We start from the raw sequence: 144,179 nt of genomic DNA on the forward strand, positions 1-144,179 counted from the left end.
TGTAGACCTACTCCCTGCCCTCATGACGAAATCCTTTTCTTCACCAATGCAAATTGAATCAGCAGTCCGCCCGCCCCCCAGCTCCCATTATATTTTTTATGTAATTAGTCGTAATACTGGTCTTAGCAGCCATATTGGAATTCAAAATGGCGGGCAAACCGTTCGTCAGACAGATCACATTATTCCATTTCCTAACCAAGCGTGTTATAATATTTATGTGCATCAATTTCAGCGACATTCGTCATTTAGAACTTAAGATAGGGATTTTTCAACTTTTTGGTCGAGGCGGCATACTGAAATTCAAAATGGAGGCCATTTGATATGTTTGTCAGACATTCAAGTCCATCCGTCACATGAATTTGAATTTAGCATGTCCAAAAGCCCTTGTGTACGAAATATTAATGCCACAAGTCATTTAGAAGCCAAGACAAGAATCTTTAAGCCCTAATTGTTTCTTCATGGCGGCCATGATCTTGGAATTCAGGATGGCGGTCGACCCATGTCTATTCATATCAACAAAGAAATAAAAACAGCGAACATTTATGCAGTAGAGGAATATGAGCTTTTACGGATTCATCATCTCATCTGATTTGTCTATGGTTGTTCATTATGACTTTGCTGGGAAATCATGAAAAAAAGCCCTGATTTCCAAATTTTCCAAACTTTAAAAAACATACATCGTTAACGTGTTTGGTTGATGTCATTATTTTACTTATCAAAAGTCATGTTGAACAAAGACTCGATTTTCCCGTAAATGAACTATAGGGCCTATAATGCAAATGCATGGACTTTGCGTTGATTCATGAATGTCTAAATACATGTCATATGTTTCATAATAGTCTTCTATTATTTTTCTTATACGCCCATAAAAAAAAAAAAACACTTCAAAACCAAGATCCTACTAGTGGCCTTAGTCAGTCAATTAGGCTGCGTTCACATAGAAGTATACTATTCGGGTATTCGGGCTCGTTTTTCGAGGGCACGCGAATAGCTTGAATCGAACGATAGGATTTCCTCAAACCGGTTCACATAGGAGGGCACTATTCGAAAGTACGAATAGCTGCGAAAAGTATAGCAAAGTGGGAATCGAGCTTGTTCGATTTTCTTGCAGCGTATACCATCTCTCGTTTATGAAATAATGACACTTTTGGTCTGGATTTGCCCTTTAGCAAATCTAAGCATGTAGACTGACATTTTGATGCAGTTTAGAAATTGTTAATGGGAAGATTTGCTGGGATGTAGGAGGAAGAAATCCTCACTGTATGGGATGGTGAGTTGACGGTGCGGGTGGCGGTGTATTCGTTGCCCGAATACCGAATACCGAATAGCGAATAGCGAATACCGAATACCGAATACTTCTATGTGAACGCAGCCTTAGGTACTAATGATTAATGAAAGAAATTGGAATGCAACTTTCCCTAGCCTAACTGTCACGTTTCCATGTTCAAAAGACATTGCAGTTAAACACCCAAGTTATGTCCACTATACTGTGAAGATGCATTCCAATGTCTTTTGTTAATCAAGTAGTTCCTGTATTTGGGAGCGTTGTGAATGTCAGGGGGGCTGAGAAAATAGAGGTACATTTATGTACTGTATACAACACTTTCGTCATCTAAACGCCACTCTGTTATGGCGATCGCGTCTAAAATAACAGCTAATGCTCTCCACTACTATACCCCCTCCCCCCCCCCCCCCCAAAAAAAAAAAAAAGTGTTGGAGAAGGAGTGGAGTCTCTTCGCAATTTGTGCGAATAGCATATGGGTTCTATAGCAAGACAAACCCTATAACGCTTACCCTTAGCATTTCACTGGCTTTGATGTTCCATGCTCCACGCCGCTCTTCCATAGTGTTTGGATATGGAGACCAAAGAAGAGGTTCTTGATTTAAGGAATTTTGAACTGTATTTCAGAGGAAATTTTGAAATCTTGTATGCAACTTGGTGGTCATCGTGTGTGGAATAATATTTTTTTTTTCTTCTTCAGATCTCCTTGTTATTAATACCTCCGGACTGAATATTAATATCTCATAAAAAAAGGTAATATTTAACAATCTTGCGTATATTTAGTGCATAATATTGTTTGCCGGTTTTAACACTCAATTATCAAATCTTTCGAATTTAGTATTTGGCAATTGTGTGTTTCTGCCTGTTTAGTCGCATTTTACAGTTTAGTCGCATTTTTTGTAGTACATATTTTACTACATTCCTTCGTGTGTCCTATATAGATTTGTATTCTTTGCACATTGTACAATTGCTGCTGAAATTATTATCGAGGGGCAGCACATTGCTACTGGCTAGGATGTTGTATTTTAGGAATGATGCATACTTTAACAGAAGTGCTGTCTTAGGTGAAAGCAATTTATCAACACCTGCGGTAGAGTGCATGACTTCATGGAGCATGGGCAAAAGAAAAGATTCTCGTTTCTTCTCCTCTGACGCCCCCATGCTACTGTCAATGACGGGTAATCCCGGCTCGTAAAGTAATGAGTAATTTGCCAAAGCGGGTAACGTTTCTTTATTCAAATGAAGCCTTTCGACCGTCGAATATCATGCAAATAATGCATGTAAAGCTCGGGGCTGTTGCTCTGCTGTACAGGGATTCGCAGAGATACGCCGGAGCTGACTTTTATTTTGAACATGTCAAAAAAAAAAAAAAAACACCTGCTCCAGCTTATCTCTGCGAAACTAGCTACTGGAAATAAAAAACGTCAAACTTGGTTTATTGTTATGAACCATTCTTAAGCATTAGCAACGGATCCGAACGCATCTCCATTTTTTAAATTCGTTTGGGCATTCGTTATCTCGATATGCCTTTACAGAAGGAGCGAAATCTCTTCGCACTTTGTGCAATTTTTTCGTAGATTCATTGCATGACAATTCTTGAATGCTTACAGACATTCCACTGTCTTTGACTGTGCTCTAAGCCGCTCTTTTACAGAGTTTGAATATATCATGGAGACCTCCGTTCAAAAGAAATGTGGAAATCCTGTGTGGGACTTGGGGGTAATATGGCAGGGAACAAATCCCTTCAGTTTTTCTTCATAAAAAAATCGATCAACTACCTTGCGCACAAAATGGCTTCGTTTGGGAAGTTTAGAACTTGAATGTGAAATCTTTCTGCTATGAAATGTAATTGGCTAAAGCATGACCCGATTTATGTGTATATTTAAGTATCATGTTACAGTTAACAATCCGAAGTATGCCTAAATTTTTAAAACTGATTTTTGTTCACGTGTCCTGTTCTCTATCCACATCGCTGCCGAAGGTATTGAAAGGGGTTTCGAACTGCTGCTCGTTCGGTTTGCTGTGATTGAGGAACTATGCATATTTAAACAGGAACGCTGTGTTTCGTCGAAGCAAATCATCAACACCTGCGATAGATCTCATTAATTCTTCCCTGCACGGAGCGACATTCGTCAAATAGAACTTAAGATATGGATTTTTAACTTTTCGTCGAGGCGGCATGCACACTGAAATCCAAAATGGCTGCCTTTCTATATGTTTGTCAAACATTTCAAATCCATCCGTCACATGAATTTGAAGTTAGCATGTCCAAAAGCCCTTGTGCATGAAATATCATTGCCACAAGTCATTTAGAAGCCAAGACAAAAATTTTTAAGCCCTAATTGTTTTTTCATGGCGGCCATGATTTTGGAATTCAGGATGGGGGCCGATCCAGTGGTCATGTCTCTTGGATCCGGCAATTTTTTTTTTCTTCAAATCAGCGCCCCCAAAATACTTCTAGAAACAAAATTTCATACTCTCCGCCGATGCAAGCATCTCGACCAATCTTTACAGCTGCATATCTGCGCTACTACCAGTCTTAATATACATACCAACAGCATGCATGAATTCCTGAATCTATATATAATGCCTAACCAAGGAGGTTTAAGAGATGGAGTTCCAACTGGCTGTAATTATTCAAACAGCTGTTATTTTTCTTATTGATGCACAAAAGAATTCCACAAGTGCACTTGTGCCTTTGATCGGGGTTCCATGCCACCGTCTTTTTGAGCAATCTGAAGATTCATTTTAAACTCTAACTTGATATCGGCTATATTCTGCTTGTTTATTTGTTAAATAGAATGAATGTTCACTTCATGACAAAGCATATAAAATAAAAGTAAGTCCCATCCAGGATTATGCGCAAAAGTGTAAACCTGAGCTGTTTGTCGTGAAAATATTTGAAACTGTACCCTCACTACAAAGCCGATTTTATCATCTTTCCGATCACCTCCGACATATGAGACTGAAATGGTATAATTTTCAAGTATAGTTCTTTATTTATTCATATGCTAGATTAGTGTAAAGTCATGTAAAGTCGAGTAATTTTTATTTTTATTTCATCAATTTCTGAACAATTTTTATTCGCACATCCCCGTGTCTATACATATATCATGTTTCGCTTGTTTTGTAAGAAGGGACAGCGAAAAGTAATTACCATCATAAAGACATATCTTCCTTTGAGAGTGACTAGTCATGGTGCAATGACACATGAATCAATTGTCTTCCTATCTGTGAGGCAGTTCCAGTTTAGCACATACTTCAAATATTTCTTAGTGGCGGCATGAAACATGGGATCAAAGGGAATGAGACTGTTGTTACTCCATTTCTTAAACCTCCTCCTTGGCCTAACAAGCATGCTATGTTTGGTACTTTTCCGGACATAAAGAGTCTGCAATAAACATTTGAATCAAACACGCCATTTTTAATTGTCCATTTTGCTACTCGTCCATTTATTTCCATTTGCTATTCGTCCATTTATACTACAGTGTATAAGGGTTTGGAATAAATCGTTCCACAGTATATAAGTGACTAATTACTGTATTTGCTTCGTTCAAAAAGCTAACGAATCAGCGATGCCGTGAGATTTTCCATTACTCAGCCTAAACTGCACGTATATGGTATAACCCCCTGTCAGATAAACCCTTGCAATGTCGAATGTCATAAAAGATTCTATACGGAGAATAGATTCTTTGATATCATGCGAAATCAATGCTCACTATAATTCTCGGTTGCCAGTATGTGAGGCACTCGTATAGACCAATTCGGTTTGGGTACTGTTTTCTGGTAATTTCTTACCGGGGGCTTCAAGTATGCCTGACAAAAGATAATTCATGCACTGACATTGCAACGCACCTGACTCATCTCATAACCCATTGAAAGTGCTCTTGTTCTTCTTTGGAAGCCCCCTGCAGTTACGGCTGCCATTTAAGCTACAGTGCTCTGAAGTCAGATTTATCTATACTATTACCATGTGAGGCGGCTTGCCCTCGGGAGTGCTAACATCGCTATAAACTATCTGTTACGAATAATGTGGTATTGTTAGGCAGAACAGTAAGGCCAAACAAGCAGATATTGGTAGAAGTTGAATCCAGAAATTAAAGAATGGAAAGCTTATGACTATCGAAGTTTATTGCATTTTCCAAAACTGCAATGACCGTCTCAAGCACAATTAGTAATATGTGACGAGGACATTGTCATTGCCTCACAAGACAGTGATATCTGACTTGTTTGTTCATTAAAAAAAATCTAATAAAAGTGTGGGTTTTTTTTTTTTTTCAATATGGACAGGGAGGTGATACCTCCCTGTCCATATTCACAAACAACATTGTAAAGCCGAATGCCCCGTCCTACTAATTGACGCAGACCAATGGAAACTGGGGCAAACTGATGCAAACTAATGCAAACTCAATACAAACTACTAGTTAATGCAAACTAACGCAAATTACTAATTAATGCAAACTAATACAAACCGTTAGCGGTGAAAATTAGGGAGAATTACAGCACCTGGACCTGGCTCTTTGTAGGCCACTTAGTCGTCTCGAAACAGATATCGATCAAGTAAATCCATCCTATCAACGAATGACTAACGTCACGTTTACTTCAGTTCTTCAAGCATCTCATCTCAACAGTCAACTAAAACGCGGAAAATCATTTTGTATTGAAATATTAAGAAATTTTTTGACCAAATAGATGTCACGTAGATTCTATTTTGCTTTTAAAATGTGGAAAATGTAGAACAGAATGATTAATGATTACTTTGAAGGTCAAATACTAATTAAAGCAAACTCAACACAAATTCCCAAGACACAACGCTATCCTATGTGAAAACCACGTAATATCGATTACAAATATCGAAAAATGACACCCCGAAATACTAATTAATGCAAACTCAACACAAACTCCAAGACACAACGCTATCCTATTGAAAACCACCTAAATCGATTCTAAATATCGGAAAATGACACCCCGAGGCCAAGAGACAACGTTATCCTATGTGAAACTGACCTAAATCGATTACAAATATCGGAAAATGACACCCCGAAATCCTAATAAATGCAAACCCCAAGACACAACGTTACCCTATGTAAAAAACGACCTGATTCGATTACAAATATCGGAAAATAACGCCCCAAAATATTTTAAAAATCTAGATATTTGACAACCTAGGTTTCACGGAAAGTTGGTACAATCAAGCATCAAATCTCACTCTAGCAGAAGCAAAAGTTTAGTTAGCGCCAGATTAAATGAAAATTATAAGGAAGAGTGGCGCAGTGATGTATAGAAGACATTTTAATCCCCAATGTTTGCACTATCGAATTTTCAAGCAGGAGCTTCATTTTAGGAAATACCTCCAACACTGAAATAATTCGCAGGGAAATTTTCATGCAAATTCCGTTGTGCTAATCACAAATTCCCAACAGTTTCTGGAAGATATTCAAATACTTTGAAATCAAAGATTGTGTGAATAAAAGTGGTGATGAATTCTATTACCTTTTCATTGCAGCCTCTGAATGAACAGCGAAAGAAATTGACCTGCATAATACTAAGATAACACAGAAAAAGACCCAAAACGAAGGTGGATCATTTAATTGTGAAAAGTATGAAAAGAGGGCAGTTCTTTCTAGTTAAACTAAGTTTTGTAGTTATAGATGACACATGTTAAGATGACTATATTTCGTCCTTTTCTTAGTTACTGCATAAGCCTTTTTTTTTGCAGATTGTGACTTCTTTATTTGTAACGTGTCTTTTCACTCTCCCCCTCTTTCTCTTCATTTTTCTTCCTCTCTCTCTCTCTCGTCTCCATTTTTCCTTCATTCTTTGTTCACTTATATCATATGCATATATTTCCGTACGTCTTTGGGTTTTTTATTTTCCCTTTTTGTTTTTCTTAACTATACGTGACTCGTATTTCTTTCATTCTAAATTTGTACAGCTGTGCTCATGTCATCAGTTTTGGGTCCTTCTCACTCTTAGGAATTCCCCTTCCCCTCTTTTTCTCTCCCACTCTCTCTCTCTCTCTCTCGTCATATTTTCCTTCTTTCTTTCTTTTTTTTTTGTTCACGGGGTCGTGTATTATAATAGGCCTATATTACATATTACTGTACATTTTCTTGGTTCTTTTCATCAATCGTGATTCACTCTGATTTACTTATATACTTATTTGTTATATTTTCAAAGTTACTTGCAACTCTGTTTGTATTATTGAATTGAAATATGACTTTACATTGGACTCCGATACCAAGAATATGGGTTATATAGTGAAGGAAATAAAATTCTAACTTTCCACTAATCACAGTACTGCAAACTTGTGAAAGGAAGGTGTCTATCGATTAACAGGTTCTGAAATGCAAACTCCTCAGCGCAGTTGGTCTTAAAATGAATCTGTTTCCCCACAAATTACTGACAATTACTGTACCAAAACAATCAAAATTACATTGGCTATATTAATAGTTGCCTTTGTATGTTAGTACTTTTATCAATCTTTGTTCACAACATCAGGTTAAACACAACCCCACATGCAAAAAAAAAATATTTATATACTAACCAATTTATATTCAACTTTGACACGTCGACAGTCTATCATTTATTTTAAGAGACAATTTAGGAACCAAATATCACAACAATGTTACGTTTGAAATGTTAAATCCTTTTGTTCGATATCAGCTCCCCTCTCCATCTCTTCTTTCCCTTCTAATCTTAAGTTGTCTCATCTATTCCTTCTGTTTCGTATCCTTCCATCTCATTTTCTGTAATCATTGCGGGGCTTTAGTTTCAGTTGTTATAGTTATTGGCTTGTTTCTAAAGGTATGAATACTTTGCTATTGTTGTTGTTGTTTGTGTAAATTACGGTTCTGTTATGATGGGATTTTTTTCGGGGGCCTATCTAATATACTGGCTGTGCTTTTGATTCAGACTCCTCCACTTAGGTTCTTAAACTAGTTATTTACGGTTTGTTGCAAGCGTCTATGTAATTTGAACATGTTTTTAGATTATTATGCTTTTTACATAAAAGATAGATTTTTCCTTTTTTTTTTCATAATCATTGTAACTCATTTTTTCCTGTTCTTGTGAACACAAAGTGGAAATGAATTCAGATCAATTCAATCAAAGTAACGATGTGATTAATTCATTTTTTTTTGGGGGGGGGTAATACAACTGCGTAGGCTCCTTTGACTACATAAATGCTCTTCTGTTGCAAAAGTTTCATGTGCTTTATAATTTTTGTACGTCCAAGTAAAATGGACAAAAATGCTATTGTATAATCATTGTAAGTCAATTATGTTTGTTTTTGTGCTAGCGAACACAAAGTGGAAATAATTTCAAATCGAATAGAATTAATCAATCATTCATACAATCAATCAATCAATCAATCAATCAATCAATCAATCAATCAATCAAGCAAGCAAGCAATCTCCTAGACGGTGCATTTTGTTTTACCTATTGTTGTGAACAAGCATTCATGAAAATATTAACATACAAATATAAGTCAATTATCAGTATTGATATTACCTATTATTCCATCCTTTCGGCACAGTAATTGGCAGCAATTTGGAGGAATCAGATAAAGAAAATCGATCTAATGCGCTCGGGAGTTTGCGCTGCACGATCTGTTAATCGATCGACACCTTCCTTTCATGACGTGTTTGCGGGACTGTAGTCGAAAGTTGAAAGTTCATTTTACTCAACAACCCATATTATGGCTTTCGGAGTCCAATTTAAAATCATATTTCATTTTAATACTTCAATAATACAGAGTTGCACGTAAATTTAAGTCTATACAAACAACTATGATAAAGTAAATAAGAGTGAAATACGATTGATGAAAATAAACAAAGAAGAATGTACAGAAACACATGCTTTATATAAACGATAGAGTGAACAAAAAAGGAAGGAAAATATGACGACAGATGAGAGAGAGGGAGAGAGAGAGAGGATAAACAAAGAGTAAGAGGAAACAGTAAGAAGGACACAAAGCTGATGACAAATTCCTTGGACAAATTAACGAAAGAAATATGAGTAACATAATAATAAAAAAAAAACAACAACAACAAAAAAGAAAATTAAAAAAACGTAAAAACGTACAGAAATATATTCATACGATGAATAAAGAATGTTAAATGTTTCTTAGGGGCAACACGTGTGGGTTCACATGTCTACGGGCAATAGTAAATAACTTCTGTGTCCCCTGACCCTCATTTTGGCTCCATTTATTTCATTTTTTTTTTTTTTTTTGGAGTGACATATACAGTAGGCCTACAGTGCATTCCTTTGTAATGTTCATTCTGGTTTTGTTTCATGTTTGCAATGTTTATGATATGTATCCTATATTCTTTACTTGGTCGAATAATTACATGAAATATGGACACAAGAGCGAGAAGACAAAGGAAGAGAATGAGGGGAGAGTGGGATACATGTTGCAGATAAGGCACAGGCTGTAAAAAGGGCTATGTAGGAATTAAGAAAAGGTCGAAAAATATTAGTCATCTAAACATATTTCCTTATTAACTTTAAATCTTGGTTTAACTAGGAAGGACTGCCATGATCTTTCCACAATTGAATAATTGATCCACCTTCATTTTGGGTATTTCCTGTGATATCTGATTAAGTATTTCTTTCGCTGCTCATTTAAGAGACTGCAATGAAAAATTAATCACCAATTTTATTCTTATTGCAATGGGTACAAAATCTTTAATTTCTAGGAATGTGATTATTATCTTCCAGAAACAATTGGCAATTTGGGATATGCCCGACGGAATTTGCTTAAAAACTTCTCTGCGAATCATTGGAGTGTTGGAAGTATTTCTTAAGATAAAGCTCCCGCTTGAAAATTTGAGAGTTCTAACATTGGGAATTAAAATTTCCTCTACATCACTACCCCACTCTTGCTGGAAACTGTTATTCAGTCTGGTGCTAATTAAATTTGCGCTTCTGCAAGAGTGAAAATTTGATACAGGAAAATAATAGTGTTTTGGAAGTATGGTTTTACATGTCCTATCGTGTTTGTTTGTTTTTTAATATCGAGGTGTTATTTTCAGATATTTGTAATTGATGTAGGTAGTTTTCAGGTAGGACAATTTTTTGTTTTGGAATTTGCATTACTAAAGTGTTTCGATGTGTCATTTCCCGATATTTATAATCGATTTAGGTTATTTTAACATTGGAAAACGTTATGAGTTTGCATTTGTACATCGGGTGTCATTTTCCGATGTATGTAATCGATATAGGTGATTTTCACATAGGATAGCGTTGTATCTTCGGGTTTGCATTAATTAGTACTAGGTGTTACAAAAACAAAAACACAAATTATTTCCCACTCTTGATGCTTAATAGCTCGAAAACTATATATCAGATAAAACTGTCATTGATATGAGCAATAGCTGAATAGTGTACATTTTAGTTGGAGGTGATTTGAATATGAAAACCTATATCAGTTTTATGAAATCCATGATTAATTTCAAAGTTAGGTTCCAGATTTTGGTCAAATTTTAACCCTCTGTACAAAACCTGAACTTTACACAGGAACTAATGACGTGTATGTGAGTGTGTATATGCAATGACCCTGAACAATGGACCTGGATACCACCTGTTCAGAGCTCTGCTCCAAGGCACATGAATGCTTTATTAATTATTCATGATGGATTACCTGGGCACTGCTAGTTTAAATTCCTAGCAAAGGGTGAAATGCATGCACATGAAAAGAGTAAGCACATGTTTCCATGTGCTTGCATACACCACATTTCAGAATGAATAAAGACTAGCTGTGATAGTGGGATTTTTCATGAATAATGTAGCATTCAAATCCTGGTCATTGTCCAGGACCATTGATTGTCTGGGTGTCAACTACACATCTACTCCATCAAGGAGGTTTAATACATTGGAGTTCCAACTGGCTGCAATTGTTCAAACAGTTGTCAGATTTCTATTGATGTACAAAAGAATTCCACAGGTGCACTTGTGCCTTTGATGATCGATGTTCCAAGCCGCCGTCTTGCTGAGCAATCTGAAGATTCATTTTGAACGTTATCATGATGTTGGCCTTATTTTGCTCATTTATTTATTAAATGAAATGAAATATTACATAATGATAAAGCATGTAAAACAAAAGTCAATTCCGTCCAGAAATTTGCGCAAAAGTGTAAATCAGAGCTGTATCATGTGCATCCTCGTGTCTGTACCACCTACCTTTTATAAGAAGGGATAGCGAAAAGTAATTACCATCACAAAGACATATCTTCCATTGAAAGGGGCTGGTGATTATGCAATGAGACATGAGTCAATTGTCTTCCTATCTGAGCGGCAGATCCAGTTTGCCACATGCTTCAAATATTTTTGAGCGGCGGCTTCGAACATCTAGCAAAGGAAATAAGACGGCTGTGACTCCAGTCTCTAGAACCTCCTTGCTTCCATACATACCAATTGACTTCTGTGCAAAGTTAAAGTTTTGTACAGAGGGTTGAAAATAGAGCAAAATCTGAAACCTAGCTGAAAAATTAATGTTTAATTTAATGAAACTGAATTATGCTGTCATTTTGAAATTGCCTCCAACAAAATTGTAAACTATTCAGCTATTGCTCATATCAATGTCAGCGTTATTTGATATACAGTATAGTTTTTGAACTATTAAGGATCAAAAGTGGGAAATGTTTTTTGTAACACCTAATATTTAGGGGTGTCATTTCCCAATATTTGTAATCGATATACGTGGTTCTACATTTTCTGAATTTTGAAAGCAAAATTTAAAAAAAAAATATGAATTCGACGATATTTCTATAAAATGGTTTTCCGAGTTTTTGCTGACTGCTGAGGTGAGATGCTTAAAGTAGCAAGTACTGAAGTAAACGTGACGTTAGTCATTCCTCGAAAGGATGGATTTACTTGATCGATATCTGTTTCGAGACGACTAAGTGGCCCAGGAAGAGAAACAGGCCCCAGGTGCTGTAATTCACCCTAATTTTCACCGCTAACGTTTTGTATTAGTGTACATTAATTAGTATTTTGCGTTAGTTTGCATTAATTAGTAGTTCGCATTGAGGTTACATTGAGTTTGCATTAGTTTGCATTAGTTTGCGTCAATTAGTGGGACCCCTACCTCGGATATTCGAGCAGTGCAGTGGAGCATCTATGGCTGCGTTTATCAACTTTCCCCAGTTTAAACGACTTTCGAAAGCCCTTTCGATAGCCCTTTCGATAGCCCTTTCCATAGCCCTTTCGAAAGCCCTTTCCATAGCCCTTTCGAAAGCCCTGTCCACTCCCTGTACCATTAATGTGCCGCTTGTTTTCGTCGGCTGCGTTTATCAACTTTCGATAGCCCTTTCCATAGCCCTTTCCATAGCCCTTTCGAGAGCTCTTTCCAAAGCCCTGACTGCCTGTACTATTAATGTGCCGCTTGTTTTCTAAGAAGGGACGGCGAAAAGCAATTACCATCATAAAGACATATCTTCCTTTGAGAGTGAGGAGTCATGAAAGAATGCCACATGAATCAATTGTCTTCCTATCTGTGAGGCAGCTCCAGTTTAGCACATACTTCAAATATTTCTGAGTAGCGGCATGAGACATGGGATCAAAGGGAATGAGACTGTTGTTACTTTATTTCTCAAACCTTGATGGTGAGAGAAACATCTCCTTGTTCCAAGCATATGCGTGCATTACACGCAGCTGTATGTATACACCTGTGTACACGTACTCGTGTGCACTTTACGTGGCGCGCGTCTTTTCAGAAACTGGAAACGCATGGTTGCGCAACCGCAGTATAGGGCGACCTAAAGGGCTTTCAAAACAGCTTTGCGTTTATCAACTTCGAAAGGCTTTTACAAACAGGTTTCTGATAACCTGTTTAGGAAACCTGTTTGGATCGTCACAAATTTCGGGCTTTCGAAAAGGCTTTCCTAAAGGGCTTTCAAAACAGCTTTGCGTTTATCAACTCGTGAAAATTCCTTGAAAGCTGTTTGGATAACCTGTTTCTGCCGAGAAAGGAGAGTTGATAAGCGCACCCTTTCGTAAAAGGCTTTCCTAAAGGGCTATCAAAACAGCTTTGCGTTTATCAACTCGTAAAAATTCCTTGAAAGCTGTTTGGATAACCTGTTTCTGCCGAGAAAAGGAGTTGATAAACGCACCCTATAATACACCAGGGAGGTGAGAGTTACCTCCCTGAATACACGTATTTTGCTAGTACATGTAACAACAGCACGCACACACAATCACCGAGTCGAGTGGAGGGGAAGCACCGAAGTCGATCATCCGCTATCGCACCCTCACCGATTAGGTATCGATCGACGTGTTTGTGTACAATTCCACGAAATACGATAACAAACCTCATCCGAGTCTTTGAAGATCCTGAACAGCTTTTGTATTGTGAGTATTGATATTTACATAACGTTATAGGAAATCGTACGTTGGAATGCTGCATTATTTTTTTATGTGACAGAAAAGGAAGGACTCCTCCACTAATATCTAACTTAAGCCAGGTTTACGAAGGACTGGAGTGGATTGTTGTCGATTGAGCACACTAATTCACTATACTAACACACAATACGATACATGGGACTAGTACCGGTATCTAATGGCGGGGGACGGCACAGATTGGGGCATGGCGCGTGTTAAACCTATGGGAAAAACGTTGGGTTAGGGTTTTTGGTTAGGGTTTAGGGTTAGGGTTGGGGGTTGTTTAGGGTTAGGGTAATAGGGTTAGGATTAGGGTTAGGTTTAGGGATAGGGTCCCCAATAGATTTTTAGGGTCCCCAATCTGCGCCGTCTAAAAAAAAACACGCGTCCCGGGGTTGGTTGGGGTCATCATGGTCATTTTCTTCGATGTTACAGTGTTTTTTTTTGTGTGTCTTTTGTTTGTTGTGTTTGTTTGTTTTTTAATTGTAGATTGAGTAATTAGCACAGGATGAGGGTGACCCAACTCACCGCATGTGTACCATACCTAATTCGCGCTGGGCAAAAAAAGTTGTGTCTAAACTCTAACATTAAAGGTATGGTACATTGTAGGTGTTCAACCCACCGACCGGGTCCATAACGACCGACCGCGCATTATAATGGCATTGCGCGTACAGACAGAAAATGTACGCATGGAACTACGCGCAACGATGTTCGATTCTTCACTGGGCTACGCTACCGAGTAAAAATGTGGCGAAAACAAATAAGTATTCCCTCTAAATTACCGAACTTTAGCAAAATCGAATAAGATTTATCGTGTATAACTAGACTTTCTACACAGTGTACATATAACTACAATTTGTAGGCCTACCTTTGCTGACTCATTGTTAGATGTAGAGTATCCTTCCGTAATAAATTTGACGATTTTGACCGCAAAATTGTCACCGCCGCTTGTACGATCGTGCACACACGTTACACATACACATGACAAACATTTTGTCGCCCGCTACGACCGTACGAGTTGATGCAGAAACGAGAAATGAATGTGAAAAAAACAAACCGACTTATCTAATTTATTTCAATTACGATGAAAAGTTTCCTAATGAAAATCAAGTCAAATTCATCAAACAGTCCTTCAAAAGTAATATCGAAGGATTCAAAATATATTCAAATATTATTGGGGAAAAAATGACGGCTAGAAAAAAACAGCGGCCTGTCGAAAAAATGCATTTAAATGCCCTTTATACATATTGTCAGGGTGGTCGGTAGAAATGAGCAGGGCAACTGAGTGCGGAAAAAATGACACCCCACGCGTTCGAAGCCGCCATCTAAAAGCGCGTACCTCAGATCGCATTTTCAGTGCGCGCTTGTGAATCCGGAGTATTTTTTCCACACGTGAGTAAAATTTCAATCAAATTGTGAGATTTTTCACGTTTCTATTGATAGAAAAACGTTAGGTGTCCGGTATTATGAACACCCAACCATACTAGCCCACATTTGTAAACCTGCACTCTGCAGCAATTGGTCTCATAGTTAGCATGGAGTTTGGGTATGATTGCAGTAACACCTGTGCAAAATTTCGTTCCAATTAGTCCATACTTTCATAAAAATAAATGAAAATGCACCGTATGCATGCGTATATACGCTCACTAGCTCTGGTCCACGTACGTACTACATGCATGCGATACATGTGTATTAAAGTTACATGTACGTAGCTAGCCCGCGCTCGTAATTCGATTTTGGGTCGGGTTGACCCGGTTTGAAAATTGATTTTAAAGGTAGGGGATACCTTTTACAGACCTTCCAAAATGCAGCAAAACATTAAATATGAACCTCAGGGGACTTGCTTAGGCCACTGCTTAGAAATTTGGAAGTCAACAGTTATCTAAAATTTGAATAATGCACAAAACTCAACTTCTCAGTAGTTCTGTGTGTCAGCCACACTTAAGCCTTTTTGTTGCATTCTTCTGTATTTGTGATCTATAAACACAAATCTAAAAGTACAAGAGCTGATGTAATAACATATAGAGTGCGTGGCAAGAATGTATATAGAAATGTTAGTAAGTGTTGATGAACTTTCTTCACAAAATATACATGATGGACACACATGCCGTACATGGGTCTGCAAAGGTAGCCTAGTAATGTACTGGAATTTACGGTGAGCCCCGAAAACAATTCAATTCAAAATCTAACGGTCGATAAAATGTACTAAATGTTACCTTCCACTTTCAATACTTTATGGGAGTTTCTAATATGATACTCTCTTCAACATACCACTGTATTTATACAACTCTTCATTTAAGGCATGCAAATGGGATTCCCTACCTTTAAAACGATGATTTCCTCTCTTTTATCGAATGGTATAGACAAAGAGCAACAGGTGAGGTATGTTACTGTTATAACTTGCACTTGAAGTCATATTGGACCTGTTTTATGCAGTTTTGATTTTTGTGGGTTTGCAAATGTGAGCTAATACCTTTAACTTAGAGATGATGGCTTTGACTGTCACATACAAGCTGACTGAATTGCATCTCCATAGAAAGAAGATCAAGGAACCTCAAAAGCACCCTCTTCTTCAAAGTGGTTAGGGCCCAAGGGGGTTGGTGCCTGCTCTCCCAACTCAAAATTTCGTTCAACCTATAAAATCTATACGATGTATTTGTGCCAAGCAATTTACAAACTGCTATAAATTTACCATTGATTAGATGTTATAACGTTAAACGTTAGATAGACAAGTGACAATTTATCAATAGTTAATTAAATAACTAATGCACTAAGTGCTTTAACCATGTAATAGCCCCGGTGCAGGGCGCTGTAACTAGTACATATTGGGGTCGCTGGTGCGGTTAACCATATAAGACTAAGAGCACAAACAGAACAATTCAGGAACTCATTCTTCCCATCTACCGTCATCGAGTGGAACCACCTGAGAGGCTGAGTGACGCCACTATCAACTCGCCATCATCAGCTGATCATAGACTCATTCAAAAAGGCCACCTATCGAACTTTCTAACTATCCCTGCGCCCTCTCTCATCGGATGCATTATGCCCAATACCCAAATAGGGCCCTGCATCCTACACATCCAGATCCAGATCCAGACTGCACCGGCCTGCCCCGGCCCGGGACCTTGCCTCAGAAAGAAAGAATCCTATCTAGCTTTAAGGGTCCCAATTTGATTAATGGGTGTTTACAAGAAGTCAGATTCTTTGCCAATACTGTGTAGATACAGAGAAGTTCCAAACTGATTGCCGTCATGTGGGAAGCAACATCCTCTGGGTACCTGTGGTATGCTGTTCTGTTTGTTTACAACCACTTTTAAAAAGCTTGCACATAAATAAGGTTCGGCCTTCCCTGCAAGGTCTAACCATGCGCAAGGGCATGTGTAGGTTTCTACATGTTGTGACGGGCGGTCAAATTTTGAGCGGCATTTTGGTCAAATTATGGGCAGCTTGCATTAATGGCATTATCTTTTAATATGATTATTCTTCTTCCATTTGTTGTGTGTCTTTCAGAGTTTGCTGCAGAGTGGTGCATGCACATTAATCAAACTTGTTAATCATGATGAGCGCAGAGTGTTATACATTATCAATGGAAATCCAGTCTTAGCATGCACCAAGCAATGTGGCCAGATATTGCAAGCATTTTATAAAGATACAAAGCTTCCTGAGATGATAATTTGTGTTACTTCATTTTGATTAGTGTTTATCAATCTTCCTGTTTCTTTTCTATACACCACTGCAGAAAATGACTGATCAGAAGTTTGAGGGGGATTCTAGGCATTACACTCTCCTAACTCTAATAGGTTTGTACTCATGTTGAAATGTTGAATGAATGTTGAACCAGTAGAAACCATTCCAGTCAACTCAGCATGATGATACAATAATAAGTTCATTTTGATGGGACTGAAGAATAATACATAGACTTTGGTGATATTTGACATCTACATGTACAGAGACAACATATATGGCTATGAATGTAAATTTGGACCTTTTTATTTTCATCGACATAGCCAAACTGTATCATCAAGAACTTTCACCTCTGAGCTATAAAAGACATACAAAGCAAACTTGGTTGATTACCCTATAAAGTACAATGATAAGTTGAGATCAAATCAAGAGAGGAGTGCACAGAAAATTTGATGAATAGTGCTAGTCAGAAATCTTTGATTGCTTGAATGTTCTGTAAGGTTGAAAATACAACAATCTCTTGGACCCTCTTGGTGTACTATGGACATGAAACTTTGTGTGTGTGGATGTGTGTGTGGATGTGTTTTAACCCTGGTGATACTCTCATCAGTGTGAAATAGACACACCAATCAATACAACTTGTAATTCTTTTGTGACTTGTTTTGAATATATGTTACTCATTTATTCAGCATTTAGTGCAGTCTTTATCATGACATCCATTTAGGTTTCTGTGACACTTGCAGCAGGTCTGCACTGTATTTCCTGTTGATTCAATATGTTGTATTGAGGTTTCCTCCCTTTTTTTTTCTTTTTTTTTTGTCTGTGTGATCAAACAGGTCGCAATTTTGAAGGCAATGCTGTGGTACATATTGCTAGGCATGGGCCTTCTGGAGACCTCGTGGCAATAAGAAGAATAAACCTTGAGAAGATGACAGATGGCTTTGTGGGGCTAAATGTGAGTGTCTTCGCTTTGTAATGATTTGAACCTTGGGGCACAGGATGACGAAACCCATGACTAGACCCACTAGGTTACTGTAGACAGTCCAATGACATAAAACTTCTTCACACAGAGACTGATAGAGAGAACACACTAATGCAGTCATACATGGCTGTAGAATTAAATACTCTGAAGCTGATCCCAAGGTTTGATATGGCAGTAGCAGATGACCATGTCATTCTGTACCAAATAAAACGATCATCTATAGCAGGGTGTTGTAGTCTGTGTTGTCATGGCAAAATCTCAAGTCTCCTTTTTTTACAGAAATTGAATCTTTGTGCATGATATCAAACTTTAAGTGTCATGTCTAATTGTTTCAAGAAAGCTTGTAGGTTGCACATGGTTTTAAATAAAAAGATATTACAGGTTGTACAAAGAGTGACATGTATATGCTACCTGATCCTATTTTGTGCTTTTGCATTCTAATCTCTGTCAATTTTGAGACAGTCCTTCTCAATCTAAAAGATTCCTTTCAGTTTTTCTCTGTGATAAACAGAAACTTAATCACAGATCTTTTCACACTAGATTCATGCGTGATGTTACTTGGGTGCAGAATGTAGTCTTAGACATATTTTCAGTGCACTGCATAGCAGAAACTGATGAGAATCACACTTCTGTTGATTAACCGATTTCCACTCATTCTCTGCAAAGAGATGAAAATGGGATGTTTGTTCAGCCTTTCCTCCATCCAAGATTATGTACAGTGTATACTTCATAAGTGTGATATTTATGTAGATAAAAAAAAAAATCATTCCCTCCCCTTATTGCTGAATATATTTGTCCACTCTCTTTACCCTGCTTGATGACTCTTACAGCCATTATTCACATTTACTCATTGAAGTACAAGTGTAAAGTATCTGTTATTTTCCCCCATAGTTTTGAGACATGTTAGAAAAATGATAACTCATTTTTTTTTAAAACTCTACCAACCCATGTTTCCCTTCTGTTCAAAACCCTTTTTTTTTCGTGCTTTGCCGATTATTAAAATAGTTCCTTTTTTGTGTGTGTGTAAAACAGGAGTTTAAATTAGAGAAATGTAATTTTGTAAATGTGTATGCTATTTCTGTTGGTTTATTGTACTTTCTCATTTTATATACAACATTGCCCTTCATGCAATCTTTATTACCCTTAAATGTAGGGAATCCCATTTGCATGCCTTAAGTGAAGAGTTGTATAAATACAGTGGTATGTTGAAGAGAGTATCATTTTAGAAACTCCATAAAGTATTGAAAGTGGAAGGTAACATTTAGTACATTTTTATTGACCGTTAGATTTTGAATTGAATTTTTTTCGGGGCTCACTGTAAATTCCAGTACATTACTAGGCTACCTTTGCAGACCCATGCACTGCATGTGTGTCCATCATGTATATTTTGTGAAGAAAGTTCATCAAAACTTACAAACATTTTATATACATTCTTGCCACACACTCTATATGCTATTACATCAGCTCTTTTACTTTTAGATTTGTGTTTATAGATAAAAAATACAGAAGACTGCAACAAAAAGGCTTAAGTGTGGCTGACACACAGAACTACTGAGTAGTTGAGTTTTGTGCATTATTCAAATTGTAGATAACTGTTGACTTCCAAATTTCTCAGCAGTGGCCTAAATAAATCCCCTGAGGTTCATATTCAATGTTTTGCTGCATTTTGGGAGGTCTGTAAAAGGTATCCCCTACCTTTAATGCCTTCATTCTTTTATTGTGATTGCTCTTTGATGTGGATCTTCTTTCCAATACGTGGTCACTGTTTTAGAGATTGCTCGTAGGGCATGTGATACATTTTTTTTTTTTCAAATGATAAGTATTCCCATAGGAGCCTTTAGGCAGGACTTTAACATGGCAATGGGAGTGCCAGTGGCTGACTGATTGGGTACTTCATAGTGTAAGATCTTTGGATCCAGCAGAGCCCCTAAGAAAAACTTGGCTGTCTCTCATTTTCTTCTAATCACATATTTAGTAAAATTTACCTGGAACCACCCTTATTAGTGGCTAGGCAAAGGGTACATGTGGTTCTGATTGGGGCATAAGTGGTATCATCAAGGTTGACCCCACCCCCACCTCACCCTAATTTAGGCTCTTACATTGTATCCCTGATGTTGCTCCTATTTCTTACTGTAACCAATTGTTCATTTCCATACAGCAAGCATGTCAGTTCTCCAAGCTGATGCAGCACGAACACATCATGTCGTTCCATACATCATTTGTCCATTGTAACGAACTCTGGGTAGTCATGCCTCTCATGGAGCATGGTAAGTCACTTGTACCTCATTCCTTTTCTTTTTTCCCTCTTCTTCTTCTTCTTCTTCTTCTTCTTCTTCTTCTTCTTCTTCTTCTTCTTCTTCAGGGAACAATTTGTTCTTAGTAGAGCAGAAGGTGCCCTCTTGTACACGTGTATGAGAAAATAAGCTATGTATTATGATTTCCTTACTAAGTGTGAGTTCGTAACTCTATAAGCGAATAAGCAATATCTAGAGTGGTATCCCCTCACAGGTTATATTTTACTAGTACCTAGCTGTGCACTTTTGCAATCATATCGGTGTGTAAAGTTGCCATGGTTGAGAATACCTTTCACGTATTTATAGTTGTATATTTGTCAGTAAACCTCATTGTTCCTCATACCACAGTCTAAGAGAAATATGTTTCAAATTTCACAATATACAATGTAATAGTAAATGTTGGTTGGATGAAGGGCATTTTTGACATGCATTGTGCTCTCTGTTTGTCAGCTTGCATGATTTTGTTTGTTTGTTCTTGTTTTGTTCCCATGAATACCATAGTCAATTAATCCTGTCTTCTTTCTAATTCTTCTTGCAGGTTCAGTCAGAGACTTACTGGACAGAAACTGTCCTGATGGTCTAAAGGAGAATGTAATAGCCCAGATCATGAGGGATGTTGTTCTGGCCATTGACTACATACATAAAATGGGCTTCATCCACAGGTACAGTAAGATTTCTTGGCAGAATTGCACGGGATCAAACTACTCAGTTTCAAGTCATTGGTGTATGCTCATTGTTCAAAAAGGGAGGGGTGTGAATTACATGCAAGAAGCATAGAGCTGCAAAACATTAAAGGTTAGTAGGTGGGGAAGGAGGAATTGTTTGATAAAGATGAAGATAGTGTGAAAATCTGTAGAGCATAGATACACATAGCAGAATATGTTTGTGGTATATCTTCATCTGAAATAGAAGGCTATCATGTGATGATGATAGTTGTGACCACTCAAATTTTATGTGTAGCTACGTATCAGTCAGTAATCCTAAGCTTCTTAAATTGGTGAATCAGTGTGAAATCTTCTGTAGTTGAAGCTGATCTTGCTAACAATATACTCTTGGCACATTGTACTTAGTAGTTTATGTGAAATCTTCTCTAATGTATGCCTCATTTGATGAAAACATCCCTCATAATTGTCATAATTGTAAATTATGATGAGATTATTTTTCATCTATAACTCCATGGTGTGGTTTATCCTTAGACTGGGTTGGAATGATCAGCAAATGTTAATAAAGGTCATTTTCCACTGTGAAATTTAACTTCATTTATTTATACAGCGTGTCCCAGAAAAAACGAAACCGAGTTTCATTGCAATTTTTTTGCGATCATAATCACATATATGCTTTATGAGTTGTACATGGAATGAAAGATACACTTCTCTTCTTTCATTCGATGCACAACACGTTGTTCATAATTCATGCATGACTGAGGTAGAACAATAGACAGTGGTGCTACTAAAATTTCATTTGCACGAGCAAATGGCAACTTTGAATGAATTTTTCAGACTTTTCCAGCAATCTTTTGCAAAAGATAGAATCATAATTTTAATATCCATTCTTTTTCCTTTCATATGATATCCGAAGCGTAAAAAATGATCAACGCCTGCTCGAGAAAATATCCTTACATTTTACCCAGATAGATAGATAGTAAAAAAGGAGCAGTTAGCTTTCCCGACTCCTATCCGACTTGGCAGATAACAATGGCCTTCATGCTTCAATGAATTTCCACAAACATGAAGGGAGGGGGTAAAAGGGAATGTTACAGACGATTCGGTTGTGAATAGGGTCCTAGATTAGCACGTGATCATGAGCTTGCCTGACCATGCAGCTAACTACGGAGCAAAGGGTGTTCATCAGCAGAATGTTTGGGAAGGTAGGGTGGGAGTAACGGACCGAAAAAAAAAACTTCCGACCCCCCCCCCCAAAAAAAAAAAGACAACTTTCTGCCCTGCAGTTGCACCTTTGAAATGTTAGAAGCGCAAGTTCAGTGATAAATTAAGTGATGTACCCTCTCTTTCTGCTTCGCCACGCCCTTCAAAAACTTCAAAATCCTGTCAGTGATGAAGGACTAACCACGCGTGAGGGAAATGTAGGGAGGAGTGAAAACAGTTAATAAGTTTGAGGTATAAAATCATCAAAATGTGTATCATTGTTGAAATGTTGATTTCCCGTAGCCATTGGACTGCGTGCAGCCTCGCGATATTAGTCTTCAATTATTATAAATAATTATGTCTCATAGCTTATTCTAAATAAATGACAACAAAGGGCTGTCCGTCTTATACAGCATTCTCTGTAAATATCCCCCCCAACAACATTCACTAATGCACTGCGGTTGTTTTGTGTGAATTCAACAGTGCAGATGAGCCCATTGTCTACGGCTAAGACAGGAGAGCTGAATGCTTGTTTTTTCGCTTATTCGTAGAATTGGTAAAAATGAAGCATGCTTTCATACAGATTTTTCTCAAGCATGCGTTATTCATATTTGACGCGTAAGGTCATATGAAAGAAGAAAATATGAATATTTGGGTTATGAACTTTGTTTTTCGAAAGCGTAACGTTATAAGTCTGAGAAATTCACTTGAAGTCACCATTTGCGCGTGCAAATGAAAATTTGATAGCACCACTTCTCATTGTTCTAACTCAGTCATGCATGAACAATGAACATTAAGTTGTACATCAAATGAAAGAAGAAGAGTTTATCTTTCTATTGATGTATATCTCATAGAGAAAATATATGATTTCGATAGTAAAAAGTTGCATGGAAAACCCGGTTTCGTTTTTTCTGGGACACGCTGTACTGCCAGGATCAGTGAAAAGAGTAAATTGACCGTTTTTCCTATTTGATGTCCTCAAATATTTTCTCTTCTGTCGCTCACTGTCTCTCTCTCTCTCTCTCTCTCTCTCTCTTTATGTCTGTTAGAGTGTAATTGTTATTATCCATGTTGTATTAAAAGTGTGTGCTAAAGCAGTTTTTATTGATTTATATATATGTAGGATGTGTTCAATTGTGTAAATCCATATCCTGTTTTGTGTAGTAACTCTACAATGATGTAATTCCACCATTAATACTAAATATCCCATTTCTTCTGTGACTTGCAGGAGTATTAAAGCCAGTCACATCTTGCTCACAAGGTCTGGTGGTATCCACCTTTCTGGGTTGCGAACTGCCATCAGCATGATTGAGGATGGCAAGCGCCTCAAGGCAGTCTTTGATTTTCCATCCACTAACACTATGAGAAATCTGCCCTGGCTGGCTCCAGAGGTCTTGGAACAGGTGAGCAGTGCAATTCTATGTCCACACTTCTTACTTCTGTTTGGTGACAGAGTCAATTTTAGTTTGGCTTGTTTTCCTGCTGTCTCGGCACTTTTCGTCATCCCTTGCCGAAGCATTAGCCATAATGTGTAATGATGGTGCTAGACTTCACAAGTGTCAGATCAAGACAAACTTAAAAATCAAATGATAAATGTCATTCTGTAGTAGTAACATAAGTTTCTATAATGTCACTTCATATTTCTTTTCAACCATATGTTGCATATGTTAGATCAGTATGGCAATTCTTTCATCTAGATTTTTGCTGTAACTGATAAAGAGAAAGATCGATGTTAAAATTTTCACTTTCACAAAGACCACATGTATACTGCCAAATTTGTTATTGAATGTAATTTGAAATAATGATATAGAACACCCATTAAGTAATACAGCAATCTACAATAGGAGGGGAATTTGTGATACACCATAGTTGACTCAGAAAGGAAATATTTTTGATGAGAAGGAGCTGTCATGGCTCAGTGGATATGACCAGGGACTATCAGTCATGAGGTCCCTGGTTCAAGTCCCTTGGTAGCAATGGTTTGTGCCCCTGGGCAATGCATGTAATCCTCATTGCCTGGTCCTTAAGAGAGAACATTATGCAGTCTTTCCTGCTTTCACTTAGTTACAAGCATTTATTGTTTCTTTAGGTGCCACATAAACAACTCATAAATCGATACAATTTACTTTGTTTGAAGTGTCAAGTGTCAAATGAATGAAATCGCATTATATATCTACTGAGGAGTACATACCTTACCCTAGCTTTTTTTTTTTTTTTTTTTTTGGGGGGGGGGGGGGGTAAAGTAGCCAAAAAGGCTGTGTCAAGGTTACTTTCATTCCCTTCTATTCCGTAAAAGTGATTTTATATGTGTGTTTGTGTGTGTTTGTGTGTGTGTGTGTGTGTGTGTTAATTATTCTAGGATGAACTCTTCTTTGACATCATACCCTCTTTCCATTCCTTACCCAGAATCTCCTGGGATATGATGCCAAATCTGACATTTATAGTGTAGGAATAGCAGCCTGTGAGCTAGCCAATGGATGTGTTCCTTTCTCAGACATGGTGCCGATGAAGGTAAACATTGATGTACATGTAGAATTCATGTTTTTGTGCATTTACTGGTTGTGTCAAGTGCTGGCATTGAGCTACATATTGAATGAAGAGAGAGAGAGAACTAGACCAGCCCTCTTTATGTTGCTCCACTGAATCTGTAAAGTGGTTGATTGTCCTGACTTATAAGTCACTGCATACACTGTATATCTTGCAAGTATCCTTACAAGTGGTGGAATTGGCAATCAAGAAATGTATTGACAGAATGGGAAATGACTATTATGTCTCTCCCCCCCCCCCCCCCAAAAAAAAAAAAAAAAAACAGTTTGCATTTTCCCATTTTGGATATGATGTACAATGCATTTGAGTTGTGAGATGCAATATCTCGCAAATATCGCTTGTCTTGTGAAACTCACAAAAATAAAAACTCTGCAAAATGCACTGTGTGTACAGTAGGCCTATGGATCATGTGTTTTATCAGCACTGTTGGTTTTAATGGCAAAGTGCATGCACAGGTATTTGCATGATCGATGGTCCGTGGTCGTCGAAGCTGTGAAAGACTATCTGTATGAGATAGTGAGTGTGAACTCTGTCTCAAATTTGTGATTGAGTAGGGAGTAAAAGAAAAGAAATAAAGAACAAGAAACTAAAAGTATCATCAGAGTATGTGGCATGTACTATATTTCATTGATCAACTTCAAGGCTACTGTGACTATTGTAAAACCAGAAATATTTGCTTGTATGAAACTCATTAATTTCACGAGGAGGCCAAGATTTGCAAAAGTTTTAGTCCACACAATGTAGTGTTTCCCTAATTTTTAGGTGGTTGGCAATTCGTGAAAGTTTCATGCCGAGGATGTTTCTTGTTTAAGAGTTTTATGCATCGGAGCTGTGGTTTATAGTAAGCTGTTGTAAGTTTATCTCATGTTTTCAGCTTTAATTTGTCAAAGCGACCACCCCCATTCAGTTTGTATTCTACATACTGCATGGTCAGTTATTAAAAAACAAAAAATTGTGATTTCATTAGGAGTCCGATTCATGTTAGTCCCTCATAGTTACTGGAGATTACATGTAAATTTAGTATTCTATTTGAACCTTGTTAAAAAGATAGGAGGGCAAACTTTCTCATCATCATGAGCTGTTACAAAAGTTTGCTAATCCTGGCATAAACCAAAAGCTAGTGTTCATTTCCAAGCCATTGCCGCATTTGAACTACTAACCTGTACACATTATTTAATGCATTACTCTCAAGATGCTGCTGGAAAAAATAAATGGCACCACACCCAAACTGCTGGACAGCTCCACACTATGCGAAGATGAGAACACAGCCCAGCCAGAGGAGGGGAGAGTGGACAGTGGCATTGGGGGCAGCAGGGGGTTGGCCAACATCCCCAACCCTTACGAGAGGCGGTTCTCATCCCACTTCCATGATTTCATTGAAGTTTGCCTCAGGAGGGAGCCCAGTGAAAGGTGTGGTACAAGCTAGTCATTTCTTTGATTGGTATAAACAGTGAGTGCTGGTATTGCTGTCAAGTCTGCACAAAAACAAACAACAAAACACAGTAAAGCTACATTGAAACAAACACAAGAACAAACAGCAACAACAAATGTTCTGCTGTCATCTCATTTGACTGAGAAAAACTTAAGTAAGGTCAAGGTCACACTGTGAACTGAGAATTTGAATTGATGATGTTTGTGTCATATCTAAGACATGTACATGTATTGTCTTCTTTTGGTCATCCATCATGAATGAGGAATATGATATGAAGATACCTATCATATTCCATGCACTGCATTCCTTTAATAGTTCCGGACCAATAGTTTCCAATGGAAATATAAGGTTAACGAGGGATGGCATAGCTTTTGAGACGGTAGATTCAGATTTTGATTTTTGCGAGGGAAACAACTTTTTATATAATATTAAGGAGGATACAATTCTAAGAGAAATTCAGAGTTTATTTGATAAAAATTGGTATCTGAAATGGCTGAGATATCCAAAAACAGTGGTCCTAGTAAACAGTGGGTGACACCTTTTATTAAGACCTATTTGTATTTTGGATATCACAGCCATTTCAAAATCAATTTTCACCGAGTAAAAATTGAATCCCTCTTAGAATTGTATGCTCTTTTATATTTCCTAAGATGTTTTTCATTATCTCACAAAAAAGTTGGAAACCTGAAGCCCCATCTCAATCAAAACTAAACTATCCCTTTAAAAGCATAATATGCTGTATGCTGATAATAAGAGGTTAGTGGTCAAATTTCTCATATGCATCTTTATACATTGTATTTCAAATAACATGCAGCATGTACTAGGTCTCATGGGCCAAGTATTTATCTATGTCCATGGGCGTCACCAGGGGGGGGGGGGGGGGGGGGGGGGGGGTGCGTTGGGTGCGAACGCACCCCCCTTCAGATCCTGAAAAAAAAAAAAAAAAAAACTTCAGTCTGCGAGCGACCTCAACGCCGGACGCTAAATAATTATTCTGTTCTATTTTTTTGTTTGTTTTTTTTTTGCACCAGGGACAAAAAAAAATAAAGAAATAAAAAATCTTGGGCAAAAACAATTCGCACGCCTGGTTCTGGCAGCACTGATTTTATCTAATATTATTCTATACAGTGTTTACTATGTATCGACCGTACTGTACATCCGTACGGTACGGAGCACGTACATGTTTGCATGTACGTGTGCTACTTACAAGTATGTAGGGTCTATGTCGGTTACTTCTGACCAATCCATGATTGCCAGCCCACGAGCGAGCCTCAAATTAGCCTCATCAAGAAAAAAAAAAAAGAATGGAGGGGCAAGCAAATCATTTTGCCCACCCTCCCCCCGCCATAATTCCAGAGACGAGAAAATTTTCTTACCTGTTTTTATACCCCCGCCAAACGAAGTTTGAAGGGGGGTATATAGGAATCAACGGACGGTCGGGCGGTCGGTCCGTTGCAAATCTTGCGTCGCGAACTACTTCCTCAGTTTTCAACCGATTCCCATAAAACTTGGCACAGATGTGTGCCTTGGGTTGTAGATGTGCAAGACATATTTTTTGACAGTACCCAAAAGTACGTTGCCATGGTAACGGCATATTATGGGCAAAAATGGGTACAAATCTTGCGTCGCGAACTCCTCCCACAGTTTTTGATCAATTTTTATGAAATTAGGTACAGATGTTCATCTGAATATGTTAATGTGCAAGACACATATTTCCGCAGTGGCAAAAAGTGCGTTGCCATGGTAACCGCATGTTATTGGTAAAATATAGGGCAAAATGCTTCATGGCAAAACTGCTTCATCAGTGTTCTTCCAATTCTCATGGAATTCATATTGAATGTTTGTCTTAGGATATAGGTCAGCATGACACATTTCTTGACAGTGACAAAAAGTATGTTGCCATGGTAACAGCTCACATATTATGAGCCAAAATGATGGAAAATTTTGTGTTGCAAACTACTTCCTTAGTTTTTACCCAATTTCCATGAAACTTGGTACAGATGTGTGCCTTTGGTTGTAGATGTGCAAGACGCATTTTTAGACAGTACCCGAAAGTACGTTGCCATGGTAACGGCATATTAATGGCAGAAGATCAAGGAAAGATCTTGCGGATTTAACTACTTCCTCAGTTTTTTGACCAAAGCTTATGAAATGTTGTTTTGACCAAAGCTTATGAAATGTTGTTTGGCGGGGGTATAACCAGCGACATTTCTAGTTTTTTTTGACAGAAAAAAAAGTTGCCCCCATAAAAATATTGGAGGGGCAAGCATAATAAGTATAATTTTGCCCCCCCCATAATTAATAATTCCCGAAATGAGAAGATTTTCTTGCTTTTGAAAGAAACTTAGAACAAAAATTTTGCTCCCATAAAAAATATTGGAAGGCAAGCGCACCATTTGTCCCATCCCACATGATCATAATTCCCGCGATGAAAAGATTTTCTTGCTTTTTTGTTAGAAGTCTGTCCAATTTTCACCAAAAAGCAGTGGCGTAACTAAGGAGGGGGAGGGCGCCCCCCCCCCCCCATCCGCTGGTAAAAAAAAAAAAGACTTACCAAAATAGTAATTCAACGGTTAGTAAACTGCTTTTGAATGAAAGGGTGATCAAGAAATAAGATATTTTTCTATGATTTCTTTTAACCATAATAAAATAGGTGTATAGTGTGAAACATTGTTCAAAAAGCCCGGAGCCGACAAAAGATTGTGATTCAGTGTGATTCCTGGTTGGCATTCTGCATGATTTTATAAGCAGGATGTGCGCAGTGTGTACTCAGAATATCCGAACGGCAAAAAGAGTCGCTACAATGTTGCGCAATGTGATGTAGAATTTACACCTTTGTACCTTATGCTTCGTTATATCAAAGCTAGATCATTGATTTTGCAGTGTTGCTTTACATACTAGTCTATATAAAAATGTCTTGCATTGCCAAGAAAAAGACTTGACCTGGGCTAATTCCTAACTTTTCCATATATATATGATACACACACGCAAACAAACACTCACAATTAGGGATGCTCTAAAGTGCAGATTTTGGACATCCTTCCCCCGCTTGGTCACTTCGACGCCACCTCGCTGGTCATACCTCCCCCAGTCATGAACATAAACCGACACCCTTGACTACCAGTGGCGGATCCAGGGGGAGGGGCGCACCGGGCGTCCCCCCCCCTCCTCTTAATTTCCAAAGCGAAAAAATATAGCTTCAAACGGCAGTTTTTGGACTGTAAAATGTCACAATTTTCAAGCTCGCTCGCTCCGCTCGCTCGCATTTAGTTGTAATGTCATTCTCCTGAAGTTGCTGCCAGTAATTGCCGGCAGTTGCGCCCGGTGCGCCCCCCTTAATTTCCAAAGCGAAAAAATATAGCAACAAACGGCAGTTTGGTGACTGTAAAATGTCACCATTTTCAAGCTCGCTCGCTCCGCTCGCTCGCATTTAAATTCTCCTGATATTGCTGCCAGTAATTGCCAGCAGTTGCGCCCGGTGCCCCCCCCCTTATGAAAGCAAAAAAGATATACAACTGTAGCTTCAAACGGCAATTTTTGGACTGTAAAATGTAAAATTTTCAAGCTCGCTCTCTTTGCTCGCTCGCATTTGATCGTTATGCAATTCACCTGATGTTGCTGCCAGTAATTGCTAGCAGTTCCGCCCGGTGCGCCCCCCTTAATTTCCAAAGCGAAAAAATGTGGCTATATAAGAACGGCAGTTTTTGGACTGTAAAAATGTAAGATTTCAAGTTCGCTCGCTCCGCTTGCTCGCATGTAATTGTTATGCTCTCCTGATATTGCTGCCAGTAATTGCCAGCAGTTGCGGCCGATGCGCCCCCCCCTTAAATTCCAGAGCGAAAAAATATAGCTCCAAACGGCAGTTTTTTTGACTGTGAAATGTCAAAATTTTCAAGCTCGCGCTCGCATTTAATTGTTATGCCATTCTCCTAATATTGCTGCCAGTAATTGCCGGCAGTTGCGCCCGGTGCGCCCCCCCCCCCCCCCCTTTATTTCCAAAGCGAAAAAAATATGGCTCCAAATGGCAGTTTTTGGACTTTAAAGTGTCAAAATTTTCATGCTGGCTCTCTTCGCTTGCTCGCATTTAATTGTATTCACCCCGATGTTGCTGCCAGTAATTGGCAGCAGTTGCGCCCGGTGCGCCCCTCCCCCTTAATTTCCAAAGCAAAAGAAAAAAAAACATGGCTACAAACGGCAGTTTTTGGACTGTAAAATGTCAAATTTTTCAAGCTCGCTTGCTTGCATGTAATCGTTAAGCCATTCTCCTGATATTGCTGTCAGTAATTTGTCGTTTCACACCGTCGTTCCATAATCCATTTATGGGGGGGGGGGGGCCAACCCCCTCCCACAACCTCCCTCCTTGCTCGTTCCGCTTGCTCGGGCTCGGTCGCGTTCATGACATCAGTGTAAGAATTGCTACTAGAAATTTATTTAAATTATACCATTTATAGGCAAATTGTTCAATAACAATTTACTTCAAAATGTACTGATTTGCTGATACCTTAAACAAGTGGGACTGTTTCAAGTTTTTTTTTTCAACCAGTTGTGCAAGTTGTGGAAATAAATGAAATGAAATGAAGTCGATAAAACACGCAAAAAACTTGCATCAAACTGCACTATTTACAGCATCAAAATGCAAAAAGTGCTCACCGTGGGAGGGGACACTCCCTCCCACATCCTCCCCCTCGCTCACTCCTCTCGCTCTTGCTTGGCTGCGTTCGTGATATTCAGTGTAAATATTAAAACAGGAAGTTTATTTGGATGATACTATTTTACAGACAAATTGTTCATTAATAATCTACATCAAAATTTACTGCTACCTTAAACAAGTGGGACTGTTTCAAGTCGATAAAACAAGCAAAACATGCATCAAATTGCACCATTTACAACATCAAAGTGCAATTTCAGTTCTAACCGTGGGGGGGGGGGGGGACAACAGGCACTTCTACACCCTCCCCCCCCCCCCCTTGCTCGCTCCCTCGCATACTAACCCTCCCCCCCCCCCCCCCCCCCCCCAAGATGAAATCCTAGCTACGCCGGTGCCCTTTCCCCGCTTGGTTTCCCTCAAAAAACAGTAAAAGTCTAGGGATTGAGAGCTTCCTATATTCCAAATGTCTGACCAAAAAATCTTGTTACATTTAGTGTAAACGCACCCCCCTTGAAAAAAAGCTGGTGACGCCCCTGATGTCCATTCTTGACAAAAGCATGCACATAACCTGATTACATCAGGGGTGGGTAGGCAGGTCAAAGAGATTTGATGGAAACAGCAGAAAGTTTGTTTGTTTGTGTATTTGTTTGTTTGTTTGTTTGTTTTTTATTTGAAATCTTTTTTTTTTTTGGTCAGTTTCAAATCAGTTCCAAGCTCCATAATGTCAACCTCCATTATTCTAAGAAGTCACATTCCTTGGAAACCTGCAATTTGTACAAACCTTAGCTTTTTGTAGATTTCCTTCGTGTTTCTCTCTTATTCTGCTCTTTTGCATCTGCAATATCAGCATAATGACCATTGATGCACAATGTTTACTATATATCTTTATGAGTTGTGTTTTGTCTGTGCTATGTATTTTGTGTTACCACAAAGTATTGTTTCTATTTTTAGAAATATGAAAACAAACTAGACTGAAAACTGAAAGAGGCCATTGCATGACAGTGATCCTTGCAGTGTGGTATTGCCTATATGTCAGCATATGTAAAAGGCCAATGTGACGTTCTAGAGCGACGGAGTGTGCCTCAATTTATTTTTGTTTCATTATCACTTTCTTTTGTTAAATGCAGGCCCAGTGCCCATCAGCTGCTTGGTCACCCATTTTTGAAGCAGGCCCGCAAGTTGTCCAGCGATGTCCTCGGTCCCCTGCTGCAAGCTGTCCACCCATTGTCCCAACTGACCGAAGGCAAGGTGGATGAGCAGAGTAAGTTTACAGTGCAGCATCATACAGGTCATCACAAAATAAGTTGTATTACAGGTACTTCAGATGTTGTGTGTGACTCTTAAACATTCCATTTCTCTTTATAATCACATTACATCTTACTTAAAAAAAAACAACACACAGCCAAATTTAACACCACCTCTTGGACAACTTTCAAGGGCAGAAATCGACAGTGTTGGTATTTTGTATCTGTGCTGCATGCTCTTATTTACTTTGTTTTGGTTTACGGGCTTTCTTCACAGGAAATAGAGATACAATTACAATTTGTTAAAGAAGGTCATCTGGACTTTGTTTCCTGTGTATAGAAATTATGAATTCTGATGTCCTCTTGTAAACTGGCAAAAGTGAACTTGGATTACTCACAGGGCTCCATGGTGTATCACTGTGGGGTATCTCATTCTATCATTCCAAGGATAATTTTGATACAATACAAACTTTCCATTTGGAAATAGGTTTCATGACTGTCTTTTATTTGATGAAACACATGAAATCATATATCCAAACTGCAGGTATGTTTTAATGCACAGCTGTACATGTGTGTGAAAATGGTAATGAAATAATTCTTGAATTTTGACATAGAAATCATTCTCTGTAACAAATATGTGACACATTTTCAACTCGAATATATATATATATATATATATATATATATGCATTTCCCCCTTGATTCAATGATTATATCTTAATTTTGTCGAGGCAGTTTGCCTTCTGTCATTAGGGAGCTTGAGATTTTGACGCGTGGACGTTTGAGACGACGAGTGCTCTGGACGTCACGTTGAAAAATAGCTTTAGATTACGCTGGGATGCAACGTATAAAAAATAAAATCGCGTCCCCATATGATCACTGCATGAAGTAGTTCTCTACGTTGCAAACTGTGCGGACGTAAAAATAGCCCAGTACGCGTAGTGAAAAACTCAGGCGATGCAAGCTATAAATAGATCGACTTGACGCGCGTTTCTGCGCATGCTCAGAACATGTTTTTTCCCTCTGAATGTTTGTGCGTCTGAAATCTAAAGCTCCCTATTATTGTCCTTGCATTACCACAATCATAGTCTATATGTGTATGAATGTTTCCCACAACTTTAATATTGAATTGAAATTTTGATAGACTTGTAAGAGAGCATCAAATAATTTGATATCTATCGCTCTTTTTTTGTATGTTCAGACAACTCTGAAGTTGGGAACATAGCAGATGCTGTTCAAAGACTTGAGGCTCTAGACATGGTGGATCCTTGGACATTTGACTGAGGTTTTAAGTGCAATCCTGCAGGACAATATCATGTCATTATCGTGGACAGTGCACAAAACTGTGTGTACCACATCGAGACTGCATGCACTGTGTCCCTTGATTTCCTAAGGGAACCAAGCTCCGCTGAGGAAAGATGAAACATTGACCTGGGATTTTACCAGAACATCTTCCCTTATGCAGGGTACTGATGTTCAGTCTTCAGAAGATGAAGCCGTTTGCACAGATTGTGTAGTTACTCTGTGATGTATGAGCTTGCCGACGAATTGCCCATTTCCTTGTGTCATGGACATTCATTGTCTAAAAATATAGTCTGATGCTGATGATGTCACTAACCCAGTATCCTGAAATTAGCATTTAGGAGGTTCCTTCGTAAGGTAGCATCAGTTTTTTACAGAACTGTGCCGTTCTACCCTGAAGAGATACCTATCACTTATGTCCTCGTCTGGCCACTGTGCAGAGACGAGGACACCAGCAAACTTGAACCTGCAAAGTTAAACTTGCAACTGATGATTATTAAAGGTCACTGACTTGCACTATAACCCTTTATCCTCAAAGATTTTCAAAACGTTTGTGAACCCTATCCTGAAGCAGTCATCAGGAATTAGTGCACTTCTTGTTCCATCCATTTTCATGTTTGAAATATATTGTGAGTATGAAAGAAATGTTCAAAAAGCATGTTGTAGATAAATGTAATAAGACTGCCATAAAACCAGAAATGTTCATGGCATGAAATTTTTGGTAATTAGAGTTGACAGCCTTTTTCGCGGCATGAAATTTTTGCAAATTGCCATTGGCAATCAATGCATGTAGAATGTATGCGAGAACTTTTGCATGCATTTTAATTTTGCGAATCTTTGCTCCTTTGCAAAATTCACAATAATTTCATGCCAGTGAAATTTCCTGGTTCTGCAGTAAATTCTATTGAATATGTACACCTACGACTGTACTATACCCTGATTGACTCAGTAGAAATTAAAATTATGATGAATGATAGAACTTTTCCTTGTTGATCCTGGTATAGAAACGTATACTGGAAAGGACCAGTCAAAATGTCTTTTGTGTCTGTGTATTGTATAGACTAGCATAGGGCTGCTCTCATGTCCATCTACTTGAGTAAGTATGAATTATGGTATGCCATAGCTCATTCAATTTACAGGAATTTAACCCATTCTCCATGGGAATCTGATTGGTCATGTGCAATGTCGGCGGCATTTTGAGAGTCTTGCAGGGGATGGGTTACCTACTGCTGCACCGACTTTGAATCAGATTCTCCTTGTTTCCACAGTCAACAGAAACCACATTTTTGTAGTTTGGTGAGCATCGTTGATAATGCGTACTACCTAGTGTTACCGTTTTGTCAGGGAGAGAAGACAAAGTCCCTTTCATTTCAGCCATCTGCTCTTCATATTATCATTGCAACAATACAAGCAGATATGTGCCATATTATTCTGAGACTCCAACATAGTCATATTTTGGGAAAACATTCTGTTTTTCAAGTCTATGTAACTTTTATAGATATCTGTTAAGCTGGAGATGTATAGTGAGCAATGTTGTAAAGAAAATGCCAAACTTTTCTTTGATGTAAACTGTATGACAAACCTATGATTGTTTTTCTTTCAAATGACCAGTAGCTACATTATTGTAAAGACATGACTTCCGCACACAAAACAGCCCCTGAAACTTAGAATTTACACACAAATCCAGCAGGCCTGTGCGTTTGAGCAGAATATGTGAAGTTGGCACGCCGTCGACTGAGTCGTGCGTGCGAGCGTGGCACATAAAGAGTTCATAGCTGTGATACCAATCTTGTGACAGTGCATGCCAAAAGCATATAATTATATGTCACGTGTACCATGTAGGTCTATCCTGACACTTAAAAGAAACCTGTACTGGCATTTTCTACTTGTCTGATAATTCTAATCTACATTTTTTGATGCCTACAACTGGAAAGAGAGGATTCTAAAACCCAGGATAAGCCTGTAATGATTTTTTGAAAAAAATGAAAACGAGCAAGCCAAGGAACGATCCACACAATTTGGCATACGTCACAGGTGCCAACCTCCGAATTTAGCAAAACGAACTACACAATGTCAATTTACTGATGAAATCTCACACGAAGTACTGCAAAAACTGTTATTTAGTAGAATTGCAATATGGAGCTGAAATAAACATGTTAAACAATATGTATTAATTTCTAAAAGGAATCTATTCAAAAGATTCTTATTTAGATAAAATTTGTGGGGAATATTCTAGATATGCAAAATGAAATGGGCATCATTGTCCGAACGTGCTGCCCATAGAATTGTAAACTGTGTGTAAGTAACCTTGCACTAACTAGAAGCATTGATGATAAGCGATAATGGTTCGACATCACAGTTCAAACTAGACTCTATCTAACGAAGATGAGGACTGAGTGATTCTTAAAATCTAAATCCAGTCAACGGCAATCACGGTTTACGCCTAGTTAGTTATGCACCCAGTACATATAGACTCTAGACTAGAACTAGGACTAGGACTAGTGAGCAGTCAAGGACCGAGAAGATTCTACTCGCCGCCCCGTCGACAGCTGTACGTGCACAGCGCTCAATAGGTACAGCGTAAACGTTTAGTATGCAATACATACCCCTGCTGCCAGAACTTGAAGAAAGTCCAGACGAAAGTCCAGACTCCAAGGTCTAGCGTTGCCGCTAGATCTAGGCCCTTGTCCTGCAGGCCCTGTTGTTTCTGTGCTGAATTTTGCAGGTAAGGTATCTGCTTTATGGATTTTCAATGTTTTTGTAGTTGAGATGAATCTCATGGTGGTCGTATACACCAAGGACTAACTTAGATCTAGTTTTAGTAGGACCCATACCTCGGAAGAGTGGCCTGACCACGTAGATACAAACAGTGCCGCCGCTTCGCGATCCAAGCGCTGGTGTAGGCATAGTGCTAGAGTACTTCCGTATCCATGTAGATATCTCAAAATTCACTTAACCAAATTGCACCAAAATCGCAAGAAATATTTTATGACTTATGTCCACTTGTTCACGGTAATTGGAACCAAATCGCAAGTCGGGAAGCGTAAGTGAAGTTGTCGACTTTCCTGTCGTCGCTAAAAACAATCTACTCTGTACGACTAAACAAGAGTGATCGCGGCGTAGCCCTACTTGCTGCGCACGCACAGACTGAAGTTAGCCATCTAATGTCATGAGACAAATCTTTCAAGTACTCGGGAGCAAAAAATCAATTTATAAATTATTTGAGCTAAGTTGAATGAAAAATAAAGTTCGTAAATCACACAAATCACCCAAATCATGACTTTTTTTAGTTTAGTTCCCGCGTAAATTCCCCGTTCGCACAGTACTAGTCGGCTAACTTCAGTTCTAGATTGTGCATGTCGCGTTTACCAAGATCTCTCGCGAAGAGTGAGTTTTTTTTCGAGTGACAACTTGAAAGTCGGCGTCAATATTGATACTTCTCGATTACCGATTTCGTTCAAATATAATACAGTATTTTGAAATATGCTTAGAAATATATCCTGTAATTTTGGTGCTATTTGGTTCAGCGAAATTTGAGACAGCTGCATGGATAGGACAGTACACAAGTGCCGCCTGCTAGCTAAATTGAGCCTAAGCGTCGTCTGCTACTCGGCACGATTTAACGCACGCGTATGCAAGGGCTGGTAATCAGAGATATATTTGGCACCTGTGACATCACGACATCCGGGCTCGTCAGCTCATTAGCATAATTCTCGCCAAAAAAGTTCCATTTTCAACATGAAATTACGGGCCAAATCGTTATGAAATTTTGATTCTGTTTGCACCGCTGGGTCTTTTAGAATTAAAAGAACAACACATAAAAAAATAAAAAACCGGTACAATGCCCTTTTAAGGGAGATCAGCTACAGGCATTTGTTGTTGTCTTTGCACAGCATAACAATAAATACACAAAATATTTGTGTACAGAAAAATGATATTTATGCCTCTGCTTGTCATTCTCTCAGTGCAGATGGGTAGGACTTCAGGATTATGAGAATAAAGGTACCATAGTGTCTGTTGAGAGTAATATGAGACATTCACCACTTTTTTAAGTTTTAACTCAAGAAATGGAAGATCTAAAGAATAATATCCTAAGGACTAATTTTGTGATAGAGTTATAAAGAGAATTTATAAATAAAAACTTAAGAAAAAAAGGAGTGTTTCTTTTGCTGTAAACAGTTCTGAACACAAAAATGAACAGTATACTAGTAAACACGGAGAGTGGAGAAAAGGTGTATTTTATCATGTATATTGATTCCGAGTGGAAGTTATGTCTTCAGAGAGATGGCAGAGATGAGTAGAGAGTCGAGATAAAATGTTTATTCTTTTGCTGTTATGTATCAGTTTAGGAACTAGTTTGTTCAGAAAATGCAAATGAGTGGAATGTTGAAGAAAAAAAAAAGGATTCCTGTTGTAGATTAGTTCTCAATGGAATTACAATTGTAGCATCTTCAAAGGGATAAAAGAGAAAAGATGAGTGGAAAGTTGAGAAAAAGGGGTATTATTTTGCTGTGAATTAGTTGCGAGATTTTCCATGTTACTAATATCTTGAAGGAGATGACAGAGAATAGATGAATGGAAAGAGGTATTCATGTGCTGCAAGTCAATTCAAACTTCAAATTAGTATCTTGAAGGAGCTGATACATAATGAATTACTGGACAGCCAAGTTAGAGGGTATTCTTTTGCTGTATGTTATTCCAGATCAAAACTAATACCTTCAAAAAGATGAAAGCATACAGAAGTACTTGAGTTAAGTTGAGAAGAAGAGTTTTCTCTTGTTGTGAATTACTGCCAGAACTAAAATCTTGAAGGAAAGAAAGAGGACAGAGTTTTCAATTTATTTTCACATTTCTCACAAATACATGTAGTATAAATAGCAGAGATGAGTGGAAAGCTGAGGAAAAAAAAATATATTCTTTTGCTATTGAACTGGTGAACCTTGAGCCCTGACACACAGGCCCTCCTCCCTCCCCCCACACATACATACACACACACACACACACACACGCACACACGCACACACACACACACACACACAGAAATGGTACACGTTATTGCCATCAAAATGGGTTCCACTAGATGGAGTTTACTAGTGCTGTCAAGTTCACAGACATTTCTGGTATTCTGGTCGCTGCTTGATAGTGAACTTATTTCTGAACATCCTATAGCATCTTAAATTCTTTCCTTTCTCTTACTGTACAGTCTCATCTCTCCTCGACTAACCTCTTTCCTTTCTGTTTTATTTTCTCCTTTGGTCGTTTTGATTCCACGTTCCATAGCTGGCATCACTCGCCGACTTCATTTCTCTCTCTTCATTCCATGGAACATCTGTCGTAATATCACATCTACTTCACAGCTCTCTCTTATCTCTGAGTCCATGATTTTCTTACCTTCAGCTTCTCCTTCTCCTTCCTCCTCCCAACGACTTCCAAACCTTTTACTTGATTTTCGCCCTGTTCTTCCTTACCACTCCATCTGTCCCCTATTCTCCCGTCTCCACTTGTGCAACTTCAACTTCAAGCTCCAGATGATACGGAATCGTGACTTACTGTTCATAGTTTTGTTTTTCTTTTCTTGTTTTCCTTCTTTTTTTTTTAATGTGCCAATGGTCTTGGAAATACACTGTACACTTAAAACCCAAAACGTACACGCATTACCTAGCATGCATTATACCATACCTATGCATTGCAGTTCCACGATACATGCCCTTCAATCATATTCATGCCACATTGAAGGGTGCTATTCAAAAAATAGGACAGAAATGCAGTGGACATACAGGAGATTGACGAATATTTGTAACGAAGGGCATTCAATTTTCATGACCGTTTGTCTCTGATATTTCCGCACACTTTGATAACACATGATATGGAAGATGGACAAACGGTCGATGAGCAAATACACAGTATTTGATGAAATGTTTGTGGAAAGAGATTACAAATTAGACATCATTAATATTGTTTTTTGGTATATAAAAATAAAAATAAATACAAGATAGGATATGGAAAACAAGAACTACGAGAAAGAAATAAACCAACCCAAAATACATGAAATTTAAAACGAACAAAAGTTCGAACATCTTAACTCTTACTGTACTGGGCTATTTGGCTCCATGAAAATACTGGGGGGGGGGGGGGGGGGGGGGGGCCTGGGAGCCCCCCCCCCCCCCCCCCCCATTGATCTCGGAAACGCAATGTCCGATGAACTTGAAAATTTGCATGCTGATAGATCTTCGCGTGCTGAATCTGATGGCGTAATTTATTTTAATCAATTATGCAAATTTTTTGCATATTTAGCTAATTAATTATTCATAATGCATATTTTATGCATTTGGGGGATATTTTCATAATTTCAGCCTAAACAAGTACAAAATTACATGAAAACTGTGTAATAATGAAGAATAATGTTTCCCAAATGTGAAATAAATCAATTCTTATCTATTTTTATGAGTACAGCAGATTTGCATAAACTATTAATATGAAAATTTACTACTTATGAATTTTTGCATACTTTTGAAATGTATGACGTACTGAAATGAAACTGGAAGTAAAATTATCCTTTTACAGGACCCATGGGCACTACCATACTTTTCAACAGTATTCTAATGTCCCTGATATTGTAAACTTGAAGTATAATTTATGCAAATTTATGTAAATTTATGATTTTTTGAATAAAAATTAGCTTATTTATGATTTTGCGTGCAAGATATAAGAAAAATCAATGAATACAAAAAGTATAGGAATGTGAGAAAAATCAAACAAGTTATTTGCCATACATTTTTGAAATTAACTTTACAGAATCATGTTTTTGTATCAAAAAGTGAAAATATCACTGTTATTCTTTTGTTTTTCCAGCATTTTTATTTTTTTTTGTTTTTACTGTTTACATTTGTTATGTATTTTATTGTTTTCTAAGAGTGCCCAGTAATTCATGTGGAAGGATAAGAGTTATTTGAATCATCTATGTGGATAAAAACTCAATTTCCCCCTCACAGAGAGAAAAAAAAAACCGAGAAAAAAAACCAACTTTTTAATGTTTTGTATTGTTTTTATTTCTTATGTTTTCTATTGTTTTATATTCCTTATGTATATCATTGTTTTTAAACTTTGCCCAATTTATTTCAGAACAATATAGAAGCATGAACCAAGTGGAAAACCAATTCCTGAGCAAAATTTATAAAGTAATGCAAGCCATGGTCTATTGACAGTATGTAACTGTACACAAATATATGCAGCGATTAGCCGTTTTAATGACATGTGCATACTAATTGGCCCATAACACCTCCTAGGTAGGTCCGATATGGACAAATGTGGTATCAAAATGTGCGCAAGACTTCAGGGGAAAAAGTCATGAAGCGAGAATCCGAAATTCCCAGCGGTCGCGATGCAATCGCCAAAAGTATGGAGGGGTGGGGGGGGGGGGGCTCCCCCCCCCTGCAGTTAGGGTTAAATACTTATTTCCATAACATTGCCATCGTTAGTTTTTGCGACATGTTTCTTGTGTAACCAAATAATAAATGTAATTATTTATACACTGATGTATGCCAGATTAGTTATTTGCTATTCATAAATATTTATAAATAATTTGCAATCATTTGCAGATAACACTTTCCCAAATATTTCCCGGGAAGCCGCTATGAATGGCTTCATTATAGGCAATTGGTATCGAGCAACCTCTTACCGACAATAGATGTAAACATACAAATAAGCCATGTTGAATTGTTAAAAGAAAAAGCAATACTGTGCGCTTATGTGGCTATTATTATTTCAACTGCCTGCAATACTCCCGGTAATACTAAATGTTTTCTGTTTGGTCGATTAAAACAACCTGACATCTTCATAAAATTTCAATCAAACCAGTGAGATTTACCGAAGAGGTATAGGTATCAGGTGATAAATGCTTGATGGCATTGTAAAGACTCTGTTTTGACTGATGTAGACAGATGAACCCGTAAAATGTGTATCATTTCATTTGATAACAGTATGCTTCCGTAAAACCATTTATATATATATATATATATATATATATATATATATATATATATATATATATAATACACACTATTTCACATACAATATGACGAAGGCATTGAAAATAGACAAGGTTTTCAGTTTGATATGAACTGAGGGGACGACAGTCCTGTAAAACCATCTTTTCTATTGGATATCATTGTTGAGTGTCTACTGTTTTCCATCTTGTAATTTGATCATCATCTTTAAAAGATAGACAAGTTCCACTACGCTTTAACTCCCAATGAATGCCACTTTTATATCTACACTTCCAAGCACCACCTGGTAACCGCCCCCCCCCCCCGTCTCGTCTTTTCATACTAAGTATCTTTCTGCCGTTCCGATTGCCTCTAGATCAAAGAGTCAATTGTAGAATTGTAAGGGCAGACTTTGTCCGCTCTTTGTCATAGAAAAAAAAATCTATGCCTAAAGTGCAGCTTTGGGGAAAGCGATATCTTCGTGTTGTGCGCGATTGCTGTACGTCGGCATTCATGTAATCTAAAATTCTGTTCTTATGCTGAGGGCTATTACCTTGCGTGTGTGATTTTGTTCGGTATACCTTGTGTGCATAAGCCGAGTACCAGATATCTTCAATGTTGCGAGTTAATATGTCATTTTATAATACCGAGTCATATATGACATGTGGTAGCTACAGAGCTGCCTATTCTTTCCATCTTACCACAGCACTTACTCTGATGTATCAACAATACAACAAATTATAAAGTTGATAGAGTCCCCAGGTTTCCGTAATGAGAAACTGGTTATGATGCGGTCTAATATTTTTCTTCTTTACTATTCTATATCAGACCGATGATCAGGTCAGCATGCAGGTTCTTCGCTTTTTTTCACAACCGTGTAATAACTCCATGAAATCATATTTGTATGGATTAATAGATATAGATATAAACAGGCAAAGTGAAGTGACATAATCTGGAAAAAAAAAACCCGAACACAGTGACCAGAAAGCGTTGACTTTCGGCAAAATCTGCTCACAGTTAGCATGTGAGTGTTTGGCATGGTAATTATGAAGTTATCGATTTCCAGAAATAATGATATCAATTTCTTTCTTACAATCTCCCCACAGTATATGCAATCACCTTCTTTTGTTAATTTTTGTGACGTTTCTTTCTTGAGTATAAATCAGCCAGGTTTTTGTCTTTTATTCTTTCTTGTATTGTTCATCTTATTGTTCACATTTCTGTACTCCCGAAACGAATTCAACCTTAAATCTAGGATGGGATGTCATCAAGTCGATTCGTATATAAAAAGCAAAGTACTGGCCAGCCCAGTGCCTGGCTCCAGATCTGTAGTATCCAAGGTATTAATATACTCGGCAGCCGCTTCTTGTTTCTCCGAGTCCACTTTGGACATGATGGACTGACAGAACGATGACCAGCGGGTCGTCACGGGCTCCAGTGTGTACCAAGTTGTGTCCACCAGGCTGGCGCCCGGAACCGCGCTCGGGTCAATGGCTTGGCTGCAGATGTTGTACACATTCCTTGCCCACTCCTGAAGGAATGGATCGAGACAATGACAATAATCATACTTATGATCTTATTCATTTAGGATAGCACAGTGTTCTCATTATTGTCCTTATGAGACCCTGTTATCATCACTACACTATTATTCCTAGATTCATTCATACTCGAGGGTCAAGAGGGAATTAATAGAAACATAATCTTGACAAGGACATACGCGTATAAAAAGGATTTACATTACGGATCTCTTGTGAAAGTGTGCGGATCCTCTCCCACTATACCATATACCCCCACCTATTATGACGGATATTGGAAGAGAAACAAAGGACATCGGAGTATAAAGATAGTATATCATCACCGAAAGCTTATACAAAAAGTGAAGGTTTCGCGTCCCACTGAAGATCGATAGACTGTCGTGTCGACATGCATTACACTGTAACTTTTGGGGCCAAGTACTTTCTGAGGGTAAGGATACCGCTAAATACTGAACAATGCACGATGGAAAAGCGCCACTAAGTTCATTAGGTACAGCAAGATGGAGAAACAAAAACTAGTGCGGATGCTGGGAAATTTGGTAAAGGCAACAAGGGCTACATGATTCTGTGGGGCTGGTGAAAATACGCCAGTTCAAACCAGACAGAGATACGAATAGAGGATAAGAAGAAGAACGGCTGAAAATAGAGTTACAGCGAGATGGGGAAAGAGCGAGTGAGGAGAAAAGGAAGATGATGAAGAACAAACGACCAATCGACAGAGAGGCGGGTGATTTCTATATCAGTGGCAACGATACAAAACAAAGACGCTAACTAACTTATCATATTATGTATCAAGGTGTGTAATACTACTGTCATCATGTCCATATCGCTATTTACCTGGTCCATGTATAGATGGGACACGGAGGTGATCGGAATAAGTTGGATGCCAACGATGCAGGCGTGGCGCTGGGGAAACTGGTCCGGCTCGCAGGGCCAATTTAGCGTGTAGTAGTAGATGCCGTCCTCCTGGAACTGGCCGATAACACCCAACTCCTGGATGATGGTCGGGAAGAGATGACGGTTGTCCTCTCGCACGTGCCAATAGTGCCTGTAATCAAAGGATTGTGAAATAGAGGTGGGTGTGCATACCAGTAAAATGTGATCCTACGGCAATGGTTCATGACTCCATTGGATTGCTTTGTACCAACAGTGCCGTCTGATGATGGTAATTAACTTGGTATAGACAGACGTAGAGTTACAAGTGGAACATGTCACCCCAACATTGCAAATGTGATTTCTTCAAGGCTGCCTTTTCTGATAACGATTAAGAGACTTTCAGTCATACGATGCAATGACCACATGATACAAATACAGAAAGAAAATTATCGCATTGTGTATGATGCTCACAGTTAACTTCAAGTTTCCTGGCTTTTGTAACAGCTCCTACACCCGATGCAGAAAGGTCCTTCGTGAAACAGGTCAGACGTCGTGTGCGCGGATGTTTGTGCGTATGTATGTGTGTGAAGAATCCACACTGCAGAGGGTTTGCTATTTCCATTTCTCCTATATTGTATCTACCTCGTGGTCTGTCTACTTTTTCGCCATATAATAGTCGCAGATTCACAAAAAAAGTAACGCAGTAGACCTCAGTTTTACGCTCAGATTGCTTTGATCTTGATGGTGGCCTCACTGTTGAACGCGGCGATGTATTTTATAAGTATCAACACAGTAATAGCCCATAAGAAAGGGCAAAGAGTACCATTGCCGGTGTGGAGTAGATTATTATGAGCAGGGTGTACATAATCTTATGTGTCTGTGTATGATTGTAGTAAGTAAGCACACACACGTGCGTGATCTGCTTTTCCTTGCACTTGACGGCGTAGTGTTATTTCCCTACGTTAGGAATCAACTCCCAGTTGTTTTTATAACGGACGAATTTACCTTCTTGGCAAGCTTGGTTTAGGAGTTCGTTGCGTAATATCTTCAGATGTACTTTTTTTTTCGTGGCAATATCTTTATTACAATCACGCCTTGTGGCTTTCGACGTATTAATATTCTTTGTAGGTTGGACGTGGCGTATCGTAAGAAATATGAGCCACAGGTTGCAGCGAATATTATTCGTCTGCACAGGCCTAAATATGTGTTTCTTCCTATCTTCTGACCGATGACTTACCTTGTGGATCGTATTTCTGTGGCGGTCATCAGCTGACCAGTGCCTTGGAGAACGGGGTCATTTAGGGCATGACCTAAGGCAGCCAAGGCGTGATAGCAGGTGATGCCCTGAGAAAAGAAAAGAAAAGAAAAGAAAAGAAAAGAAAAGAAAAGAAAACCACGGGTGTGTGTGTGTGGGGCGGGGGGGGGGGGGGGTCATCCCACGAGACAGATACCCACGAGTAAGGCCTATAACAGGAGTCATACAGCCCATGAGCTCGACACGTTGATGTAGGTAAATAATGCCCATGAGTCCGACAGTTGGCAAATATGGTACATGAGTCCGACGCTATGAAAAAAACCCACAAAAAACAAACAAACAAACAAACAAACAAACAAACAACAGCCAACCGACCCACGAAATCGACATTACATCACAGGGCTTGATATTATTTTGTCGATCTCTTAGGTCTTTTTTTTTCCTAGTGGGGCGAACTCGTGGACCTTGTTTGTTCAGTGTCGGACTCATATGGGCCTTATAGCGTCGAGCTCATGGGCTGTATGACTCGTGAGCTATATGACTCATGGACTCGTTGAACTTGTTAAACTCGTGACGTGCACCTGTGTGTGTATAATCATGTGTGGGGGGGAGGGGATAGGATATACAATTGCAAACTGATGTGTTTTGTATAAAAAGAACGCATCGTCATATTACCATGTTATCCAGACTTAGCTACTTGTCATCATAAACGGAATTATGGTCTTTCGGAGAAGATGATAATTATATTATATCTAAAAATTATACATACTATTGCCTTACAGTCGTCTTTTACTGGCGCCGAACTGCGCTACTATAGATATTCAGAATTTCCTAGCGTCGACAAATGCAAAGAATGATTAAATATTTGGTTGGAATGAGATTAAACTCCTCTGGCCTAGATAGAAGATTCTGCTTTACAAGTGTGAGACTTCTAACCCACAACTTTAAATCGCATTTCACTTTAATCTTTTGAACAACACGCGTCCTTTGCGTGCCATATCAAACACCACTGATACATGTTTCGGTTTGAATTTACGAAATTAAATTTTGCCTGATGCGGGTAAATAACCCAACAGAATCCACAAAATTAATTTAGGTGCTGGATACTATGCTTGACTTTGTAGTTGAGGGGCTGTATGTATTTGGTTTGACGTGGATCAAGAAACACAAGCATTATAACAAACAAACAAACAAACAAACAAACAAACAAATTAAAACAGTACATGATTTCCGTAAGTCTGTCATTGCGGGCCCACTGGTGGAGTGTAAAAGAAACTCTTCTCCTTACGATCACAAAATTGAAGTTCACGCCCTTTACCGCCCAACCGTAATCAAACTCTATTCTTACCTCGCTGGACGACTCCTCTTGTCGACCTCCTCCCCCAATACCAGTGGCCCAGGAGAAGCCAAGGTACCAGTCCTTGTGTCTCATCGTCGGGAAATACGGGTCTTTCTTGCTTGGACTTCCTACGTCTCTGGCAAGTGCCATTAGGCGGTTGTAGTTGTCTGTGACAATACGAGATGTGAAGTTTATTCTTTGAAGGCTTCCAAGATTTTAGTCCGGGGTCGTGAAACGTGTAGTAGTGGGTGATTTCACGGTACACCACATCCTTTCGTGTATGTGAGAGTGGTCCTAAAAAGGACCTAGGTCTACTCTTATACCTTTTGAAGACAGCAAGATAATGCTTATCGGAACGCCAAGATTGAGTAAGTCATTTTCAGGACCACACTCACATTCAAGATTAAGAAAGAATCCATGGTACCCTTGAAACTACCCTGCAGTATGCCGTGCGTCATATTTCTATATATTATACAAAATATACACGAACAGAATTATCACGTGTACATGTATTGCAATTACCACATCAAAGAATGCAAAAAGAGAGTATCCGATTATATCCTTTACTTAGGAAAAAATAGATGAGGCCAAAATTTTGAGTCAAAATACCTTAGCATATTTATGCTTTGGTGGTTGTTAGCAAGTGGCTGAGATTTTATGGTGATCATTCTAATAGGCAGAATAGTCTTACGTGTCTGTCATTGGGTGGTGAAATTGAAATGAACCCACCACAGCAACATGACTTGCTTTCACTAATGAGAATCCATCTCTGAAGACAAATATTTGATACCATGATCTATTTCAAACATTTCCTGATTGAAAATTTTCAAATATACCACTAAGTGTGCACCAGAACGTTGAATTTCTACCCTCTTCCTGCCCCCCTCCCCCCCCCCCCCCCCCCCGGGCTCGGTCGCTATTATTCCTTGCTAGCGCGTTTCCAACAATTAAGAGTGAACATATTTTTGCCTCCCCCCCCCCCCAAAAAAAAAACAAAACAAAACAAAACAAAACAAAACAAAACCTACCCCACATAGCATGGTCGCACGCTTCCTCAGAGAGATCCACTATTTTCAATTTTGACCCCTCCTCCAAAAGTCTCAATTATAGGCCTGTAATTATTTCAAATGAACCCCCCCCCCCCACCCCCATCTGACCATTGAGTATACCTTCTTCCTCAGCCCATGACTGGTGGTATTCCGCGTAATACGCCGCTGCGTATATCCAGAGGCCAAAGTGGAAGTGGTGATCGTTGTAGCTGACGAAACCATAGTTGGTCCAGGGATAGATGGGCTCATCGGGCCCCGCTCCCCTCATCCAGAGACCTCCCCACACCGTGTCATATCTATCGCAAGTAAGGAACAACTTAGTAATGATGATAATTATACAATAATGAAATCAGGAATGTGTAAGGGAATACTAACCTGTCATGCAATAAAGAAATCGTATATTAAGAGCTATTACTGTATTTGCGATAACAGTGACGAACATAATGCGTGTATTGATAATGATAGTGGTGATTGTTTGTATGATGGTATAAATACTGATAAAAAAAACAAAAGTATAACAATACATTCTTATAATCATGATGACATTAGTGATCGTATGCATCATCATGTATTTCCAAATGGTGCTGTTTGTGTTGATGCATGATAACAAAATGAAATTAGTACAACCAGAATAAGACAAAAAGGTAACGATGAAGATAGTTGAATAAGATATATATTAGATAAAGAGGGGAGGGAGACAGAGACAGAAACAGAGAAAGAAAGAGCAGGAAAGTTAAGGCATCACAGTGGACTCCCGTTATATCGAAGTCCTCGGGACCGGCATTTTTTAAAATCGAAATTTCGTGATAATCGAACAAATAAACAATAAAAGACAGAGCGGATAATGTTGGGGCCTGAATTTCGACTTCGTTGTTACCGGAATGTTGTTAAAACCGTGTTCGTTATAGCGGGAATGCATTGTGTTTATCATTAGAGTGTCGAAACGCACACACGTAGAAGCAGTAAGATTTATCTCGTACTCTCCCATTCATCAAACCGTGTGTGCATCTGACTACCGGTGCTGGCGAATCTTTGATTCAGCTTTCGTAATTTGGAATGAAATACCAGAAGACAAAACAAGCATTTATCATAATTGATAAGAACACTACAATAATCAACAAAAGTTTGCTTCAGTTAGTTCAAGACACACGCTCCCATCACAATACACCCCACCCACAAAAATAAGCCAACTTCGCCCTCCCATCATTATGTTAATTTTACTTCATCTCATTGTCTTCGGCGATCCCGTCGACGATGCCGAGCCAGAGGTCGAGGCAGAGCCGCAGCGTCTCTTCCAACTCGACGTAGTGATCGGTACCGAAGGCGCGGGAAATGCTGGCGAGACGGGCCACCATGGCGATACTCTTGCCTGCCTCGTAGCTATGAATGAAGGATGTGGTGCAGTCATACTCAAGCGTCTGTTGAGCAGAATCTTTCTCAATCGCCGCCAAAATTTCCTGTTACATTTTAGGGAGAGGAGATTAAAATCTTAAGCCCAAAATAATAATTCCTAGCTTCTTCTAGTTCAGTGTTCATCAGACATCTTCCCCCTGATTATCGACTGCTTGACTTGTCTAAACACTGACAGAGCGAGGATCAGTGTTGAATTTTTTTTTTCGCCTCACGCTTAACGTCAAGGTCTTTTCGCCGTTCTAAAGGGACTGTTTCACCACGTCTCGTAGGTCCTGTATTCTCCATTTTGTAGCTGCAAGGGGATGTGATATTGATCCTTGTCACATTTCGTATCACGCTTCAAATAATACTAAAATGATTAGTGAATGAACAAATGAACAAACACAATCAAAAGATGTTTCTACCGATGTAACGTTCTATCACTTTGATAAGTTCATATCTCCTTCTCTTTGTCCTTGTACCCTTGTTTTTTCGTTGCTGTTGTTTCCATTTAGTTTCATGCGATTCTTTAATGATAATCCTTCCTACTCATCGCAACACGTCATCAACATGAACGATGTCTTAAGACCAACGTCTATACTAATGTTATAATTACCGAGAGCCTGTCGTCATTGCCTTTGATTCTGTCAACGGCCTCTGGGTCGGGCTCCATGGAGGCTGCCGGTAGCTCCTCTCTCATCACCCACCAATCCCCGACGTAACCCCGGTAGCCGAACGGGGTGTCGACAAAGTCGTCACCGAGAAGTGATTCCTACAAACATGAGCCAGCAGCAAGTATATTTATTTTAGTACTTTGTGTGTGTGTGTGTGTGTGTGTGTGTGTGTGTGTGTGTGCAGAATATTCTAATCTGAAAATCAAATTCCATCGCTTTCATAAGACATGACCAAACATGGAGCAGTTGTTTTTCCGTATGTTTGTACATTGTATGCATATGTTGAAAATACACTCGTGTGAACCGTGCGCTTTGTACTGGAAGAAAATAAGGCTCGCAACCATAATTATTACTCCTATCAAACGTTATTTATAAGCTGATCGGAAATGAAAAAGATGGTATTTTTGGTTTAGTTTTTAAGACATGATTTTGATTTAACATGTAAAAACAACTGTGAAACACAACGAGTGAATTCATGCAAGAAACTGATAATCCGACTTTCTGTATGAATTATGTAGGCTTAGCAGGGCCTATGTTAATGAGAAAAAGGACTGGTATCTGGTGAATAATGGATCTGTGAAGAAAAAAAATACGTTAAGATGTTTAAGGATAAGTATCCTAACTTCTCTTAACCTTTTCCTAATGATTATGACGATGGCAATGTTTTAATTATCTAGAATATAAACACACACACACACACACACACACACACACACACACGTGTCACATCACATCCCAGGAAGAAAGACCTTTCAAACCTGGTGAGGCACGGCCACAGTCAGAATATTTCCTTCTGGGTTAGTGCCGAGGAAATCCGAGCCCTGTTTGTTCCAGTCGAAACTGATGTAACCAAAATCGTCTTCCACGCAGAACCTGGTCTTTGGGTTGTAAGCGTAGAACCCAGTGTATTCGGACAACGTGTCGATCCATTGGTAGTTTCCAGGTTCTCCTAGAAAACACATGAATTTGTTTGAATACAAAAGGCCGGTTTAACATTTTTTGATGTATTCAGACGTATGGACCCCCAAGACCTATAGCAACAACCTATTAATTTCACCTCTTCAGTATGAATGTAATTCAGCGGTTTAGATATTCGCCTTGAGCATGCCACAATTTATACAAAGTCGTAAAATGTTGGGTCGATTGAACATCACCGAAACCTGGAATCAAACTCCACACGCAGGGTGTGACTCTCTACTTGCCAAGATAACATAGGAATGCTGGTTGTCATAACAACCCCTATACTACTAAAGGGCTTTTTACACTTGTGTTTCTTAACCCCGGACTTTCTCTGACCCAGGACTATCGTTAGTCCCGTACCAATTTTTTCAGCTTTTTACACTCGCCAATTAGTCCCGTACTATCTCTTGTCCGGGGCTAAGGAGAAAACTGACCTTTTTACACTCGTATTTCTTAGCCCCGGACTTTCCAAACCACATGAATATTCATAATTACGCTGTGTACTGTACACGTACACGCACGCACCGGCAGCACTTGATTGCCTCGTTTCTGATTGGTCAGTGAGGGTCGGACTTCGTCTCCGTCGCTTAGCCCAGGATTATTTTTTCGTTCTGTTTACACTCACTTGCTTGGCACCGCAATTGCGGTGCTAGCACCGCAATTGCGGTGCTAACCCCTGCTATTTTGCAGGGCCAGATAGTACCGTACTATCGGTGGGGCTAGCCCACTTTGGCAAAAACGAGTGTAAACAGAAAGTGGGCTAAGGATAGTCCCGTACCAACGGTGGGGCTAAGGCCCCCCCCCTTAGCCCCACCGATAGTCCGGGGCTAAGCAAAAATTTACAAGTGTAAAAAGCCCTTTAGGTGTGAAAAAAACAAAGCTGAGATCTGCTCACCGGTGCCCGCGAAGGCCAGCTGCATCATACCCGTGAAGCGAGAAGGCAGGAGTCCGCCGCCGCCGTCCGACGGCTCGAACACCGCCCCGTTCTCATCATACGTCATTGTCATCTCCTGCGAGAAGAAGACGGCGTACTTTCGCGTTGTGTTCTGCCCAGTCGGGAGGGGCTCGGATAGCTCGAAGACGAATGTGTTGTCGGTGATGGTCAGTGGAATGGGGCCAGGCTCAGGTTCGGCATCCGGGCAGTAGATCTGCGAGAGATGGAGAGGAATGGACTTTATAAGTGCGCTTCCTTGTCACGTACTTGCTAAGCTGATTTTTAACAAGAAGAGTAAAATCAGACGTTCAGAATTGTAGAGGTCTCATCAAGATCAGACTTAAAAATAAGAAAGTTATGGAAATTCAAAGATTTACATGTTTTCAAGATCAGTGATGCATATCTATCAGTCACATCCACGTATGCAAATTTGTGGAGGTGAAGTTGTCATTATCTTAAGTCTGACAAGGAGTGACTTCAACATAGATCTTTAAAAAAAACTCCCGCTTCATACATGAGATCTTTAACATGAAATGTACAAGTTCGCGCACAAGTTACTCCAGTTTTCTGTTAACCCAGCAGGAACTCCTTTTATGGGACTTTATTTAATTTGATTTGATTTATGTATCTATTATATCTATTAGTATACATTGTTATTATTATGATAGTATTTCTGGGGTAGTATAATTGGTGTATATTGACCGAGCAGTTTTTTGTTTATATTATGTTTGTGTGTAACCAAACTGAAAAGTTGTAAGGTGATGATGTCATACCTGTTCCAGTCTTTATGTGTGGTTGTGACGAATATCTCTATTCGGTGAAAACATGAAACATTTCCAATATCTCGTAACTTTCTCAGTTTATGGCCGATCCTGATGAAACCTCTAACACCTGTTTGTGTGATATAAATCTCTCCCAAAATTCTCTCCCATGCTCAGGTTGGCGCTGTTTGACAGTTTACCAGGGCCAACTTTAAGACACACCATTAGGTCATTATGTTTTCTTCTAATACATCTTTTTAAACATCTGAATTTCTTTGATATTGATATCATTTTACCTAGAACCTCATGATGAAATGTGCTCCATTTTTCTTTTTTTTCTGATTGCGTGCATAATGCATGATGGTTTAATCATGTCTAAATGCATACATAAACTAATGAAAGTCTAAGGGTAGCAGCTCTGCAAGAGAATTACGAAATAATGTGTAAAGTGAGGTCCAAGTCCTGAAAGATATAGCGCCACCTTTGGTGATTTTCAAATCTTTCGGAGCAATCAATTACACAAGCAAGAAATTGACGTACTAGTACTCAAATAGCATCCTGATGGTGTGTTTGCATGTTAACAGTACTTTTTTTTTAGAAATAATTCATACTGTCAGAACTTACTCTCTCTGGCTGACGTTGCCAGTTGAATGGAACCGGTTCGGTCACGTATTGACCAATGACATTAGCAGCGAAGAAGACGTTTGAATGGGTGACGGGGGTTGTTATGACAATCGTGGTGCCGCCATCCTGAAAAACGCAGTGGTCCTCGTTGCACGTTGTCCAGGGCAGACCCGATGCCATGCTCTCTACGCTATCGGTGGTGATGTATTGAATCTGTTGATCAGTGTGATTAGATCCAAAGTATTTATCCATCTCTTATCTATTCATTCGTTTACCTATCTCACTGTCTATTCACCTATGCTATCAAAGTAAAGATTGGTTTTTAAATGACCTGACAGTATCCTTCCTACGTTCTACGACAACGAATTTATGGTTATGATGCAATATGCTGACTGATAACAGAGACATAATCATCTGCATGTATACAAATCATTCATTTCACATCTAATATCAAATTCGGCATTACGGAAATGACGCAGTAAACAAAATGCGGGGTGTGCAGAATCAGAAATGTGTTAGACCTTGGAATGTGAAAATGCAGGTATAACAAAACTACAGTCAAACGCATGTTAATGCATGATTTTTTTTAAGATTGTGTGGAAATATGAACATACGAAAGGACTTATAAGACATTAATTTTTTTAATTTACTTTTGCCTATTAAGGCATGTACTTCAACGTAAATATTTCCAAAAAAATCATTCTTCATTGAAATGATTCTTCCAAGAAGTATTGTCTATATATAAGTAGACAAAATATGCGGTAAATTATGCACTTTCTTTTCTCCACGTTTTGTAAACCACGGGACTTTAGACGTAAAATAAAAAGCTTTGTCATAATTGATGGCAGAATACACTGCAATCTTATTTCAAGCATACTTCACAACAAACAGCAGAAATAAAAAACAAGAGTCTTTTCGAATGAATTCAGTTATTGTGATTGTCTTTTTATCGTCACAGTAAAACCATTTTACACACACATGAAGTCACCTGTCTTTATAGCATGATTTAATAATATAACAACAGATGTATTATTTCAATAAGAGCGATTAAACTTTGTTCTTGCTGTCTCACATTGTTACAACGGCAAGACGCAGACTTTGAACAATAACCGCATAAGAGTATGAATAGTCAGTAAAAGACCAATTGAGAGGGAAAAATGACAGTTTGTCACCTCATAGAACTTTGTCGCTGGACTGGTCAAAGTAAGAGTCACCGTAACCACGGTCTCTCCGGAAGTTTCGTCGAGAGCACAGCCCGAAGACTCAATGCTTGCACTGCCGTAGAACCACGACGGCATTTGTTCACCTTTGGTCGTGGTCACATCTGCCGTGTGTGTACACGAGATCTTCACGGGGTTCGTGAACCAGTTGATAACGTAGTCCTGCTTGGGAACGACGTATTTGCCGAGGATGTTGATAGCGAAACTCATATTGGATGTTGCGCCGTTGAGGTCGATTCTCACCGTTTTGCCATCTGGAGACATTAGGCAGCACGTGTCATCGCAGGTCTGAAAACCACCGCTATCGAATTCGAATCTATATAAGATGAAAGAAGAACAAGAAGGACCGGTAACCTTCCTAAAGGACCATGCATGGTTTTCTACATTATAACTGTAAAAGCTGATACTGTTAATTATCTTCATCATTCCTAGCATCGTAACAAGTACCGATCTCCTCCCTCCCTCCCTCTTTCCCTATCTCTCTCCCTATCTATCTTTATCTATTTATCTACCTACCTTCCTATGTCTACCTACCTACCTATCTATCTACCTACCTATCTATCTATTTATCTATCTATCTACCTGTCTGTCTATCTATCTCTATTTATCTATCTACCTACGTATCTATCTTCCTACCCACCTATGTATATCTATCAATCTATCTATCTATCTATCTATCTATCAATCTATCTATCTATCTATCCATCTATCTACCAATCTATCTATCTCTATTTATCTATCTACCTATGTATCTATCTTTCTACCTATCTATCTATCTATCTATCTGTCCATCTATCTATCTATCTATCTATCTATCTCTGGACGTCCGTCTTGTCACCCTCAAAAAAAAAAAAATTATAGGTCTCCTGTTGATGGAAACGATAGTAGTTGTATAGAGACCCATTTTGGAATCACATTGATATGATAACATCGGATCCCGAGGACGCTGGCAAATGGGAAATCTCTCTCTGAAATATCTGCTTCTGCCTTCTGTTTGTAATTATTTTGTTCTGTGTTCTTTTACGTATTAATGCGTCCTTTTTATGTGAAGCTATGGAGGTATTAAAATGCGATGTAGGGCGAAGCGTATCTATAGGCCTATTCAAACATGTTGTTCTTATTATTGCTATTGTTATTATCATTATCATTACTATTATTTTTATTATCATTATTATCATTATTATTATTATTATCATTATTATTATTATCATCATCATCATCATCATTGTTATTATTTTTGTGGTTGTTTTTAAGTGACAATAGAAGTGAATGATAAAAATCAAGCGTAATTCAAGAGTATTAGAAATATAAAAATATCCCACTCGTATATCAACAACGGACATGACATTCAGTCACTATACAGATTGATTTACTACCTGATATATAGAACTTTTGTATGTGTATTCTACAATTTCATTGTCAGTAAGAATCGGGATTGAAGCAGAAGAGAACACAAAAGAAACGAAGTCCCATCGAGTGCTTACTCAGTTGACTCGCTGGCCACCCACTGGACTTCGCTGACATGCTGAATGGGTTTGGTTAGATGTAGCACAAGCGTGACCTCCTCAGAGGTGGAATTACATGAGGACTCCACGTAGCCACTTCCAGCGTCTTCAACTATGTTGACAAAGAATATCACAATAAGTGATCGTTAATCAGAATTGTCAACTAAAAGTTGCGAGACTCCACAAGGCAGCAAATTTGGCATTGCACGAAGCAAAGCACACATATCATCCGAAACATAAATGAATAAAGGCTACTGCCACAATATCATTTTAGACAAAATCACTCGCAATTTTCCTACGAGACAAAACTGTAGAAGGTATCGCTTGTCTTAGACGATGAAGTAGTTTCAAAGAGCAATTAGGTGTATCTTATATAGGTCGTAATAACCATAAAAGCCTAAGGTTTGACAATTTTCTGATCACAAAAAAAGAAGAAATGTAAAGAAAGCTCCATCATCAACCACTTACTCGTCAAAGAACATTATCAAAAGATACCTACAGAAAATCAAATCAACAGGGTAGCAAGCTAGCTTCATTGAGTTACGTTTCTCTGCCTATCGTCATACCTGATGGTTCCTCGGGGCAATCCGACGTGGCCGTTTGGCCGTTGATGGCGTTCAAACAATATGGCGTCAGGACGGGCGTCGCGTCGTTGAAGATGTGCGTTAACAAGGCCGTCCCTCGCACTATGGGAAGTTCCATGGTCCCACCACGACCGTCCGTGTACAGGAAATTGGCGTACATTTCTCCGAAGTCCGTCATACTTGGATCGGCCTCATTGCCTGCGATCCCAACCCGAATTCCTGTCGCACCTGATCCAAGAAATCGAGCCAGGAACAACTATACTTCACCATCTAAATCAGATAGATGGGTGCATGCACCGTGGTGGAAGGGGGGGGGGGGGGGTTACTTAGGGCGGTATTTAGAATACTGTTCGTTTTCTTGGTCAGTGTAGGATAAATGAGAACATTATCGACTCAGTCAATTGATCAATGTTTCTTTATACACTTTCGGAGGAATGAAGTTTTTTTTTTTGGACAAAACGATTATCAAAAAGAAAAAAAATATAATGGCAGATAAATGATCATACCGGAGAAGATCGACAAAGGCATGCTGTCTGGGGCGGACACCATTTGCTTCATCCCAGCTCCGAACCATTCCATCTTCTCCCACGGGGCTTCCTCCCGGCCGGGGGTCATCTGATAACTGGGATCCTGCCGGATTGGATCAGTCCAGCGATCTAAAGTGTACGCCTCGTAAGTCACACCCTCCGCATCCATGGTTGCTAGTTGAAAGACAAGGAAAACTTCATGTTAAGTTGACGAACATTCCATTCTATGTTAGCTTATACCCACGGTTTAAATGAGAAAGAAGATGACATGAAAACGAACCGGGTGAAATTACGAACGCATCATAAAATTGCATCGGAAGTAGGCCAAGATCAATGACGTCATGAAGGAGAGCTTGCGATTCATGCCGTACTTAACTATCGCGCTTGCTTACGACTATGCATAGGTGTCTTGATTCTCATCGAAAATTACAAAATTTTGGAATCTCCGAAGCCACCAGCCGTTGGACATCGCAACTGTGGAAGCATACGCCTTTTGCATCTTCACTTATGATGTCATCCGATTTAGTTCATTATCAATAAAGGTGATGTAAAACTTGTTTGTTTGTTGTTGTTTTTTGTTCTTCGGATGGGAACTTTAAGATTGACAGAATGAAATCAATGTCAATTTCTGTGGAATGTGATAAGTAAAGGTCGCATGTTAAAAGAGTCCTCTCTGAAACCTCGTACGTCCTTAAATTGATTCAATCTCCTTGACAAGGGAAACTCGTTCCAGGTGTAAAATAATGTAATGTTGGTAAGGTGTTGATGTAATTTCGTAGATTACGAAAATTAGATGAGAATCCTATCATATAACTCTTCTATCTTTTAACCTCGATCGTTTATACAGACCCTAATATGGAAACAAGATGTTAGGCAAATACATGTATTTCAATTGAGATTATTACATCCTGTTGCTCAATGTAAGTGCGGGCCATAAAGAAGTGAATGAAAAACAAGTTGTATTTACCAGAATGGGGGAATTGTCGGATAGGGGTAAGGGGACCGTGGTTGATTTGGTTACAGGCAAAATGCTGCGTTGGAAGGGCGCCATCTTCGCGCAGCGTGCCGACCCGGTCGTTAGGAGGCGCCACGTCCAGGAGAGTGGTGTCCACACCGAATAAATAGGAGACATTCAAAGTTGAGAAGGGCGTGTCTTGAAGCTGCCGACAAGTCTTGGGTAGACCACCCGCGTCTAAAGTTGAAAAAAAAAGTATCACGTTAGTTCCATGATAATACACTACTTGGATACGGAAATGGACTCCTGAAAGGATTCGAAACGTTTGAAAGATTTGTCCAGTACGACACCAAACAAGACTAGTGTTTCTTATCTTTAAATAAAATTACCACATTGGATTTATTTAGAAAAATGAATTCATCTAACTTCTTATAGTTGTGTATGTCATTTCTGTGATAAATCAAGAATTGGATTGGCCAGAATTGGATACCTTTAAGTTGATAAAAAAATTTCAAGACTCAGCAAGCTCTGAATACCTAAGAGATTAAGGAGAAATACTCCAGGGTTTGTTTGTTTGTTTGTCTGTTTGTTTGTTTGTTTACTTTACCATTTAGAGGTTCCTACAGCGGACTTAATAAGCAAAGTAAAATTATGTCAGTACTTTAGTATTGAAATTGATCAGTGTATGTATGTATGCATAATTACATAATGAGTGTTTGTTATCATCTGACTATTTAGATAGTATAGATTGTACATTGTACATAAAGACATCATGACTTTTGTTTATAAAGATGAACAATTCCAACTTACCGCCACAAACTGAGTTGCAGTCATCTTTTGTGTAAAAGTTATTTCTATTCCCACCGCAGCCATTGTAGACAAAGTTAACACAAGCTTCTTCGTCGGCGTTGTAACCCCATCTCAAAGTGGTGTTCGATCCGTAGCCAAGATCGATCGCAGAGGAGCACATGACTTATTGAAATATGGTAACAAAGAGCACAGGCAGTATGTCATTTATTCACCATGATATACAATACGACTAAACATTCTTATACTGAGTACAGAATTGATATAATAAACAAAATAAAATTTTCACTTACAGAATGATTCTGGAATACCATTGGATTACAAATGAGTATGGTGGGACCTGCATAAAAACAATTGCGGGTCACATTTAAGCCTTGATGATTTGAGAAGGATCAAGACCGCACAGGCAAGCGGTGTCACACAGACAAACACACACACACACACACACACACACACACACACACACACACATACATCAAGGTAACCGATGAAGGGGAAGATTAAAGATGACATTACATATTGCATATGAGTTTCCGCGTCAAAAAGAGGAAACCCATCATTTGTTACATGTTAGTAAAGTGTCATATTGGGGAAGAGAGGACGTGAAAATTTCGCAATTGGACGGTTACTGTAATGAAATGCAATGCAACTGTTGTTGTTGATTTATGATATACGATTCTTTGATATATTAACTACCAATATTATCGTATTTGTGAATTCCATGTTTCATGAATGCAAGTCAAAGTAATTAAAGTCTGATTTATCATTAGAGACGAGTGAGAAAGCAAACTTTTTATTAACATCAGGGTTTTATTTTTAAATCTTTGTTCTAAGTCTACCAAATAGACAGGACATCAACAGCAGGAAAAAGAACAGATACACAGCAATTGCGTTTCCTTCCTCAGTTTTATTCATTTCTATGGGTGTTTTTTAACCCTCTGTAAGCCTACTAAATGTAAGTACTACTATCCCAAAATACCCTCCATCATCACAAGTGATGTTCCCTATTCCAAGGGTTCGTTTTAAATCTGAAAAATGAAATAAGGTTCGTCAAGTCGAAGGTTCGTTATTCCAAAAAGCGCAAATTCCGTGTATCTTATTATGTTCAGTTGTTTTGGAGAATGAAAACAACGTGCGACCTAGTGAGCCCTCTTCATTACAAATCTTATTTCATTATCAGATTAACGGAGCTGCGGAATTACAAACCTTATTTCATTTCCATATTAACGAACCTTCGGAATAATGAAACTTATTTTATTTTCCGAAGTAACGAACATTCGGAATAACGAACTGTAGGGACCTAACCATTCACTATCACAACGCAACATTATCAACTTCCCAATTGAAAAGGGACATTGTGGGGAAATAATTATTCGTCCAAAGGATGTAAACATCAAGTAAGATTCGACCTCAAGACATCAACTTTTGAAAGATCACAGCCTTATCCGGTACGCCTCATGTAATCATAAATCACATTTTAACGCCACTATAATGCCTCAAATATCACAATATTATTGTCAGCTTTCATCCTACCTTCTTCAAGTGGTGGTATGATTAACTGCCCGTTGTCTATGCACACCTCCTCGTCCTCGTTCTGTGTAAACACAATGGACATGCTGATAACTGCTGCCGCCACTAGAAGGAAGATGATGGTAAAAGTGAAGATATAGATTCCAGTGTCGCTCTTCTTTTTCACCTCGGTTTCCTCCGGCTTTGTGTTCCCGGCACCATTCTCTCCTATGGTCGCCATTTTGATTGAGCTAGAAGCCTCCTTTTCTGTGTTCCCGACACCATTCTCTCCTATGGTAGCCATTTCGATTGAGCTAGAAGCCTCCGTCTTTGTGTTCCCGACGCCATTCTCTCCTATGGTTGCCATTTCTATTGAGCTAGAAGCCTCCTTTTCTGTGTTCCCGACACCATTCTCTCCTCCGGTCGCCATTTCGATTGAGCTAGAAGCCTCCGCCTTTGTGTTTGTTTAAAGAATCTGCAATGGCGAAGGATTTCATTTTTAAAAATCGCATGAAAACAGAATGTTTTGTCAGGAACTGATACAGGTACACACATTTTGACAGATTGGCAGAGAGATTAAAGGATTAAATCATTTTGATGTTTCTCAGCTTTTTACATCACATTACGCTTTAACAGATAGATATGAAAAAATGAAAAAAAAAACCACACAACTTGACATTATATTATAACCATGTCTTTTTGGTGACAAAGCAACTATTTTCATGATTTCTCTTTTGTGGGCAAGGATGCAATTATGTACGAATGTGCGTATTAGAATTGTTTATACTGGGTTACAGGTTTTCCCCATTGTTTGAATTCTTTAATTCAAATACAACGGTTCAGGCAGATGAAACCAGAGTATTAGCCATATGAAAGCCTTTCTGTCGACATTGGTAAAAACAAATCCGGTCCCATTGCCAGCCTTTTGGTCTATTGGTGAGCCTTGCCGTAATTACAGACAATGAAAATAAATCAAACGAATGGTACACTGTGTGTAAAATCATCGTGTGTGTATGTGTGTGTGTGTGTGTGTGTGTGTGTGTGTGTGTGTGTGTGTGTGTGTGTGAGTGAGTGAGTGAAATGCGTGAACTCATATCGTTAGTCATTATAATGCTGCGAAGGGTCGGATTTGTATCTAGATGTGACAGGAAGACCGAACGACTGTGGTCATTACATGCACTTGCTGGTTTGACGGGTTCTCTTGAACAATGACCTTGAGATATGAGGAAATGCCATTTTTTATTGCCTCTAATATGGAGTAGGTTATGTATTAGTGCAATATCACCGTTAGATTAACAAGTTCATGTACTCGACCCAATTCCCAGATTACGTTTACAATTCAGTTCAATCAGCTTTATCTCGTCTGTCAATACAAAATTAGATAGAAACACATGCTCACAAATACCTTCTTTCTGTTTGTGTGTAAGTGCATGTGTGTGTGTGTGTGTGTGTATGTGTGTGTGTGTTAATCTATGTTATTCTCTGTATATCATATAGACTTTGCAGAGGAATGATTATGACTTTTGAGCAGTCACCACGTTTTCTACAACGGTATAGGAGTAGAGAGTGGTGTGGTGATGCGATTGCATGCCTTCGTTTCACCTCGCAATTACGAAAATGGTATACTGTTAACACTCAACAGCGCGGAGATAGGTAGAATCAACGTATTACACACAGGAGTGATTAACAGGTACTAGATTCATTTCAAGTTCTTGCGAGAGGGCGAAGCGAACGTGGTTGAGAAAAAAAAATACACTAACGTCTGTCATAAGTCTCCCAAGAAGACAGAAGTAAAAGATGTAGGCATACTAGAAAGCTCGTCAACTCCCTGGGCAAGTTGATGGGCGTACTATAGGCGTGGCTGTGGTCACGTAATTGCTCAAACAGTATGGAATTTGTGTTATCAGTATCAGCGGGGCAACTATTGTGCAGCAAATACAGTATTGTGCACGTTTGTGTAATAGAGATGGACAATACCAGGTCAATACTGAAACAATTTAAGAAGAATCCCATTCGTCACTACGAGAAATGAATCAGAATTATCCGGCGCCAAGAAAAAAAAAAGGAGGTGGGGGGGCAGTTTATATTCTGGTGCCACTTCCGGGTTTCATCAGCTGACAAGCAAAAAGAAAAGAAAAATAGATCTTCACCGCAACTTTCTGATTCCACTTCCGGGGTTCTTCGACTGCCCCCCCCCCCCCCCCAAAAAAAAGTGCTCTGGTACATCTTGCAATCTACTTTATTTTTCTGATGCTCCACTATAGGGGTAAAAAAGTTTTAGTTCAAAGTTGTTACGGCCAACGTATTCCTATGCAATGTGCAAAAAACAAAAAGTGGGGGGGGGGGGGGAGCGAGCCCCCCTCCTCCCCGGCCCCTCGGGAACTCTGGAATAGACCAAAGTACAATGAGCATTAACAGCAACGGGAGGACAAACATCTGACAACCAATCCAGAAGATTCACCAGATCAGGCAACAATCAGTGTTCACGTTGAACGCTGTGACGAAATTATTCATTTAAAGCAAACCAATTAACCAATTAATGGACTAACATATCACGGCAGCCTCGTAAAATTTAATAAATCGATTGACCTATTAGGACGCAAAAGCTACCACTCAAAGGTAATGGGGGTAGTTGTGAAAAAGTTAGTATCCTGATTAAAACTAACAACATTTTAACTCGTTAGCGATAAAGTGCAGAATGGTACTAATGTGTTTTACCGCGTAATAAGGGAACATGATTTTCCGCTGATGGTGATTTTATTCTAAGTCGTCTCAGCGCAAAATATCTATCAAGATTCTTTATGAAGGGGGCAAAATAAATCAACCAATTACTAAATTATTTAACAATCATCCTATGTAACATTATAAAATTCTTTCTCCCATACTTTGGACATCATCTTATTTTTCTCGACATCCTCTCAGTAAAGTTCACGGATTCGAAAGAGCAAAGAGGGCAAACACTGAAAATTGCTTCAACTTGTTCCACTTCAGAACAGTAAAGTGCATTTTGCCTTATTTTCTACAAACAGTCCTTTGATCTTAGAAATTTATATTCTGGGGGGGGGGGGGGTTACGAGGAGGGAAGCTCAATTACCAACAGTGTTCCTCTTACGAGTTCCTAAAGTTAAACTCATTATTTGCTATTCTAATTGAAAACAATCAAAGGGAAACTGATTAGAAATGTATATGATTTATAAATGAAAAAAAAATGAGCAACAGAAAATGGGATTCCATTATCCAGTTCCTATTTTGATAAACTCGAATCGAGAACGTTCGTGAAAGCTATAACAGTCTTTTGGGTACAACGTTTGTAATAATTCAAATTCGATCAACACTGAGCTTTGTCATTTCTGTTAAGGTGTTCAGTATATAGCATCCAAAGCATAAAGATGTCTTTTCTCATTCGTTTGAATCGTGCAAATGTTTTCCCCTCTTCCCGAATGTTTGTTGACATATATAAAACGCATCAACTTCGGAGAGCAGAATGAAAGCGTGTAATATTTTCAGATTAGAATTACCAACTTGCTTACTTGATGTTTGTTCTATCGATGACCCCCTTGCATAAGCATCACGGGAAAGCCCTCTTTGTAGTAAGACGAAAAGGCAAAAATACAGAAATCGTAACATGAACGAAAGAGTTTGCTAAAATATTCAACAAACTTTATATACGACATAGAATAACACTTTGAAAGCTATTGCTCACCTGTCTCTAGTTTGCAGCAACAAACACAACAGAAATTTCCCTGTGGAATTATTTTTTGTTTCAGGACTTTGTTCTCCCTCGTTTTCTATGCACGACCTTTCGGGGTTATTTGCTTCTCTGTGAAAGTGTGGCCAAAAGCCGGTTCCTCTACTTTCTCCTCTTCCCCGCGATGATTTCGCTTAGGGTCGCCTTTGGTCGGCCTTCTCGGTGACGGATCCGACGTCAATTTTAGGCGCAACCATTCAAGTATTAGTGAACTAACGATGCCTGATAGATCCCGCCGGTGGCTTTGCATGTTGCATCTTGTTACAGATCCATCCAAAACTTTGAGACGTTGAGGAATAACAAGCCAATACAGCGCATTAAACTGATCAACGGGTTCTCAACTTGCACCATTTCTTATCGTTAGTGTCTTTACTCATCGCCAAATATTAACCCGGTGTGATCAAATCCTCTTATCGAAACCAAAACAAATCAAAATACCAGCGAACTTCGGACATTATAACATTGCGGGCGACTATACTTTGACTTCAATGTAGATCTCCCGTCGAATTGCATAACGCTTGAGCTATAATCTGTGACCCGGCCAAGCCTCTTTTATATCAGGTAACAATCAGATATTCTCATGAACACCCAACCCATTTACACACAGTCTACATTCTACAGTACTGATCGATCAGATTTTATATGCCCAACGAATGACGCCAATCCTGTCCTTGTCAATGATTCAACAACCTTTGGAAAAATACGTCATTCCTAGATTGGTGGAAGAAGGTGGAAGAATGACGAGCTCTCCTTTTTTTTTCTTCTTTTATACTCACATGTGATAATCGTCTATCAAATAAGAAAAAGAATAAAAGACGGAGAATCTTTAAAGAAATCAAGAAAGCTGTGCCGTGATTACCGAGTAGACACAGCAGGAAAGCGTGAAAATGCTGCTAAAGTTAATATTTTGACAAACTTTCACGTCAAAGCAAAATTAAGAATTATGAGCGAAGAGCGAAGAGCGAAGAAATTGTTCTATAACAGTAGACGATAAAAGTGTCCTCCATTTCTTTATATTAGATGTGGAAAGGAGTTTACGTCCAACTCATTCATATATACCAGAGCCTGAAAAAGTCAGCGGAAAAGGACTGCTGCGTGGTTTGGAGGTTACTTTCAGCAACAATCTACAGTAGTTCTCCGTCATATACATCAGTCTGTTGCACTGCCACATGCTCTTTGAGCTTGAATGACATGGTCAAACGTTTACGTTTGGTGTAAACTACTTCTATAAATGCCGTTTTGCGGTGATGAGACTTTATTTGTTTGTTTGTTATAATAGTCACAATAATGATAATAATAATAGTAATAATAATAATAACAATGATACTACTAATAATAATGATAATAATAATAATAATTATTATTATTATTATTATTAGTAGTAGTAGTAGTAGTAGTAATAGTAGTAGTAGTAGTAGTAGTATCATTATCATTATTGTTATTAACATCATTATTCTTATTGCTATTGTTAGTGTCACTGGGATATGTAATAAAAGTCTTCTTCTTCTTCTTCCGATACTGTGCAGAACCCTCCTATAATACTCGCACAATTGAGTATACGACTCTTATGAATGCAGATAATTATATATTCTTGGCATAATTTATAACAACTAAATGCTCGTGGACTAAGTACAATTTTCAATAATCTGGTGGTTGAATACATAACCAGTTGCCAAAGTGAACATCTCTCAGATTATTTTCCTAAAAGATGTTGACTGCGAGGTGAGCTCACGCACTCTAGGGCAAGGACTTAATAGTTACTGTTTCCCTTTGGAAAATAATAATGATTGGTAATTAATTGGGACCTGACTGTCCAATTTTCTCAAAAATTCACCCTGTACTAAGATTAATTCTGCTTTTCTTACTGAATCCACATGAATACATTATATGTACATACTTCAGGTAAAGTCTCTTTAAAACATCCATTTTGATAATCTTAAATGCGGTACAGCACACAACTACACCATAAAGATAGAAAAATCCTGATTTAATGATTCGTCTCAATACCTCTCCCACGCACGCCTGCTTACAAATACACACACACATTCACACACGCACGCACAAACACACACATACACATACACATACACACACGCACACACACCTTGTTCTTATTCGTTTCGACTTCATTTTACTCGTTGCTTAACTCTTCGAACAAATTGTTAAACTCTTCTAAACGGGAGTGAGATAATTTGCTTACCTAAAATCACTGACAAATTGAAAGTTTAAAATGTAGCTTTTTTTAATCTGCTTCATTTCATTCAGTTTCCATACTTCTGGTACTTCATACACCTCTCGATAAAAGTATAGACTGCTTAGTTGATTTCGGCACCAGTTATGTGTATTTCCGTTTCTCTCTGATTCAAAAGAATGAAATTGAAATGCATATCACCAGCTGACAATAACACCAAAAATGCATCTATTGGATCAGATCCGTTTTTATAACAAGTGTTTCCTTGTTGTTGTTACGTTCATTTTTACACATTTAAAAGATAGAACACATCGAATTCAATTGGCTATCATTGATGGTTCTTCGATATAGATGACAGAATACTGTCACAAACAATATTGTCAAAGTTGGATAGGATTTCCAACTAATTGGTGTATAGTCCACAATCAAAACGCGTGATAAGTATAGAATAAAATCCATGTAGGCCTCTTGATAATTCGCAGAATCTGTGAATACATCATTTCACTTTATTTGCCTCCCGTTTTAGTCAAAAGTAAACATGTGTATAAAGAAAACTATAAAGAATGCTAGAACCTATTTCTCAGCATATCATTTTGTAACAATACATTTCTAACAAGCACACATTTTAAGATGCATGGCACAAGACAATTTCTTATTCCTACAATAATTACTTTCTAACGACTGTGCAATGCGGTTAGCAAAACTTTGTCAGAAACATTCGCTTCGGATCCTAAGTTATCCTGATTAAAATCGGCGCTCTGGCTATATAGATGAAGTATAATGAATGCTTTTTTTTTTCCTCTCTGAAAATAGTTTTTTTTTTTCAATATGTATGTGTATACGTGTACAAACACATATAGGTCCTATATATATATATATATGTGTGTGTGTGTGTGTGTGTGTGTGTGTACGTTTGTTTGTGTGTAAGTATCAAAATATATTCTACTTAAAAAAAATTTACTAAATGAAAAAGAGCAGATAATCTCTGCTACACCTATAGTCTTCATAATAGTGATTCCAAGCAGTGTATAGTATGTGTGTTTTACACGGACTCCAATGTTCTAAGATGATTATAATGTTATCATACCGTTCTAATCCAAGCTCCTCATTTCTTCGTGAACTTCAAAACAGCTCAGCTTCCCCTTGTACATTCCCCCTCAAAAAAAAAAGATAAATAAATAAGGCACCTATCTGACAAACGCCCTCACCATAAAACAACAACACAAAATCGGCTTTCCGATGACAGCAACCCTGTCACTTTAATTCACTGCAATGCTTTAAGTTATCTAGTCATGATTATGTAACTGTCATCATAATGCACGTACAAAATGTAATTTCTTCAAAGAAAAATATATATATATCTGTCGATTTAAGCCTGGCAGGCATCCGCAAAATGGCAACATCACTGCGGCGAATTTTTGCTTCATCGTACTGCCCCTCCTATGGACGATCTTCCTCTCTATTCCTGGGTTTTGTAAGAAAATGGTCCCTTCGACATCCGGGACATCGCGAAAAATGCAGCTCCCACGATGAGGGCACCGCATACAAACATTCCAATTCCCATTCCCACCAGAGCTCCTGCGGCGCGTGAAACAGACAAGCATGCAGTCCAAGAAACAGAGGGGGAATGGAAATTGGATGAAGAGAGAGAGAGAGAGAGAGAGAGAGAGAAAGAGAGATGGGGTTGAAAGAAGGACAAAATAAAAGGGAAGAAGAAAGACAAAGAAAACACAATGCAATAAAACAAATGTGTATACTTTGTTGTTTATAGTAGCTGCCATATCTAAAGCTTTACAGTGCACTCCCGTTATAACAAAATCCTCGGGAATGGCATTTTCTTTCGTTATAACGAAATTTCGTAAAAAAAAAAAGTAGATGATGAAAATACGCAAACAATGTGTATATTGTATGTTATATTTTATTAAATACTCATCGTACCGTAAAAAAACTTAGGCCATGTCACACCTTTCCGGGCAAGCTACGCGGGCTTGTTGCGAGAAGGGACTTTCCAGCACGTAGGAGAATTTTCTGCGGGCGGACAATAATGTTTGCGAGAACAGCCGCGACTCACCCGGAACATACCGTATCGGGGAAAGTTTTGCGGGTTGACTTTCAGGGAAAAATATTTGCTACCCGTAGCTCTCCGCAGTTGGCCCGCAAGTCAGATTTACCCGCAGCAAAGTATTGAACATGACCAAAAGTTTTTCCGGGTGAATCGCGGGGATTGCCCGCATAGGTCCACGCAGAACACCAGTAGGATGCCCGTAGCTGCCGCAAGTCACAAGCAGTTGACCCACTTGAAGTACGTAAGTTGCCCGTGGATATTTGCTTATGCGCCGGAAGAGCGTGTCATCTGCGGGCATTCTACAAGCATAATACGGGTGTTTCACTGGCAAGGAACGGTGTTGAAACTGCCAATTCTGCGTGCATGCTGAGGGTCAGTTACTGCCTTTCTGCTGGTTAGTTGAGAGCTGGCTGCGGCCAAGATAATGGCATTTTGTGGGAGTTCTGCCACATCAAATTCCTTCAGAGGGATTCCTTCGCTAAGTTGTCAGCACTCACTCGCCACCCATGCGCCTGACACGTAGATCACATGGAATGCACGTAAGTATAACGTACGTAGCACGGGTCCAGCACATAGGAAGCACGCTTAACTCGCCCAAATCCTTGTCCTGCGTGCTGGAAAATCCCCACACGCAACTAGCCCGCGTAGCTTCCCTGGACAGGTGTGACAGGGCCTCTTTTGGTTACGGGTAAATAGGATCTGCGTGCGTAACTCCGGTTAACTACGGGTGAGATACGTGCTAGGTACTGTCATGTGCGGGTCATTTGCGGGTCATCTACGGGGACCTCCGGGTGGCAAAAATTGATCTGCAAAAGTCGCACGCAAGGCTTGCCCGGAAAGGTGTGACACGGCCTTTATTTGTGTGTATGAATCTACAAGAAATTATTGTTTATACATACATTGTAGATAATTTACTTATTGCTTCATCGGGGCGCCCGCAAATATATATTTTGAACCCACGAAGTTTGAGGATGAACAATTATTCCGAAGAGACATCATTTTAAGAAGGGCATTAACAGGGGCAAACCGACCAACTTCCGATTTTTTTTTTTCGCTCGCAAGGTTCAATTGTAATTAAAGGTACGTATAGAGTCGAATTTAAGTAGGCCCTGCTCATCAATTGTTCATTGATATGGGCATAATCTACGCCGAGTCATGTCACTTGGGTAAGAAAACATTTGAAATAATGATAAAGGAAACATGAAGGAATGAAGAAGCTCTTGATTCTTTTTTTTTCGTCATATATGTTATGTATGAGCACACTACAGATTAGATTAACTAGATAAGTGCACTATAAGTTACTCTTATAATGATAATGATAATGATAATGATAGTAATATCAATGATTATTATATAATTATCATAATCATCATCATCATCATCATCATTGTAACAAAAGATGGTGCGGCTTAACTCACCCACAGAATATCCGGACGAGGTGGACGTCTCGTAGAAATCGGCACGAAGAGTTTTGCTTGCAACCTCTAGACTCACCATCTGATAAAATTTACAGTGCATACATAGATTAGAAAAAGTGACAGTAGCTAAGTTTAAGCAAATGTGATAATATTCGTTTGACATTCAATCAAAATTTTTTGTAGATCCCTTGGTGAAACAAAATAATTATATCTAAGTATATTCACTATCAGTATTCAAGAAATGGTCTCGAACTTTGCTCGTATTATAACAAACATAATCATGAAATATACATCCTAAATACACACACACACAACACTTCGCTATGTTACACACAAGCTCTCTACAGTTTCTATTATGCACCACTCCACATCAAACTTGTTTTCCCACTCGGCATCTGATCAGTGAGTAGTGAGTTGATTCTCTATGATCGCGTTATAATGTATATTTCTGAGGCCATTATTCTTGTCAAGCATCTGCATTATACAGTGTGGTCTCCTGCATTCCTATAACACTTGGATTTGCGTAATTTGACTTTTGAACAGTAGGTCCGTGACATCTTTGTTTTTAAAAACCATTCTTAATACGTTGATGACCACATCGTATATATATTTTGTATTATTGAGAAAAAACTGTGCCGTTGATTTAAATAAATCATTAACCTCTTTCCATGTATTTCTGCTATTCAATGTTACTCAATAATTTAATTCAATTGTCTTTCTGCGTTATATTTAATGAAAAAAGAATGCACAATTCAAATCAAATCAATTCAAATCAATCCCACTGCCAGCAGAAACTAAAAGTTCTGCGTCTGTCTATGTCATGAGCAGTACACACATTTCGGGTGTAACTAATCAATATTAGCTCAAGGCCACCTTGCTTTTCCAATAATGATGGTCTACTGAAAATCTGGCCTTTATCTTCAATATGTATAGAAAGAGCTAAGGTCGATGCTAAAGTCATTTTGCCCACTGCGAGGGCAGTGAGATGAATAGGACTTGCACTTAGATAGATCTATTAATAATGACCTCATTTGATTTATCGTATCACTGTACCTCTGTCTGATGACGGAATGTGATCATAAGACCCGTATTGACGGCCGTCTCCAGTTTTGCATACGATTCTTCGAGGGTGATTTGCTGGGTCACATTCAGAACGTCGCCCTCTACCGGAGGAATCCCCAGCAACCGGAAGTAGATTGTCATAATCCCGTCGCTTCCCTCCACAGCCTACGACAAAGCGGAACAAACACGGGATATTGTAAGAATGTAAATATTATTGGATATAATTTTGATGAAAGAGAGACTTGAAGGTCAATATGGAAATATCAAATCAGAATTTACAACCAGAACATCGAGAAAATGGAATTGAAGTGTGTGTGTGGGGTGGGGGGGAGGGGGGGGGGGTTGTGGTGACGTTACTTTGTGATTTACCAGTTCATCGCACATACACTAAGTAATGTATCTGTAACCATCTTATTCAAGCTCAAAATCAGAGTCTAGCTTTTGCATGAACTTTGATTACCAATATTTCACATGAAAATTAGAGGTAAAACCGGTATTGCAAATGCAAATAACGGCAAACAAAATGACAGTTTCTACAAGTTAGTGAAGGAATGAAACGAGAGACAGGCATTGTCTTGGACTGTACCATTTAGAGTTCGGTATTTGACTTGCTATATAATATACTTTACTTGCTCATTTTCGTTCCTGATAATACTTACCAGCGGATTTGTGATCCTACTTGACGTGACATTGGCTGCCCTAGCGAGACTGTTCACCACGCCAAAATAGAATGAGTTGGAACTATTTTGGACGTACTGATCATAAAGGACTACACAAAGGAGAAGAAGAGAAAAAAAGAGAATAGATAGAGTGGGAGAAATATCTAAGTTACTATATTTTAGAAGTCTAATGCATTCAATACAACGTCTAAAAGAAATAAAGCAAGTAAACTGATAATTATGAACAATGGAAAAGAAGAAAACACAACTGTTGGAACCTGATTCGTATTGACTAGAACTCTGTAAATGGATTTGATTTGACATCCAGTCCGGATAGAACTCCCACTCGAGAACAACATCTTCTCTTTTTTTTTACTCTCGACGATCTCCCAAAGCTTTTAGCCTTCCTCTCTTTAGTGTTAAAGAGTGCTGTAATAGCTTTCCACCCTCAAAGTCAGAAATTACCCAAGCCGAGTAAAGCTAGAATGCGTTTATCAAAGAAATGGACATAATACTTGACATAACAATGAGGTAAACTGCCTGTTTAGTATTAGTGGCTTTATAACTACTAGTACATGATGAATTGGGCAAAGTGGAGACATCCACCGACAAGTCATCTTTAACTCACACCAAACCAAACTCACATTTGTCTTTCATATTGACGGCTAGTTCTTTGCTGTCGGATGAGTCATAGCACATACTGACGTCGTGCATATACGGATTAAAGGCCCCCATATTGAACGCGAAGAAATTCTGTGACGCGATGTAGTTCGTGTATGCCGGTATATTGTCCTGCACACAAATGACAAATTATAATACCATTTGTTGTTTTTTTTTTTCATTTTCATTAGATTTCTTTTTGTCTATTTTTCATTTCTAACTAATTTGTATACATTCATCGACACAATTTGATTATCATGAACACAAAATAATTCAAATATTTACATCAATGAATGAATTTCTACATGACAAACGTAGCAAACTTTAAACGAAGTCAAATGGAATCAGTTAACATTGTGTCAAACAATGGGGATAATTGGGAAGGCTGTTGGAAAGGGGGACAACTGCTGAAAAGCTTAGCTTGTATATCGCAGTCCCCTCAGGGAAAAAAAAAGAATATGACAAAAATCAAAGGAACCATTGTTACTAAAAAAAAAAACACAACAAATGGTTGGTATACGTTTACTTTGTCCATTTATCCATGCATATATTTAAGCATTCATTTATTTGTGCAGCACAGTGAGTACATCGAAAAAAATAAAGACAAAACGAAATTCCAAACAATTAGTACATTGCATGAACAATCATACTGATATAACATGAGGCACATGTGTAAATCAAATAATATCAGATACAGTATTAGGAATGTAGACCCTAACTAATGATGATAAAGCTTGTTTAATCTTCGTAGATAACAAAGGGATGATGAATCCTTTGTGGAGGAAATGAATTATCATCTACATGATTGAATTGTCTTACCCTTGTAGAAACTGACACGTCAAGAGCGATGGGAATTTCATTGACAGCATGGTGCAGCGCGGCTTCCGAACTCCAACTTTCCTAATTACGTCACAGAAGGGAGAATAATCAAACGCATTAGAATGTAGCATTCATACGAGTAGCACATCTATTATTGATTCAAAAGCATGCTCATGACAATAGACTACACTATGTCTTGATATTTTCCTCTTTTTTTCAATGTGCCTCGGGGGAATAATCAAAAAGCATAATATCGTAAAGAGGTCGGAGCAAACAAATGTTCAAGGGAAAGTTCATTTGTAATTTTGACACCAATACGAGAGTGCTATATCAAATAGGAAATCCGCCTATTTTCTACAGGTGCATTCTAGAGAACTTCAGTTAAAGGTTGAATATGTTCAAAGTGATAGGTAAACTCCACATGTTTTTAAATGTATACCTATATTTACCTCTGAATTGTTGCGCATATTACTTGCAAAATTCTAAGTAATGAGTGATACTCTTTTACACAAATAACAAAATAAACTCCGCCAAATTTATCACAATAAGACATTGGATTACAGGGGATTTTCAAAACCGTTATCTGGTTATATAATGAATTCTTTGTAGAAGGCAAGTACTTGTAGTTTAAAGTAGAATAGAAAAAAAAAAGACAAATGATTCAGCAATGTATACTGAGTAGGCCTATATGCCTGTTCACTCACGTTTGCAAAGAAGTACTCGAAAGTCACATTAGATTCTACTCCCGGTGCCACCGGGTAGTTGTACATTCGCGCGATCCATGATTCCACTGGAATCTGCCGGTATGTTGACTGCATCAAACATGAAATAAAGAGCGGGATAAAATACGTGATAGTATTTTAGGATAATTTGGAATATTGGACCATTGACATGTGGACATAAACACTAATGGAAATATGACTGCAATACAATAACAGTGTAATGCACCTATATGATTGCCGTACTTCCTCGTGTTTATGATTTTATTCATATTTCGAACAATACCCCGTATAACCCCAAGGCACCAAGGGTCCATTGGGAGTTGAAGTCAAACTAGCATGTTTATACGTAACTAAACACTTTATGTTTTCTTTCGTACCCAAACATAGACTTTACGTCTATCTCTATTTATGCGCAGTAAGTTCCATCATGTGTAGTGTATTGTCTATACCTATTTTCTTTTTATGTATATTATATGAAATAATAATCATTACTGGATACCCTGCACAGCAAAGGGACAAGTTGACCTCTTCTTACATTTAGGTAAAAAATTCTCTATTGGTAGAGAAATCTTTTGAATGTTTTACCTTCATTGTGAGTTGGAAACATGAGTAGCGTTGTGGGGTATGAGTTTTCTTCAACTTGTCTCCCTCTACAATGTAACTCATAAGAACTCTGAAGATATACCCCAAATATTCACCCCTCTGCTTATAATCTCTTGCTTTCAAGAGTAGCGTTCTTGAAGAACCCGTGCTACAAATCCATCTACGCAATAAGATAATTTACGCACTTAATACCTCATTAATATTTTAGTGGCCCAGACCAAACCAACAGAGAAAACAGTAAATATTGAGCACTGACGTATATACGCGTACCTTGCCTTCATACACCCAGTTAACCTTGCCAAGTTGTAAGAAACTGGAGATGGAACGCAAGTACACGTGCTCGTCATCCGACGAGCCTGCTTCGCCCGAGTAAGTCGGAATCGGGCCGATTGTGCAGGCTGATTTCACGAGGTCAATTTTGAAACTTAGACCTGTATTTCAAAGACAATGCAGAAACAGAAAAGGGGGAAATTGCATCTCAAACGGAATTTGATTTGGATGGTGACCGCATAGAGAAAAAAAAAACGAAAAATGTGGTGTTTTGCTGTATATCTTTACATCTTTATAATGTTTCATTTCATTTCACTTTATATCATTATTCATGCCCTTTTCAACAAAAAATTGAACTGAAATGAATCAAACTGGAGGAACTACATGAAAGTCCTAATTTTCTTTTATCTAAGTGTTTGTCCAGGTGTGGACAGTGTGTCTGTGCGTGTTTGTGTTGATGATGATTTAACTTTCACCCTAGAGCGCATCTTTCAACATGTTGACGGAAGAATCATTTAGATGTGGAAAGCTTGCAGCGACACAACTGGCAGCTTTGGAGGTCTTAAATGGTAGCTGCAAGCAAAGTGACGCAAGATTCGTGACTTACCGAGGTTGTAGTCATGTACCTCCTTGATGGGATCCTGTGGCTCTGTCAATCCCCAAGGTTGATATTGGTAGGCCACGATGTTTCCTGGGTAGTTGTAGTATTCCTGTCATCGAATATAAACATCAAAAACCATGTGAACGGAGCAATGGTGTATATTAATCATACCACAGGTATCTCTCACAGTAAAACTCGTATTTTCTGAAATACTCGGGGGATATCATTTATTGGTCATCATCCGTCTTTTGTTTGATTTGAATACACGTGGTGCACACACGTATGGCTCATCAGAGTCGTACAACTGTGTGCCTAGATGAAAATTCCTTCATGATGGAATTACTTAATTGACTCGGGGAGTACGAAATATTTAATGATTGCATGTAAAATTTCATGTTGGTGTTGGGTACAAACAATAATATGTAAATGAATAAACAGAACCGTTTTCTTACATACAAAGTGTAGATTCGCTGAGCAAGCGGTATAGCGACCTCCACGCCTATGGAAAATGCTTCCAAGTTGGCAAACATGTCGGGGTACGGCTGTTCGCTGATTCGGTTCTCACAGACATATCCAAGAGGTGGCTGACGGAAACCAAATAAAGTCAGATTCAATCATGGGATCACGTTCGTATTTATTACTCTGAACTCAGCAGCAGCTTTAACGGTCCAACTCAAGAATTGGCAGTTAGCGTTTCCCTAGATTTTTGCTCCTTCACCATCACAGTTCACACGATCTCACATCATGACTTCAATTTGATTGTGGATATGTCTAAAAAGATAATAATTTTGTCACATGATAAAAAAGCCAGTTTCTTCAGAATCTCGCAATATAATGATTTGTTTTTTGTCATATGTGTAACTCTGTGTTACTTTGTTTTGTTTTATTTCAATCTGACTGCGGTATGTCAATACGGATTTCTGTTATTTGGTATGTTATATTACACCATTATTGATAAAAGGAACCTGTGAAAGGGTTATAGATATTGACGATGATGATAACAATTTTGATGATAATAATGATAATTATCATCACCATTATTATAATAATAACATATTCAAGTGTACAATCATTATCATCATCATCATAGTTACCTCAAAGGCGCGTTCGTCCTCCACCGGACCGGGAATGACTTCGAAGAATTCGTAGACGTGATAGAAGCTGTGCCACTCGTTGATTGGGATGAAATCACCACTTGGAGTCGGTACATAAGTTTGAGCTGCAAAGATCAGCCAAGACGAGTTAGCGATTAGTGTACCAAAGAGTATTAAAGTCGTTCTGTGCGCCTTATCGTAAAGAAATACTCATTGAATTGATCCAATACTCCATGCTAATATCTCAGGTAGATATTAACATGGATACTTGTCTCTTGTCCGTACAATCTGTAAATTCCCTAAGCATGATTTTTAATATGTAGTTACTATCTATGCTGCTTGACGAAATTTATTTGTCATTTCTGATCAAAGAGAGGAGGGTGATGAGGACAAATTTAGCGATCTGTGATCGACAACTCTAATGGGTAGCAAAAGTGACTATCTATACTAGATCCAGATCCAAAATATCTTGAGCAGCCATTTTTCCCAAGCACCTTTGCGATGCGTTTTCCACGATCGTATGATTGATATTTTAAACCTTCGTTTGTTTTCTGAGTGTGTTTGTTGTTTGTTTTGTTTTTGTTTTTGTTTTGGGAGGTTATTACTCCATCTAAGATCATAATCTGACAATATTTCCCAGGGTCACAGGCTAATTCACCACAAAAAGTACAAATAGAATCCAACTTGCGCTCAAACAAGACTATGGTAGCGAAGAATGCATGACTTTGTGTTATTACCGATGCGGTTCTCAACATGCAAACCCAGGGGATTAGCTCGGTCGACACATTATAGGTATAGAAGAGTGATATTTATTGGGGTATTACGTGGATCACAAAAATTGCATGATTTGACACGAATACTATATACATATATAAAATGACTTGATGGGCCAGATTGAATGTGAATCGAGATTTCAAATAATTGATTGTTTGTTTTTTTACAAAGTACTTGATATTTCATGCATTCATTACTCGATATCGTGGGGGGGGGGGAACTTAAGTGGCGTGCACGAATAGTTCAAATATACTCTAGGCGATCCTTTAGTTTGTTAGCAGCATTTTCTCGATACGAAAAACTGATAATTTGTGAAAATCAAAATTCTATTTTTCTTTACGAATTGTTGGAAATATAATAAGGTTGAAACGGCCACCCATACTATGATCGCCTATGGCGACAGTGGGTCAGTTATGCTTATCATAATATCGCCTCACCCGTTCCGTTGATGGTAGCTCGCACTGGAATCTGCTCGCCGCCACCCGCTGTGTGTTGGCCGGGAAGAGTGAAGTAGTAGTCCAGCAAATAAGTCTGATTCGCGCTCTCGATGTACATACAATTCTGCCAGTGATTGGTCAAGATGCCACGCACATACTCCTGTCCGATGTAAGTTTCATTGTACTTGGAATGGGGAAAGAAGATTAATGTTAAAAAAATAATAAATGAGAACTATATTTTGAAAGCGCTCTCTTCATTTACATAGGGCCTATTCATATGACATTAAATGTATGATGGATGGAAGAGATGATATTTCACGGTTCGAGTATATCACCGGCATTGGCTCATGACATCCTAAGTTCTTGATACAGCCGACACCAGCTGAAGAGTTGCAGTGTAACTAGAATTCAGAAAAAATGTACCTTTCTATGTGATATATCTACAAGCTTCTCAAACTCAAGTATTGAACTTATCAGAGGATAATAGATTAATTGGCCTATATAAACTCTTCCCCTCCCCTCCCCTTCACTACCCCCCTCCCCCTCCCCCTGCTACGGGTGGAACTATCTTCTTCTTTTTTTTTACAGAAGTTTGTTTTGAGCTTTATTTTTTTTCCAGAGAGCCAGACGTTCGTGTGTATGTTTTTTTCCTACTCGCCTGCCCATAATGCTGTCTAAATGCGTGCAACGACGAATGATAAAGTTAACTGGCCCCTTGTCTCGACTCACCTTTCCTCCGAACACGAATACATCATTCACGCCACCAATATGAGGAGAACCATCCTCGAGCTTGAATCCGTACATATTGAATGGTGTGGTTGACATATTGGCAACAACGCATCGATGACCTGAGGCGAGAAAAACAGACACACCCTTTAGATAGAATGGACCTTCCCGGGTGCCATCATTTATATCAGAGAAAATCGGGTGCATGTCACGAGCTACACATCCACGAGTCATACGGCCCACGAGTCAAACAGCCCACGGGTCACACTGCCCACGAGTCATGCAACTCAGGAGTCGTACAGCCCACGAGCTAAACATGAACAAGGTCCATGAAGTCGACATCACATTTAATTTAGCCCACGAGCTGCACGGTAGTTACGAGCTGAACACATAGTGTCTTGATCTATGGGCCTGTTTCCCTTATAGTGTCTAGCTCATGGGCCGTATGGCTCGTGGGAGTCCAGCTCGTGGGACGCATGCCCCAGCAAATTGTATGAATCTCATTTCCAGACTCATGACAACAAACCAGCTGTGGTAATGGGGATTAATTCCCCTTTATGCACTGAGAGGCAAGATACGTCTTTATTTGGGGAGATACACATGTACTCAGAAATAAAAACATCATTAGAACATGTCAATACACTCGTGATATCACATTGATTATTATAGCATCTGTGCCTTTCTTCTTGATAATCCATTGAAGTAGTAATTTACGTATACATCTTTATAACTTTGCAAAATTTATTTTTCCTTCCCACATTATTTTGAAGAGAGTACTATAATGTGATTATATCAAAATAATGACAATGTAGAAATTTGAAGAAAAAAAATAAAATAGAACAACACAAGCAAGTCATCACAGGCAAGAGATTTCGACCTTGAACTGTTTGGCAACGTAAAACAGTAAACAACATACATGTAAGTACAACATTTTGATAAAGACAAAGAAAAGTATTACCAAACGTCGTGATAGACTGTCCAGTTTTATAGTCATACGAGGTGTGAGATTCAAAACCTCGTGAGAGGGTGTCAGCAGCACCCCTATTTCCCGGCTCATCGTAGTACTCCTGCATCTCCAAGGAATAGTTCTTCGTTACGATATTCCCTGTGGACAACAAATTTAGCTTATCATTATTTTGAGAAAAAAAAAACACACAGAGAAAGGCGTGATAAGGACAAAGTAATTCACAGATCCAAACTAAAATTACAGACTATAGCGTATGTATAAAGTGGTTACATTCATGTGCATATGTTCGCATTTGATATGTGTCGGTGTCTTTGTCACTTTATCAAACAATCACTTTAACCAACAATAACATCTGCATGATACCAAAGGGAAGAATGCACAGAGCTATGTGGTGCTACTGGAAACAAGTAACCAGCTTGACCTACCCTCGATTCTCAATGTGTACTGGCTTGGAAGCTTCGGCAAGGGCGGCCCTTCCCCAGTGGGTGGCTTCGGGATGCAGACGCTTGGGTCCGGCGCGGCTCCCGCGGTGCTAAGAATCACCATGACGAGAAGCGCCTTCAGCACAAACCCACGTAGCTGATCCTGGCAAGTTGTCATCTTTGACAGAAATGACTGTTGCCAGGCACGAAGTAAAAGAAAAAAATAAATAAATCTGAAAACCGATCAAAAACTGTCCGTAAGGTTATGTGAATCTATATCTGTGTTTGAAGGAGAAAGCGAGACATTTTAAACATTATGTATAGTGCTAATGTTAGCATAATTTTTATCTACACACACACACACACACACACACACACACACACACACACACACACACTCACACACATACACTGCGCGCACACGCACAGACACAGACACACACACAGACAGACAGACAGACAGACAGACAGACAGACACACACACACACAGATATATGTATATATATATACATATATGTATATAATTCATGGCATAGTACCAGTGTACAGATAATTGAATTTCATCATCTTTCGTGTATCTCTATTCAACAAAAGGGTAAAAAAAAAAAAAAAAACAATCATAAATTGCACAAATCATATTGTTTCATCAATCGTAACAGCCCAGGAAAGTACTTGTATAAGTGAAGTCATTATCTCAAACGTTTAACCATCTCTGAAGTTATCAAAATCAGACACTGTTGAAGTATGCTTCAGGGAAATCAAAAACTACCCTTGATGACAGTGCAGGGCATTCACGCATGCTGCTCCCAAATTGTATGGAACAATCTCCCTCTGTTAAAAACTCATCTTTTTGAAAATGCTACGTAAGTTTAAAATATGTATGACATAATGAAATCTTTGAAGTCTTCCGTGACGGTAGAACAGAGTAGATGGTAGAAGGCTTAACTGTGCACGACGTATTCATTCTTGGGTAGCCTATGTAATATGTGGCCCTGAAAATTCAAAAGAATGCGTATTTAAAGCCAGATTTTCCCTCCAATTACTCATTCTCTTGAGAACAGCAAGAACATGCTTGCCGGAACGTCGGGAGTGGGTAGGCCCTTTTCAGGGCCACATACATACCCAAGAAAGAATGCATGGTGCACCGTTAAGCCTTCTACTACCCAATGTATGTCATAACTTTTATTTTGTATAATGCACAGTGGAATATGTTATCATAGAAGGTGAGCAATGTGAATGTCCTTTGTTATTATTGTTATAATTACAATTATAATGATGATAATAATGATATTGTTATCATCATTATCATTAGTAGTAGTAGTAGTAGTAGTAGTGGTAGTAGTAGCAGCAGTAGTAATAGTGGTGGTAGTATGTATGTATGTATGTATATGTATGTATGTATGTATGTATGTATGTATGTATGTATCTCACTATATGTTCCAGAACCCTCTAGCTAATCTAGCTATCCCCCTGAAACGAGGATTTGTCAACAGAAACGCCCCTTGCTGACCTTGTTAAATCTCCGAGTGTCTCACCACATATTGTTTATCGAGCTAGAGTTGCCCATTAACTTCTGGTTACATAATATCACGAGCTATTTTCAATCGCACAGACGATCAGAATGTGCATTTGTGTTCGTCCGAAAATGTGTTTTCTGGTGTGCCAATGTCAGCCGATATTTCGAAGATACGATTCTATCTCAGTTTCACTTTCAGTTTCAGTTTATTCTATTTCGACACGGTCACTCACTTCAGCCAATGGCTGTTCTTCAGTGAGTCCGTGAGGAGGTAAAAACAGATCAAAGTAACATAATACAACATTTTATACTTATAGTATACAAAACATGAGAGATAAAAACAAACACAATTTTGTTTACTGTAAAATCAACGACATATTAAAGAATACTGCAATTCATACTGAAATAATTCCATAAAATTACTTACGCATTACAAGAAGAAAAATATGCATATATTGCAACTGATTGACAAATTGCCCTACATCGACGTAAATAAGCACTGAATTGATCAGTGTTTTAGTAGTAGCCATGATAAAAAATCATGGGCGTACATACTCGAGCAGGATTCGAACCTACGACCTCCTGATCACCGAACAGGCGTCATCTCCACTAGACCACCGAGCTTTCACCCGACAGCAAGTGTTGGTTCTAATCCTTATGGCATGCAGCGGGTACTGCTTTGTTAGTCAAATTCATGAAATTCTTCCGTCGAAGAATTTCATGAATTTCATGAATTTCATGAATTTGAATATGCATATATATACACACATGTGATAAATGAAAAAGAAAGGAAAAGTAAAAGAAAAAAAAATAAAGTAGGACCATTCAAACATATAGACTTAATACACACACACACACACACACACACACATTATAAAACTGCAAGCAATTATCTTAAAAATCCTACCTTTGTATAAAACGTATCTATTGCACTTTTGAATGCAGCTAAAGAAGCACTTTGTTTAACGTCGCTTGGCAAACTATTCCACATTAGGGCACCGCGATATGAAAAACTGCGGTGTTTTTTTTTAATTTGTGGTTGGTTTGGGTACATCCAGCTGGAGGGGTGTCTTCCTCAAACCATACAAATATTGTCTGTACATAAATAATTCATTTGTATGTGAAGGCATGTTTTCGTTCACAATCTTATACATAATACATAACAACTGTTTATCGCGTCTATCCGAAAGTCGATCAATGCTATCATTACACTTTGTTTGGATCAACTGACATAGGGCTTCACTTGGAAATTTCCAGTCAACCCGCATAACCACTCTGACTGCTGTAAATTGTATTTTCTGACATCTGACATTGTCTGATGTAAAATTCACATCTACAATACAATTCCATCTGTGTATTTTTTTTTGTATCTCACTTTTTCCACATAATTGGCCAAACCTTATAATTCATGATTTGAAACATTTTAAGTAGAACTTAGAGTTGACCTGATAGCACCGAAAGAATGAGATACAATACAATATAATACAATACAATACAATGCAATACAATACAATACAATACAATACAATTCAAGAATAAGGTTGTTGTTTTTTGATTAAAATATTTCGAGACTCTTCAGGAGTATCAGCTTGATCAATCTCACGTATATGAATGTATTTTAAGCCTAATTTTCTCCAGACAGATATTCCTGAGTTAGAGCAGAATCCAGCAACTGGTGTTTACTACAAGCCAACAAACAACGTGTCTGAAATTGATGTACGGATTCAAAACTCGAAAACAAACTTGTGTATGAGACAGGACGATCTATGACTATAGAAATACAGGATAAAACGACTAGTTTTTTTTTCTTTGTTTTTTGTTTTGGATCTCAACACCTCCCCACCCACGAATCTTGCATGTTGTCAGAGCAAATAACTTAAAAATGTTAAGCAAACACTCATAACTTTGAGGTTTACATGTTGACTTAAAGCGTATTGAGCAGTAGGACTATTCAGTATACTCGTCACACAGAAGCAGACTACTAAGGTCTCCGTACAGTATTAGAACAATGAGTTTTAGCATCATACCTTCGAAGTTGTTCAATTTGTTAAGATAATTTAAAAAGAGCATGCAACATTTACAACAGCATCGACACTAGCACGATTCATTAAAAATGTCTACTAAACGTTGCTTTTGCACTAAGATAGGGCCGACGATATGCGTCCTCTCGTATTTGTAATCAGATAGCGGAAAATATTAAGATAATTTCAACCTTTCAGTAATAATTATGTAGGCCTACATACCTCGATGCCACCGCTACACTATACGTGAAAGTGAAGTCGAAGAGACCGGACTTTTTGGCCAGCGATCACTACGGGACGTTTTTGATCCTCACTGATCGATGCATATACATGGAAACAGTTCCGTTCGATCACGAATCCCGCCGTTAGTGTGTCGGTGTTTGATCAGGCTTGGCGACTGATACCAACAGGCATCCTAATAATGATGGTTAGTCCTCGTTATCCAGACATTGTTTGGACACGTCTCCTTATACGTCCATGACAGAGTGAACTCTGGACTCACAGCCTCTTTCGACGTATCACCACATCTCCGAGACCATCTCCCATTAATGCATACTTTATTAGGCTACCTGCATCTAATTCTCTTTCCGTGATGCGCACTCATTTTTCAGTGTTTGATGATATGCATTGCACTCACACCGTGTATTTAGGGTGCAAGGCCGTAGACGGGAAGTTAGTGTGTAAAGGAACTCCCCATGTCTCGAATGCCACAAACTCTGACGTCGTCACATCTATTTACTTTACCAAAAAAGTAACATTATGGAGCATATACACATATAAATATTTAAACCATTTGTCATTTCAGGGGGGGGGGGGGGGAATGGAGCCTCTCTGGTACACCCTGCCCCCCCCCCCCCCCCGTCTCACCCAACTTTTTACGACAGCGTTGACATTTCATTTTTATGTTAAGGGAACACGGAACACGTACGCCTGACGACTTATACTGCAGAGTTATGCTGAACTATTGCGTCAAGAATAAACGAACAAACACACAAAAGAAAAAAAAAACCCTTGCGAGCATGACCAGTGTAGTTTTGAGGCATTACTGTTTGCTGTTTTATTGCACTATAGGTCTGCTAACATGTGATGTTATATTTCGTCAGAAACTGTAAACAAAGGGATTAGAAATAAACTAAGATGCCAAGGCAATTAGAAGAGGATATGCGTAGGTAGGCGATGAATTTAAGAGGAAAGGTAGACCTGCGGTGAAAAAAAAAAAAACATAGAATGAAAACGGTGGATATGTTTATGATAATTTTCTTTCTCCTAGACTGCGTAGTGATCTGAATGAGGGTCACATGGAATGTAATGTATTGAACGTCTTAAATCGTGTCACCACATGTTATACGTCGTGTTGATGTTGAAATGGAAAATAGAAATGGCTTATCTTGTACGCAAGCACGTGACAGCAAAGCTCGCACCCCAGACGTCTCCGTGTAGTAAGAGCAGAGTGACGCCTCCTTTCGAGGTCTGTCGCCAGCAGAAGGGCAAGTTCTTCCAGTGCGCATGCGGAATTATTATATGTTTGTAGACGTAATCTTCCCTCTTGCAAGAAACACGCGCTGGTGAAAGCGCCCTCTCCTGTTTTGTTTTTAAGGACAAAAGGGTTACTTTTTGGTTATTCCAGGGGGGCATTTCATGAAGGAACTTGTCGGATAAAATATCTGACAAGTCAATTATATCCGACAAGTTTTGAGAAATTCTTTCGTCTGATTGGCTGATTTCTCAAAACTTGTCGGATATGATTGACTTGTCAGACATTTTATCCGACAAGTTCCTTCATGAAATGCCCCCCAGAGGTTCGTTATTCCGAAGGTTCCCCGAAAGTGAAGGTTTTTTATTCCGAAGGTTCGTTTATCAGAAAATGAAATAAGGTTTATTATTCCAAGGTTCGTCAATACGTAGGCCTACGTTCTTTTCATTTTCGGATTTACGAACCTTTGGAATAATGAACCCCTTTTAATTTTGGAATTAACGAACCTTCAGATTAACGAACCTTTGGAATAACGCAAAAGATGTTCAGGTCAACGAACCATATTCTGTTTTCGCCATCTGGGTGTACGGAATTCGTGTGTTTCAGAATCATTTATTTCATTTTCGGAATAATGACCCTTCGGAATAACGAACAGGGCGGTGATTTGGCTCAGTCGGTAGTGCGTCTGCCTCCAGATCCAAAGGACCCGGGTTAGATTCACGAGTCTATCTGAGTAATGTTGTGTGTAATTATACCGTCCCCTCTATAGTAAGAGGCAATACACTCTGTCCCTCGGATAGGACATTTAATGGAGGTTACTAAATATTGTGTGAGAGAGTCACAACTCATGCACGTAAAACATCCCGCTTCATCCATTCATCGCAAAAAGCTCAGGGTGCATCGGATAACCCGGTGAGGTGGTCTCGCCTCACATCAAACTAGACCCCATGGAAAACCAGATTGTGCTGCGGAATATGGGCTATCTAGCCATCTTCTCGAATGGAAAAATTAAACAAACAAACAAACAAACAACAAACAACATCACCTGAGACACATCCCTTTACATCGTTAACCGAGTCAGGCACCTTGATATCCCATTCTAGGTATTTATCATACCTATACCCCTGTACACTCACATGTCCCGTGACTGAAAATAATCTTTGATCTAATATGATTTTTCCGAACCGATTCATCTTTTTCTGGAAGAACGTGTGTCTTGTTCATGATTGATATCTCTCTTTTCTTTCAGCATTTTGAAGTAACGATTCTTTCAGCAAGTCCCAAAGTCCAATGTTATTGTGTGTCATCAGTTTTATCAAGGCCATCATGCTATAAAGTACATTCTTCAAAGGCACCACCGCCAAATTGTGAAGCAAACGTATTATTCCCCGAATTAAAGCTCTGCCGCACAGTATCACCAGGGAGGTGGTCTCCCTGGTATACACCAAGACAGCACGGATATGCAAACATTTCATCACGTACGTAACGTTTCAAAATGTCGCCTTGGCCTCCCTTGGAACACCATCAGCACTTCGACGCATTGCAAACGAAAAGCATTCTTACGTACGATTAAAACAGATTTTCTTTTGTCTCATATGCTGCCATCTACGGTGACGGGATGTCCATTTGACGGTGTGCGTGTGTGTTGGGGGGGGGGGGGAGGGGTCGTGGTAAAGGGGAAGTATAGAGGAAAATGTTCTCACATGTATTTTTTTTATGTCATTCTCTGCGATGGAATCATACCTACATTATGAGTGAAAGTACATTAACACTCACTGTTACGATTAATTCTTGAGCACATCTTAATTTGTCCTATACTATTGCATGTCATAATATAGGCACCTAGGCATCCCTATGTTTCTATTTTCGTTTGTTTGTTTGCGGTCCTTTCTTTTTAGTTTGTCTGTGTTTGGGTCTATGTATGAGGATTTTCCTGTTCTTCTTTTATTTATTTAATCCAGCACAACAGTTTCTCTGTCAAGGTATGTTTTGCTGGAATCTATATTGTTTGTAGTTGTTTTTGTCTGAGGCTCATACACGAGCATGTTTTTTTTTCTCTTTTCTTTTTTTTTAACCCGTGGTACATGTGATTAGGAAGAGGACAACAAATTATGGAAAAGACATCGAAATTATTTCAGTATGCATTAAATCAATTCAATTTCATTTCAATTCATTTATCTTAATTCTTCTTTTTTTTCCAACAGAGCACAACACAGAATAAATCAGGAATTATGTCACAAACGTATACATTCAACTTTGCAAAGGATAAATGATACAAATAAAGATATATATGCATGCATACTGGCAAAAAAAAAACCACACAAAGTTATATGTTTCAGTTGAGAAAAAAAAAGAATTGAGAGGTCCACTAAAAAGCAAGCTTGTATATTGTGAACTACTCAAAGGAAAATCTTATGAAATATTTATTTGCAAATGCTTAGCACAAATATGATTTAAGACAAGACGGAACAAAACAGGAGACACACAACAACAACATGACACGACTTGACAGAATGAATGGAAAGAAGGAAAAAAGAGAAGAGAATGCCTACACGCTGAACAATCTGTTACTATCATTCCATTCCTTCTTATTGAAACAATGTGTGCGAACGATGATAAGGAACTTATGATATCGATCTACAGTTCCCCCCCCCCCAAAAAAAAAAAATATCAGTAAACGTTGATTTTATGTAAAGAAGGACAGGTTTAGGCCAACGGATATTCATACTTTTCTATAAAAGAACACACATACACATAAAAACACACACATGCACAAAGACACACACACACACGTCAATATTTTGTCAGAGCATATAATAACCATACGCCCGTCTTCGAGAGCTCACAGCACGATGAATAAACAAAGTCAAGAACTCTTTCAACAGTATATGGTACCACCTCAAGCTATTTTTTACAAAAATATTTGGTTTATCAACATTGATACTGTCGATTGCTGACATTTTAAAGGGTGACAAATAAGACAATCCACTCAAACACCTGACTAGACTGCTCACAATCATTCCCCACTCATTTCTTCATAAGCGGGCAATGAGCAGTCTATTTTAAAAAAAACTCTTACACAGTTTCATCATCGATCACGACAGAAACTGTTTCAAATATCTTTCTTGATTTGCTCTACCAGCTTTTGCAGGATATCTCAATACAAATGGATGTCAAATATGTCATAATGGAAAAGCGCTCTGCGCCTTTGAATGTTTCTACAACAGATATATGGCGCCATACAAACTCATGAATCATTATCATCATCACGTAATATGTGCGGTAACACAGTCACAACGCTTTGGCTTAACGCCTATCCTTAGCCCTAACCCTAACCTTAACCCTAACTTTAACCCTACTCACAACGTATTCTATCAAGGGAAATGGGGGAATCTGGAACATTCCGCTGGGGTAAAATTCCAAAAGACTTTTGTGTTTATTTTTAGGGTGTGGTCCCTGTAAGGACGAAGAAACCAATAAAGGCCATCGACGTAGGAACGTTGCGTTCTGTACACTTTACAGGGTTTGTGTTTAGCGCACTGCTATTGTATCACAGTCCAATCGGTCATCCACCTTACCCTTTAAAACGACACCTTTACATCATGGATTTCACCTTTAACCACGTATTAATTGATATCTTCTCTTCCAAATTTGAGCGAGAGGGTAGCATTGGCTACCAATTTTCGCAACACCGCGCATTTGTCTAAAATAGCTTTTTCAACTACTCAAAACATCCTTTCCACAAGGATATGGCATGTAAGTTTGAAAGGGGGGGGGGGGGGGTATAACAAACATCTATGGATAGAAGATTTGTTGTGAATGAGGAACATGGATGTCGACCTTGTCAAAATGAATACACCAATAGATTAATAAAAATGTAAATACACAACTGAATGAATAAACAAATAAGTAAATGAATAATTAAATGAATTATCATTTGTAAACTTCTTAATAAAACTGACTTCCTTACCATAGCTTTTTATATACAAAAACACAGACACTAAATGATCATCGTGTGTATAGGCCTACTGTTACCTCCTTCGTACGTTGCATCGTTGTGCTGTATGCCAACTCAAGTTGTATGATTTTTTTTTTTATTTGTGACCAAATCAAACTGAAGCAATGGGCCACATCCTTGGTCATATCAACACAAAATGTAACAAAATTCACGTGTCGAGAATGTCACACCGACGTAACGCAGCAGCATCACCTCCTCTCATGTTTGGTTTCAACATCAAAATTACGAAGTGAAACCAGGAAGTTATGCCAGAGTTGTTTATTTTTAGTTATTTTATTTATTTATTGTCTTCTTTATAAAAGCAGGGTAGTCCCATTCAAGCCGCAAGGCCTGCATTCCAAGGGAGCTCTGCTGTAACAAATCACTTTTATGATACAATAAAATATATACATAACAATCATATACAAACATACACAATAATACATTTCATAAAAGTGGAGATCCTCTGTAGATAGATAAAGCGAGAGAGAGAGAGAGAGAAAGAAAGGTGACAGAAAGAATACATGTGTACAACTTTCAAAGAAACGAGAAATTAGCTAATACCTTTCAATTGCTACCACACTGTTTCTACATGATACACTATTACATTTATTGGAATAGCTCTGATAGCAATTTAGCAGTTATCTGCATGGTTGTTCAGTATAGTTAGGAATTCAAGATGTCGTAGTCCATGATAAGGAACTAAACCGGCCGGAGTCACGATGTATGGGAGTGCTCGGTCTGGAGAATATTTGTTGTTTACTAATTAGGCTACTCAAACTGTTAACTAATTGGGACCAAAATGTAAACAAACTTGCTGCATAGAGAGTCCACCCAGCGTATAACACACCTTAAGATCACAAGGGTCTTCTTCTAAACACTGTGTTTCGGTATTGCCGGTCCGAGATTATGGTCTCCGAGAAGTCAGTGTACTTTGCATACTTGCAACAGAATCCCCCTAATATTGCCGTCGGAGAAGGCAAACAAAAAAAGACAGTCTTCTTATTCATGTGCAGTGGGTAGGTTCCATTATTATGCGGAATTCCTGATGAGGTGCGACTGGGCATTGCGTCTTGGTGTATGTCTTCGGATACATGACAATAGCTACTCATTCATACGTGTCTCCGGCCTTGCACGCCCAAGTTGTGGATCTACCTGAGCTGGTGAGCTCAATCTACACACAGAAGACATGTAACGCCTACAAGACGTTCTACGTGTCGTGATCGGGTGAAGACAGGGGGAGGTGAATCTCTCTGGGTGAAGATGACCACTGCGGGTGCGATGACGTTCTGCTACAGCTTTGACTATTCTTTTTCAAGAGACAGGAACTGCAGTTACTTGATGGACATCATCATTATCCGGCAAAGCACGAGATAACTGCCATCAATGTCATCTGACGTGGCGTATAACGTGTAGTAGGTACCACGTATTACATTAGCAATACAGTACATGCAAGTAGGCTAATGCCCGTCCAAAACAGTAAGCCTCCGTTACAGGTGGATAGATCATCCACATAGCACGGATGATAAGGCATACTTATAAAAGTACATACTAAGTAAGTGTTCTTTTCTGTACAAGGAAGGTACATGTATTAGTTATTATAAATGTGTTAAGTGGAGATTTACAGTGCAGATAACGCATAACCTGTCATAATAGCAATTCTTTATAGTTACCCTCGAAATAGAAGAATAAGAAAATAGGAATATGTTTGACCACAACATACACTTTTTATTTAACATTAAAACGACCAATGTAGATTGTGTAGACTTTGCCAGATCGTGTTTGAGAAACCTGATTTATTTCTCGCTTTCAAATTCTTCAGAAACTTTGCATCACGATCTCAATGGGCGAACATTTACAACACTGCCTTTTTTTTCCCTTTTTAGTTAATGCACGAACCAACGAACGCATACATTAATGATATTATTGTTGAATGAATATTATGTTTTCTCTTGTTGCCTGGAAAGAGATATTCCAGGTTCAAAGAATTCGAGAATTCGTTAAATAAGTATAGTAAACACCGGGCATCGTCTTATCGCCACGAATTTCTGTATTGCTTGTGATGCCAATAGCAGTGTAATGCATGTCCCTTATGACGACATGATTATAATTATTGTACTCCACGTTTGCCAATTCAAATCCACCAACGCGAGGTGATATTTCGTTTGAATGATTTTCTATTATATTAGATAAAACTACCTGATATTGTTGGCCTTAAATGTTGAATCGATCCTACCATGTGAAATTTTTGCACTGAAATCTAAAATGTAAGGAGATATCAGTATTTTTCTCATTAAACCATAACTGTAGACGGTTTAGTCTGGAAACATTTTTATTATAACTATTGTTCACATGTTGTATATTTAACAATACTTTAAAATTGGTTATACTGGTTCAAATTTTTACACTGGTTGTTTCTATCCCTAACTCACATTTTAGAACTATTTTGAAGCAGTAATGCTGAGTTTTTGTTTCATCTGCAAATGGTAAATTATGCCTTTAATGTCCTTTTACTCACATGGCCAAATGTAGGAAAAGGAAATAATTTTGACATTTAAACAAGATTTGCACCCTTTGGAAGGGAAACTTAATCCAATCATATCTACTAAAAAATTTCGAAATTATTTCAATCCATTTATTTCAGACAAATAATTCATCAATCATTTCACTCTGATTATCTCAAATTATCAATTTTTCAATCATTACTGTGTCAAAGTGTATACAAATATTACCCCTTTTTGTGATTTAATTTCTTGTTATAGGCCGAATTTGCGTACAACAGTCATGAAAAACAAGTACTAGTATATAAATGCGAACGCTTTGAAATTCTCTTACTTAATGCTCTAATTCATAAATTTCTCATCATATCCACATGGAAGTAAATAATTGTGTCCAAAAAAAAAAATGTAATGTCTGTAACGGCAAGCATTTTGTGTAATATCTACCAAATGATTTATAGTAACTAATCAAAACTCAGAATGTGAACATTCAGGACGACTGGGTTAGAATAAACCATGAATGGATTCAGAATGATCATGCTGATCGAGTTGTTGAAATAAAAGCCCACAAAGTCACAGCAAATTCTCTAAATGTAACGTAACGCTGGAATTGCTCATACAATGTATCTGAAACTGAGTCGTTATTACAGGTAAGTCGTGTGTACATGACTCTTTGAAGAGATGGTCCTGAAAGGTTTAACACGAGGACAGTGCTGATGCGCAATATGTTCTGTGAAATCTTGTTTTCTCATTGTTTGCGCAGGTCGTTACATCTTTTGAAAACACGCCTGGACCGAGGGAAACAAAATGAATGTTCCAAGGGTTCGCTACCTATTCTTCTTGATCATTGTTCTTCACTGTCTCGTCCTGACTGTATTGATTTCTTTATGGACCCAGATCAAAGTCTTCCGTAAGTTGTAAATGAAAACGTTTCTGCAGTCATGAAAATTAACGGTCATTGAATGTGACAAAATCCTTAGACTTGAATGAAATCACTCTCAAGAATCCTCCTGCAAAGCAGTATACTATCACTACGCCGGTAGGACCAAAATCTGCCCATATCACTCGAGTCATATTGTGTATCTTATGTCATGCTCATATTTATGTCAGATAATTGTCGTGATCAATCTCTATTCGGTGTAACAATATTGGTCACTGCGTTCACCTTTACTACTAAAACATTGATAAGAATTGGTTGATAGCCAAAAAACAAACGTTTGGGATGGAAGCATTTCAAACTTACTTGTCAAACAACCAACGATATTTTTTTTTTTTTTGGGGGGGGGGGGGGGGGGGGTCAGTTGTTTCTGCTGCACAGTAAACAACAATCTTTTAGTTGCTAATGGAGTCACGTTATGTGCCAAGTAATCTGTTTTGAACATGAAACGAATATAAATATTATTTTCCATGTATCTTAGGGTGAGACAGCTATTACCATTTATTGCTGATCATTGTAACTCAACTTTCGCGAAGCACACAAGCTGGCATCATTTCGCCAATTTTTTTTTTTTTTTTGCGCGTAACGTATGTTTGCGTGTGTTATCATGCAGTTTGTCATGCCTCGTCATAAACGTGAAAACTGGTCATGAGAGATCACTGATTGTGGACCTGGCAGTCTGCTGTAGAGGAAGCTACTGCAGTATTTATATCGAATCAGCAGAAATAAAATGAGATTGTCACTCCTTTTCTCTCCTCCATCTCCTCGCCCATCTCCGCGCCTTCTTCTTCCCGCCTTTTATGTCGCCCTGTTTAATCGTCTGCTTTGGCCGCTATTAGTGTCGGATGAATCCCCAACGTCAGGTAGAGGAGAAGCTGTGTTGGCCGAAGAGAGGAGATCTGGTTTCTCTGCACGGAACATCACAAATATCATCTACCGGGTATCAGACGACATCACTCCAGGAATTCATACAAACCAGCGAAATCAAGTAAGTTTTGGACCTTTTCTTGTTTCTTTTATCTGATCCCATTTAATCTGTCAACGGATTTACTCGTTTAGGTAATCCTCCGTCCATTTCATCTCGATTTCTCTCTCTCTCTCTCTCTCTCTCTCTCTGGTTCTTTAGAGAGGAAATCGGGTAACTAAAGTCTAACTTTGATCAGTGTTTTAATTTGTGTTACGTACACGTACAGTGATGGTACAACAGTCGTACAGTACGACTATCAAATACACCAATTAAGATATCGCGTCTTGTTCCAGGAGATATTCTGAAAGCTTAATAAATCAATGCGCATGTGCTGCATATATGGGATTTTGAAGACCATGTCCATGCGCTTAGTCCTTCATCCATTCACATCTTAAACTGTTTTAACACATTCACCTCGTTATTATTGACTTCTACCGGTCTTAATCAAGAGGCAAATGACATGAGCTCATGGTTCTCCCTCTGGACCTTTGGCATAGTCCAATTCCATCGAAAAGGGTTTCTTTCTGCGATTGAAATGGAGTTATACGAGTAAGGCATACACAGTAAGACATGGCCGAATCTTCAGTCAGATTTGCCTGATCAACTCCTTTCATTTTCATTTCAAAATCAGCAGTGGGCCCCTGTTACATGTATTATTTCCTCACTCATTATTATGATATTGTCGGATAATATGATAAGGAAAATATGGCATGTTTCATTTTACTAAGAAAATGAGACATACCCTCATTGCATTATGATATTTCAAACACTTGCAGTTCACAACCAAAAGCAGCTCAACTGATGTTGTAATGTCATGGGAGACAGAACAGGCTAGACGACTATCAACTTTGAGAGACGCCTGCCTCAGGTATCCTTATCTGTCCAGCAACATGTCAGACGTAATCCGCACCAACCCAGGACACCTGTGGCCGTTCATCGTCGACGACAAACATCGTTTCATTTACGCCAGCGTGGGGGAAGTCGCGTCCACGAATTGGAAGAAGGCAATCCTTGTTCTCGCTGGGAAATATGAGCGCGTTGAAGACGTGCCTGACTCGCTGGCGAGGAAGGCTCATGTTATGCGCAAACTGAAACATTACACGGCGCAAGAAATCCAGACTCGCCTTCGTCACTACAAGAAATTCCTTTTCGTGCGGGATCCATACGTGCGCGTCCTGTCAGCCTACAAAACGAAATTCATGCAGCCCGTGGAGTGGTTCCAGCGCAAATTCGGTCAGAAAATAATCGGGCACTATCGAGATGTAGGCGACGAAAAAGCAACGAAAAATAGTACGGTAACATTCAGGGAATTTGTGAGAGCCATTTCCGACAAGAGCCTGAATGTTGTCGAGAAGCACTGGATGCCCGTGTATCAAACAGCCCTACCTTGTGATATAGAATTCGACTTTATTGGGAAGCTGGAAACGGGAAGACAAGATGCAGATGAAATCCTTCGGGCTCTGAAAGTGGACCAGCTTGTGCATCTGGAAGAAAGGGATAATGCCTCACGTGTCACGGAGACAGAGCTTCGACGCTTTTACTCGCAGTTATCAGAAGAGGACATGCAGGGTATTCAGGAGCTGTACAAGCCGGACTTCGACTTATTTGGATACAACTCGACACTAAAGTTGGTGAGTCGTTTCATTTCTTTTTGCATTCTTTAGCCCCTTCAATGAATACAGTACATAACACTGGTAGATATATTAAGCATTTAAGTCCTTGCGTAAATGCATATTTGAAGAGAATACGGTACTTTAATTTATCCATAATTTGCTCTTTCATGCCAAATCTCCTAGCGATCTAAGCTGTTAATCTGACAATTTAGTTATGACTATTGTGTTCACAAGTTCTCCCAAGATATTTTATATTTCCGAATACTTTCTGTGTTAAAGTGGAACTGGCTGTGTCTTAATAATAAAGCCCTGTTGAATATTCCTCGCTGTCTTTCTGATTATGTTGTCACGTGATCATGTTGAAAGCAAAAGTCGCACTTCATTCACTACTAGTAAAAGAAATAGTCACAATGAACAAGATCACCTGTCCTCGGTTGTTGTCTGTTTGTGTGTTTTGTACCTTATTGTAGTTAGGCTACTTTTGTTACCTCCACCTGTAAATGTCTGAAAGTTCCATAATAATTAGGTTTCTGGAACTGCTAACAATATACTCGTGACAAAAAACTGTATCACTATCTTCATGCCTGTCTCCATGAGGGATCAAAATCGATCGTAAAAGATGGGTATATTTACAGGTGTTCTAATCAATCCATCATCGCGAAGTAGGAAATTGTGATTCCTTCATTGTTTTTGAAACTACAGTGTATTTTCCCTTGTAATCAATGTTCAAAATGCGTTTCAACCATTATGACACGCTGCGATTTGTATGTCTCCTTTCTCGCAGGAAGCAACGTGCGACATAACAACAGCTTTACAAGATAATCCTGAGAAGACTTGGTTGGAGAGACAGGACGCACGAAGACAGACCTTGCGGGAAGCGTGTCATGATAGCCCTCAACTTTGGCAGGACTTGACGTATGTCATTAATAACAACAGACGACTCCTTTGGCCTTTCATTGTCGACGACAAGTATCGATTGATATTCGCCTATGTCTCCAAGGTTGGCTCCACAAACTGGAAAAGCGCCTTCCTCGTTCTGATGGGTAAATACAAAAGTGTAGAAGAAGTGCCCGGCTCCCGCGCCCACGACCCAAGGCTAAAAAAGCTCAGCTCGTACACACCCACTGAAATTGACTATCGTCTGCGCAATTACACAAAGTTTATCTTCGTTCGCGACCCGCTCGCGCGCGTGCTGTCTGCGTATCGCAGCAAATTCGAGCAGCCAAATCGATCTTTTCAGATGAGATTTGGTAGGACGATCATCAGTCGATTTCGGAAGAATCCAACCAGGGAGGAGCTGAGAACGGGTGTCAATGTGACTTTCGCTGAATTTGTGCAATTTCTGACGGACAGTCGTACGAAATATGCAGACGGTCACTGGAAACAAATATACCACATGGTTCTCCCCTGCACGGTGGATTTCGACTACATCGGAAAACTAGAAACGGCTTCCGAAGATGCAGACAACATTCTGAAATATACCAAAGTAGACCACCTCATACACTTCAAAGACACAGAGAGAAACACAAGTCACAGCGACGAAGTGTTCAATTCATATTACCAAACGATTTCACCGATTTTACTTAAAAAACTTTACAGATTATATGACCTTGATTTTAAATTATTTGGATATTCGATGGAGCCTGACCTAACAAAAAGGGAATCTGCACTCTTGAACTAAATAAAGGCATGGAAATGGTGTCTAAAGCAATGTTTCCCTTACTTCTGGTTTACCATTTTAGACGCTTGACGTGCACCAGACGGTCCTGTGTTCGAACTCTGATCAAGACAGTAGAGTCCATACATTAGAAATCTTATTTTAAAAGGGTTCGCCAGTTTCGTTGTCTCCTGCGTCAGGAGTTCGCGGGTCATCGGCTTCGTCGGGAGGGGGGTCTGCTAGAGTACCGTCCGGATGAGTGGCTCCCTCGTTTTGACTCTCATGTCTAGCTGATTTTTCTCCTTTTCAAAACATCGAAGAAATTTTCAACATATTCGGGGTCAAGTCCATAACATGACAATTGGGACGTGACGCAACCCGGCATTCTCTCGAGACAAGAAATTGCGCGTAGAAAAGAAATCTATGTAATTTTTGAGTGATTACGTTCGATTGGTATGGTGCACGACGAACACGCTGGTCATTTTCAGAAAGAATTTGAATGAATTGATAAGATCTTAGAAATAATTATTAAGGTGTAGGCCCCTAGATTTGAATTTAAAGAAATGCTTTTGCCTTAAATAGATATTTCAAAACTCATTAACCTTTTAAAATGAATATAAATAGCAATGTTCATGCACCGTGTTCGGGGCTGAAGAACCAATCGCTATTGAGTCCGTATTATTTACTCACAATCGAGATGATTGTCTCGTGCACACCATCACTCTATATAGTAGCCCCCATGCAACAATATGTGTTCTATAGTTTTGAACTGGAATTGCACTTGAAGACGAAATCAGGTGCATTTTGTTTTAATTATATTTTATGTAAGATATATGTCATGAAAGGATTTCACCTCAGGAAAGAATTGCAATCACACCGTATTAGCGTCCTCTTGAATGAAACACTTTTCTAAACTAAAAAAAAGTCTGTTTTTCCTGGTGGGCGCAAACGACTCGCCACACCGCACTGACCTCTAAATATACCAAGTTATTGTATATTGAAAAAAAAATGGGGACTATCCTGGCTCTTTCGTCTAGGAACTGACTATACAGCGTCACGGTTATTGTGATGTCATGATATAATCAATCTGTAAAGAAATATTCTACAGCTTGCATCGCAGAAAGAATATTCAATTCTGTCTAAACAAAGACGTTGATTGCTCATACAAACTGGAAAACTGTACGAGAAATACATTTCAGCGGAATATTGATTTTTCGCTGTGGCAGAGGTAAGGAAGGCGGAATATTACTGTTTGATTCCGTGCATACACACACACACACACACACACACACACACACACACACAATTAAAACAAAAAGAATCAACTTACTAGATGTATCATATACTGCTTTCCACAACCTGAAAACTCATGAAAGAGTCACCTCTTTTTGATGCCATTAAAAAAGATAATTAGTTATCATTATAAAAAAAAAAAATCCGCCTTGCCTTGACTTTCGAGGGCCTCTGTTTTTTAAGGTTTGTCTTTATTGCTTAGTCCCAACTGGTGCGACTTATGTGCAAAGACTGAAATTTTATAAGCTTTTGATATTCTCCATGCAATGGCATTTCAATGAACATTAGGGAGAGATTAGTAGGAGGCCTGTTTTGAAAGAAACTAATCTGATTTGAAAGCTTGTTTACACATATTGTTCGTTGAATTGCGGAATGAAATGACTGATATGAACACCAAACAATAGCGTAGACAAAATGGAGCCTCGCACGTCGTACGTGTGTTGACTGAACAGAACTTTTATTTTGATAATCACATGCGGAAAGGAGATTTCCAGTCAAATGTTATGTCTCACTTTCATCCGGAAGTTATGTGTGCATGTGCTTTTTTGCTTTTATATAATGCTTTCACATAAATATCATTTAATGCTTTACAGTTCTTTCTTTATGTCCCATTCCTCACTTTTGGCTTTAGTCAAAGTAAGTAAGAAAAAAAAAAGAATGTACACCGTTTAGATTTCGTATTAATGTTAGGTTTTGATTTTGAGGTTCCGGATTTAACACTACATGTATCTATAGCAATGTGATTATTCATTGTGCACTAGCGTGTACGTTATCTGCGTGGTACTATACCATGTTATCTGCTTACGCACCATTAATATTACAGTACTATAATCACTGATTCCATTCAATGCTGGTGTTTCACTCGGTCATTGGCTCAGAAACTAATGTGGTCAAGATAGAAAAGATTTTGGTTCTGTTGTGTGATGACTACTGATTGCGAATTACAATATACTTGACGTACATTGTATAAGCAGTGTAATGTAACCGAGCTGGTCATTAAATTCTTCAATACTCCTCTCTACCCCCCCCCCCCCTTTCTCTTCTTTTTCCATCTCCCGGTATATAAGCCTTGTGTTATGGATATTTTCACGAATACTGTCTCTTAGCTATTTGTGTATTCATGTCAATCTTATTGTGTTTACCATGTCGCTTTTTTAAAAATTGTTTATCGACATATATTACGCAGGATATAGATCAATGAATGTCAAACCGTAGTTACGAATGAGTCGTACTCACTGTGTCAGAGGGCTTACCCAATGCAATACATTTTGTATGTACAGCGCTGGTGTAATAAACATCACCTTTTATCAGACAGGATTGAAATACGTTTTGCTTATATATATATGTATATAAATTATATATATATATATATATATATATATATATATATATAAATATATATATATATATGTTTTGTTTTTTAATCGTGCGCAGGTCTTTATGTCCTTATGTCTCTGTTGACTCCCGAGAATGCTGCAATACTATTGGTTATGCACTATGAGGTTGCCAATACCGACTGCTTTCATTTCCAGGCAGTTTCTCAACGATGCAATGATCAATAGTCATGAATACCAAAGAAAATATAAATGACATTCGTATACTGGTTGAAAAGACAACTGTGGGTATTTTCGTCTTCAAGTTAGAATTTTTACAGGCTACATTGAGAACAGGGTACATTGAGAATAACATTGATGTGTAGGCCTATTCATCGAAAGGAAGAGAACAATGTTTTATGCCGACAAAACGATCTACTTGAAGGCCGCAAAGAGGACTGTTAATCATGCCGACATTAGATAGTATTGAATTGAATGATGATTTTTATTCAACGTGATTATTATGCAGGAATGTTAATTAGCAAGTGACTGTGAGACTGGGTGGTTTATGTCCCTTCGGATAGACTAAGTATATTTAGGATAAAGTCAACCTCAAGTTGTTAAAAATCTACAATAGTATCCTGAGGCTAGCCCAGAAAGATGGGTAGTGACACCGAGTTAAAGGGGAAGGCTAGTAACTGATCAGTGGGAATCAGTGGAAATGCTGGGATATGATTGTTCCAATCCTTATGGGATTCATTCAAGAGTTCATTGTATGTCTATTGTTGTGTGAAAATGATTTGCTTCAGAATGGTCCCATATTCAAGTAATGTGCAGTTTAATGCTTCCAGGTTAGCGTCCCTGGTCAGTGACGGAGCATTAATCTGCACATTACGTGAATATGAGACCGTTCTAAAGCAAATCATTTTCACACAACAATAGATATACAATGAACTCTTGAATGAATCCCATAAGGATTGGAACAATCATCTCCCAGCATTTCTACTGATTCCCACTGATCAGTTACTAGCCTTCCCCTTTAAAGATAAAAGCGCGGCAGCAGCCGAATGAGGAGAAGGTAACCCAAGGTGAAAGGGAATGAGTTGAACACAAACCCGGCAGAGGCGGGTGACGTACGTCACCGGCAACATGGTGGTTGTAGGTGCCACGGTGATATGTCCGCAAAGACAGCGATTTCTCGAAGCTTTCCAAATGGAAAATAACTATAAAAGCACGACGGTCACTGAGCCAACCTTGAACCACTCGTGATTTTTGCAGCTGGAAGTGAGCAGGAAAAAGGAAATGTGAAGATTAAATCACAGACGACGGGGGAGCGGGTTAGGGTTCACCCTGAAACGGAGGCAAATGCACACAATGTAGCCCTACTTCAAGTTTCGTCTACCGTTTTGACCCGTAGTATCAAAGTAACGTTGCCTCACCAGAGTGCTAAACTTTTATCAGTCATTGCATCCCTCTCTTTATAGACCAACATCGCTTCTACTTTCAAATGCTGCTGGCGTCTAACTTACTACGCTTGTCAAAGGCAGTAGCAGACTTCAAAAGGGGCATGGTTGTGATGTGTTGGTGTGCTGATGCGTTTTGACTCCTTTAAATGTATTATACACTAAGCAAAAAAGAAAGAAAGAAAGAAAGAAAGTAAACACTTTTTAGGTTTATATTTCTCAAAGAATATTTGGCTAAAATTAATGTATTATATTACATATTGAAAGTAATCTAAATGGCTATGGGCCTGGGAGGCATATAAAAAGGGAAACTTTTAGCTTGATAGCCAGTTAAATTACCTTTCATACGGTATATAATACAATGACTTTTAACCCAATATCTATATAAAATATAAACTTCAAAAAGTGTTTACTTTCTTCTTCTTCTTTTTTTCTGCTGAGTGTATTTCAGTCATTCCTTTGTATTATCAAGTGTTACCGAACTTCAGACACTGATGCAACAGGAACTACATAAGAAAAATTCGTACCAATGAAATATATCTTTATTTTCTTTAACAGCGATAAAAAAAAGATATATATCTTTATTTTCTTTAACAGCGATAAAAAATATATATTTGCTAAATTTGCTGCATTTTCTACATTATTTATGCTCCCTAACGTTTCATGCTTGCTTCAGCATCGCGCTACAATCTCTCTGCTTACCAAGATCGTTTGATTTTTTTTTTTCATGTCGCTTAGGGTACTCTGAATCTATTTCTTAAAATATAAATATTTTTTTTTTGTTATCATTAACGGACACAATCTAAAAACGTGGCTTTGTTAATAACAGAAGAAAACATTGTGCAGCAGAGAGCATAAGTCCCGATGAAGGATTCGACTTAAATTTGATTACATCATAACGTTAATAGTCAAAGTAATATGCAATGTTGTGTGTCATACGTATATCATCATACATATTTCTAATCCTTACAATTATTTGGTTGGTTATCACCTTCTACACTATAACACCACATTCAAACGCACACACTCACAAAAACACGCAAGCATTATAAACAAGGCAAAACCAATCACATTTTATACATGTAAAAGAGTTGCGTAAATAAACTAGAGACCATGAGAGGCATAGCGCTCGCCTGAGTACTGTATCGCAAGTTCACCTTCCACGCTTTCTTGCAAACTATTTCCTTAAGAAAAAAAGAAGGAAAAAAAAAAAAGCTTAGGAAACTTGGCGGGGCGTCCCAGAGAGGCTAATAGTCTCCATTTGTATGTTTACTAACGTTGTTAAAAAAATACTGAGAGAATACTGAGAGAACTGAGAACGACGTGTTGCTGACACAAAGGGTCATAATGATTCTGCTTGCTTTCTAAAAGAAGTAAGTCAAGTGCTCTTTCATTATGCTATAAAAATGGAAAGATATTGGATTTTTTCCTCATATCTTCTTCACCTCGTTGTCCATTTGTGACGTCATAAAGTGTTGTAATCTTCTAATCCAGTGATGGCTGCAACAAAATTCAACATTTCATAACTTTGGGATGGATTGTCCGATTTCCCCCAAACTTCGCTGATGTGTTCTACAATAGTGCTGCATTTCCTCAATTCACATGTGGGTTGCAATTGCCATTGATATGCGTAGATGCTGTCGGTCTGTGAGAGTTTGTGAGCACTACTTTCGTCTGTCATCTTCGCCCCACAGAACTGGTCCTGTAATACGCTAAATGTTAAATCACTCCGTTGTAGGTAACAGTGCAAATGAATGCAAGCAGTATTGTCGATCCTGGCTGCATAATTGCCCCTCTACCACTCAGTCCCTTTGGCTCTGTATTTCGACGAATATGAAACAAAGGAAATGCAAAAATTCGAAAGTTTCGTGATCACATCGTTTACAGCAGGCTTCAGAGATATGTTTCAGGCCCTTTGTGGGAATCAGAAAATTTTCACATTCGAAAACGTACCTTTTAAGGCGGCCCTCTATCCCTGGTAATATTTCTTGCCTGTTTTAACCCGCTCCTGGAATATTTGACTTCTATTAAATCCAAGTATGGCTATGACCTCAACGGACACAAGGTCATAAATACCCCTTATGTAGAAGATTAAACATCATCCCTCCAAAATCATATTAGAGCTCAACTCCTACTGCAAGTCCATGGGTCTTTCCCTAAAGCCTGCAAAATGTTGAAGTCTTTTAATTTTTTAATAATAATAATAATAATAATAATAATAATAATAATAATAATAATAATAATAATAATACAATACATTTATAAGGCGCTTAATACCGATGTTTCTAAGCGCAATGTAGTAGTGTAACATCCTATATTGATACATGTAATATAGAAGTAAATTGCGCTGAAAAGAAGGCCCATGTCAGTTTTTAGGACCACGGATATTTTCTCAGTGGGAAATTTAATGAAGTTTTTGATTTTGTGTAAAACGAAATCAGTGAAAAGATATAGAACATCGGCCGATTATTGGTCCGTCCGGAGTATAAAGTTATGTAATGTCCGCAATAAATATTTTGGTTTATAGAATTGATATAATTGTTATAATGATTGCTAGTGTTAAATGTTATCTTTGATCTACTCTGTGTTATGTTTTGTTGAAAGAAGAAATGAAAATGAAAATGAGAATGCAATGAAAATGAAATGATAATAGATGCCATAAATGCACAGCACTGCTTTTTTTTTAATAGTACAAAAAAAAAGAGAGCAGGTATCATTTACGAATTGAAACAGAAATCTGAGATTTCACGTACATGTTGTTCAAAAGACAAATGAAGCAAATCTAAGTGTAATAGAAATGGAGGAGAAAATTATCATAAGCAAATACTTCATGAGGGTAATTGCCTTAAAATAATATAACGTAATCAAAGACAATCTAGTCACGATTCACCGAGCAGATACCGAGTGGGGAAACAGATGCGAAATCTTACTTACTTAAGTTAAAAGCAAGCTTGCTGCTAAGCGCAGGTACCAGTAGAAATCGAGTGGGATGAGAATGGAAAGGAGTACAGATACAGCTTAGGACCAACGGCATAGCAATAGATGTAGAATGAATGGTATGATACCTTGAGGGGTGTACATCTCTGGCCATCCCAGAACGTCTGCGTTCTTCCGGTTCTCCTCCTCGAGGTAATCAATGAGTGGCCGGAAGTATTCCACCAAATACTCAGCACTCACAGTCCTGTCACCAGTCATAGCTTCCATCACATCAGGCCATGGCTCGCTCGAACCTTTCTGCATCATCTCACTGAAATCGTAAAATACGAGAGAACCACAGTATAATAATCATATAAATCGGATGTTGGTTTAGTACTTTATGTTGTTACAAGTTGTGCTATGGATTTAACGTCACAGTGTTTTATAAGGTATAGAATTAACTATCTTTTAACATTTGAATTATTTGTTGTGTAATGTGTATTCTATTCTCCCCCTCTACATTATCATTCATTCCTCTATATCATACGTACAATATTCATCGAAACACATAATACATCGCAATATTTCCAGGTGTGTATTTTTGATTATCGTATTCCCACAGCAGAATGAAGAAAAATAGATGTATATCTCATATCTAAATTAGCCACACAATCCATGAATCCAAGTAGTTCATTCTTATTTTTCACCATGCGTGAAATTCAGACGTTGCCATCTTGATAATGACAGGGCGATTATTTCTGCTGCAAAATTGCCTCTTAATATTATGACTTCTTCTACATATCCATACTATCAGGTAGAACCAGGGTATCCTCAGTGAATTCACTTTTAAAAGTTTTACACGTGAATCCCTTCTTGCGCTCCAAGACTCAATGAAGGAAAACGGGACCATCATGCACCTACATGCACCCATCAGACGAACGCTTTGCAAATACACTGGGATCTTTCTAACTGAAAAAATAAAACAAAACACATGAATGAATCATGATTGCTTGCGTGTGATTCGAAAAAAGTAACTCATTATTCAACATTCACTGCGATTAGTATTCAATGGCATATGTACCATGATAATGCCATAGCCACACTAGTCAAAAAACATAGGAGGTCTCAACATCTGTTATGAAAAGGCTAAAGATGATAATTTTGACTACAACGATAATGGAACTCACGACAGCAAGGCACCCGCTTCTTTGGACCCATGGATGTCGCAGGTGTAAAGAGGGCCAGTGTGGTTGGCTGCCTTGCACAAGGCGCCATGGAATTGGAACTGTATGATGAAGCTGAGGAAATACCTATCAGAGGTAGATGTTGAAGAATCACGATATATATTCTGAAATCTTTGAAGGCTTCCGTGGCGGTAGAACGTTGGGTGGAAGACGACTTTAATAAACGATGCACCACGTATCCTTTCTAGGGTATATATTTGGCCCTGAAACGGGCCTACCCAGGACTGGGTAGGTCCTTTTCACGGCCAAACACATACCTTGGAAAGAATACGTAGTGCACCGTTAAGCCTTCTTCAACCAGATATAAATATCTGGCCATTAACCACTAGTTTTGCGTTCCTGGGATAAAAACTTACTCCCCCCCCCCCCCCTAAAAAACCCCACAGTGAACCAGTCGAAAAGTAATAGCAAAGGAAAGGCATACTAGTATAGTCGTATGACGAGAGCAACATTACTGGCCCTGAGCATGGATATCTATGACGATTCCTACCTGTAGGCCTACATGTACGTTCTATTTTTGATATACATGTATTTTCATATGATCATTGAGGTACATTCTTCTTTTTTTCACAACACTGTCAGAAGGAATACATGAAGGCTCGAAACAAGTTTTTCAAAGACCACTTTTAACCGGAGCTCAGTCAATGTCCATATTATCACTAATATTTTGTCAGTATTAAATCTTCCGTGTCGACAAGTAAATTAGACTTATCGAATTCTCCTGGGAAGAAAAATCGCATGAGCAGCAATAGCAAATATTAAATGGATGGTGACTGAATAAGGGGAAAACAATCAAGTATTCTGAATATCTCATTAAAACTATAAATAAAAGAAATGAGCCTTCAGCCATGAGAAGTGCAGAGTGTTTTGGAATGTCACACATTTACAAACATCACCTTATGTAAGGAGCATTTGCAACTATGTGAAACTTTGCCGCAGGGTCGAAGTCGTCTTCAGTTCGCTTCACCGGTGGTATGATACCCTGGTACCGCAGCCTGAAGGAAAGAATGAAAGAAAACAATTGGTGACTACCCCAAGGGTATATATTTTGAAAATCATCATTATTCTAGTAAACCATCCCGGGCAAAGATGGAAGCTATATGCCATCGTTTATGTAAACTTATGAGATCTGCAGCATGGTAAGTAATTGCAGGAAACCCTTGTGTCATTTCGCATTTTCATCTGGTATTTTGCTAGCCACTGATTTCGAACGTTGTCGGCTGATGATATGTCATAAAAACAAAAAGAGAAGCAGGAGTGTATCATGAAATTCGTGAATTATCTCTGGTACTTCCGTGTCACTTTATAGCATTAGAAATATGTACACACAAGTATCTCCCTTTCTCTCTCTAAGAGCACTTCAAGAAATGACGTCCTCTATTTATTGTTTCTTGCAAAGTCATAATATGTTGCATGTTGTTATTACGTTTAAACACTAAAGCAACCCTTTTATGGCATTGTTCACTAACAATAACACACTTAACGGAAGATGTGTGGTATAAAAGCAATCCAGTTGCCTTGCCTTAATTTCCACCAGTCTGAGTTGTATCGCGACTCGGGGGTGGACCCGTTGAAGACGCTCCATCGCCATTGGTCAAATAAAATGCCCGAAGGGAGGAACGCGATCTTGTACAAGGCGACTCCCATCAAGAAGTTGAGATCGGCCTCTGTAGGTGAAGGGTGACCATGAACAAACGACGAAGCAGATTCGTTTCTTTGTTGAATCAAACTAGAAAACCACATTACAGCATAAATGTCAGTTAAAGATGATTAATATTCAATCAGAAACATCTGCAGCTTTCACATAACCTCGAGATGCCAACGGACATGGCGGATGACAAAGATGATGACGATGATGACGACGACGATAGCGGGTGATGAAGAAGAAGGAGGAGGAGGAGGAGGAGAAGAAGAAGAAGAAGAAGAAGACGGAGAAGGAGAAGAAGAAGAAGAAGAAGAAGGAAAACGGAAAGATGACGTAGAAAAAGAGATTTGATGGACATAATCAACCAAACTTGGTAACTTTTGAGGGTACTTTCGCGGTTGAAGACAAACATCTCTTTGCAAGCGGTAACTCACCGCGGTCAACCTGAAGGTTTTCTAGAAGACCGACTTTGTGAAGATGTATAGGTGTAGAGACGTAGAGTGCTAGCACGTCCCCGAGGGCTTCGTGGAAGGCAGCGTTAGCCCCGTTTCGGAATCTCAAGGGAAGATCCTTATACATCATCTGATATTGGGTGTGTCCCATCTCATGATGAACCGTTATGAAGTCATTCATGTTTACCGTCGTGCACATTTTGATTCTGATTTGGGCAAATAAAAAGACAAACAAACAAGTAAACAGAAGAACACCAAATAGGAAAGCGGCTTGATCATTCTCATCATAGTGTGAAATGCAAGTAATTTCACCGTAAGCACAAGAGTGAGATGCATTGTGTTTTACAATCTCACATCAATAGTGATACTCTATGTACGTGGCAGTTCATTACAATCGGCCATGCATTGTGCACACACACCACAGACACCACACAATACGGTCATGTGTAACATAACATTAGAGTTTATGAAGCACCTGTACATCCCCTTTTACAAAGCATTGTAACACAATGATCATAATTGTACTAACATAACATTAGTGACAAATTACAATCGATAGAAAGTAGACTAGGCACGAGGAACAATTTTTAGGTGATATCAGTGAAATTAGTGATTTTTAAAAAACTTCTCCAAATGGTGTGTCATGAATGCATTTGGATGGAATGAATTCGTTAGGAAAAGATTTCGAAATTTCTGATAAAATGCAGAAAATGAACAATCACCAAAACACTGTCTTGTGTGCTGACATGAAAGAATGACTTTCATGATAGGCGATTTGACTTCAGAAAATACCGTAGAAAGAGGTGCTCGAATGAGTAACATACAAAGATCCAGACAGCCAGAATCATATTCGTAAATAGTACAAATGAATAGCAAATAAATAGCGGGAACAGATATTGCAGACCCTCGTCTAGTATGAGAACCAACACTTTCTCACGCAAGGTATATAATTATTATGTATTTCGATGTATCACGTAAGAATGTTCTGAATGGTAGAAGATGAGAGCCCTTATGAGAAATTTACGTTTTACCAATCTTATTTTTGTATTCAGATTGTAATCATATATCATTATCATTTTTACTGTATTTTTGTTCATTACTTTGTATGCATAACATTTTGTGTTGTTCTTTTGCAAGGGCCCTTTGAAAATCAGTTCTGTAACTGAAAGGGCTACCCTGTGAAAATAAAAGAGAATGAATGAATGAATGAATGAATGAATGAATGAATAGATAAATAAATAAATGAATAAATAGAAATATAAATAAATAATATTCGACAAGTAATCAATACACAGGTAAAGTGGAAGCGCGGATGTAAATTTCCCAGAGTTTGTTTGTTACATTCCTTAGCTGTGCCAAACTTACCTGAAGTCCCGCTGATTCCTAAAATCCCACGCGGAGGCGTGGCAGTTGACGATCCGCCCGTCCGATGGTCGGACCAACATGGAGTCGTTCCAGAAAGAATCAGGCAGCGGATCAAGCCCCAGAGAAATGAAAAATTCCTCGGCCATTTTGTACATCTTGATTACCGTATAATTCTGCAACGTCATGTTGGAACGAGATATACGCCGTTAAAAAAAGGGGGTAGGAAAGAGTAAGGATGGAATAAATAGACTTAAGTGTGAAAAGAATAGAGAAAGATGTACAACAAATGCACTCAAAGGAAAACTGACCAGAAATTAAAATATTTGTCAGTGAAAAATTGAGTAAAGAAAATGAGATCCCATCGGGATTCCAACCCGAGGTCTCAAGATTGCTAGGCCGATAGAAAAATAGTACAAGTACAGTGTTCGTCCAAGAAGCCCTTAATTTTCGTGTGGTCAGAAACTGTTGTAGCGTGTGTGTGTGTGTGTGTGTGTATGTGTGAAACACACATACGCACACGCACACGCACACACACACACACACACACACACATCAACCTGATATAAATTTGGGGTAAATCCGAGGGATCACACAAGTGATGCAGTTTTTCTTTTTAATATGTAATAAACGCAAACAAAGGGGCACTGACCGGAAATGTATATAATTAATTAATAAGTGAAAAATTAAGCAAACGAAATGGGCTTCAGAGGAATATAGAATGTCATTACATAATAAAACTTTAATAAAATTCATATAAAAGCGGGAAATAGACGATAAATGACCGTTCATCGGTACAGAAAAGTAATATGAATCTCACAGTACATCTAGTCAGTCATTGATACTGATGCTCATAGTTTATGGTGTGTATGTATGTAGGCCCTTTTATTATTTTGAGGTTTTCCCAAGACAAGCCGAAAACCTATGAATACAATTTCACATGAAACAATAATCAAATAAATAGATTTGTATGCTGTTTACCTGCTTTACCATGGTTCTGGTCAACTCTTCGAAATCCACTCGAGTCTTGTTCGGAAATGGCTCACAAATGTCGCTCAGGTAAGACCAAGACTGAGACCACATGTGACCTGCGGGGTGACGTAACAAAGATTACTTTCATATTTGGCAACAAGGACACAATCTATATAATTATCACGACATCAATTGAGTCCGAGAGAATGAATCTGAATATGCGCAAATTTCCAGGTATCAAGGTTTGGCAAGGAATAATCTAGTGGCAGAGTTTTATAAATTTTATAAAATTACTCTTCAGGGGCATTTTGTACAAGAAAAAAAAAAGAATCCTCGAATTTCCTTGTCTTAAATGTTGTCGTACTGAGATAGAAAGTCTTTGCACCTCCCTAATTAACCGACTGTCGTATCGGAGAAACTTCATTCCACTTTTTAATCCATTTTGTATAAATCAGTTAATAAGAAGAACAACAACAAAAACAAAGGCGAACGGTAAAGGTGGTATCTCACTGAGCGGCGAACGTTTGCGAACGTAACGAATTGAGATTCGCCAACTTTTCTGAGAAAATGTTTGCGAAAAATCAAGTTTCGCTTCTGCTATTAGCGACAGTTAGCGACTTTTAGCGATGTTTAGCGACAATTAGCGACACTTGAGCGAATGTTTGCGAAAGTGTTTGCGAAACACAGGTGGCGACTATTAGCGACTGTTAGCAAATGTTAGCGACAGTTTTGCAAATATTAGCAACTGTTTGCAAATCCCTTGCGACAATTTGCGAATGTTCTGGGACCTGAAATAGTACCAGGCGATTATGTATAGTAAGACCTATAAAACGGACGTACAACCTTCCACTGCATTCAGATCTCTTGTGACCACCGTTCAAGATGGATTTCCAGAATATGGAAATAAATTTCTGCGAAGAAGAGGCTCAATGTGCTGCTATCCATGAAGAGCTGCTTTGCCTGGCTGCTGCTACAGCTATCATGCAGCTTAAGAGAAAGAAGATGAAGAAAAACAAGAAAGGAGGAAGAAAAGAAAGACTGTTTGGGTCAGAAAGTGGTCGTTGCAGAGGACAGGTTTTGGCCAATATGAAAAGCTTTTGCAGCAATTACATGATGGAGATGTCAAGAGCTTCAAGAACTTTTAGAGTGGAACCTTGCCTGTTTAAGGAGCTTTTATATGGGAACCATATGGTTACTTGTTCGCTAGCAGTGGCGAATCAAATAAAATGTTTAGCGACACCGTATTACGACCGTTTGCGAATTCTTACGAGTGTTTTGCGAATGTTTGCTACTGTTGGGGAAAATACAAATTCGCAAAGAAATTTTGAACATGTTCGAAATTTCTTTGCGACAAGAAAAATTGGTTGCGACAATAAAAACCGTTGCGAACTTTCTTGCAACTGTTAACGAACCTTTTGCAACCCTTTACGAACCCTGGCGAAATCCCAAATTCGCTACGTTCGCAAACGTTCGCCGCTCAGTGAGAAACCCCCTTTAATTGATAAAATGGGGGGGGGGGGGATGGTGAAGTTTTGATGCCAGTCAGGAGGAAACCTTGATAGAAAATGACTTCAGCATTTCTTGCATAATCTTACGACGTCATCATTGTGACCAATACAATTGTTTCTTTCAAACGTATGTGAAAGCCTGAAATCAATAAGTTTTAATCATCTTTAATTGTTCAGTTTTGTTTGCTTCATGTCACTTTTTTCCCCAAAGTAAGTTTGGATCCAATACCACCTTTAGGGACTTTGGCATATTTGTGTTTATCTGTATGTATGTATGTGTGTGTGTGTGTGTGTGCACTTTGAAAAAAAAAGGAAGAAGATGAATTAATTTCATATTAGATTTAATCAAATGAGAGCTATTCAAATCCAACTAAACACACATGAGAATATATGGCATACCCAAAATATGTGCCGGTATTGGTCCCCGGAGGTTGATGTACCTCGGTCCGTAGAGGTTGTAGAGCTTTCTCCTCACGTAGGCGTGAAGGCTTAGGTAGAGGGGCTCCAGCTGATGGTAGAGATCATCCACCATCTCGGCCAGGCTGGGAATCGACTCGACCTCATACCTTCCTCGCCAAGCCTCCCCACTGTCAGTAAAGCCTGCCGTTAATGAGAAATGGATTCCACATGTGTCGTGATTTCATCTGCGATTACGTCATTTTAATGCTAATAAGATGTGTTGACAATACATTGTATTGTCAAAGTATTCATCACATCATATCAAACCCGATCAACATCAACGCGTCAATGGCATAAAAACATAGGGCGTATACGGAATCATGACATTTTGGTCGATCAGCTGTAGACATATTTATGGTAACCAGAAGAATCATTATCATGGCCCCGCTTGCACGTTTTCTTAAATAATACTCTCGTCAAGTTTTTAGAAACGTGAGCTAAACCTTTATCTTTAAGAGTGTTTAAGTCACAGTCTTCATGAAAGGATAGCATTATTTACTAAACCCAGAACATCTCGTTATTATTGACCTGTTACTTATCGACTATACCAAACTCTCCCTTTCAATCGATAAGAACTGGTTCTGAAATTGTACACTTCTGCTTCACCTAAGTATAGATATGAGGGAGAATAATGAAAGGGGATGTCTAACCTCTTACATGTTTACACAGCTGATTTTTCACAGGTCCTGTGACTAAGTATTAATCCTAAGATCTTCCATACCGTTCGCCCTAGCAATTTTGTTCTTGATCTGCACATATTTCACAAAGTCAGCCCGGGCCGGCGCTCCGACTTCGTCCCTCCAAGAATCCCATGCCCAGAACAACTCGTCATAGTCTCTTGACCTTTCCATGATAGTTTTCAGATCTGGAAAAAACAAAACAAAACAAAACAAGCAAACATAGAATGTAAGGGAGACAGTACAAAAATGTTATGTGCAAAAAAATAATTTTAATACAGATGTCTAGACTAAATTTGCCCACAAAGCTCACGGGACCTATAACTATCATTTGCCTTGAATGAAAGTAAAAGCTAAAACAAAACAAAAAACACAAAAAGATGATACAACAAATAATACACAATGAAATGTTGCCTAAAAATAAACTCAGGCATTAAAAAACAGGCATAAACATTCTGTTGGCAGCAAGAGGAACAACTTCACTGTTTAAAACCAAGGTAATTTAATTATGTTCATACCTGGATCAAGAGGGTAGCAAGTTCCGTCTTTCTTGCACGGCTTTCCGCTGGAATAACGCCCTATCATAGTAGACAGTAACTCCAGGTACTGTTAGAAAGAATTTATAAATAAGCGAGTTAGAACAGATATTCTCTCTTTAGAAATGTTAATAGAGTGGTTATTGAAGCATTTAGATTTTATCAAGCAACTCTTTAAAAAGATGACATCAAGTAAAGAAAATTTGTGACAGAGACAGCACTTTCGGGAACAGAAAAAATTAAACAAACTTTCTTTCCTGTACGGGATAGCCTTGCACCTATTTGAACCTCTGTCGTGAAACTACTTTTAACATTCAAAAAGTTTCTCTGAATTTGCACTTTTCTCGTCTCGCCTCGTCTTTGAGCTCAGCTAGGTGCACAAAGCTTTGATTAAGGCCGTGTCACACCATTCCGTGCAAGCTACGTGGGCTTGTGGCGAGGAGGTAGTTTCCAGCACGTAGAAGATTTTCAGCGGGTGAACAAGAATGTTTGCAATTTTCATTCATGCCTTGTCATACCGTACGGGGGAACTTCTGCGGCTTGACTTGCGGGGAAACAAATTTACTCCCCGAAACTCTCCGCAGTTGGTCCGCACCTGACAGTATCTAGCGCGTAGTTGCCCGGAGGTGCCCACGCAAGTCCGATTTAACCGCAGCCAAGTTTTGAGCATGACCAAAACTTTTTCAGGGTGAGTGGCGGGAATGCCCGTAGAGGTCCCACGCGACTGGTACAAAGGTCACACAGTATATTCGCAAGTATAACGCGTCCAGCAAGTAAAGGCCACCGCACACTTCACGATCAGACTGGTCTTAAAGTCTTAAGCCAAGCTGGGTCTTAAGACCAGTCGTACGACCGGACACCGCACACTATACGACCCGACTGTAAAGCGCGCGCAGTGCGCACTGTGTGCGCTTGCATTTTACTGCATTGTGAATGGCTGAAAGCCTACGACCAGTCGCAGAAATTCAACATGTCAAATCCCTACGACTGGCGCTAAGACCCAGTCGTACGACTAGAAAATGGCAAAACTGTGACGTCACATTTATAGTCTTAAGGTCTTAAGACCGGTGAATCGGGGCAAAATCGTGTAGTGTGCGGCGGGCTTAAGACACATGCGCTGACTCGCACAAATCCTTTTCCGCCCTCAGGAATGTCCGGTATGCTAGAAAATCCATACACGTAACAAGCCCGAGTAGCTTGCCCGGAAAGGTGTGACAGGGTCTAAACACGGTTGCGGGTAAAAAAAAAAAATATGCGTGCGCACCTCCGGGCGACTACTTTTGAGATACATGCTAGGTACTGTCATGTGCGGATCATCTACGGGGACTTCCGGGTAGTCAAAATTATTCTTTGCAAGTCGCACGCAAGGCTGGTGTGACACGGCCTTAAGCTTCACTCATGTATACAAACTTCAACCCTTACACTGTCACTGGTTTATTCGTTTGTTTATTTGTTTGTCTGGTTGTTTAACCTGATAAAAGCAACCAAAGGTGTTGAAAAAATGTAAAATTGGAATGTTGCCCGAGAGCTGATGTAATAACATATAGAGTGTGTGGTAAGAATGTATATAGAAATGTTTGTAAGTGTTGATGAACTTTCTTCACAAAATATACATGATGGACACACATGCAGTATATGGGTCTGCAAAGGTAGCCTAGTAATGTACTGGAATTTACGGTGAGCCCCGAAAACAATTCAATTCAAAATCTAACCGTCAAAAAAAATGTTCTAAATGTTACCTTCCACTTTCAATACTTTATGGGAGTTTCTAAAATGATATTCTCTTCAACATACCACTGTATTTATACAACTCTTCATTTAAGGCGTGCAAATGGGATTCCCTACCTTTAAGAAGTCGTTAATGAAGATAATAGACCCAATGAACACTTTAGGGCAGGTTGTTTGAGAGCCACTTTTTTTTTAACATTCTTAAAGGCCCACCTTTGTCACACCGTTTCGGGGAAACCTTGCGTGCGACTTGCGAAGAACTACCCGGAGGTCCCCGTATTGATGACCGCACATGACAATACCTAGCACGTATCTCACCCGTAGTCGCCCGGAGGTGCACATGCAAATCCTCTTACCCGCAGCCATATTTATTGAATTGAAATGATTTATTGATATCAACATCGTAGCAGCCAAAGGCAGAATTGTGACGTTTTACAGCAAATGATAAACAAGAATACATCAAAATAGCTTCAAAGAAAAAAAAGAATACAAAAAGTTGAACTACACATAAATATTCATAATAGCTAAAAATAATTATAATAATGATAATAACAAAATCCAGTTTTGTTGTCTCGCCTCCCATTTCTCTCTCCCTCTCTTTCTGTCTATTTATCTCCCTCTCTCTCTCTCTCTCTCTCTCAATATATATCTCTCTCTCTCTGTTCTGCCTTGGACGTCACTGCCCGTTGGCGATCACTGATGCAGTACGTTTCCGCCATCTCCCTCTATCGTCGCACGAATGCAGCAATGTAGATCCTCTCTCGCCGACTAATCCAGCCATTGCAGAAAGGAAAGTGAGTCGCTGTCGTCCACGTGATCTCTTCCCATTCACAAATCCAGACAGGACTAGATGTTCAGTTTGCCTCTTCCTCACGACATGGCCCCAAAACTGCATCTGGCGTTTCCTGATGGTCGAGAGCAGCTCACGTTCAGCCGACACCATTTCTAGTATACTTCTGTGTTTGATTTTCTTTCCGTCCATGATATTTTCAACATTCGCCTGTAGCACCACATCTCGAAACTTTCTATTCTGTGTCTCATCGGCTTATTAACTGTCCATGTCTCGGCGCCGTATGTCATAGCTGACCATAATGTATGTCTTCAAGAACCGTTTCCCTGTGGCGATGGACAATCTGCGGTTCGTCATCACCTTGCGCATGTTCTGAAACGCTGTCTTTCCAATGCCAATTTCTTGTTCTGAGCGGCTGTCTGAAGTCAGCAGGCTACCGAGGTAATTGAAAGATGACACCTGCTTCAGCTCTTGTCCATTTATCATTATCAAACATCGAGGTGGCTGCGCAGTTTTGCTGAAGACCATGGTTACTGATTTCGCGATGTTAATCGATAGCCCCTTTTCCTCGCTTGCTTTGGAGACAACATCCATCAATCCCTGCAACTTCTCTGCACTGTCAGCTAGAATCACCGTGTCATCGGCGTACCTCATGTTTGTGAGTTGACTGCCTCCGATTGCAAAGCCAGGTAATTCGTCCAATTGTCGCATAATTGACTCTGTGTATAAGTTGAACATGTATGGCGAACCAACACATCCTTGTCGCACACCTGGCTCAATATCATGCCAATCACCAACTTCTCCATCATGCTGTACCGCAGCTGATTGCCTCCAGTACAGGTCTGCCAACAACATTTTGTCTTCGTCATCAATGTCTAGCTTGTCGAGTGTCTTAAACAATTCTTCATGTTTAACCTTATCAAACGCCTTCGTGTAATCGATAATACATACATACAGATGTTGATGCTTCTCTATAGCTCTTTCTGCCAAGCGGCGAATGACGAAGATCGCATTCCGTGTTCCTCTGTCTGGAACAAATCCATATTGCTGCTGTGAAATCTCATTGCGTGTTCGACCTCTTATCCGGTTTATTAGCAAACGAACAAGAATCTTGGTTAGATGGCTCATCAAACTGACGGTTCGGTGTTCCTCACATTTGGTAGTTCCTGCTTTCTTCGGTAGAGCAATGAAGATTGATCTACACCAGTCGTCTGGTATATGTCCTTCCCGATATACTGCGTTCATCATTTCTGTGACTGTGTCAAGGATTTCGTCTTCTGATGCTTGTATCATCTCTACCAGTATACCATCCGGTCCTGCAACCTTTCCGGAAGCGCTCTTCCATATCGCATGTCTGACCTCATCTTTGGTGAATTCCAGCATCCGACGTTCTCCTGCATTGTCATCCCCATATGTAGGCTGCGGACCTCTATTGTCAGCGAAAAATTGGACTATGTACTCTCTCCATCTGTCTGATATTGCTGTTTTTTCCATCAAAATTTCACCGCTGTTATCTCGCAGGCAACCGCCGGCAGCTGACCTTTTCCGCTTTCCAGTCACTTTCTGGATGGAGCTGTGCATGTCGTTATACTTCTTCTCTTCTTCCAGTTTCTGGATGTGATCATATTGTGCGTTCAAAAATTCCTCCTTTGCCCTTCGACACTCGTATCGCACTTCCCGGTCCAGCTGTTTGTACAACACAGCATCATGTTGTTGTTGTTGTTGTTTTTTTTTTTTGCTTTTCTTCTCTGATCCATTAGTTGAAGGATATCGACAGTCATCCATTTCTGCTTTGCCTGTCTCGGCTGCTCAGGTATTACCTCTTCCACTGCTTGTACCAAAGCTTCTGGCAGCCTCATGTTCAATATCTCAGCCTCATCTGATGTCGACTCCTTGTTCAGCAGTTCTCCCACACGCTCTCTATATTGATCAGCCACCGCCGGGTCCGTTCTTAATAGATCAAATCGACGTCTTGGCTTTCGAGATGGATTCCTCTTCGCAGGCCGGTTGATCTTTAACCGTAGATTGCAAATCACTGGAACATGATCACTCCCGCAGTCTGCCCCGGGGTATGTCTTCGTTGCTGTAATCCAGCTATGAAAACGACGGTTGATGGTGATATAATCTATTTGGTTACGCACTCCATCTCCTGGACTGCACCATGTGTATAGGCGGCGTTTCGGCTGTTTGAACCAAGTGTTCTTAATCACTTGTTGATGTACCATACACCACTGAATCCATCGCTCACCACGTTCGTTCCTCTTTCCCAGCCCATAGGGACCCAACACATCGTGCTCGCACGTGGTTCCATCTCTACCATGTCCAACTTTGGCGTTCATATCCCCCATGACGATATTTAGTTCACCTGGCTTGCACTGCCGATATGCCTCCTCGACGCTTTCGTAGAATTCTTCGATTTCATCTTCTGTACACGCGCTGGTAGGTGCATAAAGCTGGATGATATTACAATTGAATGGCTTGGAGTTCACTTTCAAGACGATCACCCTTTCTGAAACGGCGTAGAATCCGGCCATTGCAGACGCAATCTCGTTTGACATCAATATCCCGACTCCATTTATATGTGCCTTTCTGTTTCCCGAGTAGACCATGATGTACCCGTCCACCTTTATTCAATATAAAGGTGGACGGGTATATACTATTATTATATACTATTCATTGATATAAAATACCTATCTATGTCAGATTTACATCACTGAATATCACCCCATATGGTAACTCTTCTAATGCTTGCATCAAATATGTATAACAATACAAGATATTTTCTATATATATATACATAGTCATAAATATCTTATAATTTTGGATGCTTCAAAAAGATACACAACCCATGATCCAATTCAGTTACAAAAACTCAAAGGTGTGAAGAAACAAACAAAAAGAAATCAAAAGAATACCATTTTTAGAAAACAAAATTATCACCCGTGTATATCTATTAGTTACACACAAAAAAAAATATATATATAGTCTACATAGAAAATAAGCATCATAAATATTCACCTCTATTTCCTTCAATATCCTGTAATATCATCAAATTGAGATCCAATTCAAAATTATAAAACATACAACATTCTTTTAGACACACACAAGTATATACAAAACTGATTAAGATAAATAAAACAGATAAAGAGACTTCACTATGATCATACTCATACAAGAGATTTGCTGAGATCAAAGAGAAAGAGAAAAAAACCGAGGGGAGAAAGAAAAAGAAGAAGGAAATAAAAAAATTGAAATTCAGGCAGTATTTTATCCTTATTATCAAATACACTCAAATCACTACACAACTATGAAGATCAATATTGTTGGTATGGGTAGCCCTCCCCTGAAATCCATAACATATCATAACATATAATAACATAACATAACATAACACAACATAACATACATGTGTAATCTTACGCATAGAAAACTCTTGCAGAATTCAAAATGCGTGTGAAGTGTGGTATCGGACTGTTTCTGAATCTACATCGTACTTGTCCTACACCGATGCTTTGAGCGTTGGGTGCCGCTCCTAGTGTTGTGATCATGAGCTTTCATGGGTAGTAGGAGATGATGCAGTTTTAGATGTTGGGCGTTGCAATGATTGGGCAAAAGTCGTACATAGCTGCTGTCGGCCGTCGGCCAAAGATGACAGGTTGCACTTTACCAACGATTCAGAATATCGGGTATATGTGTTCCCGAGAATGATCTGCTCAATAACCTGGCGTTGCCGCTTTGTAAGACCACTAGACCACACTGGAACGGCGTACTGCAACTCTGGTCTCACAATAGTGACGTATACCGCAACGAGGTCACAGACAGAGGTGCCGTGATGTTTCAGCGTGCGTAGGACATACAGATGGCTATTTGCTCGTTTCACTATGTACTCCACTTGTGCATTCCACTTGGAGTCGTCCTGTACGAAAACTCCGAGGAGTTTGACTGCCTTGCTATTGCGCAGCGTCACATCGTCTAACATGAGGGTGTTTGGCTCACAGTTGCTCCTTCCAAAGCACACATCCATGGTGACACATTTTTCGGGGTTGAGTCAGGTTTGTTGCAGACCACTCTTGCAATGTTTGGAGTGCTGAAGAAGATGTGATACGGCGTTAGCTGCTCGTGTTTCTACCAGAAACATACTTGAAACGTCGAACATGTCTATCGAGGTTGTCGTTTTCGTCGATGTCGGCTGCAGCATCGTTCGTTGACAAGGACGATGAATAGAACAGGACCTAATTTGGTTCCTTGCTGTACGCTGGCAATGGGTTCACGCCACTGACACATCTTTCCTTGTATTTCACCCTTTGACGGCGACACGACAGGAAATCTGTTATCCATTCTACGTATCCGTGGGAAACATTCATGTTCAGCAGTTTTGCGATCGAAGGCCTTCGAAAAGTCGGTCACGAGTATCGTCGATGCTGTGGCGGGTTTATCTGCATGGCTGTGGAGCATACAACATCAACAAGGTAACGTGAAGTTGAGGCTCTTTTTAGGTTTCCGTACTGGGCTGGGTCTAATCGATTGATCATAGAGCGTAGTACGTCCTTAGCGATGAAGTGGTCTGTGAGGGCCACGGTGCGGAGGTTGTGGATGGTGGCTGGAGATGACTTTGGCACAGGAGTCACATTCGCCTGCTTCCATAGCATTGGCCCTGTCACACCTTTCCGGGCAAGCTACGCGGGCTTGTTGTGTGTGGGGATTTTCCAGCATGCCGTACAATTTCTGAGGGTGGACAAGGATTTGGGCGAGTTTTGCATGTGTCTTACTTGCTGGACGCGTTCTACTTCAGTTCTACTTGCGGGTATTCTGTGTGACCTGCATGCCAGGCACGTGGGGGCTGACAAATCAGTGACGGAATTCCTCTGAAGGAATAGCAGAAGTCCCACAGAATGTCATTATCTTGGCCGCATACGGGGATTGCGAAGTATACCTGCGTGGGAGTTGCCTGCGAGGTGCTGCCGCTAAGGACCTCCTACTGGCGTTCTGCGTAGACCTCTGTGGGCAATCCGCGTGACTCTTGCGTGCGCACCTCCGGGCAACTATGAGCGAGATACGCGCTAGGTACTGTCAGGTGAGGACCAACTGCCGAGAGCTCCGGGTAGCAAATTTGTTTCCCTGCATGTCAACCCGCAGAACTTCCCGAGATACGGCATGACAAGACCTTGAGCATGCTCAAAACTTGTTCCGAGTGAGTCGCGGGGGTTCGCTCTCAGAGGTACACTCAGAAGACCAGTAGGAGACCCTTACCGGCAGCACCTCGCAGGCAACTCCAACGCAGGTACTTCGCAGTACCTGTAAGTCGCTCGTAGCCAAAAATGGATCGGTTTCAAAGCTCTCACGCAGGTCACACGGACTACACCCAAGCAGAAGATAAATAGCACGCGTCTAACAGGTAAGGCACAAGAGCGAAACTCGCAAACATTCTTGTCCGCCCGCAGAAAATTCTCCTTCGTGCTGGAAAATCCCTACTCGCAATATGCCCGCGTAGCTTGCCCGGAAAGGTGTGACACGGCCTTAAGGGAATCATCCACTCTATGCTTGCCTGTAAGCTTATCTGGGTTCTAGTGTTCAATACAGTATGACGACATAACTTTAACATTGAGCGAAATTAAACAATGATATTGTTTCTCATGTAAATGTTACATCACTATAATCACGCATGTCCCTCAAGTTCTGTGCGCCAGAAATATCGATAATTTCAAAAATCTATTATCATCTTAACACTGTCCAAAGAAACATTCTTCTTTTCATGACCATCCTTACTTTGACCTCCATTGTGAACGTAATAGATAATTAATTAAAATCAGCAAGGGTCTTTTTATTCCATTTTATTTATTTCTTCTTTAAAAAAAATCAAACGAATATCGTTTACACTATGATCGCAGTGGCCATGGCAGCCCCGTCTGCCTAGAGTTTTGTTTGGTCTTGCTAAGACTTCTCACGGCCTGTCGCGGTATTCGTGAAGAGTCGTATGGGAAAGGAGCTCAAAAGAATGTCGTGCATTTCGGTCCGCGGTCTACCAAGGATTCCATTTCGTTTTCTCTCGGCTCAGCTCAACGGTCTGATGGAGTATCTCAGGTCTGACACGATTGTACGGTCTACTACGGTCTGTGACGGTCTCGTATGGTCTGCCCCAACCGGATATCGATGATACGCTGCACTTTTAAAGTTCTATAGCAAAGTAGACTGTCGTGTGCAGGTACCAGGGAAGTGGAAAACGAATTTCTCTCTGGATGTACATAACAAGTGGTTGATAACGTGGCAGTTTGTTTTAGAGAGGTAGAGAACAGAAATACGATTAAATAAGTAGTCTGTTACAAGACCGGAGCTCGACCTTCATGGACCTACAGTAACGAACCATTATCATGACCCTCGTAACTCCGCCGTGTCATGATACGAATAATCCCGACTCGGCTAAACATTAGCCGTATCAGACAGTTATGGGCCGTTTTGGACTGAGATTAACTGATCTCGAATACGACGATTACTAAATCCGTAAAGTTATGTCAGTAATGGTCCGAGATGGTCTAACAAAGATCTGACCATGGGAACCTCGAACGGGGAACTGAGGGTTAGATACCAATCTCTCAATCTCTGAGCCAAAGTAGCTCCAATCATCATCATAGTCATCATTACCACATTATCGCGTCATCTGTTATCCTTATTACCAGTATTTTTGTGATTGTATCATTATTTTGTCGAATCACCATTATCATCATCACTGTCATCACCATCACTATATCTCTTATAATGATATTTACCTCCTTGTATTCCTCTTCGTTGTTTAGCGCTGACCCGCCTTTGTAGGAGAGAGAAGAGAGACGTTTCTTTGTGAGCTTCGAGAATTCGGTGTCGTTGAAAACCAAAGCCCGAAGACGCATCTCGGCGGAGAAGTTTGATGTCCTCAGCCGTGCCTCAACCTAACAGAATTATGGAAAATAAATGAATGAATACAACCACAAACTAACGACAGTAAACATGATAATATTTTGCTAAGATACAGATAAAGATGTGCAATGCTATAGACATGTTTCATTCTCGTGGTCGGTGAGTGTAGTCTGCACCGCTGAGCAAGGATTTACGTCACTCATAGGCAGTATGTTCCACATGGGAGGAGGGGGGGGGGGGGTCATCCCACGAGACCGACACCCACGGGTCATATAGTCCACGAGTCATACAGCCCATGAATTCGACACTAGGCAAATGAAGCACATGAGTTCGACCCTAGGTAAACCAAGATACTCCTTGTTTTCTCAGGAGTATCTCGCTACCACGACTAGCCGGTCGGAGTAAATTGCCCGTGCGGACAAGCCCTCGGAGTATCTCTGAACGTACATACCTTACTACCTAGGTAAAACTTCCGGGGTCAAATCACAATGTTGGCATTTTGCGAGTACAAGTGGGCGTGTAGTACAATTCGAACGGAGCCGATCGCGATAAAGAAGCTATGGAATATTATAGCGCTCAGAAATTTTCATCAACAAGTATGGAGAAGACAAATGCCGCTGGTTTAAAAAAATCGTATGGTCGACGTGCTCGGAGCTACCACTTCCGGAAGTTACACCGACCCTCCACGCTGATCCCCGCAAAGGCCGTGGTGAATTGTTTCTTCCCACGACCGTCGTGTGGACACAGGATCGTGGTAAGATAAGTATAGATTTTAATTTTCATTGCTGCGCCATAAAATTTTACTCCGACTAGAAATACGTCTGAAAATGGCTGAGGTCGTGGTGAGTTCCTCCGACCGGAGGAAGTTACCACAACCTTGTTCAGACGGGCACTATACTCCGACCCTTCCTCCGAAGTTACTCCGACCAAAATTGCCCTCGTCTGAACGTAGCTATTATGTTAAGAGTTAATAATAGCCATGTTCAGACGTTTTTCTAGTCGGAATAAAAATTTATGGCACGGCAATTAAAACTAAAATTCATGCATATCTTACCACGACCCTTGTGTCCACACGACGGTCGTGGGAAGAAACTCCGAGCAATTTAAGTGCGAGGGTCGGTGTAACTTCCGGAAGTGGTAGCTCCGCGCCCGTCGACCATGCGATTGTTTTTTACCAGTGGCATTTGTCTTCTCCATTCTTGTTGATGGAAATTTCTGCATGAGCGCTAGCTTCTTCGTCGCGATCGACTAGGTTAGAATAGATTTGCACTACATGCGCACGTGTAGTCGCAAAATGTCAACATTGCGATTTGACCCAGGAAGTTTTTCCTAGGTCGTAAGGTATGTAAGTTCATAGATACTCCGAGGGCTTGTCCGCACGGGCAATTTACTCCGACCGGCTAGTCGTGGTAGCGAGATACTCCTGAGAAAACTAAGGAGTATCTCGTTCGGAGGAAGAGGTCGTGGTAAGTTCCTCCGACCGGAGGAAGTTACCACGACCTTGTTCAGACGGGCACTACTCCGACCTATCCTCCGAAGTTACTCCGACCAAGCTTCCTCCAACCCTTCCTCCGAAGTTACTCCGACCAAAACTGCCTCCGTTTGAACACAGCTTATGAATCTTCAGATTGCTCAAACAGATGGCGGCACGGAACCACGATCATCAAAGGCACAAGTGCACCTGTGGAATTCTTTGGTGCATCCATATAAAGATTAGTTCTGTTTGAATAGTTACAGCCAGTTGGAACTCCATCTCTCAAACCTCCTTGGCGTTACAATGTTCATTTCGAACGCACTGCAAAATACCAATATACTGATGTCATATAAAATCATCTGGGCAGTGTCGTTAGAAAAAAACTGTCAATCGCTCATTTTACCATCCTCTCTGGACTTTTCTCGAGAATCAGCTTTTCTCGAGAATCAATTATAGTCTGATAGGCTCTTACCAGTTAGAATTCCTACTGCAGTACATTCCTGGGAGATGTTTGTCTCAACATGAGTTCATGTACTCATAAATTCTATTCTCCCGTTTGTTTGTTTTTTACATATTTTCACATATTTTCACAAATTAGTAATACCAGGTACTGTCACATGTGCAAATTAGACGGATTGATTCGCTTTCACTTAAATCTGTTTTATTCATTTCCTGTCTTTTTCTATGACATATTTTGTGCAAGATTTTCATAGTATTGTGATTTCTTTTGCTTTTATATGCATTATGTATTGAATGTCATCGTGCATTTTTTGCATGTCGTCTTGTATACTGAGTGATTACCGTACCCTTTTATGCATTCTGCACAAATGTCCGAAAACAATATCTATTGGCATTTTACATGACAATGAAATACTTTGAACTTTGAACTTTAACGTAAATTAAAGAAATAGAACTGTACCTATTGCGTTCCTCACTGTTAACAATAAAGCATTGATGACTTTTACAAGAGTGAAGAGAATAATGACTGCTGAATTATATTGACAAAAAGGATGATCTTATGATATCTTATATTCAAACCAAAGTGAGAAAATATCGAGATCACCTCATCTACTGCACATTGACATTATGGTTATCGATATCATCGTTTTGCTATTAAAGAGGCAGAGTCACCTTGAATGCGTGGAATATTTTGTTTTCTTACTTGTATCAATGAGTATGGGATTACCTTTAACGATCATGGGGAGGAAACGGGCCCGTGATGTGCTCATCATTGACTCGAACAATTTGCTGACGTCAACCTTTGGAAATAATAATTAGTAGCAACAGGTGTCCTAGGTACGTGTAATAACAATTTTGTTTCTTTTTTGTTTTTATATTTTTGCTACCTCCTTTCCTCTTGTCGTGACCGAGTTCTTTTCATCTCAGGGGAATTCATATCAACTTCAAGTTGTCAGCTTCTGTTTTTGGGAGCAATCATATAACTTTTCCTGTTCATTTTCAAACTCATTTTCATTCAATTTGATAAAGATTTTTAGTTCAATTTCGTCCCAAGAAATCTGGAATATGTCAATCCTATAGACAAAGTCTATTCAATTTAGTCATTTGTCACAACATTTTCGTCATTTACAATTCAAATTCGTCCGTCACATTCGCTGCACACATGACAGCAAAAGCAATTTCGTCTTTTAGCGATCATTTTCGTCAAATTTTCCTCAAATTCGTCTCATATCCTTTCTGTTGTGATTTCTTGGTAAGGAAATAGATTTTTCCTGCAACCATTCACTTTTTCCACATTTAGGAGTAAAATGAACACACATGTACCCCACCCCACCCACAAAAGACACACACACACACACACACACACACACACATACAACTACATCCTAATCAGAGTACATAAGGCACACAAACAAAAACAGAGATCCGCGATTTCCATGCACATGATGAATGAAGACAAGTTTACATACATGTGTGTTTGTAGGGGGTGCATATAGATCGTATGGCAAGCCTTTTTTTTAACATTTAAAGCTAATTTCTGATATCACGAATTCCATTTTGTGATATAAAAAATCAAATTTCTGATATCAAGAATTCAATTTGTGATATCTAGAATTCAAATTTTGATATTAAAAATTCCCGTAAGTGTATCACATGAACTTAATTTGTGATATCAAGAAATCGAATTTGTGATACCACAAAATCCATTCTTGACATCACAAATTCAATTTGTGATATAAGAAATATTCTAATTCGTGATATCAAAAATTCAATTTATTATATCACTAAATGAATTTGGGATATCAGAAATTCGAATTCTTGGTATAAAAATAGGTTTCACGGGAAAAACCAACGGTAATTCGTAATTATTATCACAAAATTTATTTTTGATATCACAAATTCGAATTTGTGATATCACGAAATAAATTTATGATATCACTAATTTGAATTTGTGAATTTGAATTTGTGATATCGAGAATTCTTATTTGTGATATCAAAAACGCGAATTTCTGATATCACAATTTCCATTTTGTGATATCACAAATTGAACAATTGATATCATCAATTCGAATATTTGATATCAGTGAATCACAGGGAATTCGAGCGTTAGTTTTGCACTGAGATTCAACTGTGAATTCGAGCGTTAGTTGAGGGCAGAAATACAAAGGGAATTCGAGCGTTAGTTCAGTGCAGTAAATCGCCCTGAATTCGAGCATTAGTTTAGCGCAAAAATACAAAGGGAATACGAGTGTTAGTCTTGCGCTGAGATTTAACTGTGAATTCGAGCGTTAGTTGAGCCCTAAAACAGAGGGATTTCGAGCGTTAGTTCAGAGCAAAAAATTGCTGTGAATTCGAGCATTAGTTTAGCGCAGAAATACAAAGTGAATTCGAGCGTTAGTTTTGCGCTGAAATTCATCTGTGAATTCGAACGTTGGTTGAGCGCTGAAATACACAGGGATTTTGAGCGTCAGTTCTGTGCAGAAAATCGCTGAGAATTCGAGCATAGGTTTAGCGCAGAAATGTACAAAGGGAATTCTAGCGAAGTTTTGCGCTGAAGTTGAACTGTGAATTCGAGCGTCAGTTGAGCGCTGAAATATACAGGGAGTTCGAAAGTCAGTTTAGTGCAGAAAATCGCTGTGAATTCGAGCATTAGTTTAGCGCAGAAATACACAGGGAATTGGAACATTAGTTTTGAGCTGATATACAAATGGACTGTATACTACTGCTAACTTTTTTTTAGAACAATGTTCGAAATACAAATAAATAAAGGGATATATATGAGAAACTTACACATCCATCATTCTCTAAATGATCATCAAGGTATATATCGTCGGCGTTTTCACGAACCGACGCTATTTCGTTTTTGAGCGAAAATGCAGTTCTGAGAAAATCGCGTTTAAAGATCTCACAAGTTTTAGACAACGTTTTCAATGATTTTTCCTGTCTTGTGTGTGAAAATTTTGACAGGGTGATGAGAGTGGAAGTTGTTCTTCCTATCCATAGTGTAATTTTAGTGTGAATTCAAAAAATTTACGATATTTCTGTCTTCAAACTCACTGCGTCGGTTCGTAAATCCATCGTTTCTTGCGCGCACCATAGGTTATGTACTTAAGCGCGGGTCTCACGAACCGACGTAAGTTGTATTACGCCGGTTCGTGAGACCCGCGCTGTAGGGCCTGTACAATAGGTAACGTGCAATACGCGTGTATTTACGAACCGTCGCTATTTCATTTTCGTATGTGTTTACATACAAATACTATTAGGGCTATACCTGCTTATCAACAATAACCTTATTAATTGAAATTAATTGTCATGTAATGATTGTTGTGATGATTACAATACATTTAGTGATAATTAAGATGATAATACAAGCCAGTTTCTCTTAATTGTTCTAAAAAGAGTGTTGTCATTGTTTTCATCTTCATTTAGTACACGCATGTATTGTTATTATAGCTGTGGTTGATCGTTCCAAAGATTTCTTTGCCCCCCCCTTTTTTTGTGGATATATTATTATTTAACACTTTTGCATTTGGACATCTATCATTTGGTAATACATGTATTCGGTATACTGTGTTTCATATTTTTTACTTTTTACTGTTTTTTTTTTTTACTTAATTAACTTACTTTTTCATTTTTTCACATTATTTTTAATTCAAATTCAGTTCACTTCTTTCATAATAATTATGAATGTTTGTTCTAAGATGAAGGATACCGCTAAATCTTGGGAAAAAGACGTGCCAGTCAATAATAATTACTTGTATTTACTCATCTTTCATACTCATGCATGCACTCTGTTATTTCTTTCTCTGAAATAATATATTAATTTCTTTATTTCTTATTATTCCACATATTTGTGACATTTACTTTGTCACAATTTTTATCAGTGTCATTATTGTCATTTGGCTCGCATGCAAATTCACTCATAATTCCTCATTTTCCATCTTTCTCTTTCCTGCTCAACAGATTCTATGATAGCTGCACCTGATCATATAAAAACATAAACTCATCCTGCATGCACTCTTCGAAACTGATAAACTCCTAAAAATACATGAATATCGACACTATCAGAATTTCAAGCTTCATTTTAAATATATAATAATGGTCATGTTTTATTATGCCTTTTGCAGCAATATATTGAAGAGATACATTATGTAATCGAAGAAACATAGGTCCTCAATAGAATATCAAATTTGAATTATTCAGAGATGAGTAATGACAATGGGAAGGATAACAATTGTGGAAGAGCTCCATAAATCAATACATATCTAATGGCAAATGGAGATGGAATCAAGATTCAAGAATATGTGTAATTCAAGTTCATTATTATATCAGTTCTTGTGTGTTCACAAAAAGAGGAACACAGTTCGAACATGCACACCAAATCTTACATCGTACATTTACATCTATAGAGTGCGGACGGAACATATACAAGAGAAAGAATAACATTCTCAAATTAATATATCAAGCATAACTACATGTATGTATATGACCACACAAAGATGTTGCTGCATGTGCATGAAGCTTGAGAGTGCTGCAACACCCATATGCTCAGATAAAAACTTGATGTATATCATACAAAAGAGAAGAGGTACTGCATGTACATGTAGTTACACTATTCACAGGACAGTAGAGAAAAAGCACGAGAGAGAGAGGGAAATGGGTGTCTAAAATAGGTCGATGTAAGGAGTGCCAAGCCAATTAAGTCTCTAATAGAAGTCATACATATATAAGGAAACAAATTAATCACAACATAAATGATCATGCTCATGTTAACCAATAATTAGCATCTAAAAATGTGTGTAGAAAGCCCATAATATCAGCCTTTCGCCCCGAAGGCTTGTTCCATATGAGAAAAGAGAAATTTTGGCCGACCCCCCCCCCCCCTCCCTGTGAATCCTTAATCCACCAGTACTATAAACACATTCTGAGAATGTGTTTTAGTACATGTACTAGCAAATTCACAAGAGGGTTGGGGAAATTCAGCCAAAATTGTGTGTGGCTAAAATAATTAAAAAGAAAGGTCATCAGCAAAACTACGGGGTGGATGCAGACGAATTTTCATGTGATGACTAAAAAATATGCAGCTAAAGGAAAAAAAAAAAGACGGCGGAGAGGGGCCAAGGCTAATTTGACTCCCCTCCCCCCCCCCACCAAAAAACAAACAAACAAACAAACACCACTGTTTTACAGCACCTTTAAAGGACTCTTAATTTTTTGTTTGTTAAAAACAAACGTCTCGAAGTAAAGAATTCCATATTGTAGGCGAAATGTAGACCGATACAGTGTATAAAGTGTACATCCCAAGCTATTAAAGAAAAAAAAAACAGATTATGAATATCATTTAAAGTAAGAGTTTCAGTGTGTTTAATCATCTTTAGTTGAGTTGCAAATGACATGTACATATTTAATAAGAGCAGTAAACTTCGAAGCGCCCCCAAGCCCTTCTATACTTAATTATTCATGTGTAAAGGTAGCGCCAGGGCACTCCGGTGGTCTAGTGGTTATGACGCTGGTCTAGTAATCCAGAGGTCGTGGTTCGAATCCTGCTTGGGCTGCCTGTGATTTTTTTTTTTTTTTTCACAGCAGCCTACAAACTGCACACTGCAGTTGCGTGCGTTACTACGGATGGAGACAAATGAATAATCTATTATTTTAATATACGATGTTTGACATCCTTATTGCAATCACTTTCTTTAATTGTAAATTTAGAGACATAATGAATTATTATTAAAAGAAATCAAATTTCTGTATTTTGTTGTGAGTTTGCATGGGAACATACACGTATCATAATTTACAATTTTAGTTAGATAAAGAACATCTTATAACAGAACTGTCTAGTGATGGTTGAATAATTATGTCAATTTGTTATAAGTCCTATCATTTACATGGAGTGCATGTTCCCATGTTTATAAGAATCATACGTGACACATTCAAAGTGGGTTGAAGACAACAAAATAATAAATAAAAGAATAAAGGAGAATAGAACTTAATCTGATTACAGCATCATCTAAATATTGCCAATGTGCACTTGGAAATCTATCAAGATTTATCACAAGGTTATGATTACCACACAAAACCTTCAAGATTTATTATCATGAAATACATACCAATGAACACTTAAAAAAATCTAACATTCCATATCCACATGAAGCTTTCCTTGATATAAATGTCTCTCTGTAGTGTTATTAAAGTGTAGCAAAATTGTAATTACGACATCACAGAATGGAATGCCTTGTTTTCACCTTCAATCTTAGGATCTCCTTTCATGTTTCCACTTTACAATCACATTTCACTGTAGATATACCGTCCTTATGTTGTCGCCCTTCATCCCAATTTCTCCCTTCTATCCTATCTGTAGATTGTCTTCTTTCCTAAGCCATTGTATTCACATTCCTTGATGATCAGCACGACGCTGTACTTTTTTCTTCTTCTCTGAAACAGTCCAGCTCTTCGCTACTGCATGGCATCAGTCATCTGAAAGAAAAGACAGAAATTAAGAACTTTCAATTAAAATCAAACATCATGATACAAGATACAACTTTCATTTTGAGAAAAAGAAATCAGCCAACTAAACTGTAGTTGAAATTATTTTGCTCTATTTATATTAAACATAAAACAAAACGGTATACAGGATCAAAGAATGTCAAAAAAATACTGCTGTTTTTGGTGCATATTCAAATTGTCTCGCCTTTTACATATTTTAATGATGCAAGATCTTATGTCTAGCACTTAGTAAGTCTCATGTAGAATTTAAATTATTATTCACATGAATAAATCTGCATGTCCTTGTAAACAAGGCATTGCTTTGAAAAAGCTGAATATTACTAATTGCATTTGGGAGAGAGTCTACGACAATCAAACTTGTTTATTATCAGAGACTTTAACATCTTAATTAGACCTAGACTCTACATTACCATTGTATTCACATCCGTTGGTGATGTACACGACCCTGTACTTTTCCTTTTCTTTTCTGAGACAGTCCAGTTCTTCGCTACTACATGGCACCAGTCATCTGAAAGAAAAGAAATTAAGAACTTTTGATTAAAATCAAACATCATGGCACAAGATACAACTTTAATTTTGAGAAGAAAAAAAAATCAGCCAACAAAACTGAAGTTGAAATTATTTTGCTCTATTTATATTAAACATAAAACAAAATGGTAGGACTATGCAGGATCAAAGAATGTCAAAAAATGCTGCTGTTCGTATTTGATGCATATTCAAATTGTCTCTTCATTTACACATTTTACTGATGCAAGATATTATGTTTAGCACTTGGTATGTCTTATGTAGAAATTGAATTATCATTCACATGAATATAAATCTACATGTATTTGTAAACAAGGCATTGCATTGAAATAGCTGAATATTACTACATGTACCTGCATTTGGGAAACAGACTATGACAATCAAACCTGTTTCTTATCAGAGACTGTAACATCTTAATTAGACCTAGACTCTACATTATCATTCAGCTTTTAAAGGTATTAACCATTCACCTATAAAACACTGGCATTGTCATGTGCATCATATTTCTTTGATACTGCACATATTTTCATGAAGTCTGCACAAGAATGCCAATGAAACACGTCTGCTGTTTGGTATTTATGAGAAAAAAAAATCACTAACCCGGAAGTCCTTGGCCTTAGGAATAACACGTGGCGAGTTAGTAGGAATTGACGTTAAAATAGAATAAGAATAGATCTACTAAATAGGCCTTTGCCTCATGAATGTCTGGTCTAATTATAGACTAAGTGAAGTCTAGCCCTTTCACTTTTAAGTTACCAGTGGTTCACAAAATTTATATTATAGATCTAGACTACATCTAGATCTAGACATCTAATACTATTAGATCTTGGCAACTTTTGTCTTTGTGACACGAAATTAACACGTCACGGATGATATTGCGGCGATATCCAACAGGATGACAGTACCACTATTACTGACTCAGTAAGTTGACATAGATAACTAACATCAACTTGTTAACGTACGTTAGAGATGGCACCATATACAATAACCGGTGACACTGACACTGACAGATCTAACGACTACGTTTAGACTAACGTTAAAGAGTTAGACTCGCCATCTCAGTAAAGTCGGCCAAAGACAAAGTCAATACAGGGCTAAGTCAGTGTTACTGTTATGTTAGGCCTAACAAATGTTAACGGTTACTCGGTTAGGTTAGGTTTACCAGGACTCAAGAGTCCTGGTTAAATCAGTCGAGGGACATTTCTTAGAAGTCCTTCGATTCCAAGAATAAAAAGGGTGAAAGAACAAAGGGAAAAAAAGGAAAGAAGAAAGGACAAAAGATTATGTATGGATGCTGTGGAAATCGACAGCGCTACTGTATCACTATCAATCACGCATGAATATGTAAACGCCATTTGGTTGGGCCGCATTCACAAGTTTTAGGGAAAAAAAGCCCCACCGCTGTGCTTCAAAGGTACTCCACTCGAACTAACGTTAGACATAATGTCACATATCTACACACAGTACGGTACTAGGGCTGAATTCACAAGTATACTATAACACTGCACTGTACAGGAAAGCCACCTAACCTGTAGAGTACTACTCGTAGTGTTTAGGTAGTATCACTAGACCACATACTGTCATAGATGACATCTACACCAACGCTGCACACTGGCACTGGTCCGACGGTCCCTGACCAGGAAAAATCACTGTTGGACACTGACCAGTAACTTTTTCAGGAATGGACAAGTAAAAATTGGGGGAAAAAATGGGTGGACTCTACCTACTATTACCACTAGTCTAGATGTAGATCTAGAGCTAGACTATAGACTCTGTGTTTTGACTTGGTCTTAGACTTCAGCTGATCTGTAGTGGCAAATTGGGTTTATCCTTTGGTTGTAGGGCTGAACACCCCTATTTAGTTAATGGGTCAGTCGGGGCGGGGTTTATGTAAATTGGGGGGCTGCCATCCTGCACCGTGATTGGTCAACTAAGGGCTGATTGGATGAATGCTGATACGAACGGAGGTCTATTCCCGAGTCTATTCTCTAATCATCAGCCATCAGCCGGTTTAGCAACGCAAGACCCTCAAGGTTACCGAGGTGAGCGGAGCAGTAGATATAGTAGTGGTAGAGTAAGTTTTGTTAAGGTAAGACGTAGATAAGGTACTGTATTTTAGTAGTTTATAAGTAGCTAAGTTGCCCCGCTTAGCCACCAACACTAGCGAGGCATCGTTAGTGCACATTGTGTTTGCTAACCCGCGCCGGGGGTATTGACCGCGCGGGTACCGAACACAACACTGGCGTAGTCGGCTATTGAGCCATATCGGTCGCGTCGAACTTGGGGACACCCCGACGGTCCGTTTTATTCGTTTGTATCAAACGATCTTGTTAATATTTATGTTATCGTGTGCCGTGATTTTCACTTTACGGGTTTTGTGTGTCACTTCATCGTTCGTGCATTGTCATACAGCTGGGTTGCCCCGCATAGCTTATTCGTTCTTTTCAGGTTGTCTGTTTTTATAGCGACCTGGGATTAGCGCGAGTGCTGGGTTTTTCTTCGGTTGTCGATCGTATATATTCTCTTTTGTCTTTTTCGTGTTCTGTACACTTTTCCTCTTTCGAGCCGTTGTTCTGGTATCTTTTTGGCGTATTTTGCTTAGCGATTCCGTACTCGCAAACTTATTGGCGGTGGTCCGGGACCGTGTTCATAGCGTTGCGTGCTCTTTAGTGCGCAGCGGTCCTGGTCCTCAGGTCTCAAGTTTTGTTACGGGGAGTGCGGTGTGTTCGAGTATCGGTGATTGTGTCAGTGCATGTGATATTACATTGGTGATTGGTTGTCTTGTATTTTCTTTCTGTTGGTGATTGCTACGGTCGATTGTGTGTGTGACTGGGTGTTTTGATGGATAGTGATTCGGAAGGTGAAGAATATCAGATTGCAATCGTGGGTAAACTCAATTTTTTTATTATACGTGATCGAAATCTACAAGGCGGATTTAATTACAACGCTGCAGTTAGTTAATTTGCTACTTGATTTTCTGTACCAGGACCAATAAGGGTCGGTATTGTGTGTGTATACTTGCGATTGTGTGTGTGTGTGTGAGAGTCTGTTGATTGTCTCCGCTTGCACACTGCAAGCCAGCGGTAGCAGTGCAGTGACGGCCAGTGATTGATCCTATCGAGGTACGTGATTCTCTTTTATTTGTTGAGTGATTTATATATTACTTGATTATATTACGGATCAGTAGCCACTGGCTAGCTGTGATCAGTTGCGGTATCTAGATCTACATCGGTGGGTTCGCAGGTAGTTAGCATTATTGCGCACTGGTTTAGTGCCGGTTCGCTGCTACTGCATTTGCCGGTGATTAGTACTAGGACCCGGGGGATAGCAGTGCTGCACTCAGTGCGCGTTCTGTGTGTACTGTGTGCACGGTGTGTGATATTAGGACCAGGTCCTATCGTTGTTTAGTTTCGGGGGTCTGTGTACCGTATGTAAGTCGAGTTTACTCGGCGCCGTTAATTAGTTGCGTGTGTTGTTCATTCCGGGCATCCCTCACGTAACATTGTTAGGTCTAGAGCGTTCGTTCCGTTATTGTTAGTTTTCGTGTACCGGGGGTGTGTTCACACTGCACTGACGTCGTACTAGCAGGGGTACAGAGGGGGTGTGTTCACACTGCGCTGACGTAGTCCTATAGCAGGGGTACAGCGGGGTGTGTTCACACTGCACCGACGTAGTACTATAGCAGGGGTGCAGCGGGGTGTGTTCATACTGCTCCGACTCACTCCTATAGATCTGGCAGGGGTGTGTTCATACTGCATCGATTTAATTCTATAGCAGGGGTGTGTTCATACGGCTCCGACTCAATTCTATAGCAGGGGTGTGTTTATACTGCTCCAACCTACTCCTATAGCAGAAGCCTGCTCACACTGCTCTGAGTTAGTTCCCTATCAGGGTTGTGTTTACACGTAGCCTTGCTCTATAGCAGGGGTGTGTTCATACTGCCCAGCCATTGCTCCGTGACAGGGTTGTGTTTACACTACGGCCTAGCTTCATAGCAGGGAAGTGTTAACACTACGACTCCGTTTCGGGTAGGGCCGCTAGGAACACAGTGCGGATTGTGACGTACCAGGGTACGTTGCACAAGCAGGCTCCAAGGTTGCGCAGCTTAATTTGTGACCATTTCGTAGGTATTTTTGTCTGTTACAACTTGTTTCGGTGTAGTAGGATCGTGTTTTCAATACGGTGCACCCACAGACCTACTGTGATTAACTGGGTAGGGGCCTGTCCACACGGGTAAGCACAGCTCCACCATCGTAGCAGTGCAGCTCCTATTGAGTTCCATATTAGTGTTGGGTGCTGTGCATTATCTCTTACGATTTGTGTTAGAGTTTTTTCTGGTGCCCCGGTAGTCTTAAACGAAGGGTACATTGTTTGCTCGCGCATATCACTTATCGTATAAGGCTACGATATAGTGCTATCCTATACAGTTATTCTATTTTGTACGGTTGCGTTCACACCGCATAAGTCTGCAGTGTACGCACGCCAGTACATTGTTGTGATCAGCGTACTAGTGGCTTACTGGTGTTTGTATAGGCTGATACACATCGGAGTGCGCCTTGTAGTTTAGTGTCTCTGGTTTGTCACATTCGGGTACAGCCTCACGCTATAATTACTTAGCCCGCAGCAGAGTTTCGCGCTGTTTCGCGGATATATTGTTGCTGTACTGGGTAAGTTAGCAAGCGTAGTGGGGCGCCCTGCGTGTTCTTACCAGTCCGATATTCATGCTCGTCATTGTTGCGCGTTACTAGTGTATCGACAGTGCCTTGGCAGTATAAGTCTACTGTCACGTGCACTACTGGTGCGCATTTAAATCTTGTTTATACATATTGTAAGTGGATTTTTAGCATATCGACAGTATAATTTGTGGTATAAGTCTACCGTTACGAGTAGTACTGTTCTTTGCATATTTAAACTTGCATGTTTTCGGATTAGTGTGTTCATTGCATATCAACAGTGCACCTATCCACCGTATAAGTCTACCGTGGACAACAGCATTGTTATTTAGTCGTTGCGTCCTGTTTACGCCCATATATCGGTGCATTCTTGTGCACTTATTGATGGTATAGGCGGTGTACTTACGTGCAGTACAAGCCTACCGTTGAGTAGTGCCCTGTTTCTTTTTGTTTGAGTGGCGATAGGCAGTACAAATCTACTGCGGAGACGCACACTCATCTTATTGTAAATTGATTCTGTGTCGCACAGGCAGTATAAGTCTACTGCCGGTTGGCACATAAGTTATATTATTATTTTAATTTGTGTGTAATACATCCACACATCTGTGTTTTGTAGGCGGTCATCCGCTTTGTGGTTTAAGTCAACCACATAGTTTGGCATTGTATTGGCTATATCCCGATTTAGGGGTACAGTTTGTTATTGACGCGTTAGACTACCTTCCTGACGCGCTATTTCGATTGTCATTTGTTTTTGTGGTCTACGTGATCTCATTTGCGACCGCATTTACAGGATAGTTTATATTTACTAATTGTTCGATTATTGCGAGTCAGCAACTTACTTCTAGGGTATAAATCTACCACATTTGAAGTTTGATTAGACTGTATTACGCGTCGGTAGCGCATGTCTACCACAAAGTTGATTTTATTTAGTGTATAGGCTACTGCGGTCCTACACTCACACATAGTTCAGGTTATTCAGCTTTTAGTTGCTTTTTGATATGGGGACTATCATACTGTAGCATTTTGTGTGTACTGTCACATGAACAGTATACGCTACTGTATTTTAGCATTTCGCGTTTGTTAGAGGGACAGTATAAGTCTACTGTCTTAGGTGTTTGCGCTGTTGTTTCAGTGCATTGCGCGTATTAGCAGTGTAGGTGTTAAAGTTAGGTGTTTTATTAGTAGCACTGCTTGTTTCGTTGACGCTAGTAGTATTGCATAGTCATGGCTATGAACAAGATTTTAATTAATTCCTGCTCGTACCAAGAGCTGTGCAGGGTACCAGGACTGGCTCGGGAGGTGGTCTATCGCATTATGGACACGAGGTACAAGCGTGGCGGAGTTTCCCCTGGCTTGTTCTCCTCCTGGCCTGATGCGGTGCACTTGTTCGACCGGTTCGACTTTCGCCCTGCACCGTCGCAGGTTGACGCTAGTTTGGGGTCTGCCCGCGGGCCGGCATTCTCCGCTGTGGGGGACTCCCCTCGCATGGAGAGTACCCCGCGCGATTTCATGGGTGGTGGGACTCCCGCGTCACCGGGCAGTCCAGAGGGAAGAGGACCACGGTCTGGTTTCCGGCCGGTCCCTCCTTATGGCGCCTACGATACAGTTGGGGCCCCAGCTCATGACGCGCGCATGGAGTGCCGTACTCCCGATCGATGGGAGGGGATGGGAGGTTCTCAGGAGCGCGCAAGCCAGCGTGTGAATGGCACTGCGCGACCCGCGTGGGCTTCGATGCCTAAGACCATTACTTTTAATGGTAAGGGCAGCTGGCAGGCTTTCCACGCGAAGTTTGATTCTTACGCGCGTTCGTCCGGTTGGAACGCCACACAGCGCAAGGACCAGCTGTGTTGGTGTCTGGAGGGAAAGGCCAGTGAATTTTTCGTGGCCCTAACCTCTGCCCAGCCCCATATGGAGTATTTCGATTTAATTGAGAAATGCGCGAAGCGTTTTGGGTCCTATGAACATCCTGGGATGACGCAGTTGGAATTCGGAAGCGCGAAGCAATCGGCGGACGAGTCCATTTTGGATTGGGCCGACCGGGTTGCTGATCTTGGTGCGCGCGCGTTCCCAGGCCTGCCGCCTGACCAGCTGCAGCGGCAGCAGGCGCTGCGCTTTTGCCAAGGCTGCGTGGACAGGGAGGCTGGGTTCCATGCGCTTACTATGAAGCCTGGCACCCTGGACCAAGCTTTGGAACGGGTCCAGTGGTTCCAACACACTCACCGCGCGATACATGGGCGCTCCCGGAAGGACGTAAAACACACGACGCTCAGCGCAGACGCAGAGCTAGACTCGGACGCACACATCTGTCGCGTTTTTCAACCTAAACCGGTCCAACGAATCGATGTGCATGATAGGCGGTTAGAGAAGCGGGTGGAATATTTGGAGGCACAAGTCCGCTCCTTGTACTCCATGATCAAGAAGTTGACCCCCGAGCCCGAGGCAGCGGATCGGCCTAGTGCTTCTCTCCCCCATCCGGCACCTAAGGACCCGATCAAACCAGCGCTCTTTGACCCGTCCAAGAGTCGGTGTTTCCTCTGTGGTGAGCTGGGCCACTTCAAGCGGGACTGCCCCGAGACGACAGGGGGAAGGGTGCTGATGATGCTAGATGACGAGGTGGAGTCAAACGGGAGCGGGCCGGAGGAGGAGGTCGACCTCTGGCCCGAGCTGACCCCGACCTCGCGCGGCAAGGGGGGCCTCAGGAGGGTGAACAATCCCCAGGGCCTCTAGTAACTCGTGCAGATCTGAGCGCCTCTCGAGTCGAAGGGGAGGTAGGGGGTTCGCGTGCTGCGGAACAGGACCGCACCGTGAAGGGCGAATCTCTGTTTCCAGAAGCACCGGCTCCCCTAGCCCAAGGGGCCTCCTTTCCTCGAGTGGTCCTCCCGCCCCCCGAAGAGGGAGCAGAGCAGGCTTCCTCAGGGGAGACTTCTGCACACCCTTCGAGGGGTGAGGAGAAAGTTATACCAGATTGGCTGTTAGATCAAGTTGTGGATCCGGGCCTGGCAGAGGAATGTACTCCATCCTTTGTCAGGGACACAGAAGAGCTGGACCCACCTGACTCAGAGTCGACTCAGGAGAACCACGCCCCTGATGTGACGGATCCAGCGATCATGACGAGAGACCCCACTGCAGAGGAGGTCGTGGTGTGCCTATTGCAATCGTCGCTATTTAGCGTAGACATAGAGGTGGGAAACCGCAATCTCCGCGCTATTGTAGACTCTGCGGCGGAGGTCTCTATCATTTCAGATGAGGTTTACGAGTCACTTGACCCGAAACCAACATGTCTGAAGACAGTCAAACTGAACACAGCAGGCAAGGACTTGCAGATGAGTGGGATGGTGGTCGGCCCAATCGATCTCCAACTCGGCTCCTCCAAGTTCCAATCCAACCTGTACGTGGCACCCATACAGGGCGACATGCTTCTGGGGTTGGATCTGCTGCGTAGCATGGAAATAAACATCAACATCCGGGACTCCACATTGGTACTCGGAGAGGAGAGCATCCCTTTAGTCTTAGGACGTAAACGCCGAACAAAGGGTTCGGTTGGTCCATGTGGATCAACCGAACATCCCCATCCCGCCCAACTCCTCATGGGGGAATGGAGGTCAGGAAATGGGAGAGGGGGCGGACGTCCGCGATTTGGGGGAATTGTCCCTTCTAGAGTGCCTTTGGGTCCGACACCACCGGGGAGAGCTATTAGACCCGGTCTTGCTGGTGCAGGGACAGGGTGAGCCCGTTTTCCACCTTCAGGTGGGAGTCGATTCGCTCATCAAGGCCCAGTACCAGCTGGCTATGAGTTGCAGTGAAAGGTGGTGGGTGAGAGCGATGCAGCTGGCATGCCAGCCTGTGCGCAGCGAGGAGTGGATCCGGGTGAATATTCCCCATCAGGTTCCTTCTTGCAACGTTCCTGGTGGGCGTGCAGCCGCAGTTGCAATGGCTCCGGTGCCTCAAGAGGTGCAGGCAGCCCCTCGTCCACGCTCTGTGACGCCCCTCAGCGGCTCCTGGACAAAAAGGAAAGCTCGCAGGAAAGGGCGCAGTGCAGGCTCTGCCCGAAGGGGACAACAGCCTCCTGCTCCTGCTCCTGGTCCTGAGCCTCCGAGGAGCGCGGGGGGAAGGCCACATCTTCAAGGGGATCAACGATCGGTGCCAAGACGTACCTCATTGCCTGGGCGGAGAAATCGGTTCCCATGTTTCGTTCCAGGTTGCGGTAAGCACGTATCGAACGGGAGACGCCACTTGGCCAGTCACCTACCGGACTGTTTCCGCTTCCCTGGGTATGAGGGGTGGGAGCCCGATGTTTTGCACCAGACTAGGTGTAATGCGCTCCGGTACCTGGCGGTGTGCATCGTTGGACGTGCCGATCTTGACGTCCTATTGGAGAAGGTGACAAACGAATGGGAAGGACCCACGGAAGTGGCCTCAGGGGGTGTGATCAATGAGATGCAGGAGATGGCCCATCGCCATGGATGGGATGTCCCCGAGAAGTTCACAATAAGACCACCGAATTCTCGTGCATCATTGATCCACCGGAGGGTGATTTGGTTCCTTGCTACAAAGGTAACCACCCGCCAATGGGGTGAGTTCCTTGGGCTGGGACAGCACCCAAGGGAGCCCCGTGGCCATGTGGCCCCCATTCAAGCTGTGGGTCGGCCGGCCCAGCCAAGCGCTAAGGCCACGGCCCCCGCAGTTCCGATGGTTGAAGACCATGTGGGCGGGAGTGGTGAGATCCTCCCATTAGTGGATCTCAAGGTGGAGGAGACTCCCCAAGGGGAGTTGGATAAAGTTCCAGTGGAGCTTATCCCACCTCCACAGGAGTTCGCTGGTGGGGAGCGACCTCCATCCTCTCCCAGTATGCCACAAGATCCTGGGTTGGAAGGTAGCCCAGAAGACCAGGGCTCTCCATCTGTTCCAGTGGAGTGTGGGAGCGATGCGAGGGAGGGGGACAAACCTAGGGCTGAGGAGGAAGGGCCTGAGGTGGCTCTGGGGCTGGAGCCAGCATTCGCTTGCACGCCAGCCACACGGACCCCTTGGGTTTCACACCTTCTGACGGTCAGAGGGGTAGCCTCCCCTCTCTTTGTCATTGATTCCCATGCCTGTTTGGACAGGATGGAGCGCTTCCTTAGGGTACAAGGACTGGATCCATTCTTGGGGAAGGTTGGAGGCAACCTACCCAAGGTGCATAGGAGTGTGGTTAGTGGAGTCCTAAGTTACTGTGACCCTGACCCATGCTCCAGCATTGTGTTACTGGAGGACGCCTGGTGGCAAGGAGTAGTGGGCATCCAGCCTTTGCACGCTGGTATCGTCGCAGACTGGCAATCTTATCAGCTAAATCAGCTGTTTAAAGATGCACACGTCACGGGGATCAGCGGGCTGGGACTGGACTACTCCGTCCCCGATTCTCATGGGATCATCCAGTAGGGTGCCCTGGAAAGAATCCTGAGAGTTGGAGCCATGGGGAATGTGCGTGTATTGCATGCACGATGCAGTCGGGAAGATCCCGAAGGGGGAGCTGTGTACCTGCAGTGCAGGGATTGTATGCAGAAGCACTGTCCACCGAACACATGGATCCACTGGTATCATTGCGCCAGTTTCACTGCTCAGGTTCGAAAATGGATGGAGGCATTCCTGGAGTGCTATTTTGGGCATACCATGGCTATTGCCCAAATGGGATTCACGGCCCAGTAAGCGCTGCGGATTCTTTCCCCTCCAGCGGTTGCTTCTGGAGGCAGATGCCCCTCATTTGAAACCACCCTTGGTGTTGCGCTGCAATTTGCCTTCTTACCTCGAGAGGGGAGTCAGAAGCAGTTGCGCTGACCTGAGGGGAGCCAGTGGAGCTGATTTGTTAGGCTGCCTGAGAGTATATGCTTGCAGAGTGATAGAATGTGAGTAAGCTCCGGAGCAAGGCCTACTGTTTATTTTTTAGGTTTTTGGTGTTTTCCTTGTCGCTTCCCTTTTCTGCACTCTCTCCTATCAGTTTTGAGTAAGAATACATTCTTGGGGGTTTTGTATTTGATAGTCATTTTCTTGGGTGCTTGGTTAGTTCTTTGTGTTCAATTTGGTGGGGCACATTTATTGTTGGAATACTGAAGGGTACTCCCAAGGGAGTATCACTTGTTATGGTGATAGTGGGGTGCAGAAATTTGGGTTAATATTTTAGTGGTTTTTGGGAAATTAATCAGTTGTAAGATAAGGGAACACATGGCGGGAGGCCTTCCACAGGGACTCGGGAGTAGTTTTGCCCAGACTACCCGACCCCTTCAGGAGCCCCCGCAGATATACACATGTTAGGCACCTGGGGTGTTCTTATAAGTTGAGAACCGTGGGCTGTCTCCGTCTTGGGCTAAGTTCTCTCCCGGGACTGTCGAGCGCCCTGGAAGCTCTTGTAGACTTCCAAAGGGACCGCGAGTTCCACCAGAGAACCCACGTTAAAGACGAGACCCCCGAGCGTCTCCTCTTTTATAGGACGGGGGGGAGTGTAGTGGCAAATTGGGTTTATCCTTTGGTTGTAGGGCTGAACACCCCTATTTAGTTAATGGGTCAGTCGGGGCGGGGTTTATGTAAATTGGGGGGCTGCCATCCTGCACCGTGATTGGTCAACTAAGGGCTGATTGGATGAATGCTGATACGAACGGAGGTCTATTCCCGAGTCTATTCTCTAATCATCAGCCATCAGCCGGTTTAGCAACGCAAGACCCTCAAGGTTACCGAGGTGAGCGGAGCAGTAGATATAGTAGTGGTAGAGTAAGTTTTGTTAAGGTAAGACGTAGATAAGGTACTGTATTTTAGTAGTTTATAAGTAGCTAAGTTGCCCCGCTTAGCCACCAACACTAGCGAGGCATCGTTAGTGCACATTGTGTTTGCTAACCCGCGCCGGGGGTATTGACCGCGCGGGTACCGAACACAACAGATCTTAGTTTTAGTAACTGGCATTACAAGTAAAGTCTTAACTTAGACTTAATAGTTAAACTTGAAAGTTAAAGTCTAACATGTCTAACTTTATTCTTTACTCTTCCTTTGAGTTTTACTTTTAGACTTTTTACTTTTTTTCGTTTAGTAGGCCTACTTTGTCAATCTCATGATTTCATTTTCAACTCAAGTCAAGGCATAGCCATGAGTGTCTTCGAGACTTTGACATCTTGCATGTCTTGCACACAGACGTTACGACTACAGTACTCAGTAGTCTCAGAAGTAACGACATAAGTTGAAAAGAAACTATAAATAATATGATTTGGGATCTAATTTGAAATTGGATGGCGTTTACAGACTAGGCTTCATAAGCATCACGCGATTGAATACATGGGACTACACTCTACCGCAATTAATGGTTATGGTAGTCCAACTGAAACTGTTATTTTGAGCATGATTTTAATAGGATTATAGCTTACCATTCACTTCACTCGTGGACAGTGGGCTGGCTTAGGTCGTCATTCATCTTTCAGATGGTTTGGTTCTCACTCTGAGATCTGGATTAGGGCCAAAACCTAATTCTAGGCCAGTAAGTTGAACAAAGCTCAAAATAATGCAACTGCGACGGTTCGTAAAACCCGCATTGCTCTTCACCCTAGCAATTCGGGTTTCACGAACCGGCGTATCTTTACTGCGTCGGTTCGTGAAACCCCTTTTTCTCAATTTCTCGATATTTCGAGTACCGTCGTTTTTTTCTTTCTTTGATAAAATTAAGAATAATTAATTTTGTGATCTAAAATTTTGGGATTTGGTAGAGTTTTGAAAGCACTTTCATTTGGTACCAATATCTCGATTTTGAAAATTTTGACCAAAATCGAAATAGCGTCAGTTCGTGAAAACGCCGACGATATATTTGACGTGTTTCTCCTAAAGACATTTTCTCACTCCTCAAAAATCCCTCCTCCAGAACAATGGGGTGTATCCATTAAGACCAATAGTGTTGGGTATACAATCTGTTAAAGGGACTGTACAGGTCTGGTTGAGGTGAGGATTTAGCTTTTAACATTTTGCGAGATATTCAGAAACCACTCTATGAGATGTCGAAGAGCATGCAATTCTGGGTATCGAAAGTTTATTTGATGACAATCGGTTTTGGAATGGCTGAGATATCCCAAAACAAGGTGAAACAAAGAGATCCCAATAAAAGGCGTGGCCTGTCGCCTTTTATTGTTATCCTTTTTTTTTTATATCTCAGCTATTTGAAAACCAATTTTCATCAAATAAACGTTGAATCGTTGCAACTGATTGATAAATTGCCCTACATCGACGTAAATAAGCACTGAATTGATCAGTGTTTTAGTAGTAGCCATGATAAAAAATCATGTCGATGTAGGGCAATTTGTCAATCAGTTGCAATAAAAACATCTCGACGGAAGAATTTCATGAATTTGAATAACAAAGCAGTACCCGCTGCATGCTATAAGGATTAGAACCAACACTTGCTGTCGGGCGAAAGCTCGGTGGTCTAGTGGAGATGACGCCTGTCCGGTGATCAGGAGGTCGTAGCTTCGAATCCTGCTCGAGTATGTACGCCCATGATTTTTTATCATGGCTACTACTAAAACACTGATCAATTCAGTGCTTATTTACGTCGATGTAGGGCAATTTGTCAATCAGTTGCAATGAAAACATCTCGACGGAAGAATTTCATGAATTTGGAGAAACGTTGAATCCTTCTTAAAATTACACGCTCTTTCGTACTAGGTGTTTCAAAAAACATTTCCCACTTTTGATCATTAATAGTTCAAAAACTATTCATTCGATAAAACTGTCATTGATATGAGTAATAGCTGAATAGTGTACAATTTGTTTGAAGGTGATTTGCACGTGACAGCATAAATCAGTTTCATTAAATCTAAGATTGATTTTGAAGTAAGGTTTCAGATTTTGGTCAAATTTTAACCCTCTGTACAAAAATTGAACTTTGCACAGGAACCAATGATGTGTATGTGACTGTGTGCTGACAATGGCCCTGAACAATGGACATGCCTGAACCACCTGTTTGACTAGGCGTCAGTCTCCTGCTCCCTTGCACATGAATGCTTAATCAATAATTCATGTGGATTGCCCTGGGCACTATAGTCTGAATTCATGCACGGTAAAGTGCTTGCAAACATCACATTTCGTTCCAGCTGGCAATCGTTTTCAAATTTTGCTTCACATATCACTAAATTTGGGATATAAATAAGAATAAATTATCTAAAGTTCCTCATTTTAATACAACTGTCTACTGATTGAATAGTCTAACAAATTTTTCG

The 144,179-nt window shown here is 39.7% G+C and overlaps 4 protein-coding genes across 4 annotated transcripts in view; 1 reads left to right on the top strand and 3 right to left on the bottom strand.

Annotated features, from left to right (window-relative positions):
- The first annotated feature begins 17,408 nt into the window (after positions 1–17,408).
- On the top strand, positions 17,409–34,332 carry LOC139715654 (STE20-related kinase adapter protein alpha-like). Its single transcript, XM_071627238.1, has 9 exons — positions 17,409–17,466; positions 18,187–18,305; positions 20,491–20,599; positions 21,165–21,288; positions 23,720–23,894; positions 24,898–25,002; positions 26,231–26,448; positions 32,246–32,379; positions 33,564–34,332. Exons 1-9 carry the CDS (start codon positions 17,409–17,411, stop codon positions 33,644–33,646), a joined length of 1,125 nt encoding a protein of 374 aa, XP_071483339.1. The 3' UTR covers positions 33,647–34,332.
- Positions 34,333–42,916: 8,584 nt separating this feature from the next.
- LOC139720796 (uncharacterized) lies at positions 42,917–60,585 on the bottom strand. Its single transcript, XM_071632167.1, has 17 exons — positions 60,180–60,585; positions 58,650–58,811; positions 57,852–58,076; positions 56,864–57,058; positions 56,340–56,585; positions 55,753–55,885; positions 54,221–54,584; positions 53,049–53,261; positions 51,625–51,877; positions 50,528–50,718; positions 49,712–49,867; positions 48,925–49,160; positions 47,824–47,999; positions 46,664–46,821; positions 45,298–45,404; positions 44,022–44,232; positions 42,917–43,180 (listed from the first exon to the last, which is right to left on the bottom strand). Exons 1-17 carry the CDS (start codon positions 60,583–60,585, stop codon positions 42,917–42,919), a joined length of 3,696 nt encoding a protein of 1,231 aa, XP_071488268.1.
- A 6,676-nt stretch (positions 60,586–67,261) lies between these two features.
- On the bottom strand, positions 67,262–79,561 carry LOC139715759 (uncharacterized). The gene is made up of 15 exons (XM_071627337.1): positions 79,397–79,561; positions 78,963–79,109; positions 78,008–78,126; positions 77,279–77,462; positions 76,068–76,192; positions 75,426–75,557; positions 74,980–75,082; positions 74,373–74,533; positions 73,482–73,589; positions 72,778–72,858; positions 71,943–72,090; positions 71,299–71,408; positions 70,631–70,804; positions 69,578–69,656; positions 67,262–67,672 (listed from the first exon to the last, which is right to left on the bottom strand). The coding sequence occupies exons 1-15, from the start codon at positions 79,515–79,517 to the stop codon at positions 67,554–67,556; spliced, it is 1,911 nt and encodes a 636-aa protein (XP_071483438.1). The 5' UTR covers positions 79,518–79,561; the 3' UTR covers positions 67,262–67,553.
- Positions 79,562–101,587: 22,026 nt separating this feature from the next.
- The window catches only part of LOC139726860 (angiotensin-converting enzyme-like), a 46,089-nt gene continuing 3,497 nt past the window's right edge, over positions 101,588–144,179 (bottom strand). The window contains exons 2-13 of the mRNA XM_071637890.1: positions 121,197–121,355; positions 111,897–111,984; positions 111,423–111,566; positions 110,642–110,842; positions 108,744–108,850; positions 107,766–107,938; positions 106,383–106,606; positions 105,826–105,970; positions 105,200–105,298; positions 104,247–104,369; positions 103,209–103,390; positions 101,588–101,960 (exon numbers count right to left, since the gene is read on the bottom strand). Coding sequence (XP_071493991.1) covers positions 101,863–101,960; positions 103,209–103,390; positions 104,247–104,369; positions 105,200–105,298; positions 105,826–105,970; positions 106,383–106,606; positions 107,766–107,938; positions 108,744–108,850; positions 110,642–110,842; positions 111,423–111,566; positions 111,897–111,984; positions 121,197–121,355 — 1,743 coding nt within the window. The 3' untranslated portion in view covers positions 101,588–101,862. The remainder of the gene's footprint in view (positions 101,961–103,208; positions 103,391–104,246; positions 104,370–105,199; positions 105,299–105,825; positions 105,971–106,382; positions 106,607–107,765; positions 107,939–108,743; positions 108,851–110,641; positions 110,843–111,422; positions 111,567–111,896; positions 111,985–121,196; positions 121,356–144,179) is intronic.

The sequence above is a fragment of the Diadema antillarum genome, unplaced genomic scaffold (assembly GCF_040938485.1).
Source record: "Diadema antillarum isolate AM-2024a unplaced genomic scaffold, OU_Dant_1.0 scf00000001, whole genome shotgun sequence".
NCBI classification, from domain to species: Eukaryota; Metazoa; Echinodermata; class Echinoidea; order Diadematoida; family Diadematidae; genus Diadema; species Diadema antillarum.

Coding starts and splice junctions, on each gene's coding strand:
- LOC139715654 (XM_071627238.1), top strand. CDS start 17,409: ATGACTGATCAGAAGTTTGAGGGGGATTCTAGGCATTACACTCTCCTA. Junction 17,467..18,186: donor CACTCTCCTAACTCTAATAG/GTTTGTACTCAT, acceptor GTGATCAAACAG/GTCGCAATTTTGAAGGCAAT. Junction 20,600..21,164: donor CATGCCTCTCATGGAGCATG/GTAAGTCACTTG, acceptor TTCTTCTTGCAG/GTTCAGTCAGAGACTTACTG.
- LOC139720796 (XM_071632167.1), bottom strand. CDS start 60,585: ATGGCGACCGGAGGAGAGAATGGTGTCGGGAACACAGAAAAGGAGGCT. Junction 58,812..60,179: donor CATACCACCACTTGAAGAAG/GTAGGATGAAAG, acceptor TATTTCAATAAG/TCATGTGCTCCTCTGCGATC. Junction 48,000..48,924: donor GCCGAAGACAATGAGATGAA/GTAAAATTAACA, acceptor TACTTGCGATAG/ATATGACACGGTGTGGGGAG.
- LOC139715759 (XM_071627337.1), bottom strand. CDS start 79,517: ATGGTGATTCTTAGCACCGCGGGAGCCGCGCCGGACCCAAGCGTCTGC. Junction 74,534..74,979: donor GGTACATGACTACAACCTCG/GTAAGTCACGAA, acceptor TTTGAAATACAG/GTCTAAGTTTCAAAATTGAC. Junction 71,409..71,942: donor CGTCAATATGAAAGACAAAT/GTGAGTTTGGTT, acceptor TCCTTTGTGTAG/TCCTTTATGATCAGTACGTC.